The sequence below is a fragment of the Lynx canadensis genome, chromosome A2, assembly GCF_007474595.2.
Source record: "Lynx canadensis isolate LIC74 chromosome A2, mLynCan4.pri.v2, whole genome shotgun sequence".
NCBI lineage: Eukaryota > Metazoa > Chordata > Mammalia > Carnivora > Felidae > Lynx > Lynx canadensis.
The window spans coordinates 85,233,480-85,377,658 of NC_044304.2; the positions used below are offsets into that span (position 1 = coordinate 85,233,480).

General features: G+C 35.0%; 1 protein-coding gene across 1 annotated transcript; it reads left to right on the forward strand.

Annotated features, from left to right (window-relative positions):
- Positions 1 to 7,478: 7,478 nt before the first annotated feature.
- LOC115500302 (multiple coagulation factor deficiency protein 2 homolog) lies at positions 7,479 to 7,916 on the forward strand. Its single transcript, XM_032592519.1, has one exon. The coding sequence runs from the start codon at positions 7,479 to 7,481 to the stop codon at positions 7,914 to 7,916; it is 438 nt and encodes a 145-aa protein (XP_032448410.1).
- Positions 7,917 to 144,179: the final 136,263 nt, after the last annotated feature.

Below are 144,179 nucleotides of genomic sequence, written 5' to 3' on the forward strand. Positions count from 1 at the left end.
AAAATAAATGAATGGTAACAAAAATACTACATATTAAAACCAGTGAGACGCAGTTAAAATGGTACTTAGGGGAAAACATATAGCTTTTAATTCTGTTTTAACTTCTCACAGTTTTATTATGTAGCATTTACTTCATTCATATAAAATATTCTTTATTCCTTTAACTTCTAAATACCTATTTGTTTTGATCTCTAGTATAATTTCTTAAAGTCACAGATAATAGCATGATTTCAGTCTGCTGAAATCTGTTCAGATCTGCTTTATAGCTTAATATATTCATTCATGTGTGCTCAAAAAAATGTGTATTCAGTAATTGTTCATTTTAGGGTTTATATATCCTGTATATCAGTATGGCCAGGATTTAATTTCAGCTACTGTATTTTTAATTTCTAGATATATTTGATATGTTTTCAAATATTCTGTTATTTGTATGGTCTTTCATACTCTGACCCAATTTCAAACTTGGTTTATATCTCTTGAACTAAATAGGCATAATTATTTTGCAGTTTGATTTTGAACATTTCTGTAGTTATTGTGTTTCTGTTTATGCTTTTTGTGGTTTTGTTGCTTCTTGGTTATGAAATCTTATTTTCTCATGTGCCTAACTATATTTAATCATGTAGTGTTCAGTGGATTGAAAAATTGTTAGAAATAATTGGAGGCTTAGGATACTGCTATCCTCTCACAGAGAGAATTTAAATTTCCTTCTGGTAGGCCCTTGGGAGCATTAACAGTCCCACACCACTTTAATTCAATGTTTTGTTTTCTTTGGATTAAGACTATCCAAATTGTATTATGATGATTTTGTATAGCCAATGCAAAACTTCTTGACTGTGAAGTCAAGCAAGGGAGAAATTTTCTATAAATTTTTTCCAGCAAATGGCTATTTTAATTCAAACATATCTTGTTGGGTTAGCTCTGTTATATAGGCAGCATCATAATAATGTGAGTGGAGTTATGGATATGAATTCCTACTTTGATGTTCAAAGTCCACCTGTTAGAAATCAAACAGCATATTCCACAGAAAGTTTTCCTACGCATCATTAATTTTCTCTTTATTTCCACATTAACAAAGTTTATGAGGCATTGTGAGTCTGTCTTCTGCTATGAAACTTATAACTTTCTGTTTTCAGTAATCATCCAGACTTCTAATCTCTGCATTCAGGATATCCCATGCTCAATTATTTTACATTACCAATATGAGCTTTGTTTTCCTAATACAAATCTAGCTTCCAGCTTCACTACCTTCTTAGCATTTCCCAGAATAGATTATATTCTTCCTAGGTAATTCTATACCTCCCCCCTGCAAAGCTTTTCTTCTTCTCTTTACTTACTTACTTACATACATACATACATACATACATACATACATACATACATAAATTTATTTAATAAAATTTAAAAATTTTAAAAAAATATGTCCTTAAAGAACTATATTATTATTTTTTCTTTTCTATTGTAGAGAACTTACTGCTTATCTCAGCCCAAATAAACTTACCTTATTTTCAAGCTCAGAGTTAAATAACAATTGCCCTATCATTTGACATTGTCCAGGATTTATTTAAATTATTCTAAATGTATATCTTATCTTCCAGTGAAATTACATACTTTTCAAGGAAACAAGCTTTTCAAATATGTTTGTAAAATTTATAGTACTAAGTATATAAGAAAACCTCATGAGTGTTCATTTAAATACAGAAAAGTATAATGTGATGAGAACAGAATTACTAAGAATCTAAACTAAATAATATCAAAAAGACCTATAAAAATGATTAACATTTATATTTACCTGACTCAAAATTAGCAACTAACAACTGTAACAATTTTTCACTACTTTGATAATGGAAATTCTAATGTATTAAAGTAACTATTTCATTAATGTCTTTTATTGCCAAAATAAAAGAATAACTCCTGTAAAAGTTCCCAAATAGTTTCTATGTTTATGACTAATTCAGACTACTTTAGAATTACATTTCATCACTAAGTACTTACTGTAGTTGTACTTGTTTTTGTGGAAAAAGTTGGCTGCATTGTGGTCCAAGGAAACACATGAATTATGACTGTTATAGTGGCTGACAGCTGACTTGCTTTATTCCCACCTAATTCATCAGTAACTTCAATAAGTAGCTGGAAAGTCATAGGTTCCTGAATCCCTTGAAATGCATCATATTGGAAATTCTGAGTGGTGGCCAAAGAAGGAGGATCAACACTTAGTCTCCAAAGTGCGAATTGATTATTTGTATTTCCTGAGAATGATGAGGTAATAAAACAGAAATAAAAGTACATTATGTACTATGTTATTTTTATTGTCTTATTTAAGTTCTTACTTTAAAATGTGTTGCATGATAATCTGTTCCTAACGATTACAAAATATCTCACATGAATATCTTGTAAAATAGCTTAGAAGTGACTTATTTGAAATTTTAAGTCTTACCTCCTACAAGTGAATATCTCAGCCGTTCCTGTGGAGAATCTTTCTTTGAACAGTTGAGCTGAATAAAAGGAGTTCTAAGAATGGAGTTGATCTGGGTTTCCAAATGTGGCGGATTGTACACAGGAGGTCCATCATTTATATTTTATAATACAAGAAAATTATCTGTTTTAGCTTATGTCTTCAAAATCTTGGCATATCTAATAGTTATTTGCTTGTTTTTATTACTCATTATTTTTACCTTTATAATATCACTGAAGCATGCTTTTACAATCCATCTTAGTTATTTTATGTTTGAAGAGCATATTTTAGCATTTCATCACAGAAACGTTGTTTGGGGTTTTCCAACAGTTCAGTCTACCTTCTATTTTTAATTTTATAATGAGGATTTTTTTTAAGTACACTTCACTCCCAACATGGAGCTTGAATTCATGATCTTGAGATCAAGAGTCATGTGCTCTGCCGACTGAGCCAGCCAGATGCCCCATGAATGAGGAATTGATTTTTAATAATGTCTGTTTCCTATGTAATTTTGCTAAGATAGGTACAGATGACATTCATGAGATCACTGAATTTTAAAATTAGGTCATAAACTAAATGTGATCTACCCTTATTGTTTCCCTTTAATCCAGAAGTTATATGTCATCAAGTCTCTGAAACAATTCCTCAAAAAGGGTACTCACTACTTAAAAGAAAGTGTATTTCACTATTGGACAGCTTTACTTGTTAGAAATATTCATTTTTATTGACTCAAATATTTTTTGCCTGAAGATTTAACTTATTCTTCCTAGTTTTTGTTCTGAAGAAACTCAAAATCTAATAAGGCATGTGATTTACATTTCAAACATGTGAGACATTCCAGCAATTAGATTGAAAGGGGAACTATATTATTTCTGAGAACGTTTGAATTCTTAGGTTCTTTGACTCTATAATCTAGAATAGAAAGTTCTGATAGACTACCTCCTCTTCTTGCCTGTAACCTCCCTCCTCTTCTTGCCTGTAACATTGTTATATTATCCCCTCTCTTGAAAAATATAAACATAGTATGAGACATTTTCCAAGTAGCTATCAATGAAGACACCAGCAAATTGTCAGAATGGAATGTGAAATGAAACTGATTTATGTCCTCAGTTCAGGGAAATGAAGTGCCTAATTCCATTTATGCTTTCCTTCCTTTCTTTAGTAATATTTCCTGAACATTCTTGGGTTTCTTCAGTTTGAACAGTCAATTCCTTAGAAGTCACCTGGGAGTGTGGAACAAATTCCATTGTCTTTTTTTTTTTTCTCACCAACATAATGCAGCTTGGTTTGTTGGATTGCCCAGTGGAGACCATAAAAGGGCACTTACTAATATTTAAGCCCCATTTCACTAAGTATTGGTTTCTTTAAAATTAAAGCCTTGATAACCATATTTACCTGAAAATGAATTATACTTAGCTTCCCTTTCTCCTTCCAAATACAATAAAAAATAGGGAAAGATAGTATCTGTTCTTTCACAGTTTCTCATAATTGCTTTAATACAGTAAATAATAATAACTATTATAACAATATTCATTATTTATATATTATATATAATAATATATATTATTATATGAATTATATATAATATAATAATAATATTCAATAATATTTATGGATGCATAATATACGCTAGACTCTAATGTATCTACACTAATATATAGTTACCAATGCCATGAAAAATGTAGTATTATTATCCTAAAATGGAAAGTGAAGAGATAAAATAGCTCAACAGCTAAATAAAGTGTATGGAAACCAGAATTCAAAAATTAGTTCCAGAATGCAAACTTTTAACCTGTGTACAATACTGTCTCTTTATTTAATACTGCTTTCTACTTAATCATAATCAGTGTTTACACTATTACAACACTAGTCTACTGTGTTATGTGTTCTCATAAAAATTCCTTCTACTCCTTAAGATATTCTGAATGGTATTACTTCATTGAAAGAGGACTTTTCTTCATCTTTTAAATGATGGTTCAGTTTATATGCTCTCTTAAAGCATTTCCAGTTCTATGAAACTATGGTTTGTGTGTTTTATATTTTTCATACTGCATGTCTGATATTTGAGCTGAGATTTTAACAAAATAGAGTTTCCTTGTTAATCAGACATTTTTTAAATTAACCAAATATATTTTAAGTTTTATAAACTGAAATGCTAGTTGTAAAACAATATATATTAAATGCAAATATAGGTTGCTGTGTTTCTCTGTGAAAGAGAATATAGTATATATGTAATTGTAAACATACTCTATATGACAAAATATAGCAATACATACTAAACATACACCCACACATGCACACACACAGTCACATATGCATGTCTATTCCCAGTGGCTCAGATCCTGTTACTGCAGAATAGCCAAGATGATTTAGAAACTTAAAACTGGATGTTAGCACAGTTCTTTACCCCTACATCTTTGCACAATATTGAATCTTCAGAGAAAATTCCTGTTCTACCACTTATTTTTTTTTATTGGACTCATTAATTCATTTGCTGTTTTCCTGTATTCTCAAGTTACTCATTTGTGAAATAAAACAGATATACTAGACTACTAATACTATTGATTTGAATATGCAGTAGCATTTTCTTAAAGATTAAATAAGAAAATGTTTAACTTAACTTTAAGTGAATCACAGTAAAGTGGAGTAAATGATATTTAGAACTTCATGGCTTTATTTTGAATGTTGTAGTATACTACCATCATTATAGGGGTAGTGTGAATTAATGAAGAGACAACCAGAATTGTTGAAGAACTTTGGGGGAAAAAAAAAACACTCTATGGTTATTTGGACAAGATCAAATATAAGGACATGAGTTAATTAGCTAAGTTGAAATTATTTATATATTTTTTTCTAATGTTTGTTACCTTTAAAAATTAATCCATGTCACAACATTAATCAGGAATTAACAAACATAAAGACCGTAAAAGCATTACTGGAAAGGATCGAATGTAAGGACCAACACAGTCTCAGATGGAAGCTGTCTAAAAGCTTTCAAAAAAATCTTTCCATGATAATTTGTGGCTATTATTTATTGGTGGCAGAATCCAAGTTCATCTCTTGACCTTATTTTCTAGACCTATATTTTCCGACAGTCTTTGAAATCTCCATTATTATGTTTTTGAACTCGAGGAACATGTTGGAAGGAAAAATTTTTACTTTTCGAATATTGTTATGGCCAGGCTTTATGCTAGTTTTTAATATTGAGCACAAGGAGACTCTGCCAAGCTTGAATCATCAGCTCCTATTTCTGGGGTGTTGTTTCTATGGCTTGGCATTTAATATATTATGCCAATGTTCCTTGTCAGAATTAATTTTGGCAAAAAACCATCATTATACTGACTAACTGAATCTCCAGTTACAGAATAATGTAGCACATTCACTTTTCTAAATGTTCCCAATTAAAATATTAAAAGTATAACTATTGAATTATGGAAGTTGCCTCAATAAAAAGTCTACAAGAGAGAGAAAAACTAAGTTTTAGTTGTTTGTACATTTCAAAAACAGATTATTAAACTTTTAGAATGCAGGAATTTCTTTTATCTAGGAAAAATGGGTAGGTAATGTTGCACCTTTCTCTTACTTTCAACCCAAAAATAAAGCAAGGTAATATGATTCATAACGTTATTGCTCATACTCTAGAAGTTTACAATATATATTTATTAACTAAATTTCAATAACTAAAAATAAACAGACAGTTTATCTGGGAAGTTCTTTCAAAACTATTACCAATTAAAGACAAATAAGTTAAGGGGCACCTGGGTGGCTCAGTCAGTTAAGCAGCTCAGAGCCTGGAGCCTGGTTCGGATTCTGTGTGTCCCTCTCTCTCGGCCCCTCCTCTGTCTCTGTCTCTGTCTCTGTCTCCCTCTCTCTTTCTCTGTCTCTCTCCCTCAAAAATAAATAAACATTAAAAAAATGTCCATCAACTGATCAATGGATAAAAAAATTGTGGTTATATACACAATGGAGTACTACGTGGCAATGAGAAAGAATGAAATATGGCCCTTTGTAGCAACATGGATGGAACTGGAGAGTGTTGTGCTAAGTGAAATAAGCCATACAGAGAAAGACAGATACCATATGGTTTCACTCTTATGTGGATCCTGAGAAACTTAACAGAAACCCATGGGGGAGGGGAAGGGAAAAAAAAAAAGAGGTTAGAGTGGGAGAGAGCCAAAGCATAAGAGACTGTTAAAAACTGAGAACAAACTGAGGGTTGATGGGGCCTGGGAGGGTGGGGAGGGTGGGTGATGGGTATTGAGGAGGTCACCTTTTGGGATGAGCACTGGGTGTTGTATGGAAACCAATTTGACAATAAATTTCATAAAAAAATTTAAAAATGTGATGACAAGATTCTTTTTAAGAAATAAAGAAAAGTAGGCTGGAAAGCTTCACGTTTGAGGAAAACTGCTTGGAAACTGGGAGCAGTGAGGGTACCAGTGATTGAGGTGGGGAACAAATGCAAAAGAAAAAAAGAAATAAACTTCATGACAACTTATAGCCCTTTGACCAGTACTTGAGATAGGTAGAGTGACCTTCCTCAAGGAGCTTGGCTGTCTTGATGCTAATAGTTTGCTAGAGGCAAAAGGCAACCTTAGTTTGACATTAGTCTGACCTCCAGGATGCTATAAAAAAAAAATCTCTTTGGAAACTTTCTTTATCTCTACCCAACCCACAAGATATATGATAGCGCTTATCGTCCAAGCATATGGCCACTGATCTACATGTGAAGCGTCTCATAACTAAGGTTTTACTAGACAGTAGTAAGTGACCTTTTCCTAACAACAGCTAGCACTGCAGGGTCCTAGAAACCTTGCTTCCAAATTCCTTAGAGACTTATGCTATCCCTAACTACCTCCCCACTTGAAAGCACACAATGAGCGACTCCTTACAACCCCAATGCAGCTCTTCCTGCCCACAGGTCCTGACCCCACTTTAATAAAACCATCCTTTTAGCACTGAAGACATCTAAAGAATTCTTTCTTGACTGTTCACTCCCAAACCTCAACATTTCACATCAGTGACAATGAGATCTCTGTGGCTGCTCAGAACCCCCTTCACATGTGGCCTGCTCTGGGCTTTTTGTGCTCTGGGTACCAGGGCTGAGGAGCCAGGGGCAAACTTCTCCCATCCCAACAGCATGGGCCTGGATAAGAACACAGTGCATGACCAAGAGCATATCATGGAGTATCTAGAAGGTTTCATCAACAAACCGGAGGTAGAGATGTTCCCACAGGCACTGCACCTCCATTATTTCAAACTGCATGATTATGACAGCAATAATTTGCTTGACAGCCTAGAACTTTCCACAGTCATTGCTGGCATCCATAAGGAGGAAAAGGAACAGGCACCACCAATGAGTGAAGCTGAACTGATTAACTTAATAGATGGTGTTTTGAGAGAGGATGACAAGAACAATGATGAATGTATTGACTGTGCTGAATTTGCCAAATCACTGAAATAGACCTTGCTTGGCCATCTAGTTATATGCAAATGTGACCCATTATAATGCGGCTGAACACTTTTGGTCATGCGAAATAACACATTTCCAACTACTGCTAACTGCATTTTGGTAAAAACCTGTAGCAGTTTGCTACGCTGGGTTAAGAAACAGAAATCAAGAGAAATAGAAGAGAAATGGGACATATTATAGTCCCCAAGTACTGTTAAATCTCTTATTGGACAAGTGCTTGATTAAAACATCCTTTTAAAAATATTAGATAATTGGAGTGGAGTACTCAGGAACTTGACTGTGGAATACTGCTGGTCTCTGGTTTTCATTCATGCTACCTGAAAAGTAAGACAAGCTTTGTCAAGTGGACACATTTTCACTAACAGTAGAGAAATGGCATGAATGCCAAATGTTTCCCTTGGAGTGTCCTACATCTTCAGATACATGTGGCCAGTATTCTGGAAAGTTCCCCTGTCCTGAACAATGATTTGCCCTGGGCAAGTGAGTATTAGACTATTTCAAAGCAACAGCATAAGGAGAATGACAGATAGTAAGTACGTTCAGCTAGCCATAGAGTCTAAGATTCTTTATTTTCTGGCACTTTGGAAATGATACACCACTGACCTATTATTTTAGTTTTTAAGTATTTACTAAAACTACTGTCACATCCATATACTTTATTTTGTGTCTTCCTAAACTTAGGAGAGACCTTAAATTAAAAAAAAAAAATGTTTTATTCTAACCATTAGCAAATGTTTTAGCTTTCTTAATATTTGTATTTACCTTTTATTTCTAGGGTTTGTTTTTGTGGTTTAGAAACTATTAGTAATGCAAGGACTGTATCCTTCCTGCTCAATGCAGAGGGGGTAAAGCTACTAGCTGGCCTTACTAAAGTGAGGAGAAAAAGGTCACCAAGACCAGTGAGTAACCTGCTGCAAGCTGTATTTAGAAGGAATGGCGTTTTCATTATCTCTTCTAGTTTATTTATTTTTTTTTTATGAAATTTATTGACAAATTGGTTTCCATACAACACCCAGTGCTCATCCCAAAAGGTGCCCTCCTCAATACCCATCACCCACCCTCCCCTCCCTCCCACCCCCCATCAACCCTCAGTTTGTTCTCAGTTTTTAACAGTCTCTTATGCTTTGGCTCTCTCCCACTCTAACCTCTTTTTTTTTTTTTTTCTTCCCCTCCCCCATGGGTTCCTGTTAAGTTTCTCAGGATCCACATAAGAGTGAAACCATATGGTATCTGTCTTTCTCTGTATGGCTTATTTCACTTAGCATTACACTCTCCAGTTCCATCCACGTTGCTACAAAGGGCCATATTTCATTTTTTCTCATTGCCACATAGTACTCCATTGTGTATATATACCACAATTTCTTTATCCATTCATCAGTTGATGGACATTTAGGCTCTTTCCATAATTTGGCTATTGTTGAGAGTGCTGCTATGAACATTGGGGTACAAGTGCCCCTATGCATCAGTACTCCTGTATCCCTTGGATAAATTCCTAGCAGTGCTATTGCTGGGTCATAGGGTAGGTCTATTTTTAATTTTCTGAGGAACCTCCACACTGCTTTCCAGAGCGGCTGCACCAATTTGCATTCCCACCAACAGTGCAAGAGGGTTCCCGTTTCTCCACATCCTCTCCAGCATCTATAGTCTCCTGATTTGTTCATTTTGGCCACTCTGACTGGCGTGAGGTGATACCTGAGTGTGCTTTTGATTTGTATTTCCCTGATAAGGAGCGACGCTGAACATCTTTTCATGTGCCTGTTGGCCATCTGGATGTCTTCTTTAGAGAAGTGTCTATTCATGTTTTCTGCCCATTTCTTCACTGGGTTATTTGTTTTTCGGGTGTGGAGTTTGGTGAGCTCTTTATAGATTTTAGATACTAGCCCTTTGTCCGATATGTCATTTGCAAATATCTTTTCCCATTCCGTTGGTTGCCTTTTAGTTTTGTTGGTTGTTTCCTTTGCTGTGCAGAAGCTTTTTATCTTCATAAGGTCCCAGTAATTCACTTTTGCTTTTAATTCCCTTGCCTTTGGGGATGTGTCGAGTAAGAGATTGCTACGGCTGAGGTCAGAGAGGTCTTTTCCTGCTTTCTCCTCTAAGGTTTTGATGGTTTCCTGTCTCACATTTAGGTCCTTTATCCATTTTGAGTTTATTTTTGTAAATGGTGTGAGAAAGTGGTCTAGTTTCAACCTTCTGCATGTTGCTGTCCAGTTCTCCCAGCACCATTTGTTAAAGAGGCTGTCTTTTTTCCATTGGATGTTCTTTCCTGCTTTGTCAAAGATGAGTTGGCCATACGTTTGTGGGTCTAGTTCTGGGGTTTCTATTCTATTCCATTGGTCTGTGTGTCTGTTTTTGTGCCAATACCATGCTGTCTTGATGATGACAGCTTTGTAGTAGAGGCTAAAGTCTGGGATTGTGATGCCTCCTGCTTTGGTCTTCTTCTTCAAAATTCCTTTGGCTATTCGGGGCCTTTTGTGGTTCCATATGAATTTTAGGATTGCTTGTTCTAATTTCGAGAAGAATGCTGGTGCAATTTTGATTGGGATTGCATTGAATGTGTAGATAGCTTTGGGTAGTATTGACATTTTGACAATATTTATTTTTCCAATCCATGAGCAGGGAATGTCTTTCCATTTCTTTAAGTCTTCTTCAATTACCTTCATAAGCTTTCTATAGTTTTCAGCATACAGATCCTTTACATCTTTGGTTAGATTTATTCCTAGGTATTTTATGCTTCTTGGTGCAATTGTGAATGGGATCATTTTCTTTATTTGTCTTTCTGTTGCTTCATTGTTAGTGTATAAGAATGCAACTGATTTCTGGACATTGATTTTGTATCCTGCAACTTTGCTGAATTCCTGTATCAGTTCTAGCAGACTTTTGGTGGAGTCTATCGGATTTTCCATGTATAATATCATGTCATCTGCAAAAAGCGAAAGCTTGACTTCATCTTTGCCAATTTTGATGCCTTTGATTTCCTTTTGTTGTCTGATTGCTGATGCTAGAACTTCCAGCACTATGTTAAACAACAGCGGTGAGAGTGGGCATCCCTGTCATGTTCCTGATCTCAGGGAAAAAGCTCTCAGTTTTTCCCCGTTGAGGATGATGTTAGCTGTGGGCTTTTCATAAATGGCTTTTATGATCTTTAAGTATGTTCCTTCTATCCCGACTTTCTCAAGGGTTTTTATTAAGAAAGGGTGCTGGATTTTGTCAAAGGCCTTTTCTGCATCGATTGACAGGATCATATGGTTCTTGTCTTTTTTTTTGTTAATGTGATGTATCACGTTGATTGATTTGCGAATGTTGAACCAGCCCTGCATCCCAGGAATGAATCCCACTTGATCATGGTGAATAATTCTTTTTATATGCTGTTGAATTCGATTTGCTAGTATCTTATTGAGAATTTTTGCATCCATATTCATCAGGGATATTGGCCTGTAGTTCTCTTTTTTTCCTGGGTCTCTGTCTGGTTTAGGAATCAAAGTAATACTGGCTTCATAGAATGAGTCTGGAAGTTTTCCTTCCCTTTCTACTTCTTGGAATAGCTTGAGAAGGATAGGTATTATCTCTGCTTTAAACGTCTGGTAGAACTCCCCTGGGAAGCCATCTGGTCCTGGACTCTTCTTTGTTGGGAGATTTTTGATAACCGATTCAATTTCTTCGCTGGTTATGGGTCTGTTCAAGCTTTCTATTTCCTCCTGATTGAGTTTTGGAAGAGTGTGGGTGTTCAGGAATTTGTCCATTTCTTCCAGGTTGTCCAATTTGTTGGCATATAATTTTTCATAGTATTCCCTGATAATTGTTTGTATCTCTGAGGGATTGGTTGTAATCATTCCATTTTCATTCATGATTTTATCTCTTTGGGTCATCTCCCTTTTCTTTTTGAGAAGCCTGGCTAGAGGTTTGTCAATCTTGTTTATTTTTTCAAAAAACCAACTCTTGGTTTCGTTGATCTGCTCTACAGTTTTTTTAGATTCTATATTGTTTATTTCTGCTCTGATCTTTATTATTTCTCTTCTTCTGCTGGGTTTAGGCTGCCTTTGCTGTTCTGCTTCTATTTCCTTTAGGTGTGCTGTTAGATTTTGTATTTGGGATTTTTCTTGTTTCTTGAGATAGGCCTGGATTGCAATGTATTTTCCTCTCAGGACTGCCTTCGCTGCGTCCCAAAGCGTTTGGATTGTTGTATTTTCATTTTCGTTTGTTTCCATATATTTTTTGATTTCTTCTCTAATTGCCTGGTTGACCCACTCATTCGTTAGTAGGGTGTTCTTTAACCTCCACGCTTTTGGAGGTTTTCCAGACTTTTTCCTGTGGTTGATTTCAAGCTTCATAGCATTGTGGTCTGAAAGTATGCATGGTATAATTTCAATTCTTGTAAACTTATGAAGGGCTGTTTTGTGACCCAGTATATGATCTATCTTGGAGAATGTTCCATGTGCACTCGAGAAGAAAGTATATTCTGTTGCTTTGGGATGCAGAGTTCTAAATATATCTGTCAAGTCCATCTGATCCAATGTCTCATTCAGGGCCCTTGTTTCTTTATTGACCGTGTGTCTAGATGATCTATCCATTTCTGTAAGTGGGGTGTTAAAGTCCCCTGCAATTACCACATTCTTATCAATAAGGTTGCTTCTGTTTATGAGTAATTGTTTTATATATTTGGGGGCTCCGGTATTCGGCGCATAGACATTTATAATTGTTAGCTCTTCCTGATGGATAGACCCTGTAACTATTATATAATGTCCTTCTTCATCTCTTGTTACAGCCCTTAATTTGAAGTCTAGTTTGTCTGATATAAGTATGGCTACTCCAGCTTTCTTTTGGCTTCCAGTAGCATGATAAATAGTTCTCCATCCCCTCACTCTGAATCTAAAGGTGTCCTCGGGTCTAAAATGAGTCTCTTGTAGACAGCAAATAGATGGGTCTTGTTTTTTTATCCATTCTGATACCCTATGTCTTTTGGTTGGCGCATTTAATCCGTTTACATTCAGTGTTATTATAGAAAGATATGGGTTTAGAGTCATTGTGATGTCTGTATGTTTTATGCTTGTAGTGATGTCTCTGGTACTTTGTCTCACAGGGTCCCCCTTAGGATCTCTTGTAGGGCTGGTTTAGTGGTGAGAAATTCCTTCAGTTTTTGTTTGTTTGGGAAGACCTTTATCTCTCCTTCTATTCTAAATGACAGACTTGCTGGATAAAGGATTCTCGGCTGCATATTTTTGCTGTCTAGCACCCTGAAAATCTCGTGCCAATTCTTTCTGGCCTGCCAAGTTTCAAAAGAGAGATCAGTCACGAGTCTTATAGGTCTCCCTTTATATGTGAGGGCACGTTTACCCCTTGCTGCTTTCAGAATTTTCTCTTTATCCTTGTATTTTGCCAGTTTCACTATGATATGTCGTGCAGAAGATCGATTCAAGTTACGTCTGAAGGGAGTTCTCTGTGCCTCTTGGATTTCAATGCCTTTTTCCTTCCCCAGTTCAGGGAAGTTCTCAGCTATTATTTCTTCAAGTACCCCTTCAGCACCTTTCCCTCTCTCTTCCTCCTCTGGAATACCAATTATGCGTATATTATTTCTTTTTAGTGTATCACTTAGTTCTCTAATTTTCCCCTCATACTCCTGGATTTTTTTATCTCTCTTTTTCTCAGCTTCCTCTTTTTCCATAACTTTATCTTCTAGTTCACCTATTCTCTCCTCTGCCTCTTCCATCCGAGCTGTGGTGGTTTGCATTTTGTTTTGCATTTCCTTCAAAGCGTTTTTCAGCTCCTCGTGACTGTTCCTTAGTCCCTTGATCTCTGTAGCAAGAGATTCTCTGCTGTCCTGTATACTGTTTTCCAGCCCAGCGATTAATTTTATGACTATTATTCTAAATTCACTTTCTGTTATATTATTTAAATCCTTTTTGATCAGCTCATTAGCTGTTGTTATTTCCTGGAGATTCTTCTGAGGGGAATTCTTCCGCTTGGTCATTTTGGATAGTCCCTGGTGTGGTGAGGACCTGCAGGGCACTTCCCCTGTGCTGTGGTGTATAACTGGAGTTGGTGGGCGGGGCCGCAGTCAGTCCTGATGTCTGCCCCCAGCCCACCGCTGGGGCCACAGTCAGACTGGTGTGTGCCTTCTCTTCCCCTCTCCTAGGGGCGGGATTCACTGTGGGGTGGCGTGGCCCGTCTGGGCTACTTGCACACTGCCAGGCTTGTGATGCTGGGGATCTGGCGTATTAGCTGGGGTGGGAAGGCAAGGTGCACGGCGGGAGGGGGGGCAGGCTTAGCTCGCTTCTCCTTAGGTGATCCACTTCAGGAGGGGCCCTGTGGCAGCCGGAGGGAGTCAGATCCGCTGCGGGAGGTTTGGCTCCGCAGAAGCACAGAGTTGGGTGTTTGCGAGGAGCGAGCAATTTCCCTGGCAGGAACCGGTTCCCTTTGGGATTTTGGCTGGGGGATGGGCGGGGGAGATGGCGCTGGCGAGCGCCTTTGTTCCCCGCCAAACTGAGCTCTGTCATCCGGGGGCTCCGCAGCTCACCCTCCCTTTGTCCTCCAGCCTTCCCGCTTTCCGAGCAGAGCTGTTAACTTATGACCTCCCAGACGCTAAGTCGCGCTTGCTGTTGGAACACAGTCCGTCAGGCCCCTCCGCTTTTGCAAGCCAGACTCAGGGGCTCTGCTTGGCCGGCGAGCCGCCCCTCCGCCCCGGCTCCCTCCTGCCAGTCCGTGGAGCGCGCACCGCCTCGCCGCCCTTCCTACCCTCTTCCGTGGGCCTCTCGTCTGCACTTGGGTCCGGTGACTCCGTTCTGCTAATCCTCTGGCGGTTTTCTGGGTTATTTAGGCAGGTGTAGGTGGAATCTAAGTGATCAGCAGGACGCGCGGTGAGCCCAGCGTCCTCCTACGCCGCCATCTTCCTGCGCCTTCTCTTCTAGTTTAAATACGTGAATTCTTTCAGATCAGGAAAGATTAGAAAAAAAGCCTAAAAACTCTTAACAGTGCAAATCTCAGTAATGGTTGAAAATTAGAAGCATTTGTAATTTGGTTTATTGGTTATAGTAGACATACTATAATAAAAAATCTGAAATGATGATTGAATGGGGAAGAAAAACTGCATAGAATTTTCTCTAAGACATTTAGAGACATGTTAAAATATTCTTTTTTTTTTTTTTTTTTTTTTTATTTTTGGGACAGAGAGAGACAGAGCATGAACGGGGGAGGGGCAGAGAGAGAGGGAGACACAGAATCGGAAACAGGCTCCAGGCTCCGAGCCATCAGCCCAGAGCCTGACGCGGGGCTCGAACTCACGGACCGCGAGATCGTGACCTGGCTGAAGTCGGACGCTTAACCGACTGCGCCACCCAGGCGCCCCTAGAGACATGTTAAAATATTCTTATAAGAAAACATGTATTTATAAAAATGGCTTCCTGTGTCAAGAATTTTTGCTCTCAGAGCTGCATTGTAAAGTATTCTTGTAATACCTAGTTACTTTGAAAGATTTATACAATGAATCTTCGCTATAGGACCAATAAAACTGATAAAACTGATAAACTAAAGAAACAAGGCAAAGTCATTTTCAATTTCTCTCTTGTTAGTGTGGAAAACAAAGCTATCTATATTTTTTTTATTTTTCATTTAGGAAATTATTTTCAATATAGAAATTGTAATTATTTTTTTTTAATTTTTTTAATGTTTATTCATTTTTGAGAGATGGAGAAAGAGCATGAGTGGGGGATGCGCAGAGAGAGAGGGAGACCCAGAAACTGAAGCAGACTCCAGGCTCCAAGCTGTCAGCACAGATCCCGATGCGGGGCTCAAACCCACGAACCATGAGATCATGACCTGAGCCGAAGTCAGATGCTTAACCGACTGAGGTACACAGATGCCCCTAGAAATTGTAATTCTTAATGATATTTATAATTTTTATTTTACATTCTGGAGATAGAATAGATCTTAATATAGTCTTAATATTCCTTAATATAAATCATAGTTAAATGAAAAATCTCAAATGGAAACTTAACTAAGTTAAGTAAGTTTTCTAATAGCAACATGCTATACTAACATGGGTACAGTACACTGATTCTAATTATCCAGAGTAGTAATATAATATAAAGAAATTAAGAACTTACTCTGCAAGAGGAAATTAATGTCTTTAGACAGGACATTCTCTTACATAAATGTTTAGAGAAGATGTAAGTCTTTAATATCTAATTTAAAATGGTAGCCAATATTTGTGGAGTTCATGGAGAGAAAAACAGATTTATATATTGTGCAAAATGTTTTAAAAATCTTGCTTCTTATAGATTGATGAAATAAACAATAATAATATTCAAGAAATGCAAAAACCTTTTAGATATACATTCTACAAATTATATCACATGCAAGACAATGACAAGTTCTTCAAGTTTTCATTTTACTCGCTATATACTTACACACCAAATATATTTGGAAAGAAAGGAGACTCCAGAAACCAGCTAGGGTATAGTGGTGTACAATAGATCAAACCAACTAATTTCCAAGCTCTTAAACTGGAAAATAATATTGCGATTTTGTTATTTATTTGTTTAATGCAGCATGCTTTCCGTCAAATGAAAAATTCAAATTTAAATATAATTGCTGTATTAGTTTGTATGTAATTGTAATAATAATAATAATATAAGATTACCCATTAAATCACATTTTTATACTTTAAAAATATTGTTCTAAAAATTGTGTAAAAACAGTGGCATCTGTGTGGCTCAGTTGGTTGAGTGTCTGACTTATGCCCAGGTCATGATCTCTCGGTTGTGAGTTCAAGCCCCGTGTCAGGCTCTGTGCTGACAGCTCTGAACCTGGAGCCTGCTTTGGATTCTCTCTCTCTCTCTCTCTGCCCCTTCCCTGCTCATGCTCTTTCTCTCTCTCTCTCTCTCTCTCTCTCTCTCTCTCTCTCTCTCTCTCTCAAAATAAATAAAAATTGTGTATAAACATAATATATGGCATAACTTCCTAATACCAAGATACTACTCTAGACTTTCAGAAGGCAGGCAGGTGGTATTTAGAAAATAATTCTTATAAGTAGGGAAAGAATATTGTACATAAATTAATCACAAACTAGAAAAAAACAGTGTTGTTTTTTTTTTCTTTATTGGCTTTGTGAATTGTCAAGGTAGTAATCCTCTTTATGATTGTGATTTGGCAATTTCATTAAAATAAATTTATGTTCAGTTTTTGGTTAATGCAGGATCCAAATTAATCATAGAATTTGAATGTGAGAATTAAGTTAACTTAAGCAATTAAGTAAAAGTCTTTAATTGTTTATTCTGGGATTAACTGAAAAATCTTAAAAATTAAAAATGCCCAACTTTCATCTCCAGAGATTCTGATTTTATAGGTCTGTGATGAGTTTCACAAATCTCTATTTTGAACAAGCTACTCATGGGATCGTATTGTGCACTATCTATAAAATCATGGATTCAATGCACTATTAAATAAATCCTAGAAGATATGACTGAGGATTTGATGGAAAATTCTAAGTCATTGCAGTAGGGCTGTAGATTCAAAACACATTACAGATTCCTAAGGTTTTTCACTTCCTCAATTATATTTTAGGTATAAGACTTTCTTCTATTTATCATTTATATGCAATTTGTATAAAGTGAGTGTTTTATGGGTTCATTTTCTTCTATTGCTATTATAATTAATGATATAACACATTATGTGGATGTAAGATTGAATGTTGCATGCTAAAATCTAAAAAATCAAGAGTAACTCTCTTAGCAGTACTACTATTCATAAACATCTTTCATTTAGGATAAATGAAGATTTTTGGCATTCTAAAGTGAACAATTTATTCTCATAAATATATGCACTTAAATTCAGCTTCTAATTCTTACAAAGTTTAATGCAGCCTATATTTTTTTTGTCTATGTGGTAAAGTTATTAGGTAGCTATGGAAAAGAATCATCTGGAACACACATTGAAATATCTTTTCAAGTTAAATATCGATGTATTTTTCAGTGACCTTTCAAAATTTCAAAGGGAAATTTAGAGAAAAAAATGGTGATGCTCACCCAGTTAAAGTTGGGGATAGGTGTGAATAAGTCTTAAAAATTTGTAATCAAAGTGCTTAATTTTTATCCTAAAATGTTTCTCAATGCCTTGACTGGGTACACCAGTAATTCCCCAGCCAGTGAGTTGTTGCAGAATCACCAGCATGTATTAATTGATTTTAAGTAGTCAAAAAGTCTGTTTGAGAATTTTACTTTGTGCCATAACCAAACCAGTTGCTGTGACGGTCTGTGCTGCAAAAACTAAATTGATTTTATATAAAATAGGATGATTAATGCATTCATGGTATCTACATAATATTTTATGATAAAGAGAGAGAAAAAGAGAAATGGGAATTCAAATTTATAAGTAAATGCTAAAGCTGACCAATGACCATATCAACATGAGGTCCTGAAACCCAGACTCGAAACTAGGAGAGGTGAAACTAAGATATTGTAAGCCAGGCTGCATGAAGAAGATTATAGTAGTTTTTAATGGATAGTGAATCCCTCTCAAAGCAGAAAAAGTAAATCTCTTTGGAAAAAAGCATCCTTAATTTTCACTCCAATGTTCCCTCAGAGTGAGGTCATTCACATCTGAGTGAAAAACAAAGATCACATAGGAAAAAAAGGCCCAATGAATGAGCATTTGTTGATACAACCAACAAGAGGGCATTTCCAATGGCCACTTATTGTTCGCAGAGATTCTGATCCATTCTTAGTGGTGTTGGGCTTTTCTGATGTAGTCAGATATACCCATTCCATCCTGTGGCAGAATGAGCCTACCTGAGCTGCCTTATGTTGTTAGGTTGGGGGTTGAGAAATGAAGGATCTGGGTCAATTTCTTCTGTTGAGTAAGGAAACATAAGATAAGTTGACAGTTTCTCAAATCCTGGGATTCCAAACAAGTCCATAATCTTCTTAGAATCTTTGAGAGCTCTCCTTTGGTTGCCTTTTGTGTTATTTCATGGGTGTACAGTTGTGTTTAGAAGAGAGGGGCAGGAATAAAGGGGACTATACCAATTTGACTGGAGTTTTTGAAAATTAAGAAATTAAAAATTAAAAAATTATGAGAATAGTCTATTCTTGAAAACTCTCAGACCAGGAAGAAGGCTGGGAGAATATTTTGGAAGTTAGAGTATCTTAATTTGTGATTATTTCCAGGGTACTCTTTACCCAGTCATAAATTTACCAGAAATTCATCAGACATGTGATTATTATTTTTTCTCTCTCTAGAAAAAAAAAGTGGGAATAACAAATTTTTTCTGTTTATTTTTTCTCTATAAAATCACATTAATATTTTTCTTCGTCTTTCTCAAGAAGTGTAAATTCACATTATTTCTACAATGGTGTGTGTCTTGGGCTTACCAAGTTTCTATGAGACAACTTTGGCCAAAACTTGGGTCTGTTTATTTTCATATAGTCCTGTGAAATGTCTGCCCAATCCAGTGAATCTGCCTCAATGAAATAAAGAACTATGAATTGATCTCACCATTGCATCATTTCAGCTATAAAAAGATCAGAATACCTCCCTACTTTGAAGTAGACACTTTTGTTTGCAATCCTACAAATGGTAGACACTATAGAACTACTTGGGAATACAAATAAAAAAAAAGAAATTCCACAGTCAGAGGGCAGAGCAGTGTGGACAATATCTGAATTTTACACAAAACTGTTTCGAGTTGAAAATAAAAAGGTTTGAAAATAATATACATCTAACTATGCAGTGCTCCCTGCTCCCATTATTGTACTCTTATACCTGCCCTCAAGTACCATCACCAGAGAGAAACTTCAACTTGAAACTCGTAGTCAATATTCTCTTGCCTTTTTTTTTTAATAACTTTTTGAAATGGGTGTAATAGTGCTTCTCATCTTTTGGAACTTATTAATACTTAATAGCATATTGCTAAGATCCATTGCATATGGCTGATGTGACTATGAATTATTCATTCTGACTGCTATATCATCATTTGTCCACTGTTCTACCTTATCGTCAAGATCCTAAGTTTTATTTTGTATGATGAGTTTTAAGATACTAATAATATTATTAAAAATTACTAATAAGGGGCACCTTGGTGGCTCAGTCGATTAAGCATCTGACTTCGGCTTAGGTCATGATCTCATATTTCATGGGTTCGAGCCCCATGCTGGGCTCTGTGTTGACAGCTCAAAGCCTGGAGCCTGAAGCCTGCTTCGTTTCCCTTTCTCTCTACCCCTCCCCTGCTCGCTTGCTCTCTCTCTCTCTCTCTCTCTCTCTCTGTCTGTCTCTCTCAAAAATAAGTAAGTTTAAAAAACAATGACTAGTAAAAGCAAGCCATGGAAGAGCAATAAGAGTGGAGTTCTGAACCAAGGATTATGAAAGTGTTCAAGTTTGCGCATGTGAGGTCAACTTTATAAAATTAATGAAAAGGTCCTTTCAGATTTAAATTTCCAGAAAAATGACAGGAACATCTTCTACTACAAATTGCCTAAAATGATGAATTTGAGTTTATTGAATTGAATTTACAGGAAAGAAAAGGAAATCCATAGATGTCACCAATGGTAAGGAAACTGAAAGGCAGAGCAAAAGGATGCAAACTCATTTTGCCCAGACCAGGGAGGGTCAGTCATCAGGTTTTCACAGGGCCCAAACAGTAAGAAGTCTGGCATTAATATCTGCACAGAGAGGACTAGAGAACAGGTCTTGAAACTGCATGAGGCAAGGAGTTAAACTGATGTCTTTGCAGAGTCAGAATTCATCAAAAGTGGTCCTTTCACTGGGAGTAGTACTACATACATTTTGGCCATGGCTACAAAGCTTTTCTGTCCCCAGGGTTCTGGAAAGGAAAATAAAAAAATTCCTTGGAATAAATAAAGACCAGAATCCTATGTTTGTTCTGGTATGGAGTTCAAATTTACCCTTTTTTCATATTATGGGAATCTCGAAGAAAAGATTGGTAAAATTTTACCCAAAACCCATGATATTCATAGAGTGCAAAACAAAAATAAACGTAAATCTGTTTTGGAGGGATCATTTTACAAGCCAGTTGATGGACTTTTCATTTAAGAAAAACAAAAATCCCTTCAAAAGATAAGCACATAATGAAAAATTGCAAAACATAAACAAATAATTCTCTAGGAAATGACAGAATTATCTTAAAGGGACAATATGTAAGTATGCTTAAATTGACTAAAGTAAAAAAAAAAACTAAATACACTATTATAAACTACAAGCAAAGCAAACGGACCTATGAAAGATACAAGACTTGATAAATGTCATTATTTCTGTATCATTTGGAAATAATAGTAAAGATCATGTAACAAATATAACTTTATGTAAGGATATAGTTTATGCTAATTGTAGTTTATAAACTCATCACTGACATCTTGTCTGCCTTAGTAATTATGAGCAATTACAGTAAGTAAATAAGTTCCCAAATACAGAGACTATCACCTCTCTATTCTCCTTATATACTGGGTAACTCCTTAGAACTTAAGATAAACTTAAGAACTTAGAACTTCCTGCCTTAGTAATTATAAGCAAATACAGTAAGTAATAAGTTCCCAAATACAGAGACTATCACCTCTCTATTCTCCTTATATATTGGGTAAACTCCTTAGAACTTAAACTCCTTATCCTACAGCTTTACTTGAAAAGAAACATAAACACCCACAATACCATATAATACAGGAAACCAATGAAATTAATGGTCTGTCTCCCCATCTCTGCCCCCTTTCTCTCATATTGGTTTATTTTGCAAAATAACAAGACAAGGTAGAAATCTGTACAAAGTTTACTAATACAGTGAGAAATAGTATTGAATTATTAGTTAAATCTTCCCCTTTAATTCAATCATTTTTTGGAAATTAAGGTGAAAGACTATATTATATCCCTTAAATGGCATAGTGAGACTCAAAAGCCATGCCTTTATTATGTTTTTCTTGTTAGTTTATGGGATCAATTTTCCATATGGTATTTGTAGTTCTTAAAGGAAAGTTTGTATTTTGGCTTGCTTTCTTGTAAAACACATGTTCTTTAGTTCTTGGAATCTGATTGAACATCCTCTGTCTCAGAGGATGCCCAGAAGGCCGTTTTTATGTTATCTCTGAGGTTTATACACACACAGACTGCAGCCAGAGACTAGGCTTTAATTATTTTAACTAAAGAGGGCTTTCCAGTTGTGGGTGGGCATAGACATAGTTTCCCCTTTGTCTTTTTTTTCCACACAGATTTTTTATTGAGCCAAAATAACAAAAATAGTAAGAATAATGCTTCCCACCCATGCTTTCATCATGCTGTTAAGATTTGCTGCATTGCAAAAAGAAAAGTAAAGTAGTTTGGATTAAACAACAACAGCATTGAAAATAGAAGGAAATTCATATTCAGGTTCAAAGAAATAACAAAAACCAAAACGCTTCAGGCTTTATTTCTGCATTTTCTAGTCTTAGCCAAAGAAGAAAAAGAGAAAACTCAGAAAGAAAAGCTCTTGTGTGGGTATATGTATCCAATGTTGCTGTCATGCTAATGTTCAGAATCTCATGAGAAATCTTGGTTTCCATAGTGAGTGCAATTGTATGTCTGACACACTGCACTAATATAAGATGGTATGAATGTTGACAGACTATATAGAAACCAAAAAGGCATTGAAGCCAACATAAGAGTATCTACTAAATCATAATCTGGAATTTCCTTTGTTATGGTCTGGCAAATTGCCCATTATCAAACTAGAGTAAATATAGTAGTCCTACCGAGGATTATCCAGTATTAACTTGTCCACTTTTTCCCTTGCCCTTTAAGCTTACAATACTATTACTCTCTTTATTTTAATCATATGACCCTGTCTACATTAATGAAGTAATGAAGGGAATTTAAGTTTAAGACCTTTAATTTCTTTTCTTTGAATTAAAGCCTTAGATGCCATTTTGTCCATTTTTAATAAAAATATGTTACATATCTATCATAATTTACCCTTTACAAAGTACAATTTCTCAAGTATGTCAGAGTAGCTCTGAAAGTTAGATAGGAAGGAAAATATTCTGCCTTATGAATAAGGAAACAAAGGTGCAGAGTAGTAAATCATTTGGCTAAGTAACCAGTCTTAGTAAGTGATCAAATCAGAGGATTCTGCCTTCCAGCCTCCACAATCTGGAGTCAGGATTTTGAGTCACAATTCTGTCCCTCTCACAGCTTCCCAGGCAAGGAACCTCTCTGTTCCTTAATGGTAAAATTGGAATAAAAACTTCCTGTCTTTTAGATTTTTGTGAGAGTTAAAAAATATGTATGCAAAGCACTTGACAGCACCTGTGTAGTACATCCTTAATAAGCATTAACTATTATTATTTCCAAAGAAAGAAGGATTTTTTTTCACTTGTGTGTAGCCTTAGTATCTTACTTGTATTCCTTTCCCCGTTCTAGTCTATACATATCCTCCCATATTTAAATACTCAACCACGCTCTACCTTGGAGCTTTTTCTTTCTGTCTACCACCATGATCAGGACTCTGTCATGTATGACAAAACCATCATTGTTAATCCTTCAAGTATCATCTTCTTCTCCCTCACCCTTACCCCCCTCTTTTTCCCCCAAAAGTCACACATTATTTGACTTTCCAGCTGAAAATGACCTTCTAGTTTATCACTCTTGTTTCACAGGTTAGGCATATAGAGCCCAGAAAATCTAGTGCTTTGTGCAAAGAGAAATAAGTCACCAACATAGAGGAGCAGAACAAAGCCCTGAAACCTGGTCAGGTCACTGCAAAGGACCAGTGCTCTTTTACACTCCCATACTCTTTCTGCCCCCACTTCTGCATCCCAACTTACTTATCAAGTTCTTGCCTTAGGGATTTTGGCTGTACGTGTCTAAAAATGAAGACTTTGGCTCACTCTTTTCAGCATGTGATACTCTCAATTTCCTTTTATATCTATGCCTTCCAATATAATGCACAACAGTGAGTTTCATATTTTAATTCTCCATTTATTTATTTTTTTAAATTCTCCTTTTAAAATGTATTATTTTGTGGTTTCAGGTCTCACACTTAGGTCTTTAATCCATTTTTAGTTTATCTTTGTGTATAGCGTAAGAAAGTGGTCCAATATCATTCTTTTGCATGTGGCTGCCCAGTTTTCCCAACAGCGCTTGTTCAAAGGACTGTCTTTTTCCCATTGGATATTCTTGCCCCACTTTGTCGAAGATTAGCTAATCATATCATCGTGGGTGTATTTGTGGATTTTCTGTTCCATTAATCCATGTGTCTGTTTTTGTGCCAGTACCATATTGTTTTGGTTACTACAGGTTTGTAATATAACTTGAAGTCTGGAATTGTGATACTTCCAGTTTTGTTTTTCTTTTCAAGATTGGCTATTCAGGGTCTTTTGTGGTTCCATACAGATTTTAGGATTGTTTGTTCTAGTTCTGTGAAAAATGCTGTTGGTATTTTAATAGAGATTACATTAAATCTGTAGATTGCTTTGGGTAGTATAGACATTTTAACAATATTTGTTCTATCAATCCATGAACATGGAATGTCTTTCCATTTCTTTGTGTTGTCTTCAGTTTCTCCCATCAATGTTTTATAGTTTTAAGAGAATAGGTCTTTCATCTTCTTGTTTAAGTTTATTGCTAGATATTTTATTATTTTTGGTGCAATTGTAAATAGGATTGTTTTCTTAATGTCTCTTGCTGGTACTTCATTGTTAGTGTATGGAATGCAAGAAATTTCTGTATGATGATTTTGTATCCTGAGACCTTACTAGATTCATTGATCAGTTCTAGTAGTTTTTGTTTTGTTTGTTGGTGTCTTGTTTTTTGTTTGTTTTTTGGTAGAGTCTTTTGTAGAGCAGAAGTTTTTTGTTTTGGTTTGGTTTTGTTTTTTGTTTTAATGAAGTCCACCCTATTTACATTTCTTTTAAAGATCCTGCCTTTTTTGTCATCATCATACTCAAAGTCTTCTGGGATTTCACCTATGTTATCTACTAGGAGTTTTATAGTTTAGGGTTTTACATTTAGATAAATGATCCATTTTGCGTTAATTTTCATGAAAGGTGTAAGGTCTGTATCTAGATTTTATTTGTTTACTTATTGCATTAGATACCCAGTTATTCCAGCACCATCTTATGAAAGAACTATGTTCCATTATATTGCCTTTGCTCTCTTGTCAAAGATAAGTTCACTGTACTTACATAGGTCTGTTTCTGAGCTCTCTGTTCTGTCTGTTGATCTATTTGGCCTTTTTTCACCAATGCAAATTGTTTTGTCTACTACAGCTTTACAGTAAGTCTTGAAATTAGGTAGTGTCAAACCTTTAACTTTATTCTCCTCCTTCAGCATTGTATAGGCTATTCTGTGTCTTTTGTCTCTCCATATAAACTTTAAGATCACTTTGTTGATATCCATAAAATAACTTGTTGGGATTTTGACTGAGATTGCACTGAATCTGTAGATCAAATTAGGAAGAACTGGTCTCTTGACAATATTGAGTCTTCCAAACAACACATTTTGTTTGTAGGTTTTAGTTCAATAATTTCAGCAGCAAAATTCCTAAAACTAATCTCTAAATTTGTCATCCAGAATACTGTAATAGATACATGTTTTTTTAAAAATTTTTAAATGTTTTTATTTATTTTTGAGACAGAGAGACAGAGCATGAGCAGAGGAGGAGCAGAGAGAGAGGGAGACACAGAATTCGAAGCAGGCGCCAGGCTCTAAGCTGTTAGCACAGAGCCCAACGCGGGACTTGAACTCACAGACTGTGAGATCATGACCTGAGCTGAAGTCGGACACTTAGCCGACTGAGCCACCCAGGTGCCCCGATACATATTTTTAAAAGGTATTATCAGTAAAAGTGTATGTCTAAGAGATTCAATTTTTACTAATATAATTTAACGTACATTGTTACACTTAAATTTATTTTTTAACTATTAATTTCAATTATCTATTATTTTTTGTACATCATTTCTCAATACATGTTCTAAGGAATATAATTTTCCCAAGATATACAATTAAAATTTTGTCAGTGGGCACTGAGTTTGGGAACTATTACAAACTGTTACTCCCAACCCTTCAGAGATGCTAATGCATAGTAGCCTATGAAATGCATTAAGAATTTGAGCAGAGGCTTAAAAAAATGTTGATATCATTGATTCTATACTTTATTTATGTCTATCTGTACATCTATCTCTACTACATTTTGGTTTGATATTTACCTTACTATGGTGGTTGATTGATATTGATATTATTGAGTTATAGGCAAGTTTTCCAAATAACTTTCACCAGAAGAATGTATATCATGTTGCCTAGGTAAATGCTGATACTATTCTGAGTTACAGAGCATTTCAGTTTCTCTATGGAACTGCTCCATGAAAATTGCGTAAAACTCAAGTAGTTGCAGTAACAGCAAAAACAAGTATAAACACTAACATGTCTCTGCCATTCTGTTGGATCTGCATTTATGTTACTTGTGAGGGAACTGAGGCCCACAGAGTTAATAAATTTTAATTAATTAGTTAGTTAATTAATTTTAATTAATTGATTGATTAATATGGAAGAATCCATACTTCCTTTTCAAAATAGAAGTTGACCAAGAAAACATATGTGATATTATGGGTTGAATTGTGAACTCTTCCAAAAAGATGTGTTCAAGTCCTATCCCCTGGTATCTATAAATCTAATATTTTTGGGGGAAATGGAGTATTTTAGATATAATCAAGTTAAGATGAAGTCATGATGGAGTAGCGTGGGCCCTTATTTTAATATGGTATCTTTATAAGAAGAGAAGAGACACCTAGAAAGAACACCATATGACAACGAAAGCAGGGATTGTAGTGATGTATCTACAGGCTAAGGAAGGGCAAGAATTACTGTCAACAGCAGAAGCTAAGAGAAAGGTAAAGAATTGCTTATCCACCAGAGTGTTCAGAGAGAACATGACTCTGGTGACAGCTTGATTTCAGGCTCTGAGACCCCAGATTATTAGAGCATATATTTCTGTTGCTTTAAGGCACCTATTTTGTGGTACTTTGTGATGGTAGTCCTAGGAAACTAAAAACAGTGAAAAATTAAATTTAGTATTTAAAACTAGTAGGATGCCCATATTTCTCATAGTTGTAGAAATGTTTATAGGTTACAAAGAAATGGTTGATACAGAATATGTCTCACCCCCCATACTTGAAATATATTTTAAAATAATTAAAACTAAATTTTCAAAGTATTGCATCTGAAATAATAATAATAACAACAGCAACAACAACATAATAAATACATGAATTCTCAATTAGGAAATATGTATACATATTTTCATTTGAAAGTGTGTTATATATGCCTACTTGTTAACAATTTTGCTCAAATTGAAATTAAAAATTTTGCATTTATGGTTAACAAAATATTGTAGGGAATAAATTCTGTTACTTATCCTTCCATCCCCACTTGCCAACAGAATTACTTAGAGAAGAATTTTAAATTGTCAAGACAGGAAATATCATTTTATGTTCATTTTTATGTCTTCTATGGTTTTTGTTTAAAATAATCATCAAATCTCCCTCCTGCTCAAAAAACTGCATTTTCCCAGAAATGCACTGGTTTCTTGTAATCATATATAACAATCTTGTATAACATTGAGTCATTACCCTCAGGACAGTCATATTCCAGTAAAAATAAAAGATGAGGACAAATTAGAGATGATGTTCATCTCAAGAAGTTGATCCTATAAATCACTTAATATTGGAATAAAAATGCCAATATAGAATATTATTTAATATTATACAGATATCTCATCTCAATTTTTGTGATTTTTCAAAGTACATTATTTATTATCTTTATTACTGTTGAAGTTGAAATGTTTGCTAAAATAAGTAATTATTAAATTTTATTAACAAAGTTCCTGAGTTTATTTTATCATTCAGTGATACTGCAAAAATTATCAAGCAATTAGAAAAGCACATAGTTGTAAAGAACATTAGCTGGTAAAATTTTATATGGATGATTTTTCCAAGAAAAAGTTCCTCACATAAATGTTTACATACTCTTAGAATCTAAATAAAACCATAAGAGCATACAAGAAATGTGTCTTGATATTTTTAAAAAGATTGTTGGTTATTCTCACAGCTATGGAAAGAAATTTGTAAGGAATCCAACTATTTGGGAAAATCCAACTGTCATGCAGAAAAATTCTGCATTATGCACAACAGGCCAGACTATGTTGTAGTAACAATTTAAACCTGAAATCTGATTGACAACATGGAACAAAATTAATTCTTGCCTATATCACAATCAGACATGTTTAGTAGATCTTCTTGGAGACTCTTTCAGGTAGTAACTTCCGTTTTGTAATGTTTCCATTTTTAAAAGATGGCTCTTGAAACTCAGCTTGCAAAAAAAGAAGGTGGATGATTGCACTGAAGTTTTTATGGCCAAACTTGAGAGCAGGCTTCAGCCTACATACAGTTAGGTGGCCCCAATCTCACTGAAAATTAGCTGGAGGATATAGTCTTCATGTGTACCCAGAAAATAAATCTGGTGAACACAAATATGTCTGCCGTGACCTCAAACTTCAAAGCTACATATTGGAGGAATCATTAATAATCACATTGCTTTTTAACTTCAATAAGACAAATCTCTTTTGTGTAAAATGAGAGAAAGAGAGATGCACAGTTCGCTTAGGTTTTCTCCAGCCCCCAAATTCTCATATTCAGTGACAGTAGGTACTCAGGCACTAATGTACTTCTTCCAACTGATAGTTCCTAACAAATTTATAATTAAGGAAATCCTGTGTGTCATATACAAAAATAAAAGTTACTTAAGAAAGAATTCTGCTATCAAGGGTTTAACAATTTAATAGGGTAAAAAGTTTTTTGTAATGTAAGCCACAAAGATTTAAAGTGACAAAATATAGATATAAAATCATCAGAAGACTAAGAACAGTTGATTTCCAATTCAGAGAACTGCTAGCACTGTGGCGAGTGAGATTGTTAATTTTAAGTGTCAATTTAACTAGATTATGGGATGCCCAGATATTTGGTTAAACATCACCTCTGGTAGTGTCTGACAGGGAATCTTTGGATGAGATTAGCATTTGAATAGATAGGTGGAATAAAGTACATTGCCCTCCTCAATGTAGGTGGGCCGAATCCAATGTATTGAGGTCTTAAGTAGAGTTGAAAGGTTGGAAAAGCGAGAATTTGTGCTTTTTGCATGACTGAGACTGATTCTCTCTTGCCCTCAGACTGGGATTTACACCATTGGTACTCTCTAGCTTGCAGACAGCAGGTCAGGTCATGGGATTTCCCAGCCTGCATAGTCATGTGAGTCAACTTCTTATAATAAATTTCTTAGATTGATGGCTGGCTGACTAGCTAGCAAGCAAACAAGATAGATATAGATAGATATTTTCCTGGAAAACTCTAATGCAGTATTTTTGGTATTTTTTGTTTGTTTGCTTGCTTGTTTTTTTCTGCATGCATTATTGAATTTTTTCCCCAAAATGTGATCTCACATATTTTATAAATAAAACCTGCAGTAGGTTAGTTCTTTTTGCTATATCCTAAAAATATTCAAGCTGTGCCATATCTAGTATATGAAAGTAATTGGGTTACAGTTTCCGTTTCATAATAATATAAGTATTCAAAAAACATTATTATTCTTTTAAAAATATGCCAGCAAAGTGACTTTTATTCTGTACCTTTATTTTTTTTCCACTACCTGTAAAAAATAAGAACATTTTGAAGTGCTTATCAGTTACACTTCAGTGATTTCTGGCCTTGTTTTGATGTGTAAATGATGAAAATCCAATCTTAATCAAGTATGTTTACTCGACAGAACAATTACCATAATTTTCTTCTACATTGTAGAAATGGTTCTAGTTTATTTACCAACACTTGTATGGTGCTTACTATTAGCAAGTTAGCGCTTTACAAATACTCATTTTATAAAACCTATATCTACCTTCTGGGGCAGATACTATTATTAATGTCATTCTATAATGTGGAAACAAGGCAAGAGAGGTTGAATAACTTGTCCAAGTCCCCCCAACAGTAAGTGGTAAAGCTGAGATTCATCTTAAAGCCATCTGGCTAAAGAATTTGTGCTCTTAAACACCATGCAGTGGCATAAAAAATACTTGACAACACCATCATCTCTAAATACATGTGGATGTAGTTACTGGCTTTTGTGGTTAATAGGCATCCAGGTTAAAAAATTGAAAAATTATATGTATATGCATATGTGTGTATGGTATTTGTGTATGTATATATACATATATACATATGTACATATACACATATGTATGTATGTATGTATACATATACACACATACATATATATGCATATGTGCATATATATGTATACATACATATATATGAAGAGAGGGAGAGAGATCCAGTATCCATTTTCCATTTATTTGGCACAAAAAGCTTTTCAAGAGAAAATATCCACAGGGAGACATGCGTCTCGTGATGTCTTGTCATTTCAAATGGTTATTTATGTTCTTCCTAACTCCTGTTAGAAAGCCAAGCTAGTAAAATTTACTTACCTAAATAGGCAGTTTATTTATGAAACTGGATAGTATTAGTGTGGCCATTACCATGCTTGTGGATCTAGTTCCTTTAGGACAGGAATGAGTTCTAAGAGTTAGCCATATTCAAGGTAGGACAAACAGGAATTTACAAGTTACTGACTCTATTAATAATGTAGAGGATAGAAAATGGCTCATATTTTTACATATTCTAGAAATGAAGTAAGCATCTGGCTACGGGAGAGCCACTATACTGTGGTTTGGAAACAAAGGAAATGTGTTTGGTAATCATTTCTTCAAAAGTACCCCTGAAAAGACAGTGATGATTTAGAAACTATCCTCTGAGAAAATTTATCATACTCTTTGCAGGAGACAAAAAGCCTTCAATTTTGTATGCAAATTCTTGTCAGCAAGTGCACAGTGGTATAATAGACAATGTATGATCGTGCTAGGAAATTGGTTTTATCACTATTATTCTTTTTATTATTTGACATCACTAAAGAAATTCCTCACTTTTCTTCCAATCTAGGCAGAAACACTATTAGTGAATACTGATTTACTTGAGTGTTCTAGGTGCAAAAGTTTTGTCTCTAACTAGATAAAAGCAATTTTTTTTCAGTAATTTGCTTTGTTATGGCACAGGGCTATTTCTTTGTTTAATTTCTAATTGATATCAGGCACAACACTAAGAACTGACTGAAGTCACTCATATCTACATAAAAGTGCAAATTTGTCCATCTTTTAAAAAATGTGTTTTAGATATCATGATATAATTCATAAGTTATCATTTGGTAAGAAAACCTTTTGAAACTAATTTAGTGCATCTGGTCTCAGCACCACTTTTCAGTTTTCTAATGAATATGAATATGTTTCTCTAGCTTTTTAGGTCCTACATGAAGCTCCTTGTCACATAAAAATGCCAATGGGTTGGATGCTTGTAATAACTTTTCAACCAACACATTAATAAATGACCTCCAGCTTCTTTCATTACAATAAAATATTGTCCTTCCAAATATCAGGGCCACACCTAATTTCCACTACTGTGCACATTGGTAAAATGTTCAGAATGCTTTGATGAGACTGGGTGTCATGTAAACATTATAGTCATTAAATTCTAACCATTCCCATTGTACATATGATTTATTAACAATATAGTCACTTTTCTATATATGTTCCCTCTCCAAAAGGTATCCTCAAATATGCCAAAATTAACTAGAATTCTTACACAGCTTTAATATTAAGTAAACATACAGTATGTTAATAATTAGCAGCAAAATGATATAACAATTATCAGCTAAGTAATATAAAATAAAACTCTAGTATTGTCATATCATCTTCTATACATGAGTCAGAAACACACTCTGTGACAGAAGGAAGCAAACCATTTCTGGTCACAGAGTCACTGCACAAAAGTATGCTTGCCTTAACATTACACCCAGGCCCCAGACCATCTCGCCACAGTTATTTCAGCTTACAGCCAGTGAACTAGGCATGAAATAACTGTTCATTGGAGAATTTAGTATTCTGTGTACTGTGAACTTTCTTGAAAAGTTTGTGATTTTAGATTCTGAGCTCATATTCAACCATTTTTATTCTATAAGAATCTTCTACACTCTAATTAGAGTTAGGCCTCCCCAGAGAAGTTTTGATAATATTTCTTCCAGAAACTCCTCAATACAAAACACCTGAACTACTTTCTTCTAATGTCTTATCTTGGGTTTTCCAATATCTTGCAGTATATATAATGCAAACTCAATATATTTGCTTTGAATTTAGGGGATACATTGTTCTCTTATTTATTTATTTATTTATTTATTTATAATATAATTTATTGTCAAATTGGCTAACATACAGTGTGTAAAGTGTGCCCTTTGTTTTGGGGGTAGATTTCCGTGGTTCATCACTTACAGACAACACCCAGTGCTCATCCCAACAAGTGCCCTCCTCAATGCCCATCACCCATTTTCCCCTTTCCCCCTGCTCCCCTTGCATCAACCCTCACAGTTCTCTGTATTTGAGAGTTTGTTATGGTTTGCCTCCCTCCCTTGCATTGTTCTCTTTAATTCAAAGTTAAGGCCTAGCTGGGCAAGTTGCTTGTTGCCTTTCTTGGCCAGTTTTTTATTTTTAAATTACTGTGAAGGCCCCCCCCTTCTTATAAAAGGTTCCAACTCTGTGCTTTTCTTGCTGCCCATTTTTTTCCCATTGTATTCAAATACGAGTGAAAATGCAAACAACTGCTTTACAGAAAAAAAAAAAAAAAAAAGAATCATGCTCCTGGACAACTGGCAACTTTGAGTGGTTTCCGTAATTTTGGTCCTGGAAATTTTTCTTCATGTTTTTACATGTCAATTTTCTATCTTAAAGACTTAGTTGTTATATTTTATCATACATTTCAAGGTGTTTTGTGTCGAGAGATTCTTTGGGATATTCACTTTACCTTATAGGTGAAAATGAAAATAAATTTTAAATTATGTAATTATAATTCTGCTGTCTTAGAAACTCCTCAGCTGAGCGACAACAGGAGGTAGCATTGATTTGTACTTTTTTGTGACTTACCTTGTGTTTTCTGTCATTTATATTCTGAAAGAATTTGTATGTCTCATAATCCCAGAAGAATTTGTATGTCTCATAGCCTCTCTGATACTATGCCTTAGTTAATGATATAAACCCTGGATGAGATTAACTGTACCACGTTGTAAATGTTTGGAGAACAGAAAGATTAGTTCATGGTATGAGCACAGGCCCTGCCACACAATTTCACTCAATACTTGCATTTTATTTAAAAAATAAGACTTATCATAGAAAGAGTACAATGGACCTTGAGATATACATCAAACAGTAATAGATGCAGAAGAGGGTAAAGGGCAGATAAAATGAAAACAAAATCAAAAGTCTGAAAGCACATGTTGTATACCAGGATATCAGCCAATGAGTAAACATAATTCGATAATGACAGCAAGCAAGAAAAAAGATTTTCTAATTTTCTTCTGAGTCAAGGCCATTAGCAATCATCTTTTTATAAAATAGATAATAATTCCCTGTAGGATGAAAATGGGATGTGTTATTCTCTTTTTTAAAAAAATGTTCTCTCTCTCGGGGCGCCTGGGTGGCGCAGTCGGTTAAGTGTCCGACTTCAGCCAGGTCACGATCTCGCGGTCCGTGAGTTCGAGCCCCGCGTCAGGCTCTGGGCTGATGGCTCAGAGCCTGGAGCCTGTTTCCGATTCTGTGTCTCCCTCTCTCTCTGCCCCTCCCCCGTTCATGCTCTGTCTCTCTCTGTCCCAAAAATAAATAAACGTTGAAAAAAAATTAAAAAAAAAAAGTTCTCTGAAAGTTTGATGCCCAGTTTTATCAAAATGTATACTCCCCACCCCCAACTTCTGCTTCTGTGGAAAATATATTTTCTAACAAACCAGTTTTGCATCATGACAAAGTTTATTATCATGACCTAATGATTGTCTTAAAACATTTGACTAAAGAAGATAATTATTCCAGAAAGAAGGACTGCAGGTCAACTAATCAATAAATAATAACAAACTTTAACTTGATAATAGCTAATGATGTTCATAATTAATTTCAATAAGGCATTTTGACATACATTTCAAAACTAGTTGATCTTGGAGGATATATCAGGAGAATGCACACATGCTTTTTAGGTATTGTGCTGGGGTGTTTTTCATTGTCTTTTTGTCCTGCTGCTGTTTTAGAAACAAAGATAAACATTTTATACTATTGTCATTTTAATTAAAATTTTCAAAAGACATAGATATATGCCAAGAGGAATATGTAATGACCCGGAAATATATCCATGATATATTTTCAAATAAAAATATAATTTAGAAAATAATATGTTTCCTATGATTTAAGATAATTTTCCATCATAGGAATTAGGCATAGAGTGTGTGTGGTTATGCTTTTGAAAGAATACTTGAAGAGTGGAGTGATTAAAGGTGTGGGACTAAGAGTTGGCTATGTTTTTGGTAATCATGCTAGGCTAGTTAATAACCTCTGTAATTATCAGCTTCACACATAAAATGTGAAGATTAATTTGTATAGATTGTCAAAAACTGTTCAGACAAATTGTGCCAATTTAATTTAAATTTCTAGAGGGGTGAATTTTCCATTCCTTATGCCATTTCTAACACTAGATATCATCTTTTTTTTTCTAATTTAACACATAAAAATAAATCCATTTGTTTTCATTTTCATCCCTTTGCTTACTATTAAAGTCACTAAGGTTTTGTATTACCTTGCAGTTCATACTGAGATTTTTTTTTCCTTCTGATTACGAAGAACTCTTGATTTATTGAAGATATTATTTGAAAAAGCTGTAAATATGTTTTTGTCAATTTTTTGTTTGACTTTCAGTTTATGTTATTTTTTGAAATACAAATGCTTTAAATATCTTTGTAGTTAGATTTAGCCATGTTGTCCTATATGATTCCTACTTTGTTATGATGCTGAAAGGATTCTCCCCAAATTCAAGATTTCATAAACATTTACTTATAGTTCTTCACTTATATTTAGAGCTTATTATTTTATCTTTAAATCTTTAACTTTTTAAAGTAGGAAACATTTATTTTATGAAAAAATCATGTATTAATTATTCTAACCCCGTTTATGTATAATTTATCATAAAGCTACTATCTTATATCTTGGATCCTAGACTTCCTAGTATGTTTTATTGGTCTAACTATGTATCATTTACTAGGAATATATATTTTTGAATATAGTTTATAACATTTTTATGTTTATTGAGTTGAATTGCTATTTGTCTTAGTCTGATAGGGCTTCCATAACAAAATACTTTAGACTGGGTTACTTAAAAAAATAGAAATTTATTTTTTCAAAGTTCTGGAGGCTGGAAATTCCAAAATCAAAGTTTAGCAAGTTTTGGTTTCTGGTGAGGCCTCTCTTCCTGGCTTGCAGATAGCTTCCTCTTTGCTATGTCCTTCTATGTCTAAGAGAGAACAAGCTTTCAGGTGCCACTTCTTATAAATAAACTAACTCCATCCAACAAGCTCCTCACCCTCATGAACTCCTCTAACGCTGGCTACCTCCAAAAGGCCCCATTTCTGACTAACATCACACTGAGCATTAAGACTTTAACATATGAATTTTGGTGGGACACAAACATTTAGTCCATTACATCATTCAGCCTCATTTTATACAATATATGAGTTTTTTTTGTTGTTGTTCATTCATTCTTACTAGTGAAATTTATTCATGCATATACTTCTAATTTAAGTAGCATTTCTGTGGTGTTTATCTTTTATATCATCCTCAATATTTCTTGGAACAAAGTGTAATATGAAAAAAAATTGTATTTTACTTGGAAATTTTGGCCTCAGTTTATTTTCCTGAATAACATATATTGATATTGTCCACCCAAAGCTTAGTTGGAAGTATTTTTAGAGGGAAAGTATTTGAATTTAGTATCATTGTCTTACATAAAAGTTAAGCCCACCTGTCCAATGGTGGAAAATGCATATCTTTTTACCTAGCCACAAGAAAACGAGTATCCATTCTTAAATAAATCCTTCTCGCCCCAAAGAAGAAAGGTGAATACTTAAAAGTCTGAATAGCAAAGATCTTATATACCTATCTGAGTATAGGAATTCACAAACAAAATGAAAGTAGAGGCAATCAGTTATAGAAGTGCAAACGCAAAGGACATCTACTGAAAGTTATAATGTAATTTAGAGTGCACTTGGGGTGTATTATTGAAAACTTGCATAAGGACAGCAGGTTCATTAACTTATGACATCCTCTGAGTCATGATTGAAACCATTCAAATCACTTTATTAAATTTCTCTCCACACAAAAAAATTGGCCTGGTTTATTATGTTTTCCAGACATAATGAGCCTATAGTGGGGATTGTAACACTGAGTCACGGGCACCACTGAGGTTAGCTCACCAAGAACACATATGAAAGTGTTCATCATGTAGGAGTATACACAGACTGTAAACAATGTTTGTGGTTTTAAATCATTTTTATTAGAAGTCAGTGCCTGCTTTGAGGGACCAATTGTTGGAATTCATACTGTTCTCAAGTAGCAAGATAAAACACAAAGTCATAAGATAAAGCAAATTTGGCACTATCTTTAAAGAAAAAAAGTCTCCTTTTGTATAGTTCTGCCAGTAAAAGCAATGTACAGAACTGTATTAATGTAAGTCTTGAACAAGCCAAGTCAAATATATTTTTGCCTAGAATATTTTAAAAAGTATTTATAAGTTAGAGGTTCTTGCCTATATACTTCATGTTTGGATAGTCTGTAGCTGATCTCTCAGAATCTTTACTAGTGAAAACATCAATTATTCCTTAAGTGAAAACTTGAAAGGGAGATAATAGCTCAATGAGCAGAAAAAAATCCAAATTTTTAAAAAAGCTTCTCTCTGGTGTTCTATGATGGTGATGTAGAAAGATTCTGAACTCACCTCCTCTCACAGACACACAGAATCTACAGCTTGATGTGGAATAATTTTCGTTGAAAAAGACATGGAAACTAGCTGAACGGCTTCTTTACAATAGATGGTAAAAGGGCCACATGAAGACAAGTAAGAGCGGCAGAGATGTGGTCTCACAAAGAAACCTCACAGTTAGCTCAGTGACCACAGTTGGGAGGGATCTTATAAATCTATAACTTCACCCTGAAGAGTGAGGAGTTCCTGTGCTGCATTAGGTACCTCAACCTCTGGGACCTGCATAGAGAGACAAACTACCAAAACACCTGTCTTTGAAAACCAATGTGGCTCACATCCGGGAGACCCGAAGGGCTGTAGGGAACTGAGGTAATTCTCTTAAGAGGCTCACATGATCACTTGCCCTGGGGACCTACCCAAAAGCAGCAGTTTGAAAAGCACCTGGACTATATGTAAAGGAAATTCATTTGCTAATCTTAAAGCATCTTCTAGAGGGGCAAAGACCTGTCGGGACTCTCTTCTGGGACAGAGACACTGTCAGGTGCCATTATTGCACTCTCCTTCCACCTTGATAACCTAGGCAGTGCAGATCAGTCCCACACTCTCCCGTGACCCCATGAGAGCCAGTAGGTGCTCCTGGCTCTGCGCACTTCCACAGCTCTGTGAAAACCAGTCCTGTGTTCTTCCATTATTTCAAGAAAATTGGCAGCCATGTGTAGTCCACACAGGTCATGTTCTGTTAATAACTGGTTCTGGTGGCCAGGGAGGCTAATGTTCCTGGATCCCATAGGACATTAAAGAGACAGATCATTGCAAGCTACCACCTCCAGGGCACTCCAAAGGAGACGGAAATACAGCCCCAGTCTTTCTGTGAAAAAAGGTCTATTTAGTAGTCCTGGAGCTTCAGAGTGAGATTTTCCACATATCTAGAAGCTATGGAGAAGCTCTCAGGCAGTGTGGGCCAGGAGACACCATCTTTGCACTCTCCCTCAGCCTCACTACAGCTTACCAGTACCTCTCAGAAAGGAACTTACACATTTACTGAAGCATTGATTTTTGCAGCCATCACACAGGGAACACCTCCAGATTGCCTGATTGGGAGGCCAGAAGGGTTTAGGATTGTGGACTCATATGACAGCATATGTTGCATACTTTAAAAGCTAATATCTGAGGATCTGGCTTCTTATCAGCCTGAAACTAGATGATGAATGAGATCCCTTTTTTGAAATGCTGATGAGTCTTAGCACAACTGGGATCTATCAAGAATAAATTAGGCTTTTTAGACAATCATCAAGGTTTGACAACAACCAATATCTAGGGCAAGATTGAAAGATAAGGTTCATCTTCTACAAAAGCCTGACACTCCTTCAAGACTGTAGGAGATAGTTGTTTCATCTAATACACAAAAACAACACAGAGAGTCAAGAAAAATCAGGAAATACAGAAATATGTTCCAAATGAAACAATAAGATAACTCAGAAATAAAACCTCAATAAAATGAAGATATGATCTGATGATAAACAGCTCAAAATAATGGTTATAAAGATGCTCACAGAACTTCAGAGAGTGGATGAACATAGTGAGAACTTCACAAAGTGACAAAAATGCAAGAAGGTGTCACACAGAAGTTATAGAAATGAAGAATATAATAATTGAACATAAAAATACACACAGAAGACTGGTTAAAGCAGAAGAAGAGATCAGTGATCTACAAGACTAGGCAGAAGCAACACCAAAGAAAAAAGAATTTAAAAAAAATAGATACTTTAAGGAAAACATCAAGTGGAATAACATTTGTATTATAACGGCTCCAGAAGAAGAAGAGAGATAAAAGGGAAATAAAATATTTAAAGAAATAATGGTTGAAAATTATTCTAAACTGAGGAAGTAAATAGACATCCAGGTCCAGGAAGTCAAGAAAGTTCCAAATAAGATGAACTCAAAGAGATCCACATCAAGGTACATTATATTTTAAATGTCAAATTTAAAGAGAGAAACTTAAAGTAGAAAGAGAAAAACAACTTATTACACATAAGAGGAAAAATAACATAAGCCTATCAGCAGATTATTCAGCAGAAACTTTGTAGGCCAGAAGGGAGGAACATAATATATTCTAAATACTGAAAGAAAAAAAAAAAATCTTCCAACCAAGAATAGTCTACCAGCAAGTTCATCATTGAGAATTGAAGAAGAGACAAAGTTTTCTAGACAAGCAAAAGCTAAAGGAGTTCATCAACACTAAAGCAGTCTTAAAAGAATTGTTAAAGAAACAACTTTAAACTGAAAGGAAAGGGCATTAATTGTTAAGAAGAGAACATGAAAGTATCACTTTCACTAGTGACAATAAATATATAGTAAAGGCAGCAGATTAATCATTTATAAAACTAGTATGAATATTAAAACACAAAAGCAGTAAAAATAAATATAACTCTAATAGTTAAAGGATACACAGAATAAAAAGATGTAAAATGTTATCTCAAAAACAAAATTTTGAGGTGGCATAAAAATTTAGAGTTTTAAAATGTGTTCAAACTTAAGTTACTGTCAACTTAAAATAGACTTTTATATCAGCAGTTACAGGTGAACCTCATGGTAACAACAAAGCAAAAACCTCTAATTGATACACAAAAGATAGTAAAAAAGGAATGTAAGCATAACACTAAAGAAAGTCATTAAACCACAAGAGCAGAAAAAAGGAACAGAAACTACAAAACATCCAGAAAACAAAATGCCGGTAAGTGCATACCTACCGATAATTACTTTAAATATAAATGGACTAAAGTCTCCAATCAAAAGACATAGAGTGGTTAAATGGATTAAAAAACCAAGACCCATCTATATGCTGCTCAGAAGAGACTTATTTCAAAAAAAAAAAAAAAAAGGCACACACAGACTGAAAGTAAAGGGATGGAAAAATATATTTCATGCAAATGAAAGCTGAAAGAAAACTGGGAAATCTTATATCAAACAAAATAGACTTTAAAACAGAGACTATAGTAAAAGACAAGAGGGGGCATTATATAATGATAATGGGTCAATCCAATAAGAGGGTATAACATTTGCACATATTTATGCACCCAACATAAATAGAAGCACCTACATATATAAAGTAAATATTAACAGACCTGAAGGGAGAAATGGAAATACAATAGTAGTACAGGACCTTAATATCTCACTTACATCAATGGATAGATCATCCAGACAGAAAAATCAATAAGGAAACCGGCCTCAAATGATACATTAGACCAGATGAACTTAACATATGTATACAGAACATTCCATCCAAAAACACAGAATATGGATTCCATTCAAGTGTATGTAAAACATTCTCAAGGACAGATCATATGTTAGGCAACAAAACAACCCCAATAAATTTAAGAAGACTGAAACCATATTAAGCATCTTTTTCCACCACAGTGTTATGAAACTAGAAACTAATTACAAGAAGAAAACTGGAAAATTTATATATATGATAATATATGGAAATATATATGATAATATATCTATAATAATATATTTGATACCATATATCATATATTTAATGGCAATATTATCACTTTTTTAACCTAAAATGTTACTTTCTCAAGTCTATTTAAGTCCATGCTGAAGACATTATCCATTCACAATTTTTCCTTGTTTTTTTTTTCCTAAGAATAAGCCTCCTAAGGGATAACAGCATTATAAGCAGTAACTCATTCTCACCAGAACATTGACAACCACCTGAGCAGAATCACTTCTCTGTCTGAGGGGATTGGGGACAGCATCACTGGCCATGTCTGTTATTCTCACTGCTATCGTGTACTGTGATTCAGTTTCCCTGTCCAGGAAATCCAATAAGTTTATCATACTGACACAAAAATGAAGGGAGAACTGTTATCCCTGGATCACTAAATATCTTTAATTTATGCCAAATCATAAACCATATAAATGAAATAATCACAAAATAACAAATAGAAATGAACTAATACAAATAGTAATATTCCCAGAGTATTATTCATCAACAAAATCATTTGCACCATTTTAGCCACCTGTTTCACATTCTTAGATATAAGGAAGCCAATACATATGCATAGATTTTCTGAAGGCCTATATAGAAAAGATCAAATCTTTTGTGATTCTTCCTGTAGTAACTAAGAATTTAGTTACTACTTACCAACCAAGGTGAACATTAAATAGTTCAAGAGAGTTATTTTTTAAGACATTCTTATATCCACAGTTACTCAATAAAGTAAATTTCAAATGAGTATAGGAGCTTTTATATGTATCATTAATTTATATTGGTGTTTTTGTAATACCTGTGTCTGGTTCAATGTAATTTTCCCAACTGGAGTATCAGCTGTACCGTTTTCAAATATACTAAAGATAAATGGCAATATACTTCCAATTGGAGTCAATTCATTAATGCAACTCACCCTAATCATGATTGTAATAATTGCTGTGAAGAAAAAAGTACATAAAAATGTAGCTAAGGTAATCATGTGTCTTCTGTATTATTATTTTCTCCTTTCTTTTTAATCACCATCTAATATTATATAGTTGACCCTTGAACAACATGGGGGTTGGGGCACCAACCCCCATGCAGTCAAGAATCCATGTATAACTTTTGACTGCCCCCTGAATTTAATGACTTATAGCCTACTGTTGACTGGAAGCCTTACCAATAACATAAACCATTGATTAACACATATTTTGTATTTTATATGTATTATAGACTTCCTTTCTCTAGCTTATTTTGTTTGTTGTAAGAATGCAATTTTATTAAGAAAATCATAAGGAAGAGAAAATACATTTATAGTACTGTAAAAAAATCCACAGATAAGTGGACCAAGCCATTAATCCATGTTCAAAGGTCAACTGTATATAAAATTCTAAGTGAGTAAATTATACAAATACATCTAATTTGTTAACTTCTGTAATTAAATTGTTACCTATTTAATTATAGAGTGTTTGGAAATAAGTTTAAGATTAATAAAATACTTTATTAACTTATTTTTGATGCTTGTAAAAAAATTACCTTTTATAATATTTATACACAAATGCTACTGTTCTGACTTAAAGATTAAAGTTTCCAAGAAGGGACATAGTTTGCTAGTTGAATATGACTAAATTACTTCAGCATTACAATAAAGAAAGATGCATATATAAAAAATATGAGGGAAATGCAATTTATGAGAATTTGAATATTAGTTTTTTTTTTCTCTAATGAAAAATAAATTAATTCCATGAGAAATCTTTTGAACAAAGATTTCAGAAAAGTTCAACTTTGACATTGCCTTTAAATAGTTGCAATGTCCTGTAATAACATTTGGGCATCATTCTCTCATTCATGTTTTGGGTTGCATGTGAATTTTATTTTCTTAATAGAAGTATATATGCACTAAATATGAGTAATCTCATATATTTTACTATAACAGATAATCAGAATATTTACAAATATAAACTTCTAAGAATTAATTTTTAATTACTTTTTATTTTATATAACTCAAAATATTTTAATACTTCAAATTAATAACTCCTACTTGACAATACAGGAGTTCCTTCATCAGACTCTGTCACAAACAATGTATACTTGAAGTGCATCCCTGCAAAAATAGCATTATCATAATCTAGTTGTGTAGGTCCAGTCTGTAGATGAAGAATTTACATTGATGATTATTATTTCCCTTGATTAAACTATTTTATCATTTGCATGAATCTGAAACTAGGACTTGTGAAACCTGTGGTGAAAAATACAGACTCTTGATGGTTTACCAGAGGGGAGATCAGTGGAAGGATGGGAACACTAGTGATGAGCACTGGGTGTTGTATGTAAGTGTAGAATCACTAAATTCTACATCTGAAACTAATACTGCACTGTGTGTTAACTAAGTGGAATTTAAATAAAAAGTTGATAAAAAGTGAAAATCGCATTCTACATTGATATTTCATATGATATTCTATACAGTATTCTACAACAACACTGTTCAATATGTACGAGTCACATATATAAGGCACAAATAACTTTAATTCCTCTAATAGCGTCATTACCATTGCATCAAAAAGCTAAAAAATAAAATCCAGGATTATATTAATAGATGCAGAAAAAGTATCTGGTAAAACCCAATATCCATTCATGACAAAAACAGTCAGTAAACTAAGATTTCTCTTCAACTTGATAGAGAAAATCTATAAAAACCTTCAGCTAATATCGAAGTTAATGGTGAGAAGCTCAAAGCTTTCCCACAAAGATCAGGTAGACAGTAGAAATTCCCCCTCCCACCTCCTCTTTACAACATGATAATAGAAATTCTAGTAGTCACATTTTTTAAAAACAAAAAAGAAACAAGTAATATTAACTTTAATAAAGCATTTTATTTAATGTGTTCAAAACACTATCATTTGAACATGTAATCAACACCATAAAAATATTGGTGAGATGTTTACATTTGTTTGTTCATGCTAATTGTGATAAATCTGTTGCCTATTTCACACTTGCAGCATAAACCCATTCAGACAGGTCACAGTACAGGTGCTCAAAAATACATGTAGTTAGTGGCTTCCATACTGGAGAACAAACTTCATAATTATTACCTTACATTGTAAAAGAATACTAATAGCCAAAGTAGGGTTATGTATCGATATGCATTCGTTCGTTCACACTGACTTGCCGTAGTTTGTCTTTTTCCAATTCTCTACATATCCATCTTCATAAATAGCTGCTATATGTATATAAGATTTATAAAAAGTAGTTGCCATGAATTTATTTGCACTTTTAGAAATAGGTATGGATTATTATTAGCAGACATAATCTCTCAGAAGCAAGCTTTAAATTGCAAATTTTGAAGTCATACAAAAACAGAACTTGAGATCCACTCTGTGAGAAAGGTCAAAGCATCTCATAGTTTTGCTCTTTCACTTTACTCTCTAGGGAAGGATGTGCAGGGCAGGCAGAATGCATTCAAGATCTTTCATTTCATAATTTTAAATGAAAAGGGTGATGGTAAGAATCTCCCCCTTCACAGCTCATGTATAATGACAGTCCTCAGTGTGGCCATAGCAAGAGAAGGTCTGAGGCCATCCAGGAAAAGTAGAAGGAATATGGATTCTGTCCTGTGTTTCCAGTTCTTCTGAGGTCCTTTCCAAGCCTTAGCCACACTCGCATTAACTATTTTTCTCAACAAACATCCAACACGTATTAGGGAGATATGTTACTTGTAGCAACTAGGTGATGAGTTTGTGCAGAAAAGCATAGGCAAATAACGTTGTTTTCTTAAGATTCTGCAACATTCCAAGAATTGCAGAAATCGGGGACTGTAAATGAATTGCCAAATGGGAAAAAATAGTTTCTGCATAAATAGAGTATTAGGTGATCTCTAAAGTATGTTTCAGTCCTGAACATCTGTATTCTGAGTACAGAGAGTGACACACAGAACACTGATAGGACTGAACCAGATGTCGGTCAAGAAGTAAGTAATTCACATTGGTAGGGCTCCTGTTAATTTGCTGCATGTCTTTTCTCATCCTGTTTATATCTAAATGATATGGAAAAACTGGAAATGAATTGATCACTGAAAAACAACAAGAAGAATATATCAGAGGCAGACACAAACATACATAAAAATTATACATATGCCAGAGATGATATTGCAGGCCACTGTAGAAATATCACTGTGTAATTTGGTATTACAAAAGGGAAAAATCAATTGAATTCATACTTCACTTTAAACCACAAAATGGTTTCCCTTGGATTTAGAAAACTTAAATCTGAAGGACTACTTGCTAAAATATTTAAAGGAAAATAGAGGATATTTTCCAGAATATATGAACATACCATATAAATCAATAAGGAAAACAAAGCAGGAATGGGTGAATGTAATTTACACTTGCCACATAAAGGAAATACAAATATTTCATATTTTTCCACACAGTTGGTTAATGTATGAAAAGGTGTGCAACTTTGTTACTAATCAGGCTAGTGCTTGCTAAACTGTGTGGGAGTACTAGACATTACAATAAGGATATTAATCAAGAATAATGCTTACACATTGATGGTGAGAGTATGATGTGATGCAACTACTTTGGAAAACAACTTGGTGCCACATCTTGTAGTTGACCATTTACATACACTATGACATGTGAGCTGTTTTTAAGTATGTACCTTAAAGAAGGCATTGCACGTAGACACCAAGAAAAACACCCAAGAATGTCTATTGCAATCTTAAGTAAAACTCAGGATGAAATCCAAATCCTATCAATGGGAGAATGGTTATAGTCACACAATGGAATATTAAGGAATATAATGGAACATAACAGCAACTAGGTAGGTAGGTGATGATAGAGATGGGTAGATAGATGATTGATAGGTAGGTAGATAGGTAAGTAGATAGATACATAGATACAGAGATATATAGATACCATAGATGGATGACTTACTCCTCAAGACATAACATAAATGAAAAAATTAAGTCACAGGAGACTGAATAGAATATGATGCCACTTGTATACAGCTCTAGAAATAAACTAATCAACACTGTTGTTCAAAGATATATGTATAGATGATAAAGCTATAAACCTCCCCCAAACATAACAAATACAAAATTGAAGATATTGGCTATCTGTGAAGGACAAGCAGAAGGATGAGAAAGAGTATTAACACAGCTCTTAGTAAGGTTCTCATTCTGAAGGGAGTGATGGGTTGGGGGTTTATTTTATTACTATGTGTCATAGCTTGCAAATTATGTCAGTTATGTTATCCTATAAATATCAAATATTACATCATAAAACAGCATTTGAAAATGATTTGACTAGTAAAAATATATTGGGGTGATTTTTCAGGTCAATGCTCATTAAAGAGAAATGACCTAATAAATATGACTATCATTGATATCCTGATGAATATCACTCTTCAATGAATTAAGATAAATTTAGAGTTAATGATATCCACTAGACTATTAGCGTTTTATTCATTATTTTAACATAAAACTCTTGGTACTTATTGTAAATTATAGTTTTAAGTGACTGTTAAGACTCTCTTTTTCACATTTTAATATAATACACATGTAAATGTATGTCCATCTAAAAACAAAATTTTTAAAATATTTGTATCATAATTATGCCCTTTTGTGGGTTTAAAACTCAAGCATTGTTGGAAAGCCAGATAGGTGTGCTTTCTATGTTCTCATAATTAGGTTTTATTCACTAAGCATTAAAGTTGTGTCAGTTTCTTGTTTTTCTGTAAACTGGCTTCTCTTGCTTGACTGCAGTAGAAAGATAAGAATGTTGCTATTTTAATAACCCTTTCCGAATTTAATCATCTTTTGAGAAAAATATGATTGCTCTCATTCCAATAACATGATAGAAAAGGGGGTTATACCATAGATCAATGAGTTCAGTGGAGGTTAATATTACATATTTTGCAAGAAAAGATAGGAAAAGTCATTGTGGGGTACCCTGATTCAGTGGTTTTGCTTCTAGGAAATTTGTGTGTGTCAGGTTGTATGGTCCTTATCAAAATTAAAGAAGGTCCGATACAATAATTTGTTGTGGTTTGTTCATATATATTCTGTGTTTTTTTTTTATTCTTGTTGAAAGTTGTTTGAATAGGAAGAATTTAAAGTAATGTTACATAGTCCCCAGGATCTTCATATTCTTAATTAAGAATATGTTAATATCATATTATTTTCCATAATTATAAGAAATAAATTAATACATACAGTTTATGGGGATCTGTTTTAACGTTCTGGTCATATTAACAATATCTTCTAACTGCAAAGAGGTGTGAAAATGTGATATTGATGCCTTTGGGAGTCATTTGTTACTAAATGCTGTCAATGTCTTAAAAAATATTGCACAGCCATATTTTGTTCATTTATTACTCATTTATTTAGTAATTTAGTAATTGATTAACATACATCCAACAAGTACTGAATATGTGCCAGGCACTAGTTTAATGACAGATGTTTTTTTTTTTCTTTCTCTGTCTAACTGAGGAGACAGAAATGTGATAAGTTCTATGGTAGGAGAGAACTGAATTCTGTGACAACACAAAGAGAAGCACCTGACCCAGGGAAAAGGGAGAAGAAATATCAAGAATGGCTTCCTAAAAGAAGTGACGTATCGACAAAGTTCTGAAGGCTGTGCAAAAGCGTGTGGGTGATGGAGGCACAAAATAGGTGGGGAACATTTCCTAGCAATAGAAACAGTGTGAACAGCAGGACCAGAAGCCGGAGCTAAAGGCACAGTGTCCTGAGGCTGTGAAAGTGATTCTGTGTATGCCAGTCACAGACACTGAGGCAGAAAATGGTAAGGATGTTAGGGGTTTGTATGAAATGCAACTCAGAGCTTGGATAGTGGTTCAACTGCAGGGACTGTGTCAAACCAAGGCCCAAAAGCCTGTTTATTACCTCCTTATGGCTTACCTACTCAGATCATGTCTGGTGTCTTAGTCAATTGACTAGATGGGCAATTTTTCATCATAATATCCAGATATTACCCGTGAATCCTGCTTGAACACAATGCCTAATCCAACCCTCCCTATTCAGTTTAAAAATATGTGAATATAGCAACATATATAGATGTTGGTCTCAAAAACTATTAAAAAAATAAAATTTAGCTTTATTTTATTGGTAAAATATTTAGCCTATTGCATATTCCAAGTTGCAGTAATAAGGTATGTATATTTATTCTATTTTTATAAGGCTCAGTAGTTATTTAATATACTTATTAATGACAATTACAGTGATTTCAACACATTCCAAAGGCATAGTCAGTACTTTATCATAGAACAATTTGTTCTAGGAAATTTATAACCTTCCCAGTTCAATTCCCAGGATCAAAATTGCATTCCAGCATTCACCCTAAGCTAAGATATTTTGTTGGCAATTTAAGTTTCAGTTAAAAATACAGGAACAAATTCTGCCATCTGCTATTTGAACTAATGTAGTTCAGTAAGAATTTTATAATAATAAATATAGTTTTGTTTTTAATCTAAGGTCAATCACAGGGCCATGATTACAGAGCAGCTTTAAAATATTTGCTTTCAGTTCATTGTGTGTGAGGGTAGATGTTTTATTTGAAAAAGTGTCCATAATCAAATGATAAGTGAAACTGTTATTGGAAACAGTTCCATCCTTATCTGTACAAGTTAGAGAGACTTTAACTAACTGAGATATTTTCATGAAGTTCAATTCTGTAATGAGTAAAATATGAGAAAAAATGTGGTGTAACATGTTAACGTAGATTTATGCAGATGATAATATTTAAAATGTTTTAAAGTGTGTTCGTATTTTAAGTAACCACTTTTGCCAATAATACAATGGTGAAAAACGTGAAAGATAAAGAAATTATTTGACACCATTGCTAAGGACTAGGGAAAATGAGCAGCTTTTATGTTGGATTAATAAGTGGCAAATTTGGTAAGACACACACATATATTATCATTGGAAAAATGACAGGTTGTATCTCAGATTCATAGTTTTTTCTTTATCAATCCTAGATCTGAAAATGATATGAAATCATTTACTCCATACATTTGACATTAGTAATATAAATTATTATTGTTAGCACTTAGAAATAAGGAAACTGAGGGGCGCCTGGGTGGCTCAGTCGGTTAAGTGTCAGGCTGTGGCTCAGGTCATGATCTCCCTGCTGGTGAGTTCGATCCCCATGTTGGGCTCCGTGCTGACAGTTAGGAGCCTGGAGCCTACTTCAGATTCTGTCTCTGTCTCTCTGCCCCTCCCCTGCTTGTGTGCATTCTCTCTCTCTCTCTCTCTCTCTCTCGTTCTCTCTCTCTCTCTCTCTCTCTCTCTCAAATATAAAATAAAACATAAAAAAAATAAGGAAACTGAGAACTCTAAAAGTTAAGTGACTATGAAAAAGACACAGGCTAGGGGTGCCTGGGTGGCACAGTCATTTAAGCATCTGACTCTTGATTTCAGCTGAGGTTGTGATCTCATGGTTCCTGGTTGAGCCCCATGTTGGGCTCTGCACTGACAGTGGGGAGCCTGCTTGGGATTCTTTCTCTCCTCTTTCTGTCCCTACTCCCCATATGCATTCTCTCTCTCTTTCTCTCTCTGTCTCTCTCAAAAAATAAATAAATTTTCTAAACTTAAAAAGATACAGGCTGGAAAAATGAATAAACCCTTGACCTCTTGCCTCCCTATGCAGCATAATTTTCTTTGTTTTTTGTTTTGTTTTGTTTTGTTTTTGTTTTTATAATTTAAAACCATGTTGTTGTTATAGGAAGTTTCTTAAACTAATATCAGACTTGAATTAATGTGTTGATCTGGTCCAAGCATAGCTCAAGGTATGGTAGTCCTACTACTGACTTTCTCTTAAATCTACTTAAGAGTTAGCAGGCACTGTTAAATTTTGCCAGTGTTTAGGGGCGCCTGAGTGGCTCAATTGGTTAAACGTCTGACTTCAGCTCAGGTCATAATCTCATGGTTCTTGGGTTCAAGCCCTGCATCAGGCTCTGTGCTGACTTACAGCTCAGAGCCTGGAGCCTGCTTCAGATTCTGTGTCTCCCTCTCTCTGTCCTTCCCCTGCTCACATTCTCTCTCTCACTCTCTCTCTGTCAAAAATGAATAAACATTAAACAGAAATGCCAGTGTTTATACACCTCTCTATATGTCCTAGTTTCCCTTACAACTTCCACATTTGGCTCAGGGGGTGGTGCGGTAAGGAGGATATGCTAGCAAATGAAATGGCAGTGGAAAGGCTATGTGTCAATCTAGGCAAGGGGGTTAGAGCCTGAGCCATTAAATATTTGGGGTACTTTCCACATGGTCTCCCTCTCTTTAGCTTCTTCATGTGGCTGGAAACAAAAGGCAACGACATGGCAAAGTCAGAGGATACAATAAACCAGGACTCCCGAGTGACAGCCTGGAGTGCCAGTCACTCAAGCCAACCAACCTTCCTTCATTGCTCTTTGCATAAGAGACAAAGAAATGCTTAATGGGTTTAGCCACTGATTTTTTATTTCATTTTATTTTTTTGTTACAGCAACTAGTGTTAAGTAATCTGATTAATAAAGACAGTTATAATTATGATTGTTTTTTGTTGTTTTAAAAGAATATTTCTAATTTTAACCACTTAAAATACCTTAGATTTGAAAAAAATGGAATAAAAAGTGAGCTAATTTGTTAACAAAAACAATGTTCTAGAAACCAAAAATTCTAATCTTCTTCTAGTAACAATCTGTAGACTACTAGCTGGAATAGAAATTTAAAGCAAACTACAATGAGAGTGGCTACAGAATTATTGTTTACTATTTCTGCCCCTTGTTTTTTTTTAGTAAAATGTATCTCTGGCAAAAGGTTTATAAACTAACAGTTGATTTTTGAAGTATGGTAGAGTAATGGTGTTGCTTCTATGTGTGGATTTTGGCTGGTGTTTTGTTACTGTAAAGTGATAAAATACATGCCTGCAAAAATATTGTAAAATATTGTTTTTAGTGGGAGATAAGTTATTCAAGAGCAAACCAGCAAACACTTTTACGGCACTGTATAAAACCTTGTTTCTGCTATGTACGTGAAAATTCTGATTAAACAGGAGCTGTCATTCCACAGCTTATGGGACTATTGAAGTTCTGGTCTATATAGATGATTTTAGCTCCATCTAGACTGCATTTAGTTGCTTGGTAATACCAAGCACACATTTCTTTGGTTTTCCTCAAGGGTGGATTATTACACACACTGTTGGAATGAGATAACATAACTAGAATGCCAAAGAAGAGGGTATCAGAATACTCCCAGACTGGGTTAAGAGTTCTAAGCAATCAGGTATCCTGTAAAGAAAAATGTGCCAAGAATCAGGAAATCTGGGTTTCAGGATCTAGTTCCTTACTAAGTAGTTGTATAAACTTTGTAAGTAAATCAAATCTTACATATTTGGTCCTCCATTCATATAAGGGGAATAACATATCACACCTGTATTTTTAAATCTCTATGTAATTTTACTATTTTTTTTAATTTTCTTTAATGTTTATTTATTTTTGAGAGAGAGAGAAAAGTACAAGCAGGGGAGAGGCAGAGACAGAGGGTGACACAGAATCTGAAGCAGGCTCGAGGCTCTGAGCTCTCAGCACAGAGCCCTACACAGGGCTCGAACCCATGAACCCTGAGATCATGACCTGAGCCGAAGTTGGATGCTTAACTGACTGATCCACCCAGTCACCTCTCTATGTAATTTTGTTTATTTTTTTAATTTTTTTTAATGTTGATTCACTTTTGAGAGACAGAGAGACAGAGCACGAGTGGAGGAGGGGCAGAGAGAAGAGGGAGACATAGAATCCGAAGCAGGCTCCAGGCTCTGAGCCATCAGCACACAGCCCTACACAGGGCTCGAACCCACCAACCGTGAAATCATCACCTGAGCTGAAGTCGGACACTCATCCGACTGAGCCACCCAGGCGCCCCTCTATGTAATTTTAAATATACCAGGAAAGGCAGGTTTGCGTGTGGCTTTAGAACTATCTTCAAATTAACGTCAGAGCGCCTGGGTGGCTCAGTCGGTTAAGCGTCCGACTTCAGCTCAGGTCATGATCTCGCGGTCGGTGAGTTCAAGCCCTGCATCCGGCTCTGTGCTGACAGCTCAGAGCCTGGAGCCTGTTTCGAATTCTGTGTCTCCCTCTCTCTCTGACCCTTCCCATTCATGCTCTGTCTCTCTCTGCCTCAAAAATAAATAATTGTTAAAAAAAAATTAAAAACAAAAAACAAATTAATGTGAAAATATTTTAAAAAATGATTTATAACTTTGCTATATATACAATATACAATTTTTTTTAATGTGAAAGTTGTTTTATATCCCTGAAAGCAAGAAGCTAAACAAAAATCTCTGGGGTCCTTTCTGGCTTTAAATTTTATAATTTGTGAGACAAAATAAAACAGGTTCAGTTGTTCCAAGGGAGAAAAAAGAGAGGCATTGTTTGACAATATAATAAGGAAGGCATGAAGGGATTCTTCATTCCAGGAATGTATGCTGGTTATCCATTAATTTTTCTTTTTCTCTCTCTGCCAAGATCTAAAGGCCCAATTTATTGTAACAACTTACATGTAAATATCCTGAGTGCATTGAGGTGGGTTGTCATTAGCATCTTGAAGAATCACTGTGAGTGTTCCAGTTTTGGAATGTACTGGTCCATCGTCATGAGCTCTAAAATATAATACCCAAGGGTCGCCTGGGTGGCTCAGTTGGTTAAGCGTCTGACTTTGGCTCAAGTCATGATCTCGCGGTCCGTGAGTTTGAGCCCCACATTGTGCTCTGTACTAACAGCTAGGAGCCTGAGCCCTGCTTCGTATTCTGTGTCTCCCTCTCTCTATGCTCCTCCCCTCCTCACACTCTGTCTCTCTCTCTCTCTTCCTCAAAAATAAATATAAACATTAAAATTTTTTTAAATATAATACCCAAGAATGTGAGGTGGATGCATCTTCATAATCCAAAGGATAGGCAATTGTGACCTCTCCTGTCTCTAAAAGACAAATACAACTTTGTTTAACATTCACAAGGTGAATATATTAAGAATAAAAATAAGGATATGGATAAAATAGTTCTAGGGATAAATTAAGGACAGATCACAGTTGTTGACCTGGTAAATCTCACAACCCAGTCACCATTGAGGGTCTGCGGGGAATGATTAATGACAGGGAAAAGAGACCCTCCTCAACTTCACAGATCAGAAAATATTTCATAGGAGAGCCATGGTGAGGGGAGGTGAGGAATGCAGAGTGAAGCCTAGGCTGAGTGTTGAGAAATGAACACAGGACATCCAGGCAGGAAAAACTGGGGTGGAATGAAGGTTGCCAGGAAGAATTTAGGGCAAAAGGACAGCAAAGAAGAGGAAGAAATAGTATGAATACTCCAGACAGGTGGAATATCACATGATAGAAGGGCAAAATACATGCAAGAATAGAGCATTGTGAGAAAAGTTCAATACACTGCTGAAGACTAGGTGAGAGATGTTGAATTACAGTAATGATGGAAAGAAATTATGTTAACTTGTATTTAGCAGATGGAATTGATAAACATATTCTGATTGGACATGTGTATCTGGGGAGACAACAGAAGTAGAGTGCAATGAAAGAAATTCTTAGTATCTTTACAATATTCTATCAATTTTTGAAATTATGTAATTTAAAAAATATAGCTTATTGCAATTGAAAATATCAATTATATACTTCTGTTATGATGGGGCATATATATTCCTGAATAAAACTTTTTTTATTTAAAAATTTCACATATACCAAATCCAGGAAAATAATACAATAAACCCCCATGTACATATGACTAGCTTCAATAATTACAATACATGACTAGTTTTTTTCATCTTTAGCATCATCTACTTTATCTTCTACATGGATTATTTTGAAGAAAGTCCCAAACATGGTATTTCATTTGCAAACATTTTTGTACCCACTCTTAAAGGCAAAGACTCTTTAAAATACAACTGTGATATAATTAGCATACCTAAAAACATGACATTAATTTCTTAGCATCGTCATACATCCAGTGATGCTCAAATTTATTGGATTGTTTTAGGAAGTTTTGTTGCTTTTCAAATTATCATCTAAGTAAAGTTAGTACTTTGTAATTGATATATCTCTTCTTTTTTTAAATTTTTTTAATGTTTATTCATTTTTGAGAGAGAGACAGAGTGCGAGTGGGGGAGGGACAGAGAGAGGGAGACAGAATCCAAAGCAGGCTCCAGGCTCTGAGCTCTTGGCACAGAGCCCGATGTGGGGCTTGAACTCGTGAACCACGAGATCATGACCTGAGCCGAGGTCGGACTCTTAACTGACTGAGCCACCTAGGCGCCCTCTCTTAATTCTTTAAGGTTCTCCAAAATTTAAAAATTTTTGTTAAATAATTCTGTTCTTTCCTTGATAAATTAAATGGTAACAAACTGTGCATACTTTTCTCTACCTTCCTCTCCCCCACTATATCTTGGAGATTATTACGTAGTAATAGAAGACGTTTCTCACATCTTTTTCTAAATACAGATTATTCCATTGTCTAGATGTATCACAGTTTATACAACCAGTACCCTATGTATATTTTCATTTTAATCAGCTATTAAATAATGCTGCAGTGACTAGTATGTGCATAGGTCTTTTTATATATTTTCCAGGGTACTTTGAGATAATGTCTAGAGGTGGGATTACAGATTCAAAATGTAAATGGATATGCAATTTCCTTAGATTCTGCCAAATTTCCTCAATAAGGGTTGTAGTATTTTTCATTTTCACCAGCAGCATAAGAGGTCTATTTTCCTACAGCTTCACCAATAGAAGATGAAACATGAAGTTTTGCTAATCTGATAGATTAGAATCAATAATGTAGTATAATTTTAATTTTTGACTTTATTATGAGCAAGATTGAGTATTTTTCATATGTTTGAGTCATTTGCAACTCCTCTAAACTGTTGATTCTTATCTTTAGTCCATTTTCAGACATGGTTGCTACTTTTATTTCTTCTAATATGCCAATATTTTCCAAGTGTCTTATTTGTATTTTTACTTTACTTATGGTGATGTGTGTGTGTGTGTGTGTGTGTGTGTGTGTGTGTGTGTGTTTTGCCCTGAAAAATGTTGTTATTGTGATGATGACATGATGATTATGTTACAGGCATCAGTTTGTTCTTATGTGCTGTCTGGATTTTGCATAATAGTTATAAAAGTTTTCCCTACTCCCAGATTATAAAGAAATTCATTCATATTTCTTCTATAATGTATATGGTTGCATTTTTTTTGAAAATTAGCTAATTTATTTGATGTTTTTTCTGGTACACAGTATAAAAATGTTGTATTTTTCCTAATGCTATCCATTTATTATATCATCTATTAAAATGTCTGTGTTTTTTAAGTTTTACTGAATATTGTATTTTCATGATCTTTTGGAACTCTTATCAACATTTTATATTCTGTTCTACCCAATAAGTTGTCAGTATCATACTGTTTTCAATTCGGAGGCATTACATTTTAATGTTTACTAAGTTCAACTTCCCCTCATTGCTTTTTTGCTCCCTTCTTTTTTTTTTTTTTTTCCTATACATGCTCTTTGTTCTTCCAGCTCCAGATGGAGTGGGGTTTGGGTAGGGAGCAATATGCAGAGACAAAAATAAAAAATAACAAAAATCAATAAAAATTGCAACTAATAATATTTTGCTTCTGAGTTGCTTTTTAAATAATTTTATTCTATCTGTCTTTGCAGAACATATACCCTCCATGTGTAATACACTCTGTCCTTTATAAACGTTATTTGTTTTTAGTTCTATAAGTAACTACATATTTAATTCTCACCATTTCTTTTGCTGATATCTTTCCAGCTATTTTGGTTGTCTGGAGTACATTCTCCAGTAAATTCCTCAGGAAGAATTCATAGGAACACTATTTCCTTAAATGCTTTCCTATTCCTAAAATTTTATCTGCTTTCTTTATCTATGATGTCATGTTCTTATGTATACATTTTTCTTAAGTCTCTTTTCATGTCATTGAATCTCCTAAATGTTTTATACCATTAACTTGGAAAAAGAATGTTGTAGAAAAGTCTGTTTACAATTTGATTATCACTCTCTTTTAAGTGACTTAGTCTTTCTTCCTAGAGGCTCAAATAATTTTTTAATGTCTAATAATTTACTAGAATACGTCAAAAATAATAAAGTCCTGAAATTAACATCAATACATCTAATACTGATCCCCTTCCCTTTCAAGTTTGATCAATTGTCTCAATATTTTATATTTAAAAAAATTTTACTTAGTAGTTGTGCATTTTATTTATTTTTTTGCCATTTTATTTATTTTTTTTAATTTACATCCAAATTAGTTAGCATATACTGCAACAATGATTTCAAAAGTAGATTCCTTCATGCCCCTTATCCATTTAGCCCATCCCTCCTCCCAAAACCCCTCCAGTAACCCTCTGTTTGTTCTCCATATTTAAGAGTCTCTTATGTTTTGTCCCCCTCCCTGTTTTTATATTATTTTTGCTTCTCTTCCCTTATGTTCATCTGCTTTGTATCTTAAAGTCCTTCACTCATATGAGTGAAGTCATATGATGATACTTGTCCTTCTCTGACAAATTTCACTTACCATAATACCCTTGGTTACATCAACGTAGTTGCAAATCGCAAGATTTCTTTTTGATTGCCCAGTAATACTCCATTGTATATTTATACCACATCTTCTTTATCCATTCATCTGTTGATGGCCATATGGGCTCTTTCCATGCTTTGACTATTGTTGATAGTGCTGCTATAAACATCGTGGTGCATGTGCCCATTTGAAACAGCACACCTATATCCCTTGGATAAATATCTAGTAGTGCAATTGCTGGGTCATAGGGTAGTTCTATTTTTAATTTTTTGCGGAACTTCCATGCTGTTTTCCAGAGTGTGTACCAGTTTGCATTCCCACCAGCAGTGCAAATGAGATCCTCTTTCTCCGCATCCTCCCCAACATCTCTTGTTGCCTGAGTTGTTAATGTTAGCCATTCTGATTGGTGTGAGGTGGTATCTTATTGTGGTTTTGAATTGTATTTCCCTGATGATTAATGATGTTGAGCATTTTTTCATGTGTCGGTTGGCCATCTGGATGTCTTCTTTGGAGAAGTGTCTATTTATGTCTTTTGCCCATTTCTTCATTGGATTATTTGTTTTTTGGGTGTTGAGTTTGATAAGTTCCTCATAGATTTTGGATACTAACCCTTTATCTGATGTGTCATTTCAAATGTCTTCTCCCATTCCGTCAGTTGCCTTTTAGTTTTGCTGATTATTTCATTTTCTGTGCAGAAGCTTTTTATTTTGATGAGGTCCCAATAGTTCATTTTTACTTTTGTTTCCCTTGCTTCTGGAGATGTGTTGAGTAAGAAGTTGCTGAGACCAAAGTCACAGAGGTTTTTGCCTGCTTTCTTCTTGAGGATTATGATGGTTTCTTGTCTTAAATTTAGGTCTTTTATCCATTTTGAGTTTATTTTTGTGTATGGTGTAAGAAAAGGTCCAGGTTCATTTTTTGGCATGTCACTGTCCAGTTTTCCCAGCACCAGAGACTGGGAAGAGCTGAAGAAACTGTCTTTATTCCATTGTTTGGGTGTCTCCCACCACCAGAGCTGAAGAGACTGTCTTTATTCCATTGAATATTCTTTCCTGCTTTGTCAAAAATTATTTGGCCATACGTTTGTGGGTCCATTTCTGGGTTCTCTATTCTGTCCCATTGATCTGAGTGTCTGTTTTTGTGCCAGTACCATACTGTCTTGATGATTACAGTTTTGTAATACAGCTTGAAGTCCAGGATTGTGATGCTTCCTGCTTTGGTTTTCTTTTTCAAGATTGCTTTCATTATTCAGGGTATTTTCTGGTTTCATACACATTTTAGGACTGCTTGTTCTAGCTGTGTGAAGAATGCTGGTGTTATTTTGTTATGGATTGCATTGAATATGTAGATTGCTTTGGGTAGTATTGACATTTTAACAATATTTGTTCTTCCTATCCAGGAGCATGGAATATTTTTCCATTTTTTTTGTGTGTGTCTTCTTCAACTTCTTTCATAAGCTTTCTGTAGTTTTCAGTGTATAGATGTTTCAAAACCTCTTTGGTTAGATTTATTCCTAGGTATTTTATGGTTTTTGGTGCAATTATAAATCGGATCGATTTCTTGATTTCTCTTTCTGTTGCTTCATTATTGGTATGTAGGAATGCAACTTATTTCTGTGCATTGATTTTATATCATGCAACTTTGTTAAATTCATGGATCAGTTCTAGCATTAAAAATTTTTTTTTTACTGTTTTGTTTTTTATTTTTCGGTGAGAGAGGACAGAGCACGAGTCAGGGAGGGGCAGAGAGAGAGAGAAAGTCACATAATCCCAAGCAGGCTCCAGGCTCCCTGTTGTCAGCACGGAGCCCAACGTGGGGCTTGAACTCAGGAACCATGAGATCATCACCTGAGCCAGAGTCAAATACTCAACCAACTGACCCACCCAAGCACCCCACAGAAAGTTTTAGAAGTGTGATAACTTCAACTATAACCAAAATGTATACTTCTTTAGGAAGTTTAGAAGAGAAAACAATAATAAAAATATTTGTACTAGGGCATTGGGATTTAAGTTGCTTTAAGATGCTTAACCAACTGAGCCACCCAGGTACCCCGTCTCAATAATATTTTTATAGCAAAAATATCCAGTTCAGAATCACACATTTCCAAGTCTCTTGAGTCTCCTTCAATCTGGAAAGTTCCTAAATCTTCCCTGAAGTTTTATGATCATTTTGAAGACTTAAGGCTGATAGTTTTGGAGAATTTTCCTCAAATTGGATTTGTCTGATATCTGCTCATGAAAATAAGATTTGGGTTATGTAGTTTTGGATTAAATGTCACAGAGGTTATACTACATTCTTATTGCATGCTATTAGTTTGTCTCATTACTGATGAAGTCCACTTTAATTACTTGACTAGGATGGTGTCTGCCAGTTTTCTCCACTCCGAAGTTCTATTTTATCCTTTGCACTTAATAAATATTTTCTGGTGAGACATTTTGAAAATATGTAAACACTCTGTTCACCATCACACTGTCAGTTTATCTATGTATTTATATCTCTATGGGTTCATGGTATTTTATTTTATATAATGGGTTATAATCTGCAACTATTATTTATTTTGATGTTCAAATTGCTCTTGAATTGACCAGGGGGAGCCAATTCAAGGTGATTTCTGTTTCTTTTTAATATACTCTCATCATCCTTTGAACATATTCTTGCTTTCTGTCACAAGAAGATATTTCAAGCTCCTCTTGTATTTTAACTCCTGTCACATCAAAAAAAGCCATTTCTCTAATATATAGGATAAACTGGTATTTAGAAGTCAGTATCTGTGTACTAGGTGTGTTCGTTGCTATCGTGGTATCAATCTCCTAAGCTCTTTTACTCTTTTAGGAGATATAACTATAGAAATGCACGTGTGTGTGTGCACATGTGCGCACAGATAATTACATCAATATTTATTTATGTAACTACACACACACTTAAGAAAAACTTAAGTTTACTCTTAAAACCTTTGATTTAAATTCATCCTCATGTTCATTTTATTTTATTTTTTTTATTTTGTACATTTGTAACCCCCTTGTTGCCAGGAGAAACCAGCCTCTGTTAATATTTAACAGAATAATTTTATCAATCTTCCTATTTCTGCTGCCACTTGGTTGTCCTCACTACAGGCTTGCTCCGCTTTCTCTCTTTGCTTAATCTCTGAGTTACCATAAGTCCCATTTTCCATAGATCATCTTCCTTATTTCTCTCAGATTCTACTTCCTACATGGGGCTCTTTCTACTGATTTGATAGACGGTGGATGTTTAACCCTGTTCTTTTCGTGTGTGAAAATGTATGTAACCCCTTAAGAAGAGGAGAAACCTTTTCTCCTCTCCATTTGCTTCATGCCTTGGTTGTTAGAGGCATGTACTCCTAAGTTTTTGGTCAGATAGAGTATACTTATAGTTGCAAGTGTCATAACCAAGCAGAGTGAATTCAGTGCAAGTTCTACCATGCAAATTAGCTGCATGAGCTTGGGTAGATTAAGATTCCTGTCCAGGCATCATACGTTAGATGAGGATTAGGAAAGTAAAAACCCAAAGAAGTTGTTATGTATGCAAAGTGCTTATGAGAATGTATGATGGAGAATAAATATTCAATTCAGTATCATGGATTCCATGGGAAAATCCACTTCTCAGAGAGAAATCGTACAATAAAATCCCAGAGAACCCTGCTGTGGGTCTGAATTGTTTAGGAGTCCCCTGGAACAGGCACACTATGCAGACTGTTTCCATATTTTTGACAAAGAAGGAATGATCACTTTTTACCTCATATAAAATATGTTAAATATGCTGTTGAATATTTAAAAATTCATTTACCCTAATGGAAGATGATCAGGCTTATCTTTAACTAGTGAAAACATACTTTATATTATACTTCATGAAATGACTGGCACCAAAAAATACTATACCTTCATTTATTGAAAGTTCTTTTTGTGTACCTATAAATTCATAATGCACCAAGTCCCCTATGTCTCTATCAGTTGCTGTCAACTTGACTAGCTTTGTTCCAACAGGCAGATTTTCATAAATATTTATAGGTGCATCTGGTATGTATCTGTGGGACAAAAGAGATTTTTTTTTATCACTTAGTGTAAACAAATGTCTCTTTTCATCTATGTCACACAACAAATATTTAAAATTTTATGTGATACATATTTTGTAACAGTTTCAAGCCCTTGGCCTTAAAAATTTTCTTTACAAGTATATATATATATATACACACACACACACACATATATATATGAGAATGTTTGTGTATTATAAAACAAAGTTAAAAGTTTCCTCCTACCTGTACCCTATCCCTAGACCTCCTACTGACTGGTATGTTATACTTTATTCCAGACAACAGAATACTACAAACACTTCTGCAATCACTTTTTCATTCCATATATATTTGGAAATATTTCCATATTAGCAAGTACTTATTGCCCAACTTCTCTTTAATAGCTACATCAGTTTTGCAATATGGATGTTTCAGTATTCATTTTCTAGAATATTTACTTATTAAAGACAAACAGCAGGAAAATAGAAAGCTTTGAATTCTTACCCCACCAAATAAACTCTTTTTGACTCAAATTGACTCTTTTTAGTGGGATCAAGAACAAAACTTAAATGAGGTTGACTTCCACTGTATGTAAAAAGAGAAATCATATGAAGTTCATAGACGTTTGCCTTCTAAGCCGCTTTGAATATCTGTAAGAAAATTGACAGTAGAAATAATAGCAAAGTATTGATATTTACCCCTTTATAAAAATGGTTTTAGAGGTTAAACCATAACATTTAAATATTTAAATTAACTGTTGTTTACATAAGAACAGGACTCTCATCATTAACATTCCCGATATTTAGTGATGGGGCTAGCACAGGACTCCAGAGACAGGTTGTCTCTATTTCTCACAGCAACCACTCCCTGGAAATGCTAAAATACTAAAATACGTTAAGAGAAGACAGAATAAATGGGGGGATATTTGAGTACTCAAAATATGCGATGTCCCTTTACGTAAAGAATGCTTTAAAAATGAAATTGAAAAACACTTTAAAAAGTTGTTAGCGTAAAAATGTAGATCCATTTCCCAAACAGCTTAAGGTCATTTGTCAAAGGGAATATCTTTTGTACCCTCATACAGATTTCGGTGATCAGTGTTACCTACCAACTGTTACAGAACTTTGACTGCATTTTTAAACATTGGTTTGAGTATGCTACATCTAAGCAATATAACCAATTTAAGTTTGTTGAAATACCAAACTAAGAGAGTATATTAAGTTTCATTGTTTAGGAAAAAAATATGTGAAATTAAACAACTGTTTTACTTTTAGACAAATTTGAAAAATCATGGAGACATTAGAAAGCTCAAAAAAAAGTTATAAAATGTAATTTAAAAAGTTGATATTCCAGGAGCACCTGGGTGGCTCAGTCAGGTGAACATCTCACTCTTGATTTTGGCTCATGTCATGATCCCAGGTCAATCCTCGTGGGATTGAGCCCCACTTCAGGCTCCATGCTTACCATGGAGCCTGTTGAAGATCCTCTCTCTCCCTCTGCTCCTCTTCCCTGCTCATGCTCTGTCTCTCCAAAATAATAAAATAAATCTTAAAAAAGTGATACTCCAATGCCCATATAATTAAAAAGTGCAAGTTTAATAAAATAATAACTAATAAATTTGATGAGGTCAGAGAATGTTTTTAATTTTCCTTTTATTAAATGTAATTCTATAATTAATAAGTAAATTGTGTGTATGACCAAAAAAGTACTTTAAAGTGCTTTTAATTCTATTGAATTATGTCTTATTGACCTTCATTTTAGTAATATTTCACATAAGTGAGAAGAAACTAAGATTACAAGGAATACTGAACCAAAACGTGGTGTGACCAAAACCATATTACCACTAAAGTAAATTGTTAACCTAGGGGGAAAAATGTACAAACTGCCTAAAAGTCAAGGGAGAAAGAGTGATTTAAAATGAAAAGTTTATCTTCAAATATGTCACGTTTCCCTTTCTTTGACACTTTATTTAAAAAAATGGGTTTTCCTATGACAGCATAGCTGTTCTGAATTAAGCGTTCATTTCTTTATTCATTCTCAGTAAATCAATTAAGTATCAAACACTGACACTTAAAATGAGCAGCACATAGTTTTTGCCTTTCGGGAGTTCCGAGAAGAGCATTAAAAGCACAAGGGAGGATAGTAACAGCTTCGCAGAAGGGATGACAACACAGGTGGCAAGGCAGGTAGTGGTGAAGAACCCATCGTGAAGTCCGGCTGCTTCTGGCCGAGTCATGATCCATTCATTTACCAGCAAGAGGATCTAGAGTAAGTTACTCATTTATCTGGACTTAGTGTCTTCATCTGTAATAGGTATCTACTTCACAGGGTTTTCATAAGAATGAAGTAATTTATTATTTGTAAAGCACTTTACTGGTGCCTAACACATACTCAGCATAATCTAAGTATTTTGTTTCTTTAGAAAACAGGTAAAAGAAAATTAAATATTTGATGTCTTAGACGTCAAGGTAAGGGTGCCAACACAGTACTAGGCATACAATAGAGATTGAAGAAAATGTTTCAAACCAATGAATTTCTTGTTTCTAGCTGTTCTAGGCTTTAAGAAAACATAGACCCTTGAAATTGGTAGAGTTCATGCTTTCACTCAAGAATAATTCCTGAGAACTGCCCATATAATGTATGGTGCAGTACACTAAGACAAGAACTAAATAAGAAATAATCTTATCATGGAGGAAATCAAATTCTGATGGGAACACTGACATGTAAACCAAAGAAGGGTGAAAGTATATCAAATGAAAGTGTGCTTTTAGATTGGATTGGTCAACAGAGTAAAATAATTTGCCATAATCCTTCCAGAATATCATGGAAATAAAATTATGGGAGAGAAAGAGAGAGATTGAGAGAGGACACGAGAGAGAATACTAACATGTGGTCCAAGAATAGCTAAACCATGAAATTAACAGATCAACTTTCCTGAAGCCAGTGATGCCCTAAGGATACCTGGCACAGTCAAAAGATAAAAACTGCTTTGGGGAGACATTTGCTCAACACTGTCTAAATATGTAAACATGTAAAGCCCCTTTGAAGATGAGCTCATGTGTGGGAAAACAAACAAGCAAGCAAACACACACAAACAAAAGCCTGCGTGAACAAACCTTCCTGAGCTTTAGTCAGCAAAGACAGGGAGGATCAAATTAGAATCCCAGAATTAAGATATTAGCAAACTGCATATAGCAATCCATATTGAAAACTACCTTATATGGAGTACTTTACATGACAGAAACATCAGAATGGTATAAGAATAGGAAAAACATTAAAGTCACTTAGAGCTTTAATAGATTTTCAAAAATTGTATAATTTTCTAAGCAAATGAAGAAAAATATTATAAAACTCAACATCAGATTCCTGATAAAAAACTTTTAACAAACTAAGAATAAAGGAAATGTTTGCCACTTAATATAGATTGTCTACCATAACCCTGCAACAAATACCATCCTCATTTGAAACATTTAAACAAAAACTTTTAAAATCCTGACAAGACAAAGATGCCTCCTTTGTTACCACTTTCTTAAAAGTTAACACTTGTAGGAAACATTGATGTGGAGGTCCTCATCAGAAAAAGAAGGCATATAATACAAATAAAAACTTATAAGTAGAAGCAGCAGTCATTTTTCATAGATAGGTTATTAATGTTAACACAGAAAATGAAGGATTATCTAGAAAAATTAATTATTTCCTCTATAACCTTAAAGAACAATTAGAAATGAATAGTTAGCCATAAAATCCAAGTAATCTAGGGATATCATACATGCAATGTGTACACATACAAAATTTTATGGAGAAAAGCACAAAATGTTATTGAAGTACTTAGTGAGTATCTCAGTAAATGAATAAATCTCCCAGGTTTATAGATGATAAAGATACTAATTCTCTTTAATCTAATTGAAACATTCAATGCAATTAAAATAAAAATGTTATTTTTTTTAAAAAAGTTAACTTATTTAATAAAGTTAATCCTGAATGTTGTATGAAAGTAAAGAAAGAAAAAGAACAAAGGCATTTTGTTTGAGAGTAAGTGAAAAACAGCAAGTAAAGTTGATAACATGAGAGAGGACTCTACAATACCAAAGTGAATGTAGTATGATAAGCTTTTAGCCAGTGGTCAGGGAGAAACAGTTATTGCTATTTTTTTTTCTTCTAACTCTCACACAGTGAAAAAGTCCTGGTCAAAATATTTGTAATTTAGGGCACCTGGGTGTCTCAGACGGTTAAGTGTCCAACTCTTGATTTCAGCTCAGGTCATGATCTCTCTCGGTTCGTGAGTTTGAGCCTCGCATTGGGCTCTCTGCTGTCAGCACACAGCATGCTCCAGATCTCCTCTGTCCCCCTTTCTCTCTGTCTCCTCCCCACTTGTGTGAATTCTTCTCTCTCTCTCTCTCTCTCTCTCTCTCTCTCTCTCTCTCAAAAATAAACATTAAAAAAATATTTGCAGTTTATAAAGGCATGTTCTAGGTAAGATATTTTAAAAAGTGCCCAGTAAGTGACTACTGGAAACATGAAGAAATGTTTAAAGAAACTGGAAAACATTTGAAATTCAAGTGGTCCCATTTCCCAGAATGATTTGGTAGTAAAAGTGATTTATGTTTTTCTATCCCCTTATACCTCTCTCTTCTTTCCAAGTATTTGCAAATTTGAATTTTGACCAGAACATAGAGGAAAAAGAGACTTAGGCCAGACCTCTACAGTCAAGGAAAGCCAAGGATAGAGGCAGTTTTCCAGATAATTCACATCTGTAAAAAGTGTAATTTTATTTAATTGCTGAGAACATTGCCTCAGTTCTGTGCTTTCGAATATGGAGACAATTCCTTCTCCAACTTTTATACATACCTGAAGAAGCAAACACAAAAACTGAATTTTTAAAAATTCAAAAATTAAACTTAAATAAAATCTAATGGAGAAAGTGAAATGAATCAGATAAGCTTCTAAATTTATTCTTTTAAATTGAATTTCTGCTTATCTATGTGAATATGAAAAGGCAATTATATACATTTGATATTTTAAAATTTCAATTTATGTAAGTTTTTAAAATTCATTCTTATTAAAAATACTGAAAATTATTATTAAAGGGTAATTAAAGATCTTCATTATTTTAACATTAGAGTTTATATTACTTCTCACACTATGATTTGTTTCAGAGTCTAAAATTAGTTCTGTGGTTTTAAAAATAATACCATTATGCAAATCTAAAGCAAAGTAGGCAGTGGAACTAACTGAAGAATTTAGTATTTTTTTAAAAACATACACAAAAATGGTTAATACATTATTGAAAATGCATGCATTCTGAACTGATGGTTTTGATGTCATTATTTGCCAAGTCCTAACTAAATCAAAATTAATTCTGTAAATACAGTGCCCATTAAATGAAAGCTAAGCTTTCTTTCAGTTGCAGACTTCAAAAGCAATCTGAAAATACTTTCACATTTTTATTTGTTTTTCACAAGCATTTTTTAAAGTTTTATTTATTTATTTTCAAGGGGTTTGGGGTGAGAGAGTGTATGCAAACACAAGAGAGAGACAGGCAGAAAGAGGGAGAAAGAATCCCAAGCAGGTTCCACACCTGTCAGCACAGAGCCCATTGCAAGACTCAGTCTTACAAACCATGAGATCATGACCTGAGCTGAAATCAAGAGTTGGTTGCCCAACCGAGCACCCAGGCACCCCTTTCCAAAGATTTATTTTTTATTTTTTTTAATGTTTATTTTTGAGACACACAGAGACAGAGAGAGACAGAGAGAGAGCGTGAGCAGGAGAGGGGCAGAAAGAGAGAGGGAGACACAGAATCCTAGGCAGGCTCCAGGCTCTGAGCTGTCAGCCCAAGCCCGACATGGGGCTCAAACTCATGAACCAGAAGATCATGACCTGAGCCGCGGTTGGAGGCCCAACTGACTGAGCCACCCAAGCGCCCTCCAAAGATTTTTATACTTAAGTATTAAAGCTTTTTTTGGTAAGTAGCTATTTTTGATTTTATAATTAGTTTACTGTCTAGTGTTGCATTTATAGATTTTTCTAATATATAAAAAAGTAATTCCTTCTTGTATATTCAGAATGTATCTAAAGGAGGCACATTTGATATCATCTTTGTAATGATTTTCTGTATGGCACAATCAAATACTGCTTTATTTAAAAAAAAATTATGGTCATCATCATGTTCCTCTCCAGTGTTATCACCCATGCTTATAACTGGGCTCAGTTTCAAGACAAATATTAAAGATTTTGAAAAGGATTCAGTAAAGACATTATATTTTTAAACATTTACATCCAGTTTCTGGCCCAAAGGAAAACAATAAAACCTAGGATATGTGGTATCCAATGCCATTTCCAAAAGACATCACAGTTATTTTGATGGGCGTATTAACTGATTTTTTACTTGTCTATAAGTGAACAACCAAAGTTGGATTATGTTTGACTAAAATCCATTAAATGTTCTCATGAAAAAAACCTCCTTTTCTTTGTTTCTCCTCTTTTTATTATAGTTTTGGATTTGTTAAAAAATATCATTTTCCAGGTTTTTTTTTTCTTTCCCAATGAGTTTTGCAATAAAATTCAGGTATTATGTTTTAGTTATGGAAAATATACATGTAAGCATATAATTACAGTTATTTACATAGACACCAATCCTCCACTTGCATGCATATACCCTGGCCTAAACCCACACGTATACCCATACATCCTAAACACACATATACACATTCCCTAACGCTATCTCCCCGCACACATTCACACTCTCACATGCATGGAGCTTCTGAACTTGGTAAACTGGAACTTATATTTTTCTTCAGTCTAAGATTCACATGAGCAAAAAACCTGAAACTGGGAGAGCTGATCAATTCCTTTTTCAAATCAGGCCCCCAGAAAAATTATATACAGATTAGCTATTCCAGCAAGCTTCCCCTTAAACTTTTGTTTCAACCGTATTCTCCTCTCTAAGGGATGTTTATGAGCCAGTTGTTAGAGTAAGTATGAATAAATGGAAAAAACCTTAGTCTGCTCTAGTCAGAATTAAAGGAAGAATTACAACATATAGGGCAGAATATTCTAGTGAATTAATGATTTATAATATAATGTTTAATCAGGAAACCAAAATTTGTCTTACCAATTAGAATAGAGATTATATGGATACCATAACACCCTCTGAAAAAATCTAGAGTGATAAATTATCTTGTATTTTTTCTTATTTACCACCGCTTAATCTGTAACTATTTTGTCATTTAATATGTATTCATTCACTTTATTAATTATTGATAAAACCAGAAATAATATGAAGATATAACTCTTTATTCAAATTATATGTATAATAAAGAAAATATGCCCGATCTGAGCTGAATAAAAGGCAAGGAAACATGAAAAGTCATTCTCTCAGCTATGTAAGTGTCATCAGATAAATGGAAATAAATGTAAGCTCTAGTTTTTCAAAGTGCTTTCAGACTAATGTGTCTATTGCTTTAATTTTCAAGTCATATCATTTTTAGCCAGTGTTACTGTATCCAAAGCTTTAAATTCCTTCTTCCACTAGTGACTATGGTAAGATATAAAGAACACTTTAATTCATAGCCTAATTAAATAATTTTTTACTTGTTGAAAATTTGAGCGTTTTTTGTTTGTTAGTTAAAGTTTGAAAAATAAACAAATAGATGATAATAAGACACTTCAGCTTCTTGGTCTGGATCTCTTGCAAGAATCATATATGTTAAAGTAGGTGGAGGAACGTTTTCAGGAACAGACACTGAAACACCAGCACAATTATATAAACCATGAAGAATAATTTAAATTCAACCACTCTTTCACCACCTCTTGCTTCTTAATGGTGCCATAAGTTGTCACATTCTCTCTTTAGCAGTTTTCTTAATGATACTTATTTCAGAAAGAGAAAAAAAAACAATTATTCTTATTGACATCCATTTTATGAGCGCCAACGTTACAAATCAGTTTCATGTATTTACATTCAAATTTTGGGCTAGTGTGTAGAATGGAATATAATTGCCAAGTATTTAGGGCGGAGTCAATGGTCATTAATATGTTTCAACTCTGATTACTTTATGTTAGATGATTTAAGCTTTTTATCTCTTTTCACAATAATGTGCAAAAAATAGAGCACAGGCTGTGAAGTCAGGAAGAAATCCATTTGAATTTCTGTTCCATCAGTATTCTTATTTATACAATGGTGACAAAGTACATCTTCAACCTTAGAGAGTTCTGAGTATTTAATAACATATTAAACATAACATATTTCCCAAGCGCTCACTAAATGTTACTTTCCTTTCTTCAACCACTGTTCCTTATTTTCCTTCTAGTGTTACCAGTTGTGATTCTATGTCATCTCAAAACTGAACAACATAAATGGGAATATATTATTTATTTATTTAACTTTTTTTTTTTAATGCTTATGTATTTTTGAGAGAGAGACAGACAGAGCGCAAGTGGGAGAGGGGCAGACAGAACCCAAAACAGGATCCAGGCTCTGAGCTGTCAGCACAGAGCCCGATGTGGGGCTTGAACTCACAAACTGCAAGATCATGACCTGAGCCAAAGTCAGGTACTTAACTGACTGAGCCACCCAGGTGCCCCACATGGGAATATATTTAAACCACAGGTAGTTACTTCACCTTTGAGGTGATTTTACAAATATTCTTTACAAAAAAAAAAAAAAAAGAGTATTCCTGCTTCCTGCTTTCTGGATACTTGAATATTGGATATCAAGTCTAGAGACTATAATCTAGAGTAGGTAGTCCTACAAAAGCACCGTATAGTTTGACTATTTCTAAGAATGTAATGAAACACTTTTTGTGTGACTAGATCTTGCTTATTTTGAACCTTTGCTTCAAAATGAACTTGTGTAAACATATTCCCTAATTTAGTGGTTTGCTGTAGTTGATTAAGGTAACTAGATAATTTAACACAGTAACTGTCGAATATGTATGTGTCACATCAGCCTCCTGAAAATTGTGTCAATACTCCGTTTTGGGCAACCTCACAGAGACTCACAGAATTCCCTATTCTCTTTTCTGCTATTCCTGTGTTGCAAGGATCATAAAATCACATAATGGAAGAAAAGGACATGTTGATCTTGATGCTGTCTAAGCAGTTTATGCTGGTTGAGCCAACTCTGTGGTAGAAATCCGGTCAGAATGACCTCCTTAGGACCCACGTGTATCTTTTTAAAACTGGCTATAATTTGGGGGAGACTAAAAGGAAATTACAAAGACTATCAGTTAAATCATCTCAAAGTGATCCAAAAGATAATGTTTTCATAAACACCAGACCTATACGCTGGCACACTGCCAAGGCCTTCCTAGGAGACTGTTCTTTCTTAAGTTTGGACTCTGTGAGTAGGTCCCTCCAACATAAATCTTATTTTATAGAATGTTTTTATTTCTTATACCAGAAGGTAGGAAGGTAAGAGACTTTAAGGTAAGAAATCAGTGTGTGTGTGTGTATGCATGTGTGTGTGAGCATGTGTGTATGTGTTTTAGAAATTTGAGTTCCGGAGAGAGTAATGTTTCTTAAAAATGGAGAAGAGATAATGCTAGTGGTGAGAAATGGATAGAAAGCGGTAATGAACAGGAATCCAGAAAAAAAAGAAAAAAAAAGCTTAATGAAATTTACCTTTGTTCCATTTGCCCTCCGTTTTGTTTTTCTCTCCTCTCCCAGTTAGCTGAGTAGTTTTTCCTTTTTTTTTAAGGTATTTATTTACTTTGAAAGAGAGAGAGAAAGAGAATGATAGGGAGGGGGAAAGAAGAGGGATGGGGGGGCGGAGGGGTGGAGACAGAGAATCCCAAGCAGGCTCTGCACTGTCAGTGCAGAACCCAACATGGGGCTCAAACTCATAAACCATGAGATAATGACCTGAGCAGAAATTTACAGTCGGATACTTAACTGACTGAGACACCCAGTCGCCCCTGAGTAATTTTTCCTAATAGAAATAGTGAAAGAAAAAAAAAACAGGCAAAAAACAAAAAAGACAGTTAAAACATTTTTTTATGTTTATTTTTGAGGACTGGGTAGTTTTGTCTATAATGATTAATAATTCTCAATAATTTATGTGTTTTTTAAAATTTTTTTCATGTTTGTTTATTTTTGATAGAGACAGACAGAGCATGAGCAGGGGAGGGGCAGAGAGAGAGAGGGACACAGAGAATCCCAAGCAGGCTCCAGACTCTGAGCTGTTAACACAGAGCCCCACTCAGGACTCGAACTCAGGAATGGTGAGTTCATGACCTGAGCTGAAGTCAGATGCTTAATGGACTAAGCCAACCAGGCACCCTATAAGGGGTTTTAATAAGAAAGATAAGTAATTAAGTAAGATCAGAAATAAATGGAGGGAGAAGAATGGAGAAACTAACTAGCAGAACATATAAAATTGATGACCTCCAGTTGACACAACAAAATCCACATCAAGCCAAGTTTTATTTTCTGAAATCCTACTACATGTAAAATTTCAAGTCCAATGAAATTTTATATATATATATATATATATATATATATATATATATGAAATTTATTGACAAATTGGTTTCCATACAACACCCAGTGCTCATCCCAAAAGGTGCCCTCCTCAATACCCATCACCCACTCTCCCCTCCCTCCCACCCCCCATCAACCCTCAGTTTGTTCTCAGTTTTTAACAGTCTCTTATGCTTTGGCTCTCTCCCACTCTAACCTCTTTTTTTTTTTTCCTTCCCCTCCCCCATGGGTTCCTGTTAAGTTTCTCAGGATCCACATAAGAGTGAAACCATATGGTATCTGTCTTTCTCTGTATGGCTTATTTCACTTAGCATTACACTCTCCAGTTCCATCCACGTTGCTACAAAGGGCCATATTTCATTTTTTCTCATTGCCACGTAGTATTCCATTGTGTATATATACCACAATTTCTTTATCCATTCATCAGTTGATGGACATTTAGGCTCTTTCCATAATTTGGCTATTGTTGAGAGTGCTGCTATGAACATTGGGGTACAAGTGCCCCTATGCATCAGTACTCCTGTATCCCTTGGATAAATTCCTAGCAGTGCTATTGCTGGGTCATAGGGTAGGTCTATTTTTAATTTTCTGAGGAACCTCCACACTGCTTTCCAGAGCGGCTGCACCAATTTGCATTCCCACCAACAGTGCAAGAGGGTTCCCGTTTCTCCACATCCTCTCCAGCATCTATAGTCTCCTGATTTGTTCATTTTGGCCACTCTGACTGGCGTGAGGTGATACCTGAGTGTGGTTTTGATTTGTATTTCCCTGATAAGGAGCGACGCTGAACATCTTTTCATGTGCCTGTTGGCCATCTGGATGTCTTCTTTAGAGAAGTGTCTATTCATGTTTTCTGCCCATTTCTTCACTGGGTTATTTGTTTTTCGGGTGTGGAGTTTGGTGAGCTCTTTATAGATTTTAGATACTAGCCCTTTGTCCGATATGTCATTTGCAAATATCTTTTCCCATTCCGTTGGTTGCCTTTTAGTTTTGTTGGTTGTTTCCTTTGCTGTGCAGAAGCTTTTTATCTTCATAAGGTCCCAGTAATTCACTTTTGCTTTTAATTCCCTTGCCTTTGGGGATGTGTCGAGTAAGAGATTGCTACGGCTGAGGTCAGAGAGGTCTTTTCCTGCTTTCTCCTCTAAGGTTTTGATGGTTTCCTGTCTCACATTTAGGTCCTTTATCCATTTTGAGTTTATTTTTGTAAATGGTGTGAGAAAGTGGTCTAGTTTCAACCTTCTGCATGTTGCTGTCCAGTTCTCCCAGCACCATTTGTTAAAGAGGCTGTCTTTTTTCCATTGGATGTTCTTTCCTGCTTTGTCAAAGATGAGTTGGCCATACGTTTGTGGGTCTAGTTCTGGGGTTTCTATTCTATTCCACTGGTCTGTGTGTCTGTTTTTGTGCCAATACCATGCTGTCTTGATGATGACAGCTTTGTAGTAGAGGCTAAAGTCTGGGATTGTGATGCCTCCTGCTTTGGTCTTCTTCTTCAAAATTCCTTTGGCTATTCGGGGCCTTTTGTGGTTCCATATGAATTTTAGGATTGCTTGTTCTAGTTTCGAGAAGAATGCTGGTGCAATTTTGATTGGGATTGCATTGAATGTGTAGATAGCTTTGGGTAGTATTGACATTTTGACAATATTTATTTTTCCAATCCATGAGCAGGGAATGTCTTTCCATTTCTTTAAATCTTCTTCAATTACCTTCCTAAGCTTTCTATAGTTTTCAGCATACAGATCCTTTACATCTTTGGTTAGATTTATTCCTAGGTATTTTATGCTTCTTGGTGCAATTGTGAATGGGATCAGTTTCTTTCTTTGTCTTTCTGTTGCTTCATTGTTAGTGTATAAGAATGCAACTGATTTCTGGACATTGATTTTGTATCCTGCAACTTTGCTGAATTCCTGTATCAGTTCTAGCAGACTTTTGGTGGAGTCTATCGGATTTTCCATGTATAATATCATGTCATCTGCAAAAAGCGAAAGCTTGACTTCATCTTTGCCAATTTTGATGCCTTTGATTTCCTTTTGTTGTCTGATTGCTGATGCTAGAACTTCCAGCACTATGTTAAACAACAGCGGTGAGAGTGGGCATCCCTGTCGTGTTCCTGATCTCAGGGAAAAAGCTCTCAGTTTTTCCCCGTTGAGGATGATGTTAGCTGTGGGCTTTTCATAAATGGCTTTTATGATCTTTAAGTATGTTCCTTCTATCCCGACTTTCTCAAGGGTTTTTATTAAGAAAGGGTGCTGGATTTTGTCAAAGGCCTTTTCTGCATCGATTGACAGGATCATATGGTTCTTCTCTTTTTTTTTGTTAATGTGATGTATCACGTTGATTGATTTGCGAATGTTGAACCAGCCCTGCATCCCAGGAATGAATCCCACTTGATCATGGTGAATAATTCTTTTTATATGCTGTTGAATTCGATTTGCTAGTATCTTATTGAGAATTTTTGCATCCATATTCATCAGGGATATTGGCCTGTAGTTCTCTTTTTTTACTGGGTCTCTGTCTGATTTAGGAATCAAAGTAATACTGGCTTCATAGAATGAGTCTGGAAGTTTTCTTTCCCTTTCTACTTCTTGGAATAGCTTGAGAAGGATAGGTATTATCTCTGCTTTAAATGTCTGGTAGAACTCCCCTGGGAAGCCATCTGGTCCTGGACTCTTATTTGTTGGGAGATTTTTGATAACCGATTCAATTTCTTCGCTGGTTATGGGTCTGTTCAAGCTTTCTATTTCCTCCTGATTGAGTTTTGGAAGAGTGTGGGTGTTCAGGAATTTGTCCATTTCTTCCAGGTTGTCCAATTTGTTGGCATATAATTTTTCATAGTATTCCCTGATAATTGTTTGTATCTCTGAGGGATTGGTTGTAATCATTCCATTTTCATTCATGATTTTATCTCTTTGGGTCATCTCCCTTTTCTTTTTGAGAAGCCTGGCTAGAGGTTTGTCAATCTTGTTTATTTTTTCAAAAAACCAACTCTTGGTTTCGTTGATCTGCTCTACAGTTTTTTTAGATTCTATATTGTTTATTTCTGCTCTGATCTTTATTATTTCTCTTCTTCTGCTGGGTTTAGGCTGTCTTTGCTGTTCTGCTTCTATTTCCTTTAGGTGTGCTGTTAGATTTTGTATTTGGGATTTTTCTTGTTTCTTGAGATAGGCCTGGATTGCAATGTATTTCCCTCTCAGGACTGCCTTCGCTGCGTCCCAAAGCGTTTGGATTGTTGTATTTTCATTTTCGTTTGTTTCCATATATTTTTTAATTTCTTCTCTAATTGCCTGGTTGACCCACTCATTCGTTAGTAGGGTGTTCTTTAACCTCCACGCTTTTGGAGGTTTTCCAGACTTTTTCCTGTGGTTGATTTCAAGCTTCATAGCATTGTGGTCTGAAAGTATGCATGGTATAATTTCAATTCTTGTAAACTTATGAAGGGCTGTTTTGTGACCCAGTATATGATCTATCTTGGAGAATGTTCCATGTGCACTCGAGAAGAAAGTATATTCTGTTGCTTTGGGATGCAGAGTTCTAAATATATCTGTCAAGTCCATCTGATCCAATGTCTCATTCAGGGCCCTTGTTTCTTTATTGACCGTGTGTCTAGATGATCTATCCATTTCTGTAAGTGGGGTGTTAAAGTCCCCTGCAATTACCACATTCTTATCAATAAGGTTGCTTCTGTTTATGAGTAATTGTTTTATATACTTGGGGGCTCCGGTATTCGGCGCATAGACATTTATAATTGTTAGCTCTTCCTGATGGATAGACCCTGTAACTATTATATAATGTCCTTCTTCATCTCTTGTTACAGCCCTTAATTTGAAGTCTAGTTTGTCTGATATAAGTATGGCTACTCCAGCTTTCTTTTGGCTTCCAGTAGCATGATAAATAGTTCTCCATCCCCTCACTCTGAATCTAAAGGTGTCCTCAGGTCTAAAATGAGTCTCTTGTAGACAGCAAATAGATGGGTCTTGTTTTTTTATCCATTCTGATACCCTATGTCTTTTGGTTGGCGCATTTAATCCATTTACATTCAGTGTTATTATAGAAAGATACGGGTTTAGAGTCATTGTGATGTCTGCATGTTTTATGCTTGTAGTGATGTCTCTGGTACTTTGTCTCACAGGGTCCCCCTTAGGATCTCTTGTAGGGCTGGTTTAGTGGTGACAAATTCCTTCAGTTTTTGTTTGTTTGGGAAGACCTTTATCTCTCCTTCTATTCTAAATGACAGACTTGCTGGATAAAGGATTCTCGGCTGCATATTTTTTCTGTCTAGCACCCTGAAAATCTCGTGCCAATTCTTTCTGGCCTGCCAAGTTTCAAAAGAGAGATCCGTCACGAGTCTTATAGGTGTCCCTTTATATGTGAGGGCACGTTTACCCCTTGCTGCTTTCAGAATTTTCTCTTTATCCTTGTATTTTGCCAGTTTCACTATGATATGTCGTGCAGAAGATCGATTCAAGTTACGTCTGAAGGGAGTTCTCTGTGCCTCTTGGATTTCAGTGCCCTTTTCCTTCCCCAGTTCAGGAAGTTCTCAGCTATTATTTCTTCAAGTACCCCTTCAGCACCTTTCCCTCTCTCTTCCTCCTCTGGGATACCAATTATGCGTATATTATTTCTTTTTAGCGTATCACTTAGTTCTCTAATTTTCCCCTCATACTCCTGGATTTTTTTATCTCTCTTTTTCTCAGCTTCCTCTTTTTCCATAACTTTATCTTCTAGTTCACCTATTCTCTCCTCTGCCTCTTCCATCCGAGCCGTGGTGGTTTGCATTTTGTTTTGCATTTCATTTAAAGCGTTTTTCAGCTCCTCGTGACTGTTCCTTAGTCCCTTGATCTCTGTAGCAAGAGATTCTCTGCTGTCCTGTATACTGTTTTCCAGCCCAGCGATTAATTTTATGACTATTATTCTAAATTCACTTTCTGTTATATTATTTAAATCCTTTTTGATCAGCTCATTAGCTGTTGTTATTTCCTGGAGATTCTTCTGAGGGGAATTCTTCCGCTTGGTCATTTTGGATAGTCCCTGGTGTGGTGAGGACCTGCAGGGCACTTCCCCTGTGCCGTGGTGTATAACTGGAGTTGGTGGGCGGGGCCGCAGTCAGTCCTGATGTCTGCCCCCAGCCCACCGCTGGGGCCACAGTCAGACTGGTGTGTGCCTTCTCTTCCCCTCTCCTAGGGGCGGGATTCCCTATGGGGTGGCGTGGCCCGTCTGGGCTACTTGCACACTGCCAGGCTTGTGATGCTGGGGATCTGGCGTATTAGCTGGGGTGGGTAGGCAAGGTGCACGGTGGCAGGGGGGGCAGGCTTAGCTCACTTCTCCTTAGGTGATCCACTTCAGGAGGGGCCCTGTGGCAGCCGGAGGGAGTCAGATCCGCTGCGGGAGGTTTGGCTCCGCAGAAGCACAGAGTTGGGTGTTTGCGCGGAGTGAGCAATTTCCCTGGCAGGAACCGAGGAGCGAGCAATTTCCCTGGCAGGAACCGGTTCCCTTTGGGGTTTTGGCTGGGGGATGGGCGGGGGAGATGGCGCTGGCGAGCGCCTTTGTTCCCCACCAAACTGAGCTCTGTCGTCCGGGGGCTCCGCAGCTCACCCTCCCTTTGTCCTCCAGCCTTCCCGCTTTCCGAGCAGAGCTGTTAACTTATGACCTCCCAGACGCTAAGTCGCGCTTGCTGTCGGAACACAGTCCGTCAGGCCCCTCCGCTTTTGCCAGCCAGGCTCGGGGGCTCTGCTTGGCAGGCGAGCTGCCCCTCCGCCCCGGCTCCCTCCCACCAGTCCGTGGAGCACGCACCGCCTCGCAGCCCTTCCTACCCTCTTCCGTGGGCCTCTAGTTGGCACTTGGGTCTGGCGACTCCGTTCTGCTAATCCTCTGGCGGTTTTCTGGGTTATTTAGGCAGGTGTAGGTGGAATCTAAGTGATCAGCAGGACGCGCGGTGAGCCCAGCGTCCTCCTACGCCGCCATCTTCCCTCGAGCCTCCCAAACTCTATTTCCAATCAAATTTTTAAAAGTTTTGTTTTCATGGGGCACCTCATGGCTCAGTCAGTTGAATGTCTGACTTTGGTTCAGGTCATGATCTCACTGTTCATAGGTTCAAACCTCACATTGGGCTCTGTGCTGACAGCTCAGAGCCTGGAGTCTGTGTCTCCCTCTCTTTCTGTGTCTCCTCTTTGGTTCTGTGTCTCCCTCTCTTTCTCCCTCCCCTGCTCATGTGTTTCTCTCTCTCTCTCTCTCTCTCTCTCTCTCTCCCTCTCCCTCTCCCTCTCCCTCTCCCTCTCTCTCTCTCAAAAACAAATAAACATTAAAAAAAAAATTTAAGTTTTATTATCAGGACATCCTCATGAAAAATACAACAAATACAAGTGAAGTCCAGGAAGAGTATACTTGGTTGTGATTTGAATGGCACTTATAAGAAGAACATACTTTATTATCTTATATGCATGGGTATACTGATTCCAATGAATTTATTATGACTGTTTTCTTACTAGAATTTTAAAAATTAAATACAATTGACCAAATTTTATTTTATGCCTAACTTTTCAGGAATATCTATTTTACTCACACTGAAGGCTACACCCACATTATTACTTCCTACATTCTATTCTATTATGATTCTATTCTATTCTATTATGATTTATATAATTGGAAACCTATTATAAGCAAGTATTGTTTTGGAAGCAGGAATATCAGATGAAATAAGCACATAATTCAATAAGTTGAATTTTTGTAACAAAAACTAGAGTTTTAATTTGAGAAACATTAAAAAACAGCAGTAGAAAATGTTTACTAAAAATGGTGAGAAACAAAGTATAATTCCTTACAACCATAAAAAAAGAGATAACAATGCTTTTATGTATATAATAGTGTGTGTTTATAATTATATTTAAGATCACTTTTCATTGTATACAACAAAATTAAGGAAGCTGTGTTTACAGATTGTATCTCCTCATGTTTTTATTTTTTGTAAAGATAATTTTTAATGGGTACATAGCATTTAGTCAAAGGTGTATACCACCCTGTAAGCAATTTCCTGTTGTTAGCCCTTTTGATTATTTCAAATACACTTCTACAAATTTAGCACATAAATCTTGATCATATCTCTGATAATTCTGTAAAGATGAACTCAAAAAAGCAGAAATACTGAAAAAACAGATTATAATCATTTTAATACTCTTTATAAATGTTTACAAGTATTTTGGGGGGGTGTTTATTCAAAATCTCATGTTATGAAGGTCAATTTATGTCTACTTTAGTCAACACTTATTTTTTCCCATTAGTCAATTTTTTTAAGTTTATTTTGAGAGAGAGAGAGAGAGAGAGAGAGAGAGAAAGAAAAAGGGAGAGAGAGAGAAAAGCAGAGAGAAAGGGAGAGAAGGATCCCAAATCCCAAGCGGGCTCTGTGCTGACACGAGGCTGGAATTTACGAACCACAAGATCATAACCTGAGCAGAAACCAAGAGTCAGACACATGCCCCTCCCCATATTATTTTAAACCTTGGCCAATTTCATAGGGGAAAATTATGTATATTTTTTATTTTTATGTATTTAACAATTTTTCTGGTTATCTGTTTTTGTTTTTTTTTTTAATTTTTTTTTAACGTTTATTTATTTTTGAGACAGAGAGAGACAGAGCATGAACGGGGGGAGAGGCAGAGAGAGAGGGAGACACAGAATCAGAAACAGGCTCCAGGCTCTGAGCCATCAGCCCAGAGCCTGATGCGGGGCTCGAACTCACGGACTGCGAGATCGTGACCTGGCTGAAGTCGGACGCTTAACCGACTGCGCCACCCAGGCGCCCCCTGGTTATCTGTTAATTCATATGTTACAGATGAACTTAAAATAATTTTGTAATTACTCCTATACCCAATCTGCCACACAAAGAAATAATTTTTTGAGTGTTAATTTAAATTACTCATTGATTTTTTTTTCTTTTTAGGAGTATATCTCTCACTTTATTCAGTTATTCTGTATACTTTTATAAAACTAGAAGAAACCTTATAATTTCAAGTTTTACTTCAAAATGTTTTATTCTACTTTTGTTTCATGAATGTTATCAATAAAATTGACTTATAATATGCCTGTTTCTGTTGAAAAACTTGAGTCACAGAAACTAGGATCATCTACATTCTTCACAAAAACTGTAAATACATAAGTTCTCATATTATTTCCATTCTCTCTGACTTCAGTTTCCAAAGAGTAGGTTTTAAGTATATTTGGGTTGTCAAGATTCAAAGGCTAAAGAAGAGTGATTAGGACTGGGTCTAATAACAAGAAAAAAGTGAAGAAAAATTACCAAACTCAAATAATTGAGCATATACTAATTTATTCATATTGATGTATTTAACTTCACTTAATGATATATGTTTTTAATGAATGAGAAAATTTGATGTTTAACAATTCTGCATTCACTGAAAATATTTAAGATTGCCCATTTTATGCTTATTTTAAAAAAATAATTATTTAAAAAGGTTTCATTGTATTTTCCTCCAAGTCTCTAATTTTCCATTTATAGATTTAGCAAGCACAGAGCATCTCTACTTTTAAAATAACAGAAACAAACCACTGTGTTTTATTTTAATTATAGTAATAAAGAATTATTAGTATATTTGAGCCTGAAAAAAAACAGCCAACCCATATTAAAATGCTAATCATATATTGTTTCTTCCATCCTATTTATTTATCTGTTTATTTGTTTATTTATTTAAAGTTTATTTATTTTGAGAGAGAGAGAAAGAGAAGGGCAGAGGGAAGGAAAGATGGAGAGAGAGAATCCCAAGCAGCCTTCATACTAAGCGTGGAGCCTGATCTGGGGCTCAATCCCAGGACCAGGAGATCATGCCCTGAGTCAGAATCAAGAGCTGGCCACTCAACTGACAGAGCCATTCAGGTGCCCCTCTGCCATCCAATTTAATTCAATCCAATTGTATAGAAAGATGGAAATGAGTTCAAGGGTCAAACTTAGGAAAAATCGTGCCAGTGGGGATGATTATTCATCCTTTGTACCACCATGAAAGATTCTCCCCTGAGGAGAGCAGGGGGATAACAGCAGCAATTTCTTTTCTTAGAGATTTTTTTGACAGCCCACATTCTCACCATGGGCCTGGGGTAGCAGCTGAGTCTGCAACTGCTCTACCAACCTCTGGATCCTCTGTCAGCTTCTCTGACTCCTAGAATAGATACATTTACTAAGCCTTGTGATCAAAGGCCCAAACTTTTCAGGATGCCCACAGTACCAAGATCAAAGGCAAAAAGAATGGACAGTGGTTTTGTCCATCTTCACGGAGTCCAACACCTACACGTGTGTTCAAGTCTACCCTTAAACTCCCCTCTTTATTGGGAGAGTCTCCTTTCTGACTTCTGGCCTTGGTGGGCTTCATGCTCCAGCATTAGACACACAGGCAGTAGCCTTACAGAGACTGTTTAGCCAGCTCTCATGGTTATACTCCTAATATCTCCCCGCCCCAGGTTGAATGCTGACCAACTAAATAAAGTACTGTGACAGGCCAAAAGGAAATAATATTTCAGAGTAGTAATCCTGTCCACACAGGCAGAAACCTATCCTTAACCAAATATCCAAAATATTATTATAAAGGAAAAGTCCCAATTTCCACACATGAAATTAAAGATACAGATATGACTTCTGCGTCCTATAGTCTACAAGGACTCCACAGAAACATTTGTATTGATTGCCTATGAAAAATGATGGCCAGTTGTGAAAATAAGGTCTAATGAAATTCATTATTTCACAAGAATGTCATTTTAACAAATAGGAAAATAGCCAAGTGTCAAGTCCCACATATTTTTACTGTTTCCTTTCCATATTTAATTTAGTTTTGAAGTAGTAGTTTTACTAACCCAAGTTTTAAAGGAAATGCAGGGAAAAGATAGTGAATGATCAACCAAATTTGTTATAAGTACGTTTTAAACTTACAAGGGTCTAAACCAAACATTTCCTGCTGAGTTTTAAAGGAGTAAGTGATGGTGCTATCTTCATCTTGACCTGTTGCTTTTTTACTCTTGCTGTATTTTCTCCAATGTTTTTTTTTCCCAGTCACATTAATAGAATTTATAGGAAATGGCCTATAGAAAAAAAAATGTGATGATAAAAAATGTTGAAAATGCAAATATTGGGGCGCCTGGGTGGCGCAGTCGGTTAAGCGTCCGACTTCAGCCAGGTCACGATCTCGCGGTCCGTGAGTTCGAGCCCCGCGTCAGGCTCTGGGCGGATGGCTCGGAGCCTGGAGCCTGTTTCCGGTTCTGTGTCTCCCTCTCTCTCTGCCCCTCCCCCGTTCATGCTCTGTCTCTCTCTGTCCCAAAAATAAATAAACGTTGAAAAAAAAATTTTTAAAAAAGAAAATGCAAATATTTAGGCATGTCTGCTGACGAATGATAACCTGCAAAAAGTATTTTGGATTTATGATGATTCCACCCTCATCTTGTCAAGAATGTAAAAGTTCCAATAGTATCCAAATGTTGAGACCACCATTTTTGGCATAAGGTTACGTAATTTTTTGCACAAGCAGTAATTTTAATCCTTTAGTCTCTGGCATCATGCCAGACATCAAAGATATGACATCAAAGAGAGAAAAACTGAAAAGCAGACCGAAATAGGGCACTTCTATTATTCCAAATAGCAAATATATGAAATAGTTGGCAATTGAACATAAGGGACTTAATATATTCATTTTCTTCTTATTATGTGGTGTGATGAAACGCTGTCCAAGATCATTGCTTGTTAAAGCAAACTATCAGAACATTGCTTGTAAATTTATTGCTTATATCTGTAAATCATATTTCAAGTCTCAGATGAATTTCCACAACATTTCTGTAACTTTCTTTCTTATTCAGCTTTTCAGTCAAGTATTAGACACTTATCAATAATCTACAATGTGTCATTCTAGTCTGTACACATATAAATAAACCTGTTCCTGGTCTTTAGGTCACTACTAGTGGAGAACACAGATATAGGTAACTGTAATGCTAGGTGATAGACATCATAATTTTGCCATAGATTTAAAGGGAATGAAAGACTAACTTTTGGGTTAGGTGAGAGATTCAAAGAAGCTCTCAAAGGAATGTAAAGTAAAAGGAAATGGGAAGTGAGTTGGTGTCACGTTCCTCTGAGCAAACCTCCTGATCACCACAGTCCAGTGTGGTTTCTCCTTTACTGTGTGGTGTCTCCTTTATACCATAACATAATGTAACTCACCATATTTGCATTCTGGATCCCTTTAAATCATTTCCTTTTATGTTTCATTAATTTTAATTTAACATACATGAAAGCAATATTTTTTGGCAATACTGCAGTAATTTTGTATTGCTGATTTATCTAGCATTAAATTCTACTAAATCAGTAAAAAGCAGTAAATTCATGCCTATTGAAGGCATGAAAGCAGCAGAAACTTGTTCCAAAAAATTGGTGGTACCTCTACTGCAAATGTAGGCAGACAGGTAACTGTCTACCAGAAATGAGATAAGCTAAGCTACACATTTACTTCTGTTGTTCAGTTATACAAGTTAAAGTGAATCTGGGGACTCAAACAATGAATTACTCTCCTTAGTCATGTGTACAGATAGAACTTAGTGATAGAAGTAATTTGAATACCTATTTTTCTCTTCACTCATCTAAAAAGTATTTCATTCATCTTACATTTTAGTGATATATTTGATTACTGCTCTTTGAAGCATGGAAGAACATCTAACAGACATTCATAATCTGCAGTTGCTACATTTGTACTTCAGAGTATGGAAGGGAAATAGATTAAATGAAATATTTTAAACTATGTTGTAGGGTCTACTTTTCCTATTATTTAAAATTTATATATTTATTAAAAAGTAATGCAACAGCTTTACAAAGCCTTTGGGAAAGAAAACAAAAGGGAAAAATACATAAAAATCCTTTCATCGTATTCAGTGTCGGTCACTTCTGCATCTGTCTTCTACTATTTTCTAAAATATATTTACTTTATATTAGCATATATATATCAGTTATGGATATCTAATCATATATTTTAATATAACACCATAAAATATTTTTGATGTAGCTACATAATCTTTGTTATTATTTTTCATAATATATGTGAAAAGTTTAGTAACGTTCTCCTTTTTTTACACCTTAAAATGAATATACTTACTCAAATTGAGGCTTCTCATCTGTGTTTCTGTGACAGTTATTGTCCCTTGACAGAACAAACCTGTTTTATCTCTAGCTTCTCAGTGCAAGCTAGAAAAGCTGAAAATGTTTTTAAAAACGTTACATTTGGGGGCGCCTGGGTGGCTCAGTCGGTTAAGCGTCCGACTTCAGCTCAGGTCACGATCTCGCGGTCCGTGAGTTCGAGCCCCACGTCGGGCTCTGGGCTGATGGCTCAGAGCCTGGAGCCTGCTTCTGATTCTGTGTCTCCCTGTCTCTCTGCCCCTCCCCCGTTCATGCTCTGTCTCTCTCTGTCTCAAAAATAAATAAAACGTTAAAAAAATTAAAAAAAAATAAAAACTTTACATTTGGGATGAGCACTGGGTGTTGTATGGAAACTAATTGGACAATAAATTTCATATATAAAAAAAACTTTACAGTATACTAATTGGTAATACATATGTATCTTTATGATACGTATCCTGTTTGTTTTTCTTTGTTTTCTCAAATTAGATATAGCCTTAATTTTTTAAAGACAATTAAAAGACATAAAAGTGCCTTCTTAGTTAACTAGATTAGTTGTATATTTCAAAATATCTTCATTTCATATAGCATTAAATTTCACTCAGAAGTCTGTGTAGCTTGACTGTATAACTATATGTAGATTAAATTGAAAAACTACAAAAAAGATAATGAATGAATTCCAGATTCAATCATAAACTCAAAGTACAATGCACCAAAACTATTCACAATGCAGACTGTTTGATGCTAACTTATACAAACAAGGCCATGAGTTATTCTTTGTGATCAAGAACTGGAGGTAATTTCTGAAAAGTTAAGAATTGTCATTATATCTCAAATATTTTCCTCATCATCCTGTCACACATTTTACTCTTTAGCTATAATTTATTCATACATATAAGCAAGTGTCCTTTTGAAAAGAAAAAAGAAAATACCCTGAGGCCATAAAATATCCATTAAAACCCTTTCTTCAGCAAATATTCAATAAGCCTTTGCAATGTACAAGAGCCCATGGCAAGTGAAGGGTTGACAATGATTGTACTTAAAGCTGTTGGATGGGCACTAATATATCAAATATAATAAAAATAAATTGGCTAATGATGTAGTGGAAAGGTGAACTAGGTCTTAAATGACTAGGAGAGGTTTGGTTGAATGTGTGAGCCGAGGCAGTCTGGAAAAGTGGGATGGGGAGAGTCAAACTTATGGAGCTGAACTGCAAAATATATAGCTCATACACATAGTCTCTGTTTTTTCCCACCTAATTTTAACTTTATCTTGTGATCCTAATATTCAAATTGCTTAAAACATATGTATCATTAGCTTTGCCATCATCATGTAACATTCAACAATTCCAAACTGAAATAGAAGTCATTGGCTTCCTTCCAACATTTATGTTCTTTTAGGCTAGAAAGTTGGTATCATCTTTAATTATTAATGCTTTTTCTACTATATATCTATAAGCAGCAAATTCTCTATTTTTTAATAAATTCATGCATTTTCCCGCTTGGCTATGCCCCCCCCCCCGGTTATTTTCTTAATTACCTTATTGAAATAATCGATGTGGAGGATTTCTGAAAATGGAAATGCTTTAATAATAATAATAATAATAATAATAATTATTATTATTATTATCCCTTTATTTCTCAAATCTCACCCCTTATTTCAATGTAGACAGATAATCTCAATAGGCCTCCAGCTGTTTTCTTTCCAGTCAGCTGTTCCTACTTATGATCCTTCATTTTCCACTCAGAAAAATCTTCCCGACAATCGTTTCCTTAAATTATCTTTCTCATGGAAATATCAGAAATGATTCTTCTGTCCTACCATATTAGTTTCAAATTCACTTATAAGGTATATACCCAATCTTACCTTGGTTATCTATGTGTTTTGCCTTTCTGAGTGGGGTAGGGTATGAACACTGAAAGAGTTTCAAAATGAAAATTTGATTATTTTAAGTTGCTTCCATTTCTTTGATGTTCAGAAAGATTTAAATTTTAATGATTTACTGATTAATTTTCCCTAATTAGCAAACAATTTAAAGTCTTTTTCCCCCCTTATGCTTCTTTGGATAAAGCTAAAAAGTTAAGATGTGATCTCTTTGCTTTGAGTTACCACAAATACTGAATCTAGACTTTTGGTTGACTGCACAAATTCTCATAAATGAATCACACAAAATATTACTATTTTTTAAAAATAATAATATGTTTAATTTTTTTCAGGAAGTGTTCTAAATTTTGAAAACTTATATCACTCTGTGTAGCATAATAAATAAATATCTTAATTACATGATATCCAGCATCAAAGTCCAAGGGATCTTTGCCTCTCAAGCTAACAATGTCACTTATTGAACTCACTCCAAAAGAATTTTCTCCTTTCTTTGGTTTGGATAACTGCATCTTAATGGGGTACTAGAAAAATAAAATATACATTGCCCATACCAAAATGAATGAAAAGGTATTTGGAAGCTTTTTTAAGATACAATAATAGAATGAATATATAGAAAGCTCCCTGTTTTCACACTGATTAATTTCAGTTTCTTTACAATCTAGCTTGTATTAAAAACCACCAGCATATACAGATGCAGAATCCAGGAAAAATAAGACTTGTTTAGGCTATCAACACAACCAAAAGATTTTCTGTATTTTTACAGAGCTACACATTATTCCACAGATTGTTTTCAAGAGAATAAAAAAAAAAAAACTTAATTCTGATTCTTCAAATTAATACAACTCTGAAACAATGTACAGAATTAACTCATTGTCACTAGACTTAAATTTTAAGAAACAAAACAAAAATTATGATAGAAGCCAATTTGAAATATTAATACAGTTGAATATGCAGTTTTTAATCAAGTAGATCCTTGATTCTACTTTTTATTTATGTGCCACTACCTCTGAGAAGAGATGAAGATAGAAAAAATCTATTCTCAAAAGCATCTGAAAAAAAATTTAGTTTGAAATGAGGTCGAATCTTATCAAAGAAAAGTGCAGTTATATCTGTGTATTTTTAAAAATCTAATAAGGATCTGTCTTCTGACAATAGAACTATTTCTCAAAACACTGAATTTTAAAACAATCAGTTTCTGGGTCTCTATCCTTTTCTTGCAAATGACAAACTGGTAATAACTATTCTCAACTGGATCATAGGTTATTGTTTTTAATCTATTAGAAAGACTTACCATCTAAGGGAAAGGTCTCATATTTCTTAACAATTTTGTATTTTATATTGGGTTGTCTGCAACAAATTTTTTTAAGTAGGAATTTTGAATACTTTGACTGACAATGCCCTATATATCACTGAAGGTTAATTGTGTAAATCAAGGGCAAGAGGGATTAAATAGCTTCCCCATGATTACGCCCCTAGTTTGTGTTAAAGCCATAAATTGACCCAAGTCACGTGAGAGCTCTGTTACTTCACCCCCATTTAGTGCTCCATTACTCCATATCGTGAGTTACTAAATTAGAACTAGTAAACTCTTTCAATACATGTTTGAAAAGAACAGCTGCAGAGCAAGCATGTTGGCTTAGTCCAATGTACCACTAAATACTCCTAAAGAACTTTATAGGTTCTTTTTCATTTTGCCAAATCTCTAAAGACTTTACAACCATGAATCAATTATGAGAAAAGCAATCTTCTTACAGTTAGATATCTAGTAATTAGAATACTGAAACATCAAAAAATATAATTAAATTCACATGTGTCATTGAAATAGCTAGAAAAGTGAAACAGATCTGAATGGAATCCAGAAGGCAAAGCCCCAGTTTCAGATCAGCATTGACATCTTCCTCTCAGCTGTCCACTTCCCCTAGAAGTCATATAATTTTCTTGTACACCTCAAGAAAATGTCTTTTAAAAATGCTATTTCCAACATTAACATAAATCTGGCATTATAGTGGTTCTCAACTTAATTATACTCTCTTTAATTATGGAATTAAATATGTTAACTACTCTTGAAAATTTAAGCATAGCCCTGTATACCAGAGCAATTTTGCATCTCACACAATGATCATCACCTACTATCAGTCTATCGCCATTTGAAGTCCTCATCTGTGACTGTCACTCTATAAATGGACTGAAATAATGGATAAGCCTCATCTATTTCTGAGGTAGATGTGAAACAGAAATCAACATGTATAAAAAGTAAAGTATACTATGATTTTATTAGCTCTTTGTATAATAAAAACAGAACAATACTAATTTTAGATGGATGGTAGGGCCAGGATAATATTTTAAGATCTCTATCTATTTTTTTTCTTATTTTTGTATTTTCGCCTTTCCATTGGCTTCCTGCCATCTTTCCTATCGGTGGAGTGCCTTTTCTTACTTCTTGTCATTGAGTGCAGCAACTAGAGCTTAAAGGAAAAAAGCATGACATATATGCTGACAGACTATCCTATGGGGAGCCAGAAGTTAACCTGTAAGATTCCTGTACTCCAGTTTCTAGACTGGTAGAGCCACATATGGAGGAACTCTTTCTTATAGAAACACATTTGTAGAGAACTGATTGACCTCCAACTCTCACATATCTTCTAACATCTCCCCATAACTTTGATCGTGGGTAAAAACCCAAATTACAATACAACGTGGATAGAGCGACCCTAGGAAAGACTCAGTGAATTGTTTCTTAGTTCCTTGGTGGTTTTGTGTCTCCCAGTGTGTGCACGTGTGTGTGTGTGTGTGTGTGTGTGTGTGTGTGTGTACATGTTTTATCACAGCCCATAGAATATCAGTTAGAAATGAAGTTTAACTCAATTTGAGTAATAAGACATTTAAAATTTTTCTATTTCTTACATAAATCTGTGGACAAAATTTATACATTATAGTAACTTTAGATTTTAACAAGTTGTCCAATGCAATTTAATAAATATTTGTTTTTCTAACGTAATTACATTTAAAGCTAAATGACCAGAAGATTTGGGGGTAAGCAAAGCTCATACAATAATAATGTGAGCAGTAATTGCCTAGCAGCATGTCTCCTAGTATTTTCTCCAGAAACAATATAGAAAAAAAAGGAAGAAATAAGATTACACAAAAGGCTTCCCTCAGCAGAAAGAGGTAACATGACCAAACTTCATAATAATTTTAAGTATTTTTCAAAAGGAAAAGAAACAAGTTCAACAAATCCTGGCAAATACAGACATACCGTGTTTGTGCTTCATGTTATCATGCTTTGTAGACATTGCATTTTGCAGATACTGTAGTTTTTACAAATTGAACATTTCAGGCAACCCTCTATCAAGCAAATCTGTTGGCATCATTTTTCCAACAGCATATGCTCATTGTTTCTGTATCACATTTTGATAATTCTCACAATATTTTAAACTTTTCATTATTATTATATTTGTTATGGTGGTCTGTGATCAGTTTCTTTGATTGTAATTGTTTTGGGGTACCACACCCATATAAGATGGTGAACTTAAATGACAAATGTTGTGTGTTTTCTGACTGTTCCATCAACTGGGCTTTTCTTCATCTTTCTCATTCTCCTCTAGCCTCTTTTTTCCCTGAGACACATTCATTTTGAAATTAGGGCAGTCAGTAACTTACAATGGCCTTTAAGTTTTCCGGTGAAAGGAAGAGTCACATGTCCCTCACTTTAAATCAAAAGCTAGACATGATTAAGCTTGGTGAGGAAGGCATGTAAAAACCAAGATAGGTTGAAAGCTAGCCCTTTCATGTAAACAATTAACAAAGGTTTAAGTGTCAAGAAAAGTTATTGAAGGAAATTAAAACTGCTACTTCAGTGACCACACAAATGATACAAATGATAAAATAGCAAAATGGCCCTATTACTGATATAGCAAAATTTTCAGTAGTCTAGATACAAGACAAAACCAGCCCAACATTTCCTTAAGCCTGAGCCTAATCCAGAATAAGACTCTAACTCTCTTCAATTTTATGAGAGCCAAGAGAAGTGAGGAAGATGCAAAAGGAAAGTTGGAAGCTAGCCCACATTGGTTCATGAGGTTTAAGGAATCAAGCCATTTCCATAACATTGAAGTGCAAGGTGAAGCAATAAGTGCTGGTGTAGAAGTTACAAGTTATCCAGAAGATCTAACTAAGACAGTTAATAAAGGTGACTATGCTAAAAAACAGATCTGCAATGTATCCCAAACAGCCTTCTATAGAAGGAGATGTCATCTAAGACTTAAGTAGCTAGAGAGGAAAAGTCAATGCCAGGCTTCAAAGCTTTGAAAGACAGGCTGACTCTCATCAAGGGATAATGCAGCTGGTAATTTTATGTTGAAGACACTGCACACTGACCTGGAAATCCTAGGGCCCTTAAGAATTATGCTAAATCTACTCTGCCTCTGCTGCATCAATGGAACAACAAAGTCTGGATGACAGCCCATCTGTTTACAACATGATTTACTGAACACTGAAGTCCACTGTTGAGAACTATTGCTCAGAAAACATATCCCTTTGAAAATATGACTGCTCATTGATGATGAACCTTGTCACCCAAGAGCTCTGATGGGGATGGATGTACAAGATTAATGCTGTTCTTGTGCCTGCCAACACAACATCCATTCTGCAGCCTGTGTGAGGAGTAATTTTGACTTCCATGTGTTATTATTTAAGAAATACATTTTGTAAGGCTGTAGCTGCCATAGATAGTGATTCCTCTGATGGTTTTGGGCAAAGTAAATTGAAAATATTCTGGAAAAGACTCACCAGTTTAGATGCAATTACAAATGTTTGTGATTCAGGGAAGAAGCCAAAATATCAACAAGAACAGGAGTTTGGAAGAAGTTGATTCCAACCCTCGTGGGTGACTTCGAGGGGTTCAAGAATTTAGTAGAGGAAGTAACTACATATGTGACAGAAATAGCAAGAGAAGTAGAATTAGAAGTAGAGACTGGAGATGTGACTGAAAACTTTCATGGATGAAGTGTTGGTTCTTATAGTTGAGCAAAGAAAGTATGGTTTCTTGGAACCTATTCTTGGTTAAGATGCTGTGAAGATTGTTGAGCTGACAAAGAATTTAGAATATTACATAAACTTAGTGGATAGATAAGCAGCAGGGTTTGAGAGGACTGACTCCAATTTTGAAGGAGTTCTGTGTGTCAGATGCTATCACACAGCATCACATGTGACAGAGAAATTGTGAAAGGAAGAATCAGTTGATGTGGCAAACTTCATTCTTGTCTTATTTTAAGAAATTGCCACCATCACCCAACCCTTCGGCAGCCACCACCCTGATTAGTCAGCAGCCATCAACACTGAGGCAAGACCCTCTACCTGCAAAAAAAAAAAAAAATAACAATTTGCTGAAAGCTCAGATGATACTTAGCTTTTTTAACAATAAAGTATTTTAATTGTTTAATTTTTAAAAATTTTTTTAAATGTTTAGTTTTGAGAGAGAGATTGAGAGACAGAGTACGAGTGGGCAAGAGGTAGAGAAAGAGGGAGACACAGAATCCGAAGCAGGCTCCAGGCTGTGAGCTGTCAGCACAGAGCCCGGCGTGGGGCTCAAACTCACAAACCGTGAGATCATGACCTGAGCTGAAGTCAGACTCTTAAGTGACCAAGCCACCCAGGTGCCCCTAAAGTGTTTATTTTTTAAATTAAGGTACACAAATTGCTTTTTCAGATATAATGCTGCTGCACATTTAATAAATTATAGTATAGTTTAGACATAATTTTACATACACTGGAAAACCAAGAAATCCATATGATTTACTTTATTGCAATATTTGCTTTATTGTGGTGGTCTGGACCAAACCCACAGTATCTTTGAGAAGTGCATGTAATGTCTCATTTCCATCCCACCATAAGGCCTTGTGTCAAGCAAAAGGTGATACAGAAAAGCTGTTCGGTAAGAAAGAAAGAGAAAAGGAACTGCAGGCCTATGATTGATATAAAATTACTATCAGAAAGAGTAGGTCAAGGTGTGAAAGAAAGAAAAACTGATTATGTGGAAAGTACCCTGATTAGTCCTTTCAGGAGATACACAAGGAGATACTTTCAGGAGATGAAATAAGTATGTTTCATGTCCCTTTTTTTTTTTTCTTAGAGGCAAATAAATAATTTTTAAAAATGTATTTTAAGATAATGAATACTTTTAAATATTTTTTTATTTATTTTGAGAGAGAGAGGGAGAGAGAGAGAGTGCCAGGGCAGGGGCAGAGAGAGAAAGGGAGAGAAAGCATCCTAATTAGGCTCTGTGCTAACAGCAAGAAGCAATGCCAGGCTTTATCTCACAAACCATGAGATCATGACCTGAGCAGAAATCAAGAGTTTGGACACTAAACCGACTGAGCCACCCGGGTGCCCCAAGATAATGAATACTTTTTAACAGAACAAGGAACGCAGTAAAAATGTACTAGAAATATACTGGTATCTTAACTTATTTTGACTCATATAATCAGAAAATTGAGCTTTAAAGGTTTTTTTTTTTTTCAATGTCTAGATGTCAGCTTTTGTGACATTTCATAAGTATAAGCGTGAACTATTGATTGCAAAGCAAATTAATAGAGGAATAAATGTATTGGAACCTTAGCTATCTTTTTTTTTATGAAATTTACTGTCAAATTGGTTTCCCTACAACACCCAGTGCTCATCCCAACAGGTGCCATCCTCAATGCCCATCACCCACTTCCCTTAACTATATTAAGCAAGTTTCTATTATATTTATTCTTCACCTTTCTACATTTATTTTAAAACTTGCCCCTTTGCTTCCAACCTTTTACCTCTTCCTTTCTGTGTCACTTTCCACAGACCAATCTCTCTCTTCTTACTGCATAGAGTAAAAGGAAACAATTGGACTAGTAATCACCCACCTTTTTCTCATAGATCTACAACCCCAGTTACATCTGCAACTTTCCACCTCCTTTTAGAGTAAAAGGAGAGAACTTCTTGTCATTAATGGTAATCCTTGTCCACTGACAGGACCCCCCACTTTCTGCTTTCTCAGGAATTTGACTTTAAATTTACCTTCCATTTTCAAATACTCCTTCACTATTGTCTATTTTCTATTAGTATTTAAACATGCTCATATCTCTTCCATTAAAAAAAAGAAAGAAAAAAAAACACTAAGCCCAAGGATACTTTAACTATGACTCTGTCACTTTCCTACCTTTCAGATCCAGAGTTCTGTATATTTCTTAACCTCCTGCTCAGTCTTTAGTCCACTCTACTAGAGGTTCTGCCCAAACACCCAAACTCCTCCCAAAAAGTTATCAAAGGCTTCTATGCTGCCAAACCCAATCGACACTCAGTGTTCATCTTATTTTATTTCTCTTCAACATTTATAGTTGACTCTTGCTTTTTCCTTTGGCAGAAAAAGATTATTGCAAATCTATAGGGTTCACTCTAAAACTTCTAAGTACCTCTGGAAGAATTGCCTGGGAAAATCAAACTTGGCAAAGTTCCTGAACAGCCATTAAGTTCTCAGATCAGGCAAAATCCTTAATACAGCTTTCCAAATCCTAACCAAGAACTTCTTAATAATCTGCAATCTCTTTTACCTACCATCCTATTCTGTCATCCCTGAGCACACACCTTTTACCACCTCAAATTGGGACAGAGCCAGTGCTGGGAATGGAAAACAGGAAGGACTCAAAGTCCCTCAGTGTGACAAAGAAGAGACGTAAGAGCCCAGGAGAGCTTGGAAGAGATGGCTTAAAGTCTTACTCCTTGATCAAGAGAGAAAGAAAAAAAAAATGAAAAGATTCTAGTTATTTATTCATGTCCATAGCCAATATCATTTTTGAACATCTGTGTATGTGTGTGTGCATGTGTATTTGCTTTGAAAAATAGCTGTACATGTTTACCAGAGAGCACAACCTTTAATAGTGAAAATTGGAAAAAAGTGCTTTTGTGTCAACATAGTAAATATCACATTTTTTAAAGCTTATTTATTTTGAGAGAGAGAGAGAGTGAAAGAGTGTGCACATAAGTGAGGGAGGGCTAGGAGAGAGGGAGAGAGAGAATCCCAGGCAGGCTCCATGTTGTCAGCACAAAGCCCAATTTGGGGCTACATCTCACAAACCATGAGATCATGACCTGAGCAGAGATCAAAGGTCGGATGCTTAACCAACTGAGCCACCCAGGTGCCCCATAAAAAACATTACATTTTAATGTAATCAGTGGAATCAGCTTTTAAGAAAAAGAAAGTGATATTTGAGCACAGTATAAACCATCCGACTTCAGCTCAGGTCATGACATCACAGTTTGTGAGTTCAAGCCCGTGTTGGGCTCTGTGCTGACAGCTCGGACCCTGAAGCCTGTTTTGGATTCTGTGTCTCCCTCTCTCCCTGCTCTGCACCGCCCCCCTCTCTAAAAAAAATAATTTTTTTTTAAATCCTACTTTATTTTTATAATGAATTTAAAAGGTACTTAATATGGCAGTTTAATTAAATGCCTAATTGGTTTTGGTTTTGGTTGATATGGTTTGTATTATTATTGAAGGTTACTATTAAATTTCTTTATATTTTTTTAAAAATTTAGTCTACACTCATGATTTTTCCTTTTTTTAATTTTTTTTTTAACATTTATTTATTTTTGAGAGAGGCAGCACAAGCCGGTGAAGGGCAGAGAGAGAGGGAGACACAGAATACAAAGCAGGCTCCAGGCTCTGAGCTGTCAGCCCAGAGCCTGACAAGGGGCTCGAACCCAGGAGCCATGAGATCGTGACCTGAGTTGAAGTCGGACCTTTTACCCACTGAGCCACCCAGGCACCACCCTGATTTTTCAGATCAAGGGATACTAATGCATGTTTTCAAAGTACTATATTGCAATTCCAATGATAAAGGAACTTTCATTCTGGCACTAAACTGGCCCCCTCAATTCACTGGTACTTTGAAGTTGCCAGTACAGTCTAAAAGGAGAAAATGTAACTAATGCTTCAAAGCATTTTGAATTTGTTAAATGCAAAAATAAATGGAGAATGCAAATATAGACACATAAATGTTTGTAAGGTAGATGCATAGATTAGATTAATAAATGATTGATTACACCTGGGTTTGATCCCATTTCTCTCCTACTTTTTACTTTCATGAGTCTTCAGTCACCCAGTCAAATGGATTCTCCCACTTTGTAAAGTTACCCAAAAGTCTCACTTTAAAACCAAATCCACCAGACAAAACTCTTTCAATCCAATACAGTTCTGCCACTGCCTTCTCTCCAGTTCCACATGCAAATTTCTTTAAAAAGTGGTTTCTAGGAGCGCCTGGGTGGCTCAGTCGGTAAAGTGTCTGACTTTGGCTCAGGTCATGATCTCGCAGTTTGTGGGTTCGAGCCCCACATCAGGTTGTGTGTTGACAGCTCAGAGCCTGCAGCCTGTTTCAGATTCTGTGTCTCCCTCTCTGCCCACCCCATGCTCATGCTCTGTCTCTCGCTGTCTCTCAATAATAAATAAAAGTTAAACAACCTTTAAAAATAAATAAAATAAAAAGTGGTTTCTATGTTCACAGTCTCACTCCTCAATATACTCCATTGTGACTTCCACCCCTGTAACACCAATAAAATAGTTCTCAGGCTCATTACTTGTCATTAACCCTGTATCACTTAGTAAATGCAGTGGGCATTTTAATACCTCATTTTACTTGAATTCCAGCCTACTAATCACTGGTACTCGCTTCCTTTGCAATTCAGGGCATAACTCTCTTTTTTCACTACCACTGTTAGCTGCTCCTTAGTTTTCTTGGCAGGCTGAGCTTCTTCCCCACGTCATTAAGTGTAGGAGTACCTCAAGGTTTGGCCTTTTGTCCTCTTTTCTTCTAATTCTCTACTCTCTAGCTGAGTAATCTCATCCAAGTCCATGGTTTCAATTACAAAACATTTATAGCCCTAGGCAGGACCTCTGAGTTCAACTGCTTATTTAAATCCCTCCTTTGATATAACAAAGGCATATCAAACATGACATGTTCAAAAATGAACTCATAATTTTTCCCTCCAAATGTGGTCTATTTCCTATCTTAGCTGAGGATCTGCAAACCAGTATGCAAATCAGAACCCTCAGAGTCCTCCTCTCTTCCTTTCGAGTTAATTCAGTACCAGATTAGTTTAGTATTTCAGTATCTCAAGATTATCCTTTTATCTTTATCTGCATTACCTTCCTAGGCCAAATTATACCTTTCCTTGCCTGGATTCCTGAAAGAACCTTGATAACTGGTCTTTCTCTACTCCATGAGTCTTCTCACTACTGTCCATGAACCAAATCCAGACTGCTGCCTGTGTTTGCATGGTCTGTGAGCTAAAAATGTTTTTGTACATTTTTAAATGATTTAAAAAAGTAAAAAGAATAATATTTTGTGACATGTGAAATTTATATGGAATTCACATCAGTGTTTATAAAGTGTTAACAGAACATATACATACCCACTTGTTTATGTATTATCTATCTGTTGCCGCATTCTTTCTTGCTGTGCTGATGGACTTGAGTAGTGGAGATGTAGACCATATATGGTACTTTCATAACTTCACATACTATAAATTGCAGCAATCCAATTATAACAGCATTCTGAGTACCATGTTATTTTTTTTATTACCATGCCTACCCATCATGGCCAAAAAAGAAAAGAAGGGAAATGTGGACTTTGAATGCCACACTTTTAAGGCATGATAGAATGTGGATTACTTTGCTATTGAATTATATGGCAAAGCATCATGTTTGTTATACAAAGGCACTGTAGCTGTGATAAAAGAATACATGGTAAAAGATAAAAGATACATCAGAATTATAAGACTAAACACTCATCACAGTATTCCTGTTTGACAGGAAAACAATGGTCAGAAAAAATTTAAAAATGTAAAAAAATCCCATGATAATATAATAGGAAAAGATAGGATAAAATAGACAGAGAGGGAAAGGTTAGGACCTGAGGTCCCTGGGTGGGGAAAAACACACATTTAGGGACAATGTTGGGAATGTCAGACTACAGCAAACCCCCTGGGGCCTGAAGTCCCTCTTAAGAATGTAAGAGATACCACCTAAGCCCCCTGAGGTTCCCCTCAGGAATTTGACAATTAAACTACTTAGCTAAACCATAAAACCTGTGATCCACAAGGAATGGTATGGCCATAGAGCACTCCTCACACGATGGAGTGGAACCAATCAGGAATGGACAACGCAGCACCCAGAATTATCCAGCTAATAAGGGTAAAACCTAAGAAGGAAAGAGGGGGAAGGGAAGCGGGTGGAGGGGAGGACCAGAGTCTTATTAAACAAGGACCCTTGCCTATAGTTGGCGGGCATTCACTTTCAAATGTCCCCTCTCCTTTTGGGATGAGCACTGGGTGTTGTATGGAAACCAATTTGTCAATAAATTTCATAAAAAAAAAAAAAAAAAAACAAATGTCCCCTCTCTGTAAAGAGAGTTTTCCTACTGTCCTTCCTTTCTGATCTTACATTCTAATAAACTTTTGCTTACTGCCCATTTTGTGTCCATCTCTTCATTTTTTGAAGCAGTGAGACAACAAATCCCAGGTATTGTGGTAAAAAAATCCTGCAACAATGATAGACTGTATTCACAAAAATAAACCAAAGTGAGGCTGCAACCGAAATAAGAGATTCTGAGTGGTTCCTGTGTTAGCGAAGCGGGGAAAACCATTCAATGATGTTGAGTTACTTAACCTTTCCACTGAATAAAGGAAAATTCTATCCTCGCAAAAGGGAAAATCCATTATTTTTATTAGCAGACCTCTATGAAACATTCTAATCTATCCACACTCTCATTGTTATATTTTTAAAAATTGGTCAAGAGAAATTTGTTCCCTCTATTGTTATATAAGTACTACATACATAATGTCCTTGATTTTTTTCTTTCAGCCTTCAAAACCCAAAATATTTGCTATCTGGCTCTTTACAACATCTCTCAATTCCTCTTCCACCTTTGACATCTTTAAGTCTTTCCTTATACTCAACAGGATGAATTTATTTAAAACACCTATCTGCTTAAAATATTTCAAATGATTTCTACTACCCTTAGGACAAAGGCCAACATTCTTAAAATACCTGTTGACCTTTTGATAATCATTTTATATTCTCCTTTTCAATCACACTAGACTTTCAATTTTTCTTACTCACCATGCTCTACACTGTCTCAAGGCATTTGTACATACAGCTTTTTCTACATGAAATATTGTCTCTTCTTGTTCATTTCCTCATATTAGAGTCTGAATTTAAAGTAAACTGTCAGTTATTTAGAGAAAGTTATTTTCCCTTGTGTCTCTGACTTTGTAAACTCCCACAAGCAAACACACATTATTTGCTATCATAACATGAAACCTGTGAACCAGAAGGGTATTAAAAATAAATTGCTCACTGTAGCATTTTCACAGGTAATGGCTTAAATTTATATGTTAAATTGCCAAAGTTCTCTTCTGCCTCATTTTTCCTACAAGTCTTTTGAAGAAGCTCTATTGCTGTTTTTAATGTATTTTCTCTCTAACCCCTTAATCATCCATGAGAATTTCTACATGGTAACTTTTTTTCTAACTATTTCATAGAGAGGTTATATATTTTCTCATATACATTAATATCTGCACATATTTTTAATATTTATATAAACACACATTATGTACATAATAAAAATCACTCCAACATCTCTAACTGGAGAAATCTGCCTGCCGTGTTTCATTATATATAGCTGTTGAAAGTAAACCATAGGAAATGAGGTATTGTGCCTGAGGAAAACTGGGGAACAGCAATACAGTCTGGAGGTTTTGAAACATCAATGATATTAATGGTCAAAACATGTCTCAAGATTCCTCCAGTATCGCCTGTCAGTAAAAACCTTCTGGGATCAGTTTCATAATGTTTTCACTACCTCACAAGGAAATGATTTAAAATACAGTAAAACCTTGGATTGTGAGTAACTTGCTCTGCGAGTGTTCCGCAAGATGAGCAAACATTTCTAAAAAAATTTAACTTGATAAAGGAACGATGTCTTGCAATAGGAATAGTACATGACACCAAATGCATCATTTGCTCACAACTGAGCCATTGGTTCTCTCTCTGTCCCCACCCTCCCCCTTTTCTCTCTTGCTCGCTGCAGGATTGTGGGTAATCATGTCCCATGCTCTGATGCTCAGTCTCAAGCCTCAGTGTTTGACAGAAATCAGTGTTTTTTTCACAACATTGGAAGTTGCCCACAACTGGCACTAGTGTATTTTTTGTCACTTCACAGCACTTCAAAGCAAAGTCCTTTGCTTTTCCATACAAGAGTAAGCTTAGGAATGCTTTGCTTCATTCTAGGTCAGGCTGCCTGCGGATAGAGACCCTTTCCTCCACTACCTTATTGCCAGTTACATTCAATACAATATATGACAAGAGTTTATTAATACTGTACTGTAGTCAACATCCGTGCAAGTGTATACAATGGCCCCCATGCAGAAAAAGATTCCATTGAGCCAATAGATAGCAGTGATTCCGTTAGAGATAGTGAAAGTTATCCTATACAATAACTCTCCTCTCTCTTGTTTCTCTCACACGAGGCACAAAAGTTTTCAAAAGATAAGTACAGGTTAATTTGTTTATTTTTCTTTATATTTTGGATTTTCTTTATTATTTTGTATTATATTACAGTATCATAATCATTTTATATGAATATTTTTGGTTTGTGGAAAGAATCATCTGAGTTTCCATTATTTCTTACGGGAGAATTTGCTTTGATATACAAGTACTTTGGATTACAAGCATGTTTCTGGAAGAAATTATGCTCACAAACCCAGGTTGTACTATATTTCAAAATGTTTTCCCAATTCAGACTTTCACTTTTAATAAACTTGTTTTTCTCCCAATATTTTCATTGAAATTCATTTCCAAAAGTTATAGGGACCATCAGTGACAGAGATCATATTGTGAGGACAATACATGTCTATTTTTTTTTATTAACAGAGAAAAAAATGCATTGCTTGTTTATATACAACCTCATTAGTCATTATGAGTTTACCCAAAATCATAAAATAGGTTTGATAAATTTTGAGCTGGAACTTCATCACAAAGGTGTGCATATTGCCAAAGGAGGCATACTGCCTCTGAAAAGCTACTTTTATAGGTTACTTACTGCAACAGCAGCCAATTCCTTGCTAGGGTAGCCTAAGTCCTGGGTGTAAAATAACTAGCTGTTTTAAGTGAATACAGTAAAGTACAGAAGAAGGGAAGAAAAACACAGATATTAATAAAAACTCTCTCTCTATACACACACACACTTTATTTTGTAATCATTTTAGGCAAGATTAGTTCCATTAAATCTGGGCAATCTTCTAGAAATTGTCATTATTTTTTTTTTCTTTTTGAGAGGGGAGGGAGGGGCAGAAGGAGAGGAGACGGAGAATCCTCAGCAGTCTCCATACTCAGCGTGGAGCCTGATGCAGGGCTCAATCCCATGACTCTGGGATTAGTGACCTGAGCTAACATCAAGAATTGGATGCTTAACCAACTGAGCCCCAACAATATCTTTTTAAGTTAATAAAATATTTGGAATAGTCTTAGAAAGCCCTGAGTCATCAAACCTGTTCCATCAGAGAAAAGATTAGTTTTAATTCTAGCAAAGTCATTATTATTGATAGGCAACTCTTTTTAAAAGTATATACTACCTAATGTTAGCTAATGGATTTAATATAGATAAAAAATCGGCCCCTCTGTAATAAGTACAATACTTTTAAATTTTTATTCAGTTTCTTTTTCAATTTTATGGAGTAATGAATTAAGCAAAATCAGATCATAACAAGAAGCAAGAATAACCCAATGTTGAACAGCTTTAAAAGTGAATTGGAGCTTATATATATGCTCAACATAGGTGGTGTTGGGTAAAATCTAGAGGGAATATAAATAGGTTCAACCATTGGGTGTTGTTTTTTGGGTTTTATTTGTTTTTTTTTTTTTTTTTTTTTTTGCTTTGTTTTGTTTTTTCACTATAATTAATCTAATAGGTCTCTTCCAGTCAGATTAATGCAACTAAAAATTGATTGAATACTCCTGTGAGTCTTGATTCCTTTAGCTTAAACAGGATTTTTTAACCCCTTCTCTTTGGTGTCAAGGATGCAAGGTAGGGAGAGTTCCAGTATCAGTACTAAGAATATATCAAACAACTTGTGACTCAGTAGAATCAGTGGATTTCATCTAGAGGCTAGAGGTTGCTAGACTAGATTTCAGATGTTAATATTGGAATTTCCTTTGGAATAGAAAAAAACCAACCTCTGGAATTCAGCCTTATGAGTAAACTCAGGCAAAAATAGCAGAAGAGTCATGTAGCCAACCCACTGAATTATGAGAAATAAAAGTCAGTGTTGTTTTAAGAAACTATATCTTGGAGTGGTTAGTTATGTCACACCAGAAAACTGATGTAGGGAGCATGCAGATCTGAAGAGTTGGGTGAAGAATTAGAAATACAACCAAGAATCTACCAGTGTAGGATTATACATAAAGATATAAAATCAAGAGAGAAAGCAACTAACTCAGTGACAGTCCTTGTACTTAAGAGATTCAACCAGGGAAATAAAATTGCTAAAGAATGATTTAAAAGTACATAAGAAGGACACTTCACCTAACATTGGGAGCAGGATAGATGCTGAAATTACTTCCTATAGAGAATTGTGTCTTAACTAATGCCTGAAACATGTGAAGGGGTTGGTCAGATGAGGAGGAAAAAGACATGGTATGTACAAAGGCCCACAGGCAGAAGATAGTTTTGCATTAGGAGATGTATAGTTTGTCTAATGTAATAGATATTAATAGCATGTAATAGCGAGTAGAATATTTTGAGTCCAAAAAGGTAAACAGAATCCACATCTTAATAAGATTTGTATTACAGTTTAAAGACTTTGGATTTTACCTTGAGGAAAATAGGAAGCTATTAGAGTTATCACTGGTATGACATTGGTAAATGATAGATAAATGATAGATAGATAGATAGATAGATAGATAGACAAAGAATTGTAGTGTTTTGATCCTATTTGTAATTTTAATAAAATTGTCAAGTTAATGAAGGAAATTTTGTGAAAGAAGTCTAGAGACAAAGAAACAAATGAAGAGGTAGGGGCAAAAATCTGGAGGAGAGGTAATGGGGAAGTAACTTACAATAGTGATAATGTGAATGAAATAAATATACCAAGGATTTGGAATTTCTAGGGTTTGGTGATTAATTAGAGGTAGAAGGTGTGACAAAAGAAGTCAATACGCATACCACATGTGACAGTGTTTGTGATGTCCTACCAATAGTAGGATGATGGTTAGTAGGTTTGAAGAAGCCATACTGCTTGGCTGCTTCTGCCCCCAACATGTAGCTTTATAAAACTCACACAATGGTTAAAGTAGAAGTAGATTTTGGGAGAAGATAAGCAGTCCAGATTTGAATAATTAAACTTAATATTGTTGTAAATATTTCTCTAAAGTAGATATATTGACCTAGAGTTTAGTCATAGTGTTTTAGCTTTGTGTATATATTTGGGATCATCAGAACATCTGCTATAATTGTAGTCAGGAACAGATGAGATTGCTCAAGTACAGAGTATGCAGAGTGTAAAGAGAAGGAAACCTAAATAGCCTTGAAAAACACAAAAATATGCAGAATAAATAGAGGAAGAATGTATGTCAAAAAGGAACAAGGAGAAAGAGGAGGAAAAGGAAGGGCAAGGTGGGCAGGAGGACAACAACCAGGAGGACAGAGATGGGTAAAACCAGAAGAATATAGTGTCATGGGAATCAAAGGACAGGGTGTTTCAAAAAGTATGGGATGTTACTAAACGTTATAAATGTTAAGGAGAGATTATATGAGATGAGGGCCAATACAATATATTGTACTTAACAATAAAGAAGATTGCTATGTATGGTGATTGCTATGTCTTGGTGGAGTGATCGGCCAACATCCATACTGAATTATATTTAAAAATAAACCAAAGATGCGGAAGATGAAAAAGTGGTAGAGAGAATTCCTTAAAGATTTTGACCATTTAGAGGACAAATGAGACATTCTGTAAAAGGTCAACAGGAAGACAGTAAAAGGAGAGGGATGTCAATCAAGAGTGAATTTTATCTAAGGTAGGAAAGGCTCAGTAGGCTACTTAAAACTTCACGGAAGGGAACAAGCAGAAAAGAAGACAAAAGATAGGGAAAAGGGTATAAACAGTGAAGCAAGACCTCTGAAGGGGGAAGAAATGGAATTCAGAACAAAGTTGAAGGAAATGGAAGTAGATGGAAGAAAGCAGACATCTTTTGTGACAAGAGAGCAGAAAGAAGGGGTAAATCATGAAGAACCATTGTCCAGGTAATAGCAGAAGGAAATCCCCTCCTGATTGCTCATATTTTTTACTTAAATATGTGAGTTGAGTTCATTTGAAAAGACGAAAGATTTTAGGTGAGTACGAAATTTGAGATGAGACTGGAGAAAGTTTAAAATAACCAACTTGGCAAAGGAAAGAGTGACCTAACTGGAGAAACTGTAGAGGATTCCCAGAAAGTATAGAGAGCCAAGTAAAATTTGCAGTTAACATGTTGGTTCATGTGATTTTCCCTAACAATCCTCCTCAGCCCAGGTATAGCAGTAAAATAACTGCTGGATTTATCTCACATTGGAGTTTAAGTAAAAGTTTAAAAAGTTATAAAAGAATAACAGGTAAAATAATGGGTAAAAGTTATAGAAGAATAACAAGGCAAGTTACCTGAGCATATTGTCAAGGAGGGGTTAAAAGATGGATCAAAATGCTAGATAGAGAGGTAAAAAGAAGAGGTGAGAGATAGAATGAGAATAAACCAATGGATTTGTGGACTTCGTGATGCTGGCCGAACAGTATATTGGGGACAATGATAAAAGAACTGAAAGAGCATAGGAGTAAGATATCTGACAAGAAAGTGCAGAAGTAGAGTTTTTTTGGTTGCAGCCACAAGAGTGTGTGGATGGAAGTAGATTTCAAATACACAGGAAGGGGGGCCTGGATGGCTCAGTTGGTTAAACATCTGACTCTTGATTTCTGCTCATGTCATGATCTCAAGGTGAAGAGATTGAGCCCCTGGGCTCCGCACTGACAGCATGGGGTCTGCTTGGGATTCTCTCTCCCCCCCCCTTCCCCTCACCCAAAACAACAACAACAAAAAAATAAACTTTAAACATCAGGGATTGAGGTGTAGGGTTTGAGCATGTGGGCTGCTGGGTGGGCCATAATGTGAATATTGAAGTAACCCAAGAGATGGTGGCAAGACTTGAGATAGGGAGAAACAGTGCGAGTGATGTATTCAAGTGCTCAGGGCCTGAGGTGGAGTGATTAGTATAGTTGGTAAAAAGCCAAATATCCTGAGCTCCAAATGAGCAAGGGAGTTTCCAAGGAAGATCGGAGTAATGGTCAGGAATCAGCTCGGGGAGTGTGAAGGAATGCTGACTTCCCACTTCCTGACCCAGAGATATGAGCCGTGTGGGTGAATGATTAACATCAGCTTGAGGCATGCTGTGGTTGCCTCATGGGACAGCAAATCTCATTTAAAGCAACTGATAGAGAAATGTCACAAAAGAGGTTGAGAAGGTAAGAGATGTATGTGTGTGTTATGCGTATGTATGTATGCATTTTGCCATGTACTGGGGATTTCACAGACCATAAGTGAAAGAAAGATCTGAGACTGCCTGAAAAGTGTGAAGTTAGGTTGGGGGAGGGAAGCTTGGAGCAGAATGGGGATGAGAGAGAGAGAAGAGGATAAATACATATTTGTAGGAAATTTCATCTTAGGCAATTGCTAAGGGTAACAAGGATATGAGAAACAGGGAATTTAAGTAGGCACATATTCTCCAGATAATTAGATTCAGACATTTTCATATTACTAAGGAAGTGGTGTTCAAAGAGAATGGGGAATTCTTCTGGGATTCAAGCCAAGGTCTATGGTCACACTCCTAGCAGAGGTGCAATAGGAAAAAGAGCCTTAGATCCAAATAGCTGGTGATCAGGGAGCCTGAGAAGGAGGGTCTAATTGCACCCTCGACTACAAGGAATCAGAAACTGTCCCACCAAAGGAAGGCTGCCAGTATCTTGACCTTCATCTGGAGAAAACAGAGAGTCTAGGATGTTCAGATATAATTTGGAATTTGGATATTTAGAGAACAGAGCTAGTTACTGACCGGACAAGCAGCAAGTCAGGTAACAGAGTTTAGTACAGACCTTTCTGGAAATGGGCTGGGCTTCTCAGAATCGGGGCTATGCTGAGCCACAAGCAAGCATTCAAGTCAAGTGTCACTGGGCTGTAAGTAAGACAAAAAACTGTCTATTACTGTTTTTAAAACTACTTTCATAAATTTATAAAAATCATGTCAGGCAATATTTTAATATTTCCTGAGCATGCTACACAAGTATTTGCATGCATATTATAACACCTTTCTAAAATGTAGGTAATGACTAAGCTGTCTTAGGTCTTGGTTAAAATTAACATCTAGGGGGCACCTGGGTAGCTCATTCAGTTGAGGGTCTGAATGGATCCACTCAGGTCATGATCCCAGCATCCTGGAGTCAACCCCTCCCCCCACTTCCCGTGTTGGGCTCTGAGCTGAGCAAGGAGCCTGCTTCAGATTCTCTCTCTCTCTCTCTCTCTCTCTCTCTCCTCTCCTCTCTCTCTCTCTCTCTCTCTGCCCCACTCATGTGCACTCTCTCTTTTTTTTTTTTAAATTTTTAATGTTTATTTATATTTGAGAGAAAGAGAGAGAGAAAGTGAGTTTAGGTAAGGGAGGGTTAGAGAGACAGAGACAGAATCTGAAGCAGGCTCCAGGCTCCGAGCTGCCAGCACAGAGCCCAGTGCGGGGCCTGAATTCATGAAGCAGAAGATCATGACCTGAGACGAAGTCAGACACATAACCGACTGAGCCACCCAGGCACCCCAGCACTGTCTCTCTCTTAAAAAATCATAAAAATAAAAAATATATAAGTAAATAAAAGTAAAATAAAATTGACACCCACTTTATTGAATATAACTATGGAAATCATAACCTGAGTAAAAAGATCTCTGGTAAGAAAATCTATGGACCCTGTTTCAGGGGGATTCAGAAACATGCTTTGTATTTGCAACTGCCTTGGTTAGATTGATTGTGAAAACAAAGGATTTTTAGAATTTTATTTTTATTTATTTGTTTTAAGTATTTATTTTTGAGACAGAGACAGAGACAGAGCACGAGTCAGGGGAGGGGTGGGGGAAGGGAGACACAAAATCCCAAGCAGGCTCCAGGCTCTGAGCTGTCAGCACAGAACCTGACACGGGACTCCAACTCACAAATCGGAGATCATGACCTGAGCAGAAGTCCCACACTCAACCAACTGAGCCACCCAAGGGCCCCCGAATTTCCACTTTTTGTTCGAACCTACTGAGGACTTACTGTAACAACCACCTGGCTAGGCATACGTGCTTTGGAGTGTGTGCACCACAGAATATATTATATATCTTGAAAAAACTCCATTCAATTGGCCAGATTTTTAAAAAATTCTTGAAATTAGTACAAAAATATGTATTTTGGATCATCTTTCCCATTATTCAAAGGACATTTTTTTTCTCTGAAAATAATGGGGTGACTCGTATGCCAAATTAATGAACACAGTAATCATTTTTTCAGGAAACATTTGTGGTGACATTAGTATATCAGGAATGTGGGGCAGGGTAGTAATGGGAAACCCCTGTAGAAATTATGTGTGTATGTAACTATCTGCCACAGGCTTTAACCAAGAAATCTACTTTAACATTTAGATTTAATTAACTGAATCTTAAAAGTAATAACTATAAACTACATAAAAATATAAATGCTAAAATGTATTTACTTGCCTTGATGATAAAATCCTTTGTTTTAAAAACTCAGAAAATGGTAGACATCTACTTTTCCAGCTACATCCTTTTCCTAAGCTTGATTTTGTTGTGTGCCAGGAAGCATGTTTTCAGGCAAATTCACTAGGTTAATTGACATCTAAATTTCTATCGCGATGTGTGAAAATACTGCTAGGATAACATGGAGAATTTTATTTATTTTTATTTTTTTTTAATTTATTTATTGTTTAATTTACATCCAAGTTAATTAGCACATGATGCAACAATGATTTCAGGAGTAGATTCCTTAATGCCTCTTACCCATTTAGCCCATTCCCCTCCCACAACCCCTCCAGCAACCCTCTGTTCTCTATATTTGTCTTTTATGTTTTGTCCCCGTCCCTGTTTCTATATTATTTTTGCTTCCCTTCCCTTATCTTCATCTGTTTTGTATCTTAAATTCTTCACATGAGTGAAGTCATATGATGTTTGTCTTTCTCTGACTAATTTTGCTTAGCATAATACCCTCCACTTCCATCCACATAGTTGCAAATGGTAAGATTTCTTTCTTTTTGATTGTCAAGTAATACTCCATTGTATATATACCCCATCTTCTTTATCCATTCATCTGCCGATGGCCATTTGGGCTCTTTCCATACTTTGGCTATTGTTGATAATGCTGCTATAAACAGCATTGGGGTGCATGTGCCCCTTCGAAACAGCATACCCATATCCCTTGGATAAATGCCTAGTAGTGCAATTGCTGGGTCATAGGGTAGTTCTATTTTTAATTTTTTTGAGGAACCTCCGTACTGTTTTCCAGAGTGGCTGTACCAGTTTGCATTCCCACCAGCAGTGCAAATGAGATCCTCTTTCTCCGCATCCTCTCCAACATCTGTTGTTGCCTGAGTTGTTAATGTTAGCCATTCTGACAGGTGTAAGGTGATATCTCATTGTGGTTTTGATTTGTATTTACCTGATGATGAGTGATGTTGAGCATTTTTTTATGTGTCAGTTGGCCATCTGGATGTCTTCTTTGGAGAAGTGCCTATTCATGTCTTTTGCCCATTTCTTCATTGGATTATTTGTTTTTTGGGTGTTGAGTTTGAGAAGTTCTTTATAGATTTTGGATACCCTTTATCTGATATGTCATTTGCAAATATCTTTTCCCATTCCGTTGGTTGCCTTTTAGTTTTGCTGATTGTTTCTTACACTGTGCAGATGCTTTTTATCTTGATGAGATCCCAATAGTTCATTTTTGCTTTTATTTCCCTTGCCTCTGGCGACATATTGAGTAAGAAGTTTCTGTGGCCAAGGTCACAGACGTGTTTGCCTGCTTTCTCCTTGAGGATTTTGATGGCTTCCTGTCTTACCTTTAGGTATTTCATCCATTTAGAGTTTATTTTTGTGTGTGGTGTAAGAAAGTGGTGCAGGTTCATTTTTCTGTGTGTCACTGTCCAGTTTTGCCAGCACCACTTGCTGAAGAGATTGTCTTTATTCTACTGGATATTCTTTCCTGCTTTGTCAAAGATTAGTTGGCCATACATTTGTGGGTCCATTTCTGAGTTCTCTATTCTCTTCCATTGATCTGAGTGGCTGTTTTTGTGCTCATACCATACTGTCTTGATGATTACTGCTTTGTAATATGTCTTGAAGTCATGTATTGTGATGCCTCCAGCTTCGGTTTTCTTTTTCAAGATTGCTTTGGCTGTCCAATGTCTTTTCTGGTTCCATACAAATTTTAGGATTGCTTGTTCTAGCTCTGTGAAGAATGCTGGTGTTATTTTGATAGGTATTGCATTGAATGTATAGATTTCTTTGGGTATTATCGACATTTTAACAACGTTTTTTCTTCTAATCCAGGAGCATGGGATATTTTTTTTCCATTTTTGTGTGTCTTTAACTTCCTTTATAACCTTTCTATAGTTTTCAGTGTATAGATTTTTCACCTCTTTGGTTATGTTTATTTCTAGGTATTTTATGGTTTTTGGAACACAGAGACTTTTAAGTAAAACCAACTTAAAATATAAAAAATGAACAACTTTATCTATAATTGTTATGCGTTTGTACTTAGAAATTACATTGGTAGGTAAAATTGTGACTTTGTAAAATGTTCTAAAACTGAGTCTTTTTTTTTCATAATACCTGGGTCAGTGTTGTTTTTCTTTGTAGTGCTCTGCAGAGCAAATCTGAAAGAAAAAATCAAGTTGACATCCCACCTTTGCTACATGTTTATTTCATTCTCTCATTAACAACTGCTATTTAAAATGGTTATTTCAGTCAAAAGCCAGTTTCATTAATTTCTCACTTTCATTTATTAATAATTTCAGTCAAATCATTTTGCATATTTCTATAAACTGTATATTTTGTGTAAAAGCTTATTGTATTATAATTTTAAATGCTAGTTGAAAAAAATCAGTGAAACATTATTTTTTCATTAATTTACTTTAATTATTGTTATTATTATTAATTAGAAATAACCGAACTCTATTTTGACCAAGTTGTGACTCATTGCAAATTGCATTATGGTGCACCTCCAGAGAGAAAAACAGTCATAGGTGTATCTTGTAGCTCATTTCCAGAGTATGTAGTTTGACTAAAAGGCAATATAAACAATATAAAAACTAGCCAATATTAACAAATAGTCCTAAATTTATCAATATTTCACATAATAAAGATTTTTATATAGCAAATTACTTTAAGAGAAACCTAAATGAAAAACAACAGCAACACCAACAAAAGTAGAGTCGTTTTTGAAATAATTTAAGTGCTGAGTTTTTTCTTTTTTAATTTTTTTAATGTTTATTTATTATTGAGAGAGAGAGAGAGAAAGACAGAGCTTGAGCAGGGGAGGGGCAGAGAAAAAGGGAAACACAGAATCCAAAGCAAGATTCAGGCTCTGAGCTATCAGCACAGAGCCTGACCTGGGGCTGGAACTCATGAACCGTGAGGTCATGACCTGAGCCGAAGTTGGATGCCAACTGACTGAGCCACCCTGGCACTCTAGTTCTTTATTCACAAACACACACACACACACACACACACACACACACACACACACACGGAGTGAGAATGAGAGAGTAGTACTCAATAAAAGGATCTCAGCAGGTATCAAATTCCTTAACTAAAACTTAAACTTAGATTTCTTAAAAGCTAAAGAAACATCAAAAGTTAAACAAACCTGTGCACATTAATAAATATTGAAGATGTTCCTATCTATCCTAACTTCCCAATTCCCCTAGCAATGCCTACTAACAAATGCAAAGGTTTGACTATTTACACAATTTGTCTTTACTCAGATTAAGCCAACAGGTCAATAAAATGTTACTCAACATTGAAGCCAGTTGTTTTATTCTGTTTAATTGAGTGATTATACACATAGGTCGTACTTCAGCTTCTGTTTCCTCTGTGCATCTGGTGAGATTATTAGCAAAGCAAGGATCACTATATAACATCATTTTAAGTCATAAATATTTAGAGTTGATGTGGGGTATCCTATGGAGAATACTTAGCAGGCAGTTCAAGCAATTTGCTCTTTAATCCTCATTTACCATAATAGGATAAAGAGCTACTTTTAACATGAGTCCATAATTGCAAACCCGAAGATGACTCAGTCAACATTTATTTTTGAGTGTCGCTAGCTATGGACTCACTACTTTGTTGATGTCTGAGAAGATACAGAAATAAGAACCATTCTTAGGTAGTTTGTAACTAGCAAAGATAATGGATGTATAAAAATAATTACAATGTAGCAAAGTGGGTGATAAGTTTCAGTAAAATAATGTGAAATTTTAGGAGAAAGAAGAGATACTTAAAAAGAGGAAATGAGATAAACCTTTAAGGAGAAGATAGCTTCCATAAAATGATGCTTTAAAGCATGAAAGTCTTTTGATTACAGAATCTTATCAGTAAAATGGTTTTCAGTGGGTATGTCCCAATATATGTACAATTATTATTAGTAAATTATTCACATGTAACATGTCATAATATATTATGTGCTCATAAAATATAAACAAAACTTAGAATAAATTAAAAGCACAATATAAGGATGAGAAATATTGTGTAATATTATCTTATACATATTGCATTATAATTATAAATCTTATAATGCAAAATGACATAAATACAACACATTAAAATGTTTTTCTCTATATAATATTATAAATGATGTTATATAGTGCTTATGATTATTTAATATTTCATAATGAGATTAAAAATCAGTTGAAGATAACCAGTATCTCTTTAAAAACTCATTTTATTTATTAATCATACAAGAAACATTTTATATGTTAGTTTCTTACCATAATTATATTTCATATGTTATCTAAAAATAGTATGTTGTTTAATAATACTTAGAATGAGAACAAATAAATAAGTTTCATTATTATTGATAATCCGGTTTTTACATTGTATATATAATGTGTTCATAGCCAGGGACAAAATTCAGTGTATGCCCACACATGGTTTGCTGTGAAAGGTGGAAAAGATCCTGAAGATCCTTCACAAATATGTATAGAACTAAATGGAGTAAGTATATCATTTTGAGCTCATCTTTTAGTTTTACTGACCAATTCTCAAAAGCATGGAGTATTGCTGCCCTTGGGTGGCTCAGTCAGTTAACGTGTCTGACTCTTGGTTTCAGCTCAGGTCATGATCTCAGAGTTCATGAGTTTGAGCCCCATGTCAGGCTCTGTGCCGGCAGCACAGAACCTACGTGGGATCCTCTCTTTACCTCTCTTTTTGCCCCTCCCTGCTCACTAGCTCTGTCTCTTTCTCAAATGAAATAAATGAACTTGGGGGGAGAGTATTGATAGCTATTAGTGTCCCTAATTCTTGATGTCAGTCAGATTTTATTTCAAACTAATTCTAAGATATTACATTTTACATTTTTAATCAATTAGGTTAAAATCTACTGAGACTTTACATATGGAAAAATTTTAAACTGATTAGAAAATTCCGTTTTCCAGTACAAATGAGCTGATGTAAGAGATTTGTAGGTGACACGTTTGCAATGGTTTTAATCAGAACAATGGAAATATTTTGAAATCCGTCTCTTCACAGTCTGAGTTTTTTTTCAGAAAGCAATTGCTATCTTATTAATCGTTAAATGCCACATTTATATTTAAGGGACTGATGGCCTACTTTTTATTATTATTATCTTCCATGAAGCACTTGCATCTTATAGAAATGGTAAACAAATTTGGAAGACTTGTCCTTTTGTAAGGGAAAATATGTAACTCATCTTTAAATTTGATAATTCTTTAAACACTGTGTGATTTAATAACAAGTAAATGTGTAAAGATATTCTCATTATCATTACCTGCCTTTTCTACAAAGTGTTATGATTCTTAAAGATCACTTTCTTCATCCCCGACTCCCCCACCATAGCCACTTCAATGACTGCTTTCCACTTGTGGCTTAAACTTCTCCATCTTTGATGAAATCACCTCTCTATGAATAATGCAAATGAATGTATTTCACACATGATCCTATGTCTATAAATTATTTTTTGAATCCTTTTGAAAAAAATGTTTAATATAAAATGTTCATTTTCTCAGATAGTATCCTTAGATTTTTTCCCCATTTTTTTTCTTAGAGTAGTCATATTTTTTATAACATGTTTTTCTTTAGAGAACTTTTCCTTTAATAGTTCAATAAGAGTGATTCTTCAAATTTTTATTATCAAAATAGAATCTAACAAATACTATCAGCTAAGGCATATTTAAAACTTCCATTTTCATCCAACTACAGTTCATACCTCTCATACTAGATGATTAGTCCTAATAGTTTTTTTTTAAATCTTAAACATTTCTTGGTATCTTCCCAAATAATAACACGGCAATGCTTTGCACTTTGTCTGTTGTTTCACATGAGCTGTTTTAGCCATTTTTCTACTGTGTGAGTAATAATCATTACTTTAATCAAATGTGGCTGTTGACTTTTGCTCTTATACTTTTATTGCTGAGTTGGTAAAATATTGTCAAGTTCCAAATGCACCCCTAATTTGCAACACTGCTAAAAACATTGCATCATTTTAACTTCATGTTGTAGGTACAGATTTTAACATTTTATTACCTGTGATGTCTTCAAGCCACCACGAGCTAATATCTTTAAGAGAAATATGCACTTTAGTTGAAATTCACCATTATTAATAGTACACGTAAATCTGTACTGCAGCTATTTTTTTCTGAACAATATTGAATGTTTTTTTGGCTGACTTGTTGGCAGATCAATTTTTAGCTCCTTCTACTAGCAGCAGGCATGCATGTCCAATGTCATTCACTTCATTTTATTATTTTTTACTTCATTCTTGTCTCATTTAATTTAAATTTCTTTTTTATTTAGAAGAGAGATTTATAAACAAGATGATATAAAACATAAATCCACTTCAAGCACATTTATATAAAATGCAAATGGTGGCAACGTGTTAGACATGAACAAACGGGAGAAGGCCCTTGTGTGTATAGTGGCATTCCCACTCTGGCCTCCGTGGGGCATGTGACACACCCAGTAAAAACGCCTCTGCCTATGTGAATATTAAGCTTAGTTTCTCTTTTGTATTTTAGATTTAAAAAATAATAGTAAATGTAATACAAGTTTTGTTATTTCCTTTCGGCAGTGCTGTAGGTTATTTTCCACATTTCCTCATGTGTGAGAATCGACACTTTGGAGAATATTACTATAATTTACTTAATTTATATGAAATATTCCACCAATAGATATTTGCTCATTCAGTTGTTGATTTATACATTCATATAATAAAGGGAAGAGGAAAGGGGAGCATGAGACGTAAGTGGAGAGGGCACTATAAGCAAAAATAGGATAGTGGAAAAAAATTTTAATGTAATACACATCAGTTTCTCATTATGTGCTTTTGAATAAGGCTGTGACATGACTACAAATGCATTTCAGAAAGATCCACATGGAGGGAAATGAAGAGTTGACTAGCAAGATGAGAAACTGGAAGGTAGAATGGTAAAAAGAGTTTATAGCTTTCTGTGTGAGAGGTAATGAGCACCCAATATATGATGTCCAGAGTATAGAAAGGTATGTATACTTCATGCTTATGGAACAATCTCTGGTATTTGGAATATGTATTTATATTGTAAACAATCATATATATGACAAGGATAAGGTAGCCCATTTTTGCACAGTATTACAGGACTTGTGAACACGCCTGTACAAGCTGAAATCATGTAAACCAATCTGAAGAACCAGAAAAATACAGCTGTTTCAGTACTTTTAAAATTTTTGTCAAGAGGTGCCCGGGTGGCTCAGTTGGTTAGGCGTCCGACTTCAGCTCAGGTCATGATCTCACGGATCATGAGTTTGAGCCCTGCGTCGGGCTCTGTGCTGACAGCTCAGAGTTCAGAGCCTGGAACCTGCTCAGATTCTGTGTCTCCCTCTCTATCTGCCCCTCCCCTGTTCATGCTCTCTCTGTCTCTCTGTCTCTGTCTCTCTCTGTCTCTCAAGAATAAAGTAAAAATTTTAAAAACATCAAAATTTTTGTCAAAATATCAAAGACTCTGTTACTATAGGTTAGAGATGGATAAGGAATTAAAAAGCATAAACTAATGTTTATTTGAGACACTATAATTTAAAGGAGAATTGTTTTATTTCTTTGTTAGAAAAATAAAAACTTACTGAGGAGTTTGAACAGCGTTTGCCCTCTCATCATAATTTAAGATACAGAACAAAGATCTTTTCTGTGCCTTGGCAAATTGTCTTATTCCCTTCTAGGTTGGATCAGCCTCCAATGTTATATCTTTTGCACTTTCAGTGTTGTGGTATGTTTTGAGATTGTCTTTAATGTGAAGGGTTTTTTTGACAATGTCACTACCTCTGAGACCTCCTTATCCTTTTTGTTAAAATCGCTTTGTTCATGTATGTTGATATGTTGCCTCACTAAGTTCCTCTGGCTGTGTATCTAAAATTTCTCAAATGGCAGCAGTGTCAGTGGCTCCCCAAATCAGCTATTTCTTCTGTTCATTTCATTTCTGTTCGATTGGAATCCTGCAACATTATTTGTGCAGTGCGGTAAATGATTCTGCCATACAGCATACATATTATTTACTATTCATTCCTTTGGGTGCTGTCATGATTTCAAATGCATGCTTTATGTCATACTTCATCCAAAGATCAGCTAAGGAAATTCCATGATCTCCAGTTGTGGCAATAGTCTGTCTGAAAATTCATCTAAAGTTATAGGCCTTAAAAGTTGAAATTACCCCTTCATCTACCAACTGGAAAAATGAAGTTGTATCTAGAGGTAAAGAGAAAATTTTTCTTTCATGATGCTAAGAAAATTAAGATAACATGGCACAATATTAATTAATTTTGGCCCAGGTCATGATCTCACGGTTCCTGGGATCAAGCCCTGCATCACTGTCAGCACAGAGCCTGCTTGGAATTCTCTCTCTCTCTCTCTCTCTCTCTCTCTCTCTCTGCCCCTCTCTCACTCTCCTTCAAAATAAATAAAGAAACATTTTGAAAGAAATCAGTGTCACATAGACTTGTTAATCATGTAATGGAATCTACAGATTTCTATATGGCTCTGGCGGTGGAGTCAAACTTGGCTTAAATTACCCAGGTCAAGTTCTAAGAAATGTCTGCCTATCAAAGTCTGCCATGGATTTCAGTCAGGTATGTAAGATAGAAATGGCAGTTGATTATCCTTCTCCATATATCCTCTAGCACAGATTCCTTCTGAGTGAGATGCTAAGGGACAGTTCTTCCTGGGTTTCCTTCATTTCTGTAGGGGTTGTGAATGTAGTACTGACCATCTTTGTTCTAGACTATCTTCAAGGATTCATACATAGAAAACAGTTTTGAGAGATAATAATAGTGCCTCTCTCTAGAACTAGGGGCTAGTTTGTTTACTGTCCAATATAATTAAGACAAAGTCTTCCTCCAAGGCAAAGATCAGGCAAACTTAACGCACTTTATGAAAGATTGGACTTCACAGAACTCAAAGGTCCTCTTTTGTAACTCCACCTACTGCATGTGAAGGCATCACATGTCCCTCTTTGAATTTTTTTTAACATTTAATTTATTTTTTGAGACAGGGAGAGACAGAGCATGAACAGTGGAGGGTCAGAGAGAGGGACACACAGAATCTGAAACAGGCTCCAGGCTCTGAGGTGTAAGCACAGAGCCCGACGCGGGGCTCGAACTCACGAGATCATGACCTGAGCCGAAGTCGGCCGCTTAACCGACTGAGCCACCCAGGTGCTCCCATATGTCCCTCTTTGAATAACTCTTTGGTGATCTGGACTTAAGGAGCTGGTGTGAATGCTGCATTCTGCATTTTGTAATTCCTTTGAGTAATAATGTCCTTTGTCTCTGACCCAAGAGTCTCATATCTTTCACTAGCAACCATGAAACTGTGAGAAGCTAACCTTTCTGCATGCAAGTAAGGCAAAATCTCAGACCCTTGATCAATTCTTGCCATGAAAAACCTCATCTGTCTAGTTACTAAAACAGATTTCAGTACCTTAACTACAACGAGTTCAAAATATTTCAAATGTATACTGTGCCTTAATGACAGCAAACTACAGACACATATATGTGCCAAATTTTAGGGAAATAGTATAGGAAAGCACTTTCAGTCAAACTTACCTGATTCTAATAAAAGCTGTTTCATCTATGGATGTTATTTAACCTTCCTAGACATCAATTTACCTCATTTATAATATGTGGAAAGTTACAGTAACTACCTCAGAGCCATTATGAAGAGTATATGAGGTAATGCATAAAAGGAACGTGCACACACTACAGGATATATGAGAAGCACTCAAAAATATTTTATATTGCTTTAGAGTACTTAGTATACCTCATTAAAAAAACTCAAAGTCCAGAATGGAACCTTGTAGACCCTCATATTGTACACCCCATGGGACTGTGATTTGAATATTTTCGGAAGTAACCTATCCTTTTCTGAGTTCTGTTCTACATCAACACCAGCAGTAAGATTCCTATGTAATGTTATAAAGCTTTCCCTGAAGAATTAAAACATCTTTACTCATGTATCTGTAGGGATCTCTTATGAACAGCTGGTAACTGTAGAAGGTTGCCTGAATGGTGCAATCCATCCTCCACACCCACCATCAAATACCTCTAATTTACAAACCTGATTATGTCAGTTTTCTATTAAAACATTCTCCTCACAAAAGAGTCCAAACAGCTTAGCATGCAGCATTTCATATTTTGCTCAATTCTCTTTTTCTCATCTCATGTACCACACATCCAGTAATATCCTATTCTTTTTCATATTCTCTTCGATACCTCCATTTTTACAGATATGATTTTGTGCCCAGAAATGCCTCTCGTTTCTTTCTTGTGAAATCTACTCTTTCTTCAGGAACCAAATCAAATATCATTTCCTCAGTGAAGCCATTTATGACTTTCCCAGGATAGTTAGTCACCCGTTCTACAATCATCCAAAAGAGTTCTGTACACACTCTATTAGGGTACTTATAACACAGAATGTAAAGACCTGCTTACATGAATGTTTTCTTATTGTCTGACTCATGTTTGTGTTCCCAGTGCTTAGGACAATAAAAAGCTTACTATTTATCTGCTTGATTTTTGAATGAATGAACAAAAGACTGTATCTACCATGATGTTATGGATTAAATTCTGTCATGAGAATATACTTCCTTTGAGTCTTAAGGTTGTATATGCTCATAGAATCTTGCATTAAAATCCAAAAGTATCTGGTGGGCACATGTCGCCAAACATACTGTTGCCACAGTCCCTTTGAACTGACCGTTGTCTCTGCCTGGAATATATGTCCCCTGGTGTTCACGTATCTTGATACCTACTCTCTTTTATGTTTTTGCTCAATTACCATTTTCGTATTGAGGTTTACCTGCACCATCTGACAAATAGCAACTCATCATTATCCCCTTTTTCTGTCTTTTTATTTTCCATAGTACTCATCATCTTTTAACATACTATGCAATTATTTAAACTATATCTACTGTTAATTTCCACTCACTTCAATGTAAATTATATGACATCAGGAATGCAAATTTTTTCCTTTTCTTTAAGGAGACATCTCCAGTAACTAGAAGTATATCTGGCTCAGTGATTATTTAAAATAACTACTAGAAGAGACAAACTATGGCAAGGATTTTCACATCAGATTCTTTTAGAATTTAGCATCCCATAAAAAGTAATTTAGATAAAAGTGCAAGGACTTAATTTATGATATTGAAATGGATTTTGGTCTACAGATTTCACAGTTCTTCTCAGGACCTAGATGGATGGATAAAAAGATAGGTAGGTGGGTATATAGGTAGGTAGGTAGGTTAGGTAAGATGGATGGATAGATAGATAGATTTATATGTTTATATAATGTGTATTTTTCCCCTCTTGATGATTATGCTGGTCAGCTCCTTCTAGAATATAGTTTAATATATGAACTAATTGTAGGGTTTTTTTTCTTAAATATCGTTGAAAGTCAGGAACTAACATAAGCAACAGAAGGGCATGTTGAAAACAGTCAATTAATTTGTGTGTTCTGGCTAAGCAGGGAAGAACAGAGGGGAGTGGGGGAAGGAAATAAGACGACTGGTTCTGTTTGTTACTCATCCTGTGAGTCACTGGTTGCGTGTCTGAAAAATACAGATCTTTCATGAGTAACTCAAGCTATTTTGAACTAAAGGCTTAAGTAACCCCCTAGAGGAAATGAGAGTTTATAATTGGTTTCTGAATTACTATTTAATCTTATAACTGGAACAAACCCATTGGTATATGAATCCCCTTAAAGAAGTTATCAAACTAACAGATACAGATATGTTTACAAATTTATACTATGTTTTCCTTAGTTGATATGTTTATTTAGGACTATACAATTTATATTAGTAGAACTAAAAGATCATTCGGGTATTTGCTTATTATTTGGTTGGTTGGGAGAGGGTTAATTACCTTCTTTTCTGAAATCTCCCAAAACTTCAAAAGGCCTAAATTATTTTTAAAAAATCTGCAGATTTACCTCTGATAGAAACGGTATACAGTTAAAAGGAATTCAGCTTCTGGCTTTGTTTTCCTGAAGACAGTGTTTATGCTGACAAATGAAGAATGCTTTGTTCTCTTTTTGCCTTTCTTAAATGTTCTCTTGAAAATTTTATTGCTTATGCAGTTTTGAAGTAGTCAAGCCTTGAATTCTTAAAATTATCAACGAGTATATGGTTGTGTATGGCCTAGTCAATCTGTCACAAAATGAAAATTAAAAATGATTTTGCTGGGATTTAAATAGTCAAAGTTAATTACACTAGTCCGTCAACTTCTTTAGGTTGCAAAAAAATTATTAATATGCTTAAATATATGAACTGAATGTATGAATGCAATCTTCGTTAATTTGGTGTCATACAAATAGGTGATGAATCTAATAGAAGAATATGAAACAATGGGGTTTTCTTTGGAGCCAGAGTCATTTCAACATTCCCTTTGCACATAAGAAAACCAATGTCATTAATGGATATGTTGAACATTTCACTCAATTTTGGAGAACTCCATTTGTATGCATGGTTTGATGGGAGAGAAAAATGGAAGGCTGCTTACTACTTGATTGCTCTGTTATTTATAGCTTCTCCAAATTCATGTTTCCTTTCTTTAAAATAAAGATAAAAACACACGCCCCAGGTTTTAAAAGTAATTATAGTATATGATATATGTATGACATATATGACACTTCTTGGCGCATAGAGTTTTTAAATACACTTAATTCCATTACCTTTCTCTGTGTATTGAGTGAACTGCCTCTTTATCTTCCACTTCATCATTTCACATTTGTTCTCTGGAGCTACATTAAACAAGCTTTATTGGAATTCTTTTTATTGTTTCACGAATTTGAAAGAGAATGTCATCGTTTTCCTTAATTATTCAATTGTCCTATGCTCTAGGTTAAACATCACTAAAACTATAATTCTTTTTTAGGTCTACAGTCTCAACTGCTCTTCATAATATCGTTGTTTTTTTTTTTTTTTTCCAAAGGCACATCTGCAAATTTCTGAAATGCAGTGTCCTGAGTCTACTTAGTAGCTAGCTGCAAGGAAAGCTTGAATGCCTCCACACAGAGTAGAATTATCCTGAGGTGTATGTTATACTTAGACAATAATGACAAGATTGCAGTGAGATTTTATTCTCTAACTTTTATGTTCTTCTATATTTAAGAACAAAATTGCTGTTAGTAATTATATTCAGAGAAACTTAGCTTTGAATACTAACTGCAAAACCTCAAAGCATACAATGTATCCCATAATATCTATTGTATTATTTTGGGAAATGCTGACTTTGTTTACACCTCATTGGTCTTCACTGTAAAATAAGTATAATAATGACCATCATATAAGTTGCTCTGAGTATGATGTCTGGCACATAAAGCACACATTAATTAATAGGGATATTAATGGGAAATTATCATATCATAATGTTATTTTCATCATCAGCATTATAGAGTGTTGTAAGAAGCTACTTTTTTAAAAAAAATTTATGTTTATTTTATTACTTATTTTTGAGAGAGAGACAGAGTGTGAGTGGGAGAGGAGCAAAGAGAGAGGGAGACACAGAATCCGTAGCAGGCTCTAGTCTCTGAGCTGTCAGCACAGAGCCTGACGTGGGGCTTGAACTCATGAACCGTGAAATGGTGACTTGAGCTGAAGTTGGACGCTCAACCCACTGAGCCACCCAGGCGCCACAAGAAGCTACTTTTTTAAGCTAATTTATTATTTTCCTTTTTAAAGGGAACTAATCTTGAAATTACAGTTTTGAAATATTGCCTTTCTTCCTTAGCCACAAAAAAAAAAAAAAATAAGCTGTGAAGACTTTCCCTTAAAGTTGGGGAAGTCCATACTTCTAATGTAAAAGAGATATATTTGATCACACTAGTGTTTTTGGTCTTGGTCATGATATACTAAAATAACATGTTCACTTTCCCCAAAGTAACATTAAGATTACTTAATCCTTGTTATTTCAGATTAAAATCCAAAATAACAACTCTACTAGTCAGTCACTCCCTTTACCTTCTTGAAAGAAGAAATACTCACTAAGAATAAAAATATAATATGTACTCATCTTTTAGTGAAATAAAATATTCATTTACTGTCTGAATTATAATATTTCTATATCACAAATAGTTCTTATCTGTGACTCGCTTTTGTGATCAAATCTTTGTCATATCACGTGGCTTACCCTTCAACTGTTCTTTGTGTTTGAAATGACTGACACATTTCCCTTAATGCCAGGCTGCCTTTGGTATATTCCTTCTTTTTCCTTTTCCGAGATCTTTTCCAAAAATTTACCTCACCATCCTAGAGCTCTTTATATACGTGGATATTTTCTTGATATATAATTTTTCATTTTTTTCCCAACTGTATTCTGCTTTTTTAAACCAGCTAGGCTTTCTGTATACTGTTCTCTCCATGTCCTTTTTCCCTGGCAAATTCCCAGCTGTCATCCACAGACAGAGTTAATTACTCCTTTCATTATTAATGCACTTATCAAAAAATATTTTAATTGATTGAAATAATTTATCTTTCCTCTGTCAAATATGAGAACCTTGAAGGCAGGGATAATTTATTTTCATCTTTGTACTGTGTGCATTGCACATAATATGGAATTCATTGAAAAATGGAATAATGAATGAGTGAATGAATGAATGAATGAATGAATAACTGAAAGTGAACAACTACATGTGCAATGGTTATTAAATCTGGAACACAACGAACCATGGATAACGTAGTCTATTTCTTTTCCATCCATAAAAATAACTAAGGGGCCAAATGGACCTCATTCAGGCATTGCACATTAGAAACCTATTTTGTTGTTGTTGTTTTAAGTGAGTAAAATGCCAATAATTAAAAATCTGGACATAAAAATCCAAATTCCTAACTTCCCTTGGAAAATCATAAGATTTGGCAACACACAGTATGCATTCCTATATGACAACTCTTGGCTCAAGTTAGATGGTAGTTGCCCCCTTTAGTCTGGCACATGCAGTTTCTGTCCCTATATTCTTATTGTACAGCATTGACTCACTCACTACTGGTCTATGAATTTGACCCTGGGATCCAATGAGGTTTTTTAGAGCACTAACCTGGGATTGTTTTAAGTTCTAACACAATTGTTCTCGGGAAAAGGTGAGTGAATAAGACATTTTAAGGAAGGGAGAAACATTGGAGAATTATGTAAATATGAGGCACATATAATAAAAAAGAAAACTAATGTAGAAGATCTTGCCTGAATCTTAAAAGGAGCAGTATAGTGCAATGCTTAAGAGCCCGGACCTTGAATTGAGAGATCTGGCAGGGAATCTCATTAGACTCATTAGCATTAAACAAACTGCTTAACTTCCTAGAGGTTAAGTTTCCTCATCTGCAAAATTGGAGTGATAATAGTTCTATTACTTCAGGTCTACCTCTGATTTGGTGTAATGATTAGATATGACAAACTATATTCAGGCTCAATTGAGCATAAAGGACTTAGTCTTACCTACACACATACACAGACTTATAAAGACCAAGATAAATACCTAAGTCCTCAAAGAGATGTACTGCTTGCAGAAAATGAAGGAGTTGTCTTGGGCACACAGCAGAAGAGCTTGTGAAGCGTGGGGGATTACGCTGCCCCAAAATATGCCATAGTAGGGTAAGGATTATTTTGAGCTAAAGACATTTGTAAAACAGTGGATGCAGGAAGGGCACTCTGACCTCCCCTTTTGTTTCTGGAAGCAAGAGATAGAGCTCTCCTGTGAAAGATTACCTCCCTTTACCGGGAGAAAAGACCATTCTTATCATCACAGATGGGGAACTGAGGCCAAAAGAAACCTGTACAAACAGACCTTGTTAAAATTACCTTCATCTTCCTTTAGTGTTCCCACATATTTTAGTTACTTTTCCACAGTTGCTGCTCAGTTTTCAGTGTAGTATATATAATATATAAGCATTTGAGTCTATTGACTTTCTGGGTCTTCATTTTCCTGTGGGAGCTCCCTTGTTCATGTAAAAATGTATGTTTTTCTCCTGTTCATCTATCTTTATGTCCATTTAATTCTCAGGCTCAGGCAAATACCTCTGCCTCTTCTACTCTTGGATATGCCTTTATCATCCTTTCCCCAATTTTGCAACAGAACATTGTGTAAATTTGACATCCCAATAATCTATGCTGTCTTGTCTTCAAATGTGCATGGTATGTTTAGACACAGCAGAATCCAGCAGATGATCCGTTAGGAGATGGTGGTTGGTGTGGCGGGCGATACATGATGAGTGCAGACAGTGGTACCTGGAAGCTGCTAGAGGACATGAAGTGATGTGGCAGTAGTGGCTTTGTTCATGAGTGCCTGAGACATTTTCAGAAGCATACTTGAGGGTTAATTTATAGGTAGCCAATATCCTTTGTGATAAAGAGAGGCAGAGCCCAGTGACATTTATTATAAAATAGCTAATATGACCCTGTTCTGATATTTGCATTGTATGTCTATGAAATATAAAACATGGAGTTTTAATATTTGACCTGTCTATTTAACTCAACTCCTGAGCATAGCAGAGATAATTTTGCATTCACCAATACCCATATTTTATTTTTTCTGGTACACAGCCAGAGGACATTTTTGAGCCTTCCTCTCATTAGGTATGGCCAAGGAGATGTGGAAGAAAGTGCAATATACAATTCCAGGTCTGGCACATAAAAATCTTTTAAAACCTGTCTTTAAACTGTTTAGCTTTTAAACTGTCTCTGATGATCGTATACAGAACAAACTTCAGTAGTCTTTGAGCCCTACCGATTGGAAACCCACTTGATTGAAAGAACCTGGACCACTGAAAAACGCTATGAAAAACTTGCCACCAACCAAAATATCTGCATTAAGCTTGAGTAAAAAATAAACTTCTTTTGTGTTAAGCCACTGATATTTGGGAGTTACCTACCTTCACAAATACACCTAGCCAACCAAATAGCCCGAAAGCCAATCTCTTCACAACTTTTCAGTTAATTATCTCTCTGAGTCAGTGTAAAAAAGAAAAAAGAATAATGAAAACTAGCTGAAACCAGAAACCACAAGCAGTCTTTGTTCACAAGTAAGTAGCTATTTGATCTGTCCTGCAACCACCATTAGTTCAGTCTTTGCATTGTCTACCTGAGAACTGTCAAAAACACTGTCTGTCATATTCTGTTCCTTGTCTGGAAGAAAGTAGACATGTCCAAAGTCCCGTGGCCATTCCAGCAGTATTGTTAAAAATTCACTGCACACTCACAAATCTGTACTTTCCTTCCTAAAATAGGGTGTTGACCTCAAACAAAAAAAGTTTTAGGCTACATCTACATGGGTGACCATGTGTGGCATAAAATAGATTTTCCAGCATGCGTTTATTTGGCAATGACTTAAAAGTACAACCAGATGTTTTTATGGAGAACAGCTCTTTTAGTCACAAATGTTTCCAATTTAAATACGTTTGTTTTGACTCTATTTTGCTGCAGATGGAAAACATCCATTTTCTTTCTTTCCAGTGGGGATAGACAGTGAACATTGGCAAATCTCACAGAGAATGATTACCAGTGTAGACAAAACTTCAGTGAAAGCTGAGTTTCCATAAGGATAACTTTTAAAAGTCAATTTTGTATTTTAAACAGGTTGGCTCTTTTAAAACCATTTTTCCCCTCTAATTTGTACCATAAGTCTTAAACATCTGTATGGGTTTGATCCGAGGGAACCATCTTACTTTTAAGCGATAAGCCAGACGGATCTATTCAGAATGACAGCCTAGCTTCTGGGTGTGCCATCAGTAGCTACTGCACATAGATATTTAAGAATTTCTTATCAAAATGTATGTTATATAGGACTTCTTTATCAAATTTACTTGCAATTGGCAGGTTGAGACATAACAAATTTTAAATATCATAAAATAACAGAAAAGGTTTTCTTGTTTTTTCAAGAGCAAACTAATATGTACGTATGTGACAGAGTATAAAACAATCTTGGCAAGGATATAGATTTATGTTTTAAGAATCTAGGAGTTTTATTTTAAGTCATAAAATATAATATTTTTAAACCAAATTATAGCTCTGTGATTTGTGAAGAGTTTCTTGAAAGACAAGATGTTTTAAAATTTTGTTCCCTATCTTAGGTATTTAAATGAATTTTAAGAAGCCGAATACTGTTTTAAGTTTATTTTTATTTATTTTGAGAGAGAGAGAGAGAACCAGCCAGGGAAGGGCACAGAGAGAGGAAGGGACAGAATCCTAAACTGGCTTTGCGCTATCAGCTCAGAGCCTGATTCAGGGCTCAAACTCAAGAACCGTATGATCATGACCTGAGCCAAAATCAAGAGTTGACGCTTAACCAAGTGAGCCACACAGGCACCCTTCAAACACTGTTTTGAGCAGCAAAATTAGAATTATCATTTTTTCCCTAAAGAAGTACAATCTTTAACAGTAGATTGTAACACTTCCATAGACCGAACACTATGATATTCAAATGTTATTTTAAAAATATAAAGCCTTTAAAAAGGAAATAAAAATGCTGCAAGGAAAATTGATTTTTATGTTAGTCATTAGATTAATGAAAGAACTATTGTTTGTTTTTCCCCTATGTTTTCCCATTCTGTTGTTTTCATTTAATGTGGCATTCTTTGTGGAAAGTATTTATGTCTAGGTTATTCAGGTTTTTCTTCCAGATAGCATTAATCTATATTTGTTAGACATCTTTTGATTATTATCTTCTGTCATTGATTTTCGAATAAAATTTCAGCAAATTCAAACACAGATCATGTTCGCAAAAACATTCTTTATCCTATGTTAACTACTGAGGTTTTTGCCACTTAATGTATGATCACTTTTGCTTTGTTTATAGGATATTGGCTTATGAAGAGCTACTTGTTGGGGGGAAATCTGGGGATCTCCTAGATTCCAGTTAAGTAAAAGAATACTGAGATTTGGGCCCTGTTCCAAATGGCTTTCCCAGTTTGATATCACTGGGGAAAAGAACTCATTTTACGAGATCCCAGAGCTAGACAGAGCCTTGAGAATGTGGAGTAATCATAGATTGTTTGCACGATCCATTGGAATTGGCTGTTCGCTGAAAGAAAATATGGATTAAAAGGCACTTTTTAGCAGCAGAATGAAATGGATGGTCAGAAATTATTTGGTGTTATCTGGAGAAGGAAGAGCAACACTTGTGGGTTTATATTTTTCATTAATATCACTATTCTCTTTTTATGTACAAACTACAGTGATAAATAGAAAATAGCACTTTACTACTACCTCAATCTGATATATGATATATAATTAGAGTTTCGATGGAAGGATAAAAAAATAATGTTTCATTCAAACAAAATAGATGATTTATGCTACATTTAATTAAGAAGTCCTACATTTCTATATTCTTTTCTAAAATATTGACTATTTAAAACAATTTTTAATGTGTATTTAGTTTTGAGAGAGAGAGAGGCAGACTGCAAGTGGGGGAGGGGCAGAGAGAGAGGGAGAGACGGAATTCAAAGCAGGCTCCAGGCTCTGAGCTGTCAGCACAGAGCTGGACGTGGGGCTCAAACCCACAAACTGTGAGATCATGAGCTGAGCTAAAGCTGGACGCTTAAACAACTGGGCCACCCAGGCCCTCGCCAAAATTGACTACTTTAATGTTATTATAAATCGCTGTCAGTAAGAACACTATGCATTATCATAAAATATTATTCCTCTTTTTTACGTCTATTGATAACTGCTGTAATATCTATATTGCATTCAAAGGTGGGTTTTTTTTGTATTTGCTTTATGACAAAATGACTTAGTAACTTTGTCTATTTGGAAATGTTATCCAGCACATTTTCTCTTTTTTGCCTAAGCTTTCAAATTTACTAGCACAAAATTTTTGTAATCTTGGCTTATCTTTTGTCTAGTTTTACTAACATAAAATTGACATAATATGTAAATTTAAGGTACACGCTGTATTGATTTGATACACTTATATGTTACAAAATGATTACTACTAAAGACTTAACTAACACCTCCATCAGCTCACCTGGTACCCTTTCTTTCCTGTGGTGAGAATATTTAGGTTTATTGCCTTAGCAGTTCTCAAGTATATAACACAATTTAGTGATATATTATCAGTATCTATATTCATATTATCTAAAATAGAATACATGAGATCCCCCAAACTTATTCATTGTATAATGGAAGTTTGTACCCTTTGACCTACCTCTCCCCATTCTTCCCAACCTCCAGCCCCTCTCCATCTTTATGAGTTCAGCTTTTTTAGATTCATCATATAAGTGACATCACAAACTATTGTCTTTCTCTGTCTGTCTTATTTCACTTAGTATGATGCCTTCCAACTCTATCCATGTTTTTCCAAATGATAAAATTGTCTTCTGTGTCATGGCTGAATAATTTTCTACTATTCCCCACCACCCCCCAACACACACACGCACAATCTTTATCCATTCATCCATTAATGGACACTTAGATTATTTCCACATCTTGGTTAACTATGAACAATGCTGCAATGAACATGGGAGTACATATATATTTTTAGATACTTATTTCATATTTTAGATATATACTTAGAAAGGGATTACTAGTATATGCTAGTATGTTATTAGCATGTACTAGTATATGCCAGTTTTATTTTTCAATTTTTGAGGGACCTTCATGCTGTTTACATTCCCACCAACAAGGCATAAGGTTCCCTTTTCTCTTCATCCTCACCAACACTTACCTCTTCTATTTGATAACAGCCATTCTAACAGGTGTGAGGTGATAATTTCATTGTTGTTTTGATTTGCATTCCCCTGATGGCTAGTGATATTCAGCATCTTTTCATGTACCTATTGGCTGTTTGGATGTCTTCTTCAGAAAAATATCTATTCAGTCTCTTCCCCTTTTAAAATCACATTATTTTTTGCTATTGGAGTTGTATGAGTTCTTCATGTATTTTTGACATTAACCCCTTATCAGATATATTATTTACAAATATTAGATTTTTCAGCTCATAGGTTCCCTTTTTATTTTGTTGATTTTTGTGTTGCTCTGCAGAGCTTTTTAATTTGATGTAGTCCCACTTAACTAATTTTTGCTTTTGTTGCTGTGCTTTTGGGGTCATATCCAAGAAATTATTGCCAAGACCAGTGTCAAGGAGATTTTTACCTGTGTTTTCTTCTGAGTTTTACAGTTTTATTTCTTATGGTTAAGTCTTTAATTCACTTGCAGTTAATTTTTGTAAATGGTGTAAGATAGAGGTCTAACTTCATTCTTGTGTATGTGATTATCCAGGTTTCATAACACCATTTATTGAAGAGACTCTCCTTTCCCCACTGAGTATCCTTGGTTTCCTTGTCAAATATTAGTTGACTGTATATAGGGAAATTTCTTCTGGGCTCTGGATTCTATTCCATTAGACTCTGTGTCTGTTTTTATGCCAGTATCATACTGCTTTGATTACTATAGCTTTGAAGTATAGTTTTAAATTGGGAAAGTGCTGCTTCCAACTTTGTTCTCTTTTCTCAGGATTGCTTTGGCTGTTTGGGGCTTTTTGTAGCTCCATACAAATTGGAGTTTTGGTTTGTTTGTCTTTTCCTATTTTTTTTTGTGAAAAATATCATTGGAATTTGATAAGGATTGCAGTGACACTATAGATAACTTTGGGTAGTATGGACATCATAACAATATTAATTCTCCCAATCCATAAACATAGGTTATCTTCCATTTGTTTGTGTCTTCCTCAACTTTTTTTATCAAAGTATTATAGTTTTCAGTGGATAGCCTTACTTCAGAGATATCACTGATTTATTTCCAGACCGCTGCTATTATGTGACTGTTGCAATAAAGTGAGTCAAATGATTTGTTTCGCATTGCAAATGAAAATTATGTTTATACTGTACTATAGTCTCTTAAGTGTGCAATAGCCTTATGTCTAAAAAATGTACATATCTTAATTTAAAATGTTTTATTGCTAAAAATTTTCCTCTCATCTGAGCTTTTAGAGAGTCATAATCTTTTTGCCAGTGGAGGGTCTTGCCTCAATGTTGATGGCTGTTAATTGATCAGGGTAGTGGGCTCTAAAGTTTTGAGTGGCTGTCATAATTTCTGAAAATAAGACAATGAATTTTGCAACATTGATTGACTCTTCCTTTCAAGAACGATTTCCCTGTAGCATGGAAGCCTGTTTGATGACATTTGACCCACAATAGAACTTCTTTCAGAATTGGAGTCAACTGTCTCAAACCCTGCCACTGCTTTATCAATTAAGTTTATGTCATATGCTAAATCTTTTGTTGTCATTTCAACAACCTTCATAGCATCTTCACCATTAGTAAATTCTATCTCAGTAAACCACTTTGTTTAGCCATAAAAGCAACTCCTCATCTCTTGAAGTTTTATCCTGAGATTGGCAGCATTCAAATATAATAATAATGAATAAAGTTTGAAATATTGTGAGAATTACCAAAATGTGACACAAACACACAGAGTAAGCAAATACTGTTGTAAAAATGGTGCCCATAGTCTTAAAAATATGATGCTTATAGACTTACTTAAATCAATATTGCCAAAAACTTTCAATTTACAAAAAATACAGTGTCCATGAAGCATAATAAAGTGAACTGAAGTGCAGAAAACAATGTGTTTCCGTACAGGTGTTTTACCTCCTTGGTTATATTCAACCTAAGTATTTTATTATTTTTGATGCTATTCTGAATGGAATTATTTTCTTTGTTTCTTTTTCAAATAGTTCATTTTTAGTGTATAGAAATGTGACTGCTTTCTGTATATCAATTTTTTTATCCTGTAATTAATGAATCCATTGATTCGTTCTAACAGTATTTTGGGTGAGTTATTTAACATATTCTATACACAACATCAAATCATCTGCAAGCCAAGATAATTTTACTTCTTCTCTGATTTGAATATCTTTTATTTCTTTATCTTGCCAAATTACTCCAACCGGGTCTTCCAGTTCTTTGCTGAAAAAGATCGATAAGCATAAGAACCCTTGTCTTGTTCCTCATCTTGGAGGAAAATCTTTTAACTTTTCATTGTTGAATATGTTAGCTGTTAGCTCATCATGTATGAAGTTTTTTATTTTTATATCAAATTTTCTAAGACTTTTTATCGTGACAGGATGTTATATTTATCAAATGCATTTTCTATACCTATTGAAATGATTATATGATTTCTGTTTTTCATTAATGTGGTGGTATATCACATTTATTGAATTGCATATATTGAACCATTTTCATATCCCTAGATAAATCTTACTTGATGATGGCATGTGATCCTTTTAATATACTATTGAATTTGGTTTGCTGGCATTTTGTTAAGAATTTTTTGTATCTATATTCATCAGAGATATTTACCTGTGGTTTTCCTGTATTGTCTTTATCTGGCTTTAGTAACAGGGTTATACCCTATTTAGTAACAGGTTAAAATGAATTTGATTTCACTTCTGTGATTTTTTTTTGGAAGAGTTTGAGAAGGATTGGTATAAGTTCTTTAAATGTTTCAGAAAATTTATTAGTGAAGCCATTTATTTGGTCCTGGACCTTTCCTTCTTGAGAGGTTTGGATTACTGATTCAATTTCTTTACTTATTATTGGACTGCTCAGATTTTCTATTTCTTCATTTTTCTGTTTTGACAGGTTTTATGTTTCTAGGAATTTTTCCATTTCTTGTAAGTTATGCAATTTATTAATGTATAATCGTTCACACTAGTCTTTTTTAATCCTATGTATTCCTGTGGTATCAGTTGTAATGTCTCCTTTCATTTCTAATTTTTTATTTGTTTGAATTTTCTTTTTTTTCTTTGTCTAGTGAAAGGTTTGTCAATTTTTTTTACCTTTTCAAAAAAACACGTCTTGTTTTGTGACCTATCACATGAACTACCCTAGAGAATGTTTCATATAGACTTGAGAAAAATGTGCACTCTGCTGCTGTTGGATGGAATGTTCTATAGATATCAGTTAGGTCCAGTTGATCTAAAGTATGGTTCAAGTCTGAAGTTTGTTGTTGTTGTTCTTTATTTTGTGTCTGGATGATCTACCCATAGTTGAAAGTGGGGTATTGAAGTCTCATATTGTTATTGTATTATATGCATCTCACTGCAGCTCTGTTAGTATTTGCTTAATATTTTTAGGTGCTCCAATGTTGGGCACATATATGTTTATAATCATATGTTTTTGATAAATTGACCTCTTTATCATTATGTAATGGCTTTATTTGATTCTTGTTATCATTTTGACTTAAATACTATTTCATCTGACATAAATAGAGCTACACCTATACACTTTTGGTTTCTATTGCATAGAATATCTTTTTCTATCCCTTCACTTTAAGCCTATGTGTGCCCTTAAAGCACACATCTGAGTACATCTCTTGTAGGGAGCATATAATTGAGTCTTGTTTTTATCCATCCAGGCACTAGGCACTGTATGCCTTTGACTGGAGAAATCAATCCATTGATGGTTAGAGCATCTATTTATTTATTTATTTACTTACTTATTTAAAGTTTATTTATTTATTTTGAGAGCAAGAGAGAGAGACAGAGAGAATGAAGGAGTGTGAGCAGGGGAGGGGCAGAGAAAGAGGGAGAGAGAGAATTCCAAGAAGGCTTTATGCTGTCAGCTCACAGCCCAGTGTGGGCACAAATCCATGAACCCTAAGATCAGGACCTGAACCAAAATCAAGAGCTGGACGCTCAACTGACTGAACACTCAGGCATCCCATAATTATTGATTTATAAAGACTTACTAATGCTATCGTATTCATTGCTTTCTGGGGGCACTTAGGTGGCTCAGTTGGTTAAGTGTCTGACTTCAGCTCAGGTCATGATCTCACAGTTGGTGAGTTTGATCTCCACGTTGGGCTCTCTGCTGTCAGTGCAAAGTCTGCTTCAGATCTTCTGTCCCAAACTCTCTCTGCCCCTGCCCTAACCGTGCACTCGCTCACACTCACTTTCTCTCTCTCTCTCTCTCTCTCTCTCTCTCTCTCTCTCTCATTCATTGTTTTCTGGTTCATTTGTATTTCCTTTTCTTCATTTCTTCCTCTCTTGTGACCTCCTTTGTGAATTGATAATTTTCAATAATGGTATTATTTTATTCCCTTCTCTTTATTTTTTTTGAATCTAGGTTTTTTTTTTTTCCTTTGTGGTTATCATGAGGCTTACATAAAAAATATTACAGATACAACAGTCAATTTTATGCTGATAATAATTTAACTTTGATCACATACAGAAGCTCTACCATTTTACTCCCATTTTTGTGTTTTTGATGTCACAATTAACCTATTTTTATATTGTGTGTTAATTAGCAAGTTGTTGTAGCTTGATTATTTTTATACTCACAGGAGAGTATAAAGTTACTCTCCTGTGAATTAAATTTTCCTTAGAATGTTTGCATTCCCTATTTCTTATACACTTAAGAATAAATTGGAATGGAATTTAGGACTTCTGAATCTAGTTACATATTTTTAAGTTATTTTTGTAAACGTATCTATGCTTTTCTTTAATCAGAAGTTCAAGGGGATCAAGAGACTCCTGGGTGGGTCAGTCCATGAGCCTCCAACTCCTTGTTTCAGCTGGGTCACGATCTCACAGTGTGTGAGTTCAAACGCCATGTTGGGTTCTGTGCTGATAGCACAGAGCCTGCTTGCAATGTACTCTCTCCCTCTATCTCTGTCCCTCCCTTGCTCACTCTGTCTCTCTCTCAAAATAAACAAATGAATTTTTAAAAAAAGTTCAAGGAGATCCAATGTATGTATACCTTATTGTTACAAAGGTAGTCATAGTGTAGGGAAATTATATTTTAATTATTATTACATTACATTATTTCCATTACAACAATGTCCAAAGAACACAGATGGTTAAAAGCAATGTCCCCTGCTCTATGAAAATAAAAATAATCAAATTTTAGTAATTTTAAATAAAAGTAAATTTGGTGCTTCATTTTCCTTTATACTAAGTTTAGAATGCTGTTGTTGAGATATATGTTGTAAAAAGACTGCACTGATGAATTTGTAAACAATAATTTCCTTTCATAAACAATCTCAAAGACCTAGAGAGAATTACTAGGCTCTACATCTGGTGTATGGTGACTAATACTGAGCAATCAAAACAGAAGATCTTGATTCAATAAAATTGAGTAACCTTACGGAAGTTAAAGCCTTTATAGCTACTCAATGTTTAATCATATAACATTGGTCCTATAAATCAAAACACTTGTCCTTGAAATTTATTTAACAAATCTTTAACACCACTGAAATATGTGGAAAAGCAAATTCCCTATTACTTTCAGTACAAAGAATTATCTAAAATTCAATGAATTAAGAACCATGAATGAAAAGATATAAAGTGGTACCTAACATCAACGAAGTCCGAATAAAAACTCAAATGGATAATTGAGTAGAAACTTGATAAACAATAGACTCTTACTTTATGACTAATCTTCTTAATCATTGGTGTTTACCTATATTTAGATTAATTAAACTTTGGAGAAAATAAGGATAAATTGGTAAGACAGTTAGCCATTTAGTAATAATCATGGCATATTCATCATATTTTATTTTCTTATATTCCCTGTCTCTAAATTGAAACCATGGGCCCTTGAAATCCAGATTTGGCCTAGGCAGTTCTTGCCCTTATTTAACTATACTGATTTCTCCTCTACAAACACTTTTCCCTATAACTACTTCCAGAAACAACAAAAATAATAACCATTAAAAAATATATTTGCAAGTTAATGTACATGACACTCTATTTTTGTTTCTACATTGGTAAAAGTCAACCATAAATCTGTTTCAATTGATCATATGATAATTATTAGAATTTTGAGGAAAATAGAGATCTAGATAATATAATTATATATTGGTTTTTGGTGAAAATTATAAAATCCTGACTTTAGGGCTTAGGTTAATTAGAAGTTAATGTAGGTAATGTTCTTCCTATATGCAAATGGTCCAAATGACTCAGAACTTCTAGAACAATTTATGTAGGAAATAAGGTGCCTAATTTTTTAGACAGCCTCAAAAGTCACATAGCATTACTTCTGCTATACTCTGCTGGTCAAGCAGTCATAGCCCACTCAGATTCACAAGAAGGAGGCATACACTAAAATTTTTTATGGGAGAAAGGACAAAGAATTCTCTGTTATTAAAAAAAAATATTACGCCAATATGACTTCTGACCATAAATTATTTGTATAATTCCTATGAGCAAAGGAGTCATTCCCTTTCAAGACTCCACCTCTCCCTGAAAAAGATCAAGCTCATGGTCAGGGAGGCCATCATTTAATTTAGATACAGATACAGGTTCAATTTTTAGTTAGTTTCTCTTGATCTGCTCATGCCTCCTGTCACCACCACCATATCCAACCTTCAGTGGTAGGACTGCATAGGTGCGTTAGTCAGGGTCCTCCAAAGAAATATATATAGCTGTCTATGGAGTTTACAATTGGCTTTCACAGGGGCACATGGGTGGCTCAGTTGGTTAAGTGTCCAACTCTTGGTTTAGGCTCTGGTCATGATCTCACGATTCATGAGATGGAGTCCTACATCAGGCTGTGCACTGACAGTGGGAGCCTGCTTAAGATCCGCCCCCCCGCTCTTGCTCTCTCTCCTTTACTGCCCCTCCCTGGCTTCCACATATGCTCTCTCTTTCAAAATAAATAAACATAAAAAAAATAATTGGCTTACACAATTATGGAGGGCAAGAATTTCCACAATCTTCCATCTTCAAGCTGGAGAACCATAAAACTCAGTGTCTTAATTCAGTCCAAGTCTGAAGGTCAGAAAACCAGGGGATAGAGGTGCAAAAGTGTAAAGTCCTGGTTTTGAAAGCCCAAGAACCAGGAACACTAGTGTCTAGAGGCAGGAGAATATGGATGTCTTACCTCAAGCAGAGAGAGTGAGTTCACTCTCCACCTTTTTGTTCTACTCAGACCCTCAACAGATTAGATGATGCCCAAGATCATGGTGTGGGCATCTTCTTTACTCAATCTACTAATTCCAATGCTCATCTTTTTCAGTGACACCCTCACAGACACACTCAAAAATTATGTTTTATTAGCTGTCTGGACATCCCTTAGCTCAATCAAATTGACACATAGAATAAACCATTACATTAGGATTACAACAGACACTATTTTAAATCTTAAAGTAGATCTTAAAAGTTCTCATAACAAGAAAAAAAAATGTAACTGTGTGTTGTGATGAATATTACTAGACTTGTTATGGTGATCATTTTGCAATATGTACATATACTGAATCATTATGTTGTATACTTGAAACCAACATAATGTTATATGTCAGTTATATCTCAGTAAAAAAAAAAAAAGTAGAAGAAAAAGAAGGTACACAAAAGTTACTAGTCTCTAGTGATTCTGTAAATGAAACACACCCACAAGCCAGTTATTTGACTAGAATTCAGGCCTGCTCCCTGAAAATGATTCTCAGCAGTGTGTGACTCCACCCTTCCCATGTTGAGTTTACTGAACATGGTAATTTATAGACCTAAAGACCATTTTTTAAATTTTATATTGTCTCTATTCCTTTTAGTGCAGGCTGGTATTACCCATTAAAACATAGGTTTTTTTAATGCACAATTTGTTCATTAGACAAAATTCAATTCATTAGACAAAAGCTATAACTATAAATATCTTCCACTTAATCCTTTCACTACCTTAAGTTACACAACGCAAAAATTGTTGTATGATAAAGCCGTAAATATTCTTCGAAATACTATGATTTAGCAGTATGTGCAAGGCCTACCCCAGATTTTTAGAAGCCCTTATGTCTTTCTGATATATCTATGAGAAAGTATCTTAAATCTTTCTGGTACCTTAACAAAGAATTTTTTCTCAAACCTTATCTTTATTTTTATGCTAAGGCGATGCTTTTCTGATATTTGATTTTTTTTTTTCTTAAGGTCTTTCTTACTTTGAGAATCTTTTGCAGACTAGAAAGATTGTCAAAGGTAAGAATTTCCATTCCTCAAGCTTCCCGTAACATTTCCATCGATTCCTTTCAACACTTCATAGACAAGTTCTTCAAGAACTGCAGGCTTCCATACACTTGGCCCTCAAATCAGCGTGTCATAATGTTTCTGTGTTTGTTTTATTTTGTTTTGTTTTGTGTTTTATGAAACTCCTCAGATTTTGGCTCCAGGTTCAGGTTATGTTCCAGTTTTCTAATTTTTAATACCAAATCACCAAATTTTAATACCAAAAGAGACCTACTTTAATTTCCTAATGGTTCTGTGGATCACAATTTTAAATAGACTCTGAATCACTCTATTTGGGATCTTTGCTAGAAAGACCAGAACAGCTGGGAGTTACTCAAAAAGCTGGAGATTAAAATGATCTGGAGGCTTCTTCCTCATATGTCTAGCACCTGGTCTGGGAGGACACAGTGCCTAGGCTAGGCTGAAATTACTGAACAGAATAGCTACACAGGCTTCCCCATTCAGCTTGGACTTACATTATGGGATTTTTAAGGTAGTCAAACTTCTTATATTATGACACATCTCTAAGAATTAGCATTTCAGCAAAAGATGAATATCACATAGCCCTTTGTTACCGAATTTGGAAAGTCCATAGAGTAACTTATGTTATATTCTTGTGGATGAAGTAGTCACAAGCCTGAACAGATTCAAAAGGAAAAGTTAGAATCCACCTCTCAGTGGAAAAAGTATCAAAAAAATATGGGATCATGTTCTAAAACTACCATTATAATATATAAATAAAGTACAAATAATAATGGCTTTTGTGTTTGGTAATAGGAAATTAATATTTTAAGGAATCTATATATTCATTCTTCATACATTTGATTCATGTATTTATTTTAAAAAATCTCCAATCTAGATTTTTTTTACATGAATATCCATTTTAAGATGGATATTTCTTCAGTATTATTTCATTGGAATAGGTTATGGAACAGTCTATAATGCTAAATTGATCAAAATATGAATATCTAGAGTAAAGGTAATTGAAATACAATTATGTGGGTTATAGGTTATATAGGTTAGCAAACATCAAAAAGCAAATTAATTAAAAATCCAAAATGTTATAAAACATATGGCCTTTTAAAAAAAATTAATATTTCCAATTAATTGAAGTATATTTTTCTTTCTCAACACTCTCTAATTTATTCCAGTTCTCTTATATCAACAATTGAAAAAAATCAAAATTTAAGTGATTATATTTTATACAAAAGTAAGTGTTTCACATTAATCTTCTAGTTGAAATATTTTACTGGAAGCATTAGAGAACTAGGCTTTCAGGGCCAAATACAGAAAAAGGGGAAGAAAGAATAAATTGACAAGAACTTTACTCTCTCCTTAAGGCAATTTTTATTCTGAAAGCTGAAACTGAGAAGCTAAGGATCTAAGAAAATCTTTCATCAGATATAAGTCTACCAAAGAATATACTGATTAATTTAACATGTTTTAGATAGTGCTCTGTTGACCTACCTCACAGGAATTAGAATTTAACAGAAATTTACCAGGTTTCATAAGTACCAAAGCTCAGATTTGAAAAATTGTGCCAAATAAAGGATGTTATCACAGAACAGGAAACAGAAAACATTGAACACATTGCAAAACTGAAAATTAAAAAAAAAAAATGCAATAACTGAAACTAGAAATTAGTAGATTAGACAAAGTTGAAGAGAGGCTTAGTGAACTGAAAAATAAAGCCAAAGAATATATCCATTCTAGTTAAACAAGAATGAACAGGTAAAAATTATGCACAAAGAATCATTAAGCCAACCTGGAAGAGAGATTTTTACAAGGCCGATATATGTGTAATTGGTTTCACAGAAGAGAGAACAGATAGAATTGGGAAGAAACAATATTTGAAATGATAATAGTGAAGAATTTTCCAAAGCTGACAAAAAATAAGTCACAGATTTAAGTAGTATTACAAAAGCCCAAGTAAAGTGAGTACAAAGAAAACTACATCTACTGGCATCATGTACATTAGCTTAAAACTAAATACAAAGATGGGCACCTGGGGGGCTCAGTCGGTTAAGCCTCCAACTTCAGCTCAAATCATGATCTCAAGACTTGTGAGTTCAAGCCCCACATAGGGCTCTGTGCTGACAGCTGAGAGCCTGGAGTCTGCTTCAGATTCTGGGTCTCCTTCTCTTTCTCTCCTTCCCCTGCTGGTGCTCTGTCTCTGTCTCTCAAAAATGAATAAGAAAAAAAAATTGTTTAACTAAATACAAAGAGAAAATTTTAAGTAAATTAGAAAAAAAATATGTTAGTATCAAAGGAGCAGTAAGGTCTAATCATTAATTTCTCAATGAGAATGAGAATAGTGGACAACACAGAAAAATTGAATTATTGTATTTTAAAAATAATGGAAGACACTTCCAAACTAAAGATAAATAATTTATGAAACTTCTGTAAGAAAATATAGATGAATAGCTATGAATTTTTGTGTACACATTTATTTTGCTTGTTATAAAAAATATATACACATGAATTTCATCTAAATTACAAATGTTTATTTGTCAAAAGGCACCTTTAAGTAAATGAAACAAACCACAAATATTTAGAAAGTGTTTGTTACACATGCGTATGGCAAAAGATTTTAAGGATAAGACATTAAAAATATTAATAGTAGTAAAAAAAAAAGCAGCACATCTAGATATGGATAAAAGAACAGAGATTTTGCAAAATATTTTTGCCTGGCCAAAAATTCATGAAAATGTGTTAATATGAGGGAAGTATAAGGTAAATGCAAATTAGAACCAAATGACATTTCATTTTAACACATTAAGATGCAAGAGACTGACATTACCAAATGTTGGAAGACGTAGAGTAGCTGGAGATTGCACATATTCTGTGGTAGTAAAATATGACACAACACCTTTGAGAAACTAATGTGCATTTTCCTATCAAATTAAACAGACATTCACCCATGAGCTAACAATCCATTCCTGGCCATTTACCTAACAATAATACATGTCAACACAAAAACCTGTATAAAAATGTTCATAGTGGCCTTACTCATAATAGCCATAAATTGGACAAAACCCAAATTTTCATTAGCAGAAAATGGATACATTGTAGTATTTCATATAGTGGGATAAGATTAAGTGATAAAAACGAATAAACTACTCATGCAACAATATGGATACAGTTCAACGACATTACATTGAAAAAAGGCAAGCAAATACAGAAGAATAGATCCTGCATGATTCCACTTACAAAAAATCTAATAATAGGTGAAATTAATCTAAAGTTACAGAAATAAGAAATTTGTTGTTTTCAAGGGTGGAAGTGGGGGAGGTGTGAGAGAGAGGTGACTAGAAAAAGACACAGAGGAATTTAAAGTTGGGTATATAACTGTTGTTAAATATAATGTTGCTAATACTCAAGGAACTCCACACTAAAGGTGTAGGCATTTTATTGTGTATATATTATACCTTAACGAATAAACAAAAAGATATAAAAATTTGTAGTCTTTAACCATTAAAGATATTGAATAAGCAATTAAACTAATCCTCCCTCAACAAAGAAAATTCCAGCTTACACACACACAAAAATAAAAGTAGCTTCCAATTTAAGATTGCCTTAATACCAAAACCTGACAAGGATAATATAAGAAAAGGCAAGTTGCAAGCAATTCTCTCTCATGAATATGGATTTTAAAGTTGGCAACTTAAATTTATTTGGGGGGTGGGGGGGAGGAGGTGAGTGAGTGTATGTAAAATCCCAACCAATTTAGATTTATTCTAGGAATGCAAATTTCTTTTAAAAGTTTCTCAATATAATTTACTGTTATTAAGAGAATTTAAAAAAAACTCATATTTTATGTGCAGAAGATGAATTTGATAACATTTACACTCAATACATAAAAGTTTTTGTAAACTGGGATTATAAAGGGACTGTCCGTAAATGTATGGTAAACGTAAACTTAATAAAATTTGAAGACTTTTCCCTTTGAATTTGGGAATGAGGCAGTACTATCTGATATCATTGCTTCTATTTAATATTATGCTTGAGGTTTTCCTAGCCAATGCAGTCAAACAAGTAAAAGAAATAGTGGAAAAGAGGAAATATAGGTGTCATTCCAGATGACATAAATTTGCATGAGAAAAGCAAACAGAATCTATTCTAAATTATTAAAATAACTAAGTAAATTAATAAGTTCACAGTTTAGAAAAATTAATTGTATTCCCACAAATCAGTACAATTAAAAATAGATTGTAAAAGAAAGTCTTATCAACCATTGCATCAAAAATATAGTATGCCTCAGAATAAATATAATCAATGTTTTATAAGAGTCCACAGAGATAAAATGCCATTGCACAGATATTTTAGAATTTAAAATTAATATTGAGATAGAAAGTCCAAAAATAGGAAAATATAGAAGGAAAAAATTGGAGGACTTAGTCTATGGTATATATCATATTATGTAAAGACACAATAAATAAGATTTTGTTATATTACTATGATATTAGCTAAAATAATATAGTATTGTAGAGTTCAGAAAAAGATGCACATAAAAACAAAAGTAAACCAAAGAATAATGAGGGAAAGGATGGCCCTTCCAATAAACAATCTAAAGCTCTATTAATAACAGAATAGGCAAAAAATAGGTGTATTCCTATAATAATATATTATACAATATAGTGGTTCTGAAAGGGTAGTTAGGGGAACCCTAGTCATCCCTGGGACTCTTGCAGGTGGGTCTCCAAAGGTAAAATTGTCTCGATAATAATACTAAGACGTTTTGTGCCATCTTTACTGCTACTCTTTCACAAGTGTTCAAGTATTATTCCATTCATATGAAGTCCAAAACTAGGTGAAATTCATCTCATATGGCAATATGTATCCAGGGTAGAAGTGGAAGAGGTGTGAGGGGTGACAGAGTAGTACAGTTTCCATCCCACATTCTAATTTACCTTTAAGAAATTACCACTAGAGTTTTCCTGTAGTGTCAAAGAAAAACATCCATAATAATCTGAAAAAAGATATTGACCCCACTTTCCCGCCCAACTGCATATTTGCAAAAGGCTACATTTCCTTTAAAATATTCAATCAAACAACAGATAGCAACAGATTAAATGCAGAAGCTGATATAAAATCCAACTTCCTTCTGTTAATACAGATGTTAAAGAAATTTGAAAAACTATAAAAAAATACCACTCTTCTCACATTTTTTGTTTGGAAAATATAGTTATTTTTCACAAAAATATATTATGTTACCATGATGGTTTTATTATTACTATATTAAATTAATAAATTTTGAATTAAAAAATTAGCACAATAGATATGTTTATTTTGTGAGTATCTGTTGCTTGTACACTTACGGCACATACACTTTTGTGTGTGTATATTTTTTTTAATGTTTATTTTATTTCATGTTTTGAGAGAGAAAGCATAAGCAAGGGAGAGGTAGAGAGAGGGAGGCATAGAATCCAAAGCAGGCTCCAAGCTCTGAGCTGACAGCACAAAGCCTGACATGGGCTTGAACCCGCGAACTGCGAGATCATGACCTGAGCCAAAGTCAGACCCTTAACTGACTGAGCCACCCAAGGCACCCCTTGTGTGTGTATATTTGAATTAAAAGTTTAAGAATATTTAATTAGGGGTATTAATTTTATGTTGCAGGAGAAGATTTTCTAGGTCCTTTTCCATTAAAATGTCACTCATTTTTAGATTATAAGTTTTTTACAAAATCCTTAGGTATTTACCCAAAGAATACAAAAGCACTCATTTGAAAAGATACATGCACCTTTATGTTTATTGCAGCATTATGTCCAATAGCCAAATTATGGGAGCAGCCCAAGTGTACATTGATAGATGAATGGAAAATGAAGATGTGGTATATATATATATAATAGAATATTATTGGGCCATAAAAAGAGTTAAATCTTGCCATTTGCAACATGTATAGATCTAAAGCATATAACGCTAAGTGAAGTCAGAGTAAGACAAACACCATATGACTTCACTCAAATGTGGAATTCAAGAAACAAGACAAAGTAACAAAGGTTGGGGGGGGGAAGCAAACCAAAAAACAGACTCTTAACTATAGAGAATAAACAAATGGTTACCAGAGGAGAGGTGGGTGGAAGGGTTGGGTGAAATAGGTGAAGGGGATTAGCAGTACATTTATCTTAACGAGCACTGAGTAACATATAGCATTGTTGAAGTAGTATATTGTACAGCTGATAAAACACTGTATGTTAACTATTCTGGAATTAAATTTAAGTAAGTAGATAGATAGATAGATAGATAGATAGATAGATAGATAAAGTTAAGGAATTCTTGATTACTGTTATTAGGAAATGAAAAGAGCCTTCTAAGATTAGAAACATCAACTTCATTTCCTCTTCATTGCTCTTATTTTCCATATTTAATCAGAGGTAGAGATTAAAAAGTATTACTAAAGCTCTCATGATTTTTCATGAGGTAATTATTTGGCTGTCCTTTAACCATTCAGTTATCTGAATTAATAAAATAAAGCAACCAAATAGGTTTTTTTCCCCCGAATTCAATGTCAGACTGGTTACACAAACTGATCTCACTTGAGATGATTAACCAGCTGTGGAGATAGTATTTCAATACAATCAAAGATTACCAGTGGAACTCACAAAAATATCTTCAGCTTTTCCAGATCCTAGTATAAAGATGTCAACAAGAATAAATTGAGCTCTTAGAGAAAAATAAAAGATAAATTGATACTGGGAATAAAGAGAAAATATTTTTATCTCCTACTATGTACAGAAACTGTCTATATTTACATTAATGCTGAAAATAACACTGTGAAATAGGTTATCTTTTCTCCTGCTGGGATTTTTCAGAGGCTTTCATATAACTATCAGTGATCATTAGTGGCCTTCCAGTTCATCCTAAATGCATCACAGTCACCAGAAGTGATTTAAATATGGTATATTTCTAATCATGGCACAATTAATATTCTGTAGTCACTAGAATTAGAGGCTTAAAGATGTAGAAACCAGGTTGGCTCTACTTGAATAAAAAAATATTCAATAAGTCCGCCAATACTAGAGGTCTTTTATGCCCCCCAAATGATCCATAGACTAAAACGTATGAGAACTAGTATTCTAGAAGATATGAGAACTAATATTCTAGAAGACACTTCCTTAGCCAAAATTCTGTCTGTTTCCATATAATCCCATTTCAGCAAATTTATCCTGTGGAATGAATGAATTCTCTCTAGATGTAAGTGAGTCTTCATCTGTATCTTCTGATTTGGACACACTTATAAAGGGTCATGTAACATATTTTATTTTTAATTTGTAGAAACTTAAACAGTCACATTAAAGAATTAGAGGTAGAAAATAGTAAAACATTTCTTTCTTTTTTCTTCCTTTCTTTTGTTCTTTCTTTTGTTCTTTCTTTTTGTTCTTTCTTTCTCTTTCTTTCTTTCTTTCTTTCTTTCTTTCTTTCTTTCTTTCTTTCTTGTTTCTTTAAAATACTTCAACATTTTCTGTCAGGATTCGTATTAACTTTCACTTAACAGCAATCTCAAAAGTATGCCTCTTAGTCAGCTCCCTAGAGAAAATGGTAAACCAGTAAAAACAGAGACAGTACAATCACTTTTGGCATGAGAGCATAACTTATTTGAACACATCAAGAAGCATCAATAAAATATAGTGATGCACAAGATAAATGGAAATATGATATACTGTACAGTTATAGATTAAAGAATGTCTCTTCTAATATACGTGTCAGTCTAGCAATGAGATGGTCTAAAGGTCTCTCTGTCTAGCAGGCCATGGGGTCATCCTGGGAAGACATAGTGCAGTTATATAGAGATCCACAAATAGAATACTGCAAATAAACAGAGGGATTTATGTCTTTATGGATTTCAAGATATAATATTTCAATTGGAGAATTATAGTGTTTAACCTTTCGTAATGTCACAGAGTCTGAATTTTAAAAATACCTTAGTTGAAGTAGCCATTTATTAGATACCTAACAACATGATATTAAATGACTTGATATTAAATGCATATGTATTTATAATATGTATATATATACATGTATATAAAAAACAAAAAAAATTCCAAATACATTTCACAGAGCATAAATAGAAAAGTTGACTAGATTGCCTGAGATAATATCTAGTGCTAGGTAAACCTCCAAACCAACTGATTTCTATCAAAGTAATTATTAACAGTTCATATTATATTAACTTTTCCTCTACTTCAAAATTTTAACTGTTAAATGTTTTTTAATTTTATCTTTTAAAGGTAGTGCATTTAAATACATGAATTAATGTTTAGCAGACTCTAGTTTCACTTTATTTTATTTTTGTATTTTTTAAAAATCTTAGTTATTTTTTAATACTTTCTTTTTAATTAATCTCTATGCCCAATATGGGGCTCAAACTTGAAACCCTGAGATCAAGAGTCACATGCTCTACCATTTGAGCCAACCAGATGCCCCTCACTTTATTTTGAATATTATGGTATCATAATTCACAAGACAAATGACCTACACTTGACCTTTGAACAACACAGGGAATGGGGTGCCAATCCTCCACACAGTAAAAAATCCATGTATAATTTTTGACTCCCCCAAAAAGCCCTATTGACTGGAAGGAAACCTTACCCACAACAAACAGTTGACTAACACATATTTTGAATGTTATATGCATTATATACTGTATTCTTACAATGAAGTAAGCTAGAGGAAAGAAACCAAGAAAATCATAAGTAAGAGAAAATACACTTACAGTATTATATTATATTTATCAGTGCCATAAGTTGATGTCATCTGTTTACAAGATAAATCATCTGTTTGTCAGTACCTACAGCCATATTGTGTTATATGATACAAAATACTGTAGATGTTGCACATATTACTAACATTAGACATCAAAAATAAAAAGATAATGTGAAAAACATCATATTTATATACAGGTATGATAATTCATGCATTGATAATGATGGTAGCCTAGTGTAACCTATATGATTGCTTCAGGTAGCCTAACCTATACACTAATGAATAAATCATTATAAAATTTTTATGGCATATGCCATTACTATCATTCATAATATAGTATTGGAAACACTGTTATATTTTTTTTTTAAAATGTATCTATGATGTTAGGCTGATGCCCAGTGTCTCCAATTATGAGAAACACATACTGTACAATAATAAAATTCTTTGAAAGCAAATTATAAAACTGTAAATGAACTAACAAATTATTGATTTTGTGTTAACTATCGCTTACCTTATGCCTGTATAAAAATAGGCTATCCACTTTCATATAAATCTTACACATAATTTTCCACATGATAAATACTTAGGCCAGAAAGATGATGATGATGATGAGGATGATGATGATGATGACAGAGAAATGTCTCATGAAGCTTTGCCTTACAGTTAGTTATTACATTTTCCCGCAAACACACTCACACATGTACGACAGGTAAGTTTATTAACTGTACAGCATGATGACTCTTTCCTGCTCATTAAGTGGAAGTGCATCATCATAAAAGTCTTCATTCTTGTCGTCTTCATGTTGACTAGGCTGAGAAGGAGGATGAAACGGAGGAGTTGGTCTTGTCTCAAAGTTGCAGAGGCAGAACACATGGAGGAGGCAGAAGGGGAGACAGGAGAAGCAGGCACACTGGGTGGAAGTTTATGAGACTATATTATAATTTTTGCCTGACTTTTTTGCTTTTCCTTGTCACTAAAAATGTCTCTGTATGGTACCAATCCTTATTCCACCATCTGCTTTAGTTTCAGTGCCCATATCATAGAAAAGTCTATGTCATAAAAGAAATCAAAAGCAGTTTTTAGATAATTAGAGTCCGTCTGCCAGATTGTCTAATGACCATTTGTTTTCTGGTGCTGCTTCTTCTATGACTTCTTCATCATCTGGCACTGGTATGAGGGCACTCATCTCCATTAAGTCATTGGTTAATTCCTCTGGTGTGCTGTCAGTTAGCTCTTG

Coding starts and splice junctions, on each gene's coding strand:
- LOC115500302 (XM_032592519.1), top strand. CDS start 7,479: ATGAGATCTCTGTGGCTGCTCAGAACCCCCTTCACATGTGGCCTGCTC.